Source organism: Chanodichthys erythropterus, chromosome 20 (genome assembly GCF_024489055.1).
Source record: "Chanodichthys erythropterus isolate Z2021 chromosome 20, ASM2448905v1, whole genome shotgun sequence".
In the NCBI taxonomy this organism is placed as follows: Eukaryota; Metazoa; Chordata; class Actinopteri; order Cypriniformes; family Xenocyprididae; genus Chanodichthys; species Chanodichthys erythropterus.
Window position 1 is genome coordinate 28,014,901 of NC_090240.1, and position 144,179 is coordinate 28,159,079.

At 38.5% G+C, this 144,179-nt stretch overlaps 8 protein-coding genes and 2 non-coding genes across 12 annotated transcripts; 2 read left to right on the forward strand and 8 right to left on the reverse strand.

Annotated features, from left to right (window-relative positions):
• Positions 1–17,130: 17,130 nt before the first annotated feature.
• On the forward strand, positions 17,131–23,625 carry LOC137009231 (N-fatty-acyl-amino acid synthase/hydrolase PM20D1.2-like). The gene is made up of 4 exons (XM_067371265.1): positions 17,131–17,568; positions 18,787–18,952; positions 19,049–19,148; positions 19,462–23,625. Exons 1-4 carry the CDS (start codon positions 17,473–17,475, stop codon positions 19,589–19,591), a joined length of 492 nt encoding a protein of 163 aa, XP_067227366.1. The 5' UTR covers positions 17,131–17,472; the 3' UTR covers positions 19,592–23,625.
• A 6,360-nt stretch (positions 23,626–29,985) lies between these two features.
• LOC137008880 (acidic mammalian chitinase-like) lies at positions 29,986–36,411 on the reverse strand. Its single transcript, XM_067370635.1, has 12 exons — positions 36,268–36,411; positions 35,931–36,134; positions 35,821–35,847; positions 35,498–35,702; positions 35,313–35,369; positions 35,047–35,212; positions 33,386–33,510; positions 32,022–32,145; positions 31,688–31,870; positions 31,471–31,587; positions 31,255–31,387; positions 29,986–30,505 (listed from the first exon to the last, which is right to left on the reverse strand). The coding sequence occupies exons 2-12, from the start codon at positions 35,974–35,976 to the stop codon at positions 30,240–30,242; spliced, it is 1,449 nt and encodes a 482-aa protein (XP_067226736.1). The 5' UTR covers positions 35,977–36,134; positions 36,268–36,411; the 3' UTR covers positions 29,986–30,239.
• Positions 36,412–47,135: 10,724 nt separating this feature from the next.
• Positions 47,136–62,331, reverse strand: nfascb (neurofascin homolog (chicken) b). Of its 2 annotated transcripts, XR_010892818.1 has the most exons (27): positions 62,179–62,331; positions 62,023–62,090; positions 61,208–61,380; positions 60,973–61,078; positions 60,567–60,757; positions 60,356–60,478; positions 57,925–58,095; positions 57,542–57,653; positions 57,243–57,427; positions 56,230–56,361; positions 56,010–56,153; positions 55,811–55,922; positions 55,436–55,599; positions 55,099–55,246; positions 54,876–55,000; positions 54,695–54,796; positions 52,879–53,091; positions 52,659–52,735; positions 52,320–52,545; positions 52,103–52,218; positions 51,807–52,017; positions 51,601–51,723; positions 49,902–50,075; positions 49,676–49,807; positions 49,121–49,558; positions 47,328–47,363; positions 47,136–47,230 (listed from the first exon to the last, which is right to left on the reverse strand). XR_010892818.1 is itself a non-coding variant. In XM_067370633.1 (26 exons), the coding sequence occupies exons 3-26, from the start codon at positions 61,311–61,313 to the stop codon at positions 49,099–49,101; spliced, it is 3,294 nt and encodes a 1,097-aa protein (XP_067226734.1). In that variant the 5' UTR covers positions 61,314–61,380; positions 62,023–62,090; positions 62,179–62,331; the 3' UTR covers positions 48,550–49,098. The 2 variants fall into 2 exon arrangements, 1 of the variants encoding a protein (XP_067226734.1); XM_067370633.1 differs by lacking the exons at positions 47,136–47,230; positions 47,328–47,363 and having other exon boundaries at positions 48,550–49,132; positions 49,492–49,558.
• Positions 62,332–62,506: 175 nt separating this feature from the next.
• LOC137008879 (calcium-independent phospholipase A2-gamma-like) lies at positions 62,507–73,937 on the reverse strand. The gene is made up of 10 exons (XM_067370634.1): positions 73,441–73,937; positions 70,740–72,190; positions 68,425–68,574; positions 68,185–68,342; positions 67,868–67,962; positions 66,952–67,123; positions 66,805–66,862; positions 66,537–66,731; positions 66,254–66,449; positions 62,507–65,777 (listed from the first exon to the last, which is right to left on the reverse strand). The coding sequence occupies exons 2-10, from the start codon at positions 72,027–72,029 to the stop codon at positions 65,515–65,517; spliced, it is 2,577 nt and encodes an 858-aa protein (XP_067226735.1). The 5' UTR covers positions 72,030–72,190; positions 73,441–73,937; the 3' UTR covers positions 62,507–65,514.
• Positions 73,938–76,539: 2,602 nt separating this feature from the next.
• Positions 76,540–84,125, reverse strand: naca (nascent polypeptide associated complex subunit alpha). 2 transcript variants are annotated; one of them, XM_067372504.1, is made up of 8 exons: positions 84,044–84,124; positions 83,107–83,182; positions 77,955–78,040; positions 77,761–77,838; positions 77,516–77,662; positions 77,125–77,253; positions 76,868–76,990; positions 76,540–76,660 (listed from the first exon to the last, which is right to left on the reverse strand). In XM_067372504.1, the coding sequence occupies exons 2-8, from the start codon at positions 83,174–83,176 to the stop codon at positions 76,646–76,648; spliced, it is 648 nt and encodes a 215-aa protein (XP_067228605.1). In that variant the 5' UTR covers positions 83,177–83,182; positions 84,044–84,124; the 3' UTR covers positions 76,540–76,645. The 2 variants fall into 2 exon arrangements, with proteins under 2 accessions (XP_067228605.1, XP_067228604.1); XM_067372503.1 differs by lacking the exons at positions 76,540–76,660; positions 76,868–76,990; positions 77,125–77,253; ... (1 more) ...; positions 77,761–77,838; positions 77,955–78,040 and adding an exon at positions 78,047–80,264 and having other exon boundaries at positions 84,044–84,125.
• On the reverse strand, positions 76,732–76,807 carry LOC137010344 (small nucleolar RNA SNORD59). The gene has a single exon (XR_010893364.1). It is a non-coding gene; the product is annotated as a small nucleolar RNA SNORD59 (small nucleolar RNA).
• LOC137010346 (small nucleolar RNA SNORD59) lies at positions 77,326–77,401 on the reverse strand. The gene has a single exon (XR_010893366.1). It is a non-coding gene; the product is annotated as a small nucleolar RNA SNORD59 (small nucleolar RNA).
• On the forward strand, positions 84,111–92,156 carry tfip11 (tuftelin interacting protein 11). Its single transcript, XM_067372502.1, has 14 exons — positions 84,111–84,187; positions 84,616–84,828; positions 84,947–85,106; positions 86,311–86,464; positions 86,602–86,729; positions 86,974–87,129; positions 87,218–87,409; positions 87,894–88,208; positions 88,859–88,965; positions 89,040–89,208; positions 89,310–89,553; positions 89,636–89,778; positions 91,167–91,332; positions 91,440–92,156. The coding sequence occupies exons 2-14, from the start codon at positions 84,620–84,622 to the stop codon at positions 91,799–91,801; spliced, it is 2,505 nt and encodes an 834-aa protein (XP_067228603.1). The 5' UTR covers positions 84,111–84,187; positions 84,616–84,619; the 3' UTR covers positions 91,802–92,156.
• Positions 92,157–92,745: 589 nt separating this feature from the next.
• On the reverse strand, positions 92,746–99,491 carry prim1 (DNA primase subunit 1). The gene is made up of 13 exons (XM_067371628.1): positions 99,324–99,491; positions 98,924–99,081; positions 98,484–98,590; positions 96,857–96,930; positions 96,614–96,750; positions 96,427–96,485; positions 96,219–96,333; positions 94,873–94,959; positions 94,624–94,759; positions 93,893–93,962; positions 93,684–93,790; positions 93,479–93,577; positions 92,746–93,132 (listed from the first exon to the last, which is right to left on the reverse strand). Exons 1-13 carry the CDS (start codon positions 99,430–99,432, stop codon positions 93,113–93,115), a joined length of 1,278 nt encoding a protein of 425 aa, XP_067227729.1. The 5' UTR covers positions 99,433–99,491; the 3' UTR covers positions 92,746–93,112.
• A 13,515-nt stretch (positions 99,492–113,006) lies between these two features.
• On the reverse strand, positions 113,007–123,540 carry rnd1a (Rho family GTPase 1a). The gene is made up of 5 exons (XM_067370949.1): positions 123,340–123,540; positions 122,894–122,981; positions 116,670–116,779; positions 116,389–116,523; positions 113,007–116,305 (listed from the first exon to the last, which is right to left on the reverse strand). Exons 1-5 carry the CDS (start codon positions 123,457–123,459, stop codon positions 116,060–116,062), a joined length of 699 nt encoding a protein of 232 aa, XP_067227050.1. The 5' UTR covers positions 123,460–123,540; the 3' UTR covers positions 113,007–116,059.
• Positions 123,541–144,179: the final 20,639 nt, after the last annotated feature.

A 144,179-nucleotide genomic window follows, 5' to 3' on the forward strand; every position in this document is an offset into this window, starting at 1 on the left:
CCTCTTTGTCTGTGAAGACAAAAGCTAGCTGGTTTATTTTCACTTCCCTATCAAGATGCAAGGGGAAGATGACATGGCCTGCAAAGATCTCTTCTGGACATTCAAAGTGCAGTATCGGCCTGAGCATGATCTTCAAGAGGAAGGTTTCAGGCGTAAGCAATCTCGCAAATGCAAACATGTAGAAGTGGATCATCTTCAGAGGCAAATGCAAAGGATGCAAGAGACTCTGGATAATTTGTTACAGGCACAACAGCGGCCTTTAGGGCCTCTAGGTCCTGGGGAGCTGACGCATGGACAGCCATGCCGCCACCCAGATGAGTTATCTGTGATAGCATCTGGTGTGTTTGGAAGGGAAGACAATGCCATGCCATCAGATCAAGAGGACTTCTCTGATTCAGAAATGGGGGATAATAACAAGACAATAACACTTTGGATCCTGTTCCTTTGGATCCGTCAGATAAGGCAGTGATTGCTAGCGGGCAAACCTAACTCCACAAGCTGCTTCAACTTCAACCTCAGTATTTGACAGAGGCTCACAGCGCCGGAAAATAGAAGGTTTGCCTATACTTCCAGACTTTATAACGGAGTTGCATTCTTCGTGGAAGGCCCCGAGTTCCACTGCCCTCCCTAGGACGCAGCTGGGCAACCTGGCAGGGGCGGCAGCTTATGGGCTGGCTTCAGCTCCGCAGATTGGGCCCACGTTTGCTATGCTGGCAGGAGCAACTGCAAGGGCTGGCAGAGATGCTACACACCCTAGCAAGCATTGTAGGGTAGTTGACAGTCAGCTGAGGAAAGCCTATCATGCCTCTGCCTTGTCTGCGAGACTTGCATGCACCAATTCCCTCCTTTTGGTTTATTTAGAAGGTATGCTGCAGGATTTGTCCTCGACTTTGACAAGCGAAGACATTCCAGAGACACTGCGGGTGGTGGATATGCTGATCCGAGGAACAAGTGCACATGCACAAGCTCTGACAGTCAATGGCCAGTGTGGTTCAAGCACGTCGTCAAGTTTGGCTATCTCAGGCCAATCTTTTGGACCAAGACTGCATGGCAGTTGCAGCAGTTACACTAGTCCCTGGTGAGGTCTTTGGAGCCCCTTCAGAGGCAGCGTTGGAGCAGTCCCGTAGGACAAGGGAACTGACACGCTCTGTACGTCGAGCACCAGCTATTCGTGGGCCTCGGATAACAACGGGGGGCAGTAGCTGGACTCGGCCTGAATCGTTAAACCAGGCCTACCCAAGTCAGCGTAGACCAGCTGCCCAAGGGGCTCTGGCTGGACCAAGCCGAGGAGTTCGCCAGTCCTTTCGTAGGGGCAGACAGGCAGAGACTTCCATCACACGGATGTCAGGCGGAAGGAATCGTCGCTGACGGTTCTCAGCCTCCGGCCACACACTTCTCCAGTCAACAGCTCCTCCACTGGCGCCAATGCACTCGTTGCCCATGGGTGCTGCGCACTTTGGAGTTCGGATACAGACTCCAATTCAGGTCAAGACCACCCAGTTTTCAAGGGATTGTTCCTACTGTTTTAGGAGACAGGAAACAGCGCAAGTCTCTCGCAGCAGAGGTATCAGTCCTTCTGGGAAAGGGAGCAATAACACACCTGCCCTTGGAAGCAATAGGGCAGGGGTTTTATTCCACCTATTTCCGATTCCGAAAAAGGATGGGAATCTTCGTCCCATCCTCAATCTCAAGGGATTCAACCGTCATTTAAAACGGCTGCCTTTCCGTATGCTCAACATATCAACTCTTTTAACCTTCATCAGACAAGAGGACTGGTTCACAACAGTGGACCTCCAGGATGCTTATTTTCATATCCCAATTCACAAGGACCACAGGAAGTACCTAAGGTTCTATTTCCAGGGCAATGCATACGAGTACAATGTTCTCCCCTTCGGCCTGTCATTGTCTCCCCGCACCTTTACGAAATGTATGGATGCAGCGCTCATCCCCCTTCGTCGTCAGGGCATACGTATAGCAAATTACCTGGACGACTGGGTAACTTGTTCCCCTACGGAGCAGCAGGCCAGGAGCAACATAAAGGTGGTCCTATGCCATTTACAGAACTTGGGGCTGAGGCTAAACAGCAGGAAGAGTTGTCTCGTTCCCACAAAGGTGGTGACGTACCTGGGGTTAACCCTGGACTCAACATTGATGAGAGCATCTCTGACTTCCCAGAGGCAATCGGTGTTGAGGGAATGTCTATCCCAGCTCCTCGAGAAGGAGCAGGTTACAGTGAAGTTTGGCCGGAGGCTGCTTGGCCTATTGGCAGCAGCCAGTCAGGTGGTACCATTAGGATTGCAACACATGCGCCCACTGCAGCTATGGTTAGCGAAATACAAAGTGAGTCCATACGAGAATGGACAGCGACTGATTCCAAAGGACAGGGATTGTCTTCCAACAGTTCGGTGGTGGCTCTCCACTCCAGGTCTAGAGCAGGGAGTTACACTGGGCCCGGTATGTTCAAGGGAAACGATAACAACAGATGCTTCACAGGAAGGCTGGGGTGCTGTCTGGCGAGGCAATCCAGTACAGGGGCAATGGAGTGCCTTGTGGAGAGGAGCACACATAAATCTGCTGGAACTGGAGGCGGTATTTCAGGCCTTAATCCATTTTCTGCCTCAGCTTCGGGAGAAGCATGTGATTGTCCGCTCGGACAGCACCACGGTAGTGTCATACATAAACCACCAAGGTGGGTTACGTTCAACGTCTCTTTACAGCAGAGCTCGAGACCTTCTGTTATGGGCACATGCTTGGGGGGTGTCCCTGAGGGCCATACACCTTCCGGGAGAGGACAATGTGGCAGCCGACCTTTTGTCCAGGGGAGGCCCCAGGCCAGGGGAATGGAGGCTACACCCAGCAGTGGTGCGGGAGATCTGGTCTCGGTTCGGGGTGGCGCAAGTGGATCTCTTTGCCTCACTGGAAACCACACATTGTCCACTGTGGTATTCAATAGTGGGCCCCAGGGGGTCACTAGGAGTGGATGCTCTGGCAAACAAATGGCCTCCGATGCTTCTCTATGCATTTCCCCCTTTTCCTCTTCTAACAGCGGTCCTAGCCAAAGTAAGGATCCTGAAGGCCAAAGTCCTGCTGGTGGCACCGGATTGGCCCCAGCAGTCGTGGATGCCAGATTTGGTGGCAATGCAGAGGGGATCACCATGGTGTCTCCCAGTCAGAGTAGATATGCTGTCTCAGGCCCAGGGGAAACTCTGGCACCTGGATCCAGGGAGATACAAGCTGCACGTCTGGCCACTAGACGGGAGCCTTCCAGAGCTCTTGGAGCGGCAGTCCTAACAACTTTGCATGCGGCAAAAGCCCCATCTACAAGGCGGCTGTATGCTGCTCGGTGGGAAAGGTTCTCTCGATGGTGCCAGTCCAACGGGGTAGACCCGGTTTCATGCGAGGTGGAGTCCGTTTTGTCTTTTCTCCAGTCCCTGTTGGATACAGGTCTGACAGAGTCAACCTTGAGGGGATATGTAGCTTTCCTGTAGCTCAGTGGTTAGAGCATGGCACTAGCAATGCCAAGGTCATGGGTTCGATCCCAGGGATTGCACATACTCAGATACAAATGTATAGTATAATGCAATGTAAGTCGCTTTGGATAAAAGCGTCTGCCAAATGCATAAATGTAAATGTAAATGTAAATGCTATATCTGAGCACCATATGGACTATGGAGGCAACACAGTTGGTGTCCATCCTCTTGTGAAATGTTTTCTGAAAGGAGCTCGTAGGTTATGCCCATCTCAATCTCGGCTAGTTCCCTCATGGGACTTGGCCATTGTCCTGAAGGCTCTGACCCAACACCCCTTTGAGCCATTGGAGTCTTTGGAGCTAGAGCTTCTTACATTGAAGACGGCATTTCTTTTGTCTATTGCTTCAGTTAGGAGGGTGAGCGAATTGCATGCCTTGTCAGTACACCCTGTGTGCTTGAGAATGGGAGAAGATTCATCTATTTCACTCCTTCCAAACCCCTCATTCCTGCCAAAAGTTTTACCTCGTTCTTATGTCTCCAGACCATTGGTGCTAGAACCCTTTCATCCCCCTCCTCATGATTCTGCAGAAGCAGCCAGATTGCATCTAGTCTGCCCAGTCAGAGCACTGAAAGCATATATTACTCGCACTTAACAGTTAAGACGGACTAATCAGCTGTTTATCTGTTTCGGGGACTCAGTGCGAGGCCAGGCAGTATCCAAACAGCGGCTCGCACGGTGGGTGGTCAGGCTGATAGAACTAGCCTACCACAGCGCAGGGATGCCTTCTCCCAAGGGGGTGGTGGCCCACTCTACCAGAGGAGTGGGTGCCCCTTGGGCGCTATTTAAAGGGGCCTCTCTGGAAGAAGTCTGTGCAGCAGCAGGTTGGTCATCCTCTTTGACGTTTGCCAGGTTCTATCGCCTGGACCTTGCTAAGATGGTTTCATCTACTATTCTGCAAGCAGCAGAACAAGTATAAACTGCTTTATGTTAAGCTATGTCAAGGTTATTACCTGGTGGTTTTGTTGTGAATTATGTGGAAAACTAATAAAATGTTCTATTGCATTAATCGTTTTCCTGGTTATTGCCCCGCTAGATTCCCCTCGTGACCTTATCTGGTACACAGTTGACCCATACTGTGGCGTGTTGACTGAAGTGAAATAAGGTTTACACAGGTAACCTAGGTTCTGTGAACAAAGTCAACACGCCACGAGGCGTGGTCACTCGGGGATTTCTTGAAGCCAGTCGGAAAAAGAGAAAGGGCGGGTGATTAACACCTGTATATATAGACGGTGATTGCAAGCGGGGCGTGGTTAATTTGATATACCGTCTCCTGACAGCTCATCCTTAGCAAGGCTGACCCATACTGTGGCGTGTTGACTTTGTTCACAGAACCTAGGTTACCTGTGTAACCCTTTGATTTCTACATGGGCGGGAATAAAACGCCCTTTTCCACTGATTGTTCAACCAAAGATAAAGCCGCGCCATCAGTTCTCAGCTCCAGAATCAGCTCCGCGCAACAGTAGACTATATATCCGATACATTTGTACGGGTTATTAAAGAGTTTATTGCAACTACATTTAATCTAGTTCTCATCAAACAGCTAGACTAATATATAGGCCTAGCTCGACACAACCCGTGCCGGGGTAGAGCCTAGACAGCGCTTTCTTATAAGCTATTCATTCGCGTAAGTTTAAATATTAATATTTGGTGGATTAATATCGTATTAAATATTAATTTACGTGGCATCTGCTCTCACAACTACCCCTACAACTACTATTTGCTTGGCACACCGCTGTTTTATTTAGCTGACCAATTCTAAAAATCTCTGCTGGAGCAACGCGACGCGCTGGACAGCGCGGAGAGAATGTATCAGACATTTCATCTGGGTCTATATCGAGCCCGATCACACGAAAATGCGTATCAATAGTACGAGTTTGTAATCTCGTAGAATATATACGCCAAAATGAGTTTTGGCGTGCTTACGGTACGCAGTTTTTCGCATGCATATGATACGCACTTTATGGCGTATTATACGTACGAACCCCCCACTCCCCCACCCCCATCCTAACCAAGAGCGTATCATATACACGCCATAAAATGCGTATCATATGCACGCGAAAAACTGCGTACCATAAGCAATAATTTTCTATTATTATTACTTATTTTACTAATTATTTTTTTGACGGTAATAGATGGCAATAACCCTTAAACACGTAATGAACGGCAAGACGCATTGAATGTTTCTGTTTCTGTTCTGTTTTCAGTTAAAAAATGTGTCATTTAAGCGTCATTTAAGTTAATAATTAATGTATTGATTTTTACAACGAAAGTGATTCAATCAAAACCTTTAGCTCGATAGACTTTATAGATGCTGCAAAGCCAAAACAAACGCTGTCTATTAATTTTCCTATTATCACTGTGAAGCTGCTTTGAAACAATCTGTATTGTAAGAAGCGCTATATGAAGATGACTTGACCCTTGAATCGATTCTGCTCTGCGCTTCAGTAGACTGACCAATCTCAGCGCTGTCCAGTGCGGCACACAGTCCGGCACACAGATTGAGGCTAATAAGTGTGCCAAAGTTGTGATGCCACGTAAATTAATATTTATTACGATAAATTAGTATTTCACAGCACGCGAATGAATACAGAAGAAAGCTCTGTCTAGGCTCTACCCCGGCACGGGTTGTGTCGAGCTATTTATTAGTCTGGCTGTTTGATGAGAACTAGATTAAATGTAGTTGCAATAAACTCTGTAATATTCCGTACAAATGTATCGGATATATAGTCTACTGTTGCGCGGAGCTGATTCTGGAGCTGAGAACTGATGGCGCGGCTTTATCTTTGGTTGACCAATCAGCGGAAAGGGGCGTTTTATTCCCGCCCATGTAGAAATCGAATATTCAAGCCGTTTATCCATTTTGGTTTTATTGTTTTTCCTTTTGGTGGATTAGAACAAAGTGTGATTAAAACGAAAATAAAAATATGAAAAAACGACTCGAGATTTGTTTATTTATGCTCATGAGGAGGGTTGAATATGTGATAAATGAATGCTTTCTTCCTTTTTCCGTTTAGAAGACAAAAACGAAAAAAACAAATTATACGAAGGTACACGGACCCATTTCCTTTAGCTGGGCTCTTGACTCTATTTATTAACCTTAATTTATCTCTGGCTGCTCCAACTTTGTGTTTGTAAAGCACATTTGTTATGGTCAGAGAAACTATGATCTGGACTGTGTTTCCAAATCGTAATGTGAGCCAAAGATTATCAATTTAGGTTTACAATGCTTTTGGAATCACAGTCATGATGGTTTTGTTTTGATGATGATATTCTCTTTGTGAAATGGTCAGATTTATTGGTGACATCCAGTATTTTCAGTCATGTAGATTTTATATTATTTCTTTCTGGTAAATCTGTTACCACTTGAAATCTAGAAGAGCTTTTATATTATATATGTAAGAACAGAAAAGAAAAAAAAAAAGAAAAAAAAACCCACACATCAAGAATCAGCACATGACCCTCAACAATGGTGACAATCAAACAAAGTGCTTCATGTTGCAGTGCATGATGGGAGCCACCAATCAAAACTCATCCATGGCTCCCATCATGCATTGCTGCATGAATAAATTATGCAGATGAATTGTCCTGTAATTTTCGTAGATTGTTCTTGTTTGCTTTTATTTTTCTGTTGTTTTGTTGTGACAGTAGCTTGTTTTGTGATGTTCAGAGTTGATCTGTTTGTCAGTATTTTGTATTTATTTATCGTCACCGTTCATGAGAATCATATGCTGATTCTTGATGTCTGTGTGTGTGTATTTTTTTCTTGAGTCTTCAGATTATAAAAGCTTTTGAATTTCAAGTGGTAACACATTTACTGAAAAGAAATAATATACCATCTATTTGGCCGTCAATACTGGATGTCACCAATAAATCTGACCATTTCACAAAGAGAATGTCAAAAACAAAAAACAAAACCATCTTGACTGTGCTTCCCAAAGCATTGTAAACCTAAATCAACCAACTTTGGTTCACATCACTATTGGGAAACACAGCCCAGATCATAGTTTCTCTGACCATAACAAATATGCTTTACAAACACAAAGTTGAAGCAGCCAGAGATAAATTAATGTTAATAAATAGAGTCAAGAGCCCAGCTAAAGGAAATGCTTTTCACCATCATGGTGACTTCAAACTAAACTTTCATTAAAACATTAACATCTAAACATCTGTTCATTCTCAGTAAGAACTTTTGTTGATGTGTGACAGAAATAAATTCAAACTGGTTAATAATAAGTGTAATAATGTTTAATGGCTGGAAGTCAGTTGTAGTTGTTGTGTCTCTCTCTTTTTCTCTTGTTTCTTCAGTGATTCTGCTTATTTTCATCAGGTGTCTCCACTAATTGTCAATCATCACTCAATCATCAATCAATTATCTCATTAACTTTAACACTGCTTCAGTCTTAATTTTTAACACCTGGTAAAATGGACTCATACGTTCACTTTGGGTGTTAATTTAACACTGGGGATTTTGCTGTGGTATAGTTAAGTACTTTCACTTAAATTACAATTAATAGGTAATTTGCATTGCCATTTAAGTGAAATTATTGAACTTAAATATACAAGCTTGATAAAAATGATAATTCTAGAAGAAAATTTCAGATGGCACTTAGAGGCTTTTGCATCTGAGCTCTTCGTGTATTAAAGGGATAGTTCACCCAAAAATGAAAATTTGATGTTTATCTGCTTACCCCCAGGGCATCCAAGATGTAGATGACTTTTTTTCTTCAGTCGAACGCAAATTATGATTTTTAACTGCAACCGCTGCCGTCTGTCAGTCAAATAATAGCAGTGATTGGGAACTTGAACAATAAGAGTCGAAAAAACGTCCATAGACAAATCAAAATTAAAACCTGCGGCTCGTGACGACACATTGATGTCCTAAGACACGAAACGATCGGTTTGTGCGAGAAACCGAACAGTATTTATATAATTTTTTACCTCTAATACACCACTATGTCCAACTTCGTTCAGCTTCCGGCTAGTGAGGTCGGATCGCGCTCTGACAACGGAAGTGATGTCTCGCGCTCATTGAAGTATATGGGCGAGACATCACTTCCGTCAACAGAACGCGTTTTTTGACCTCACTAACAGGAAGCTGAACGAACGTTTCAGTTCAGCTTTAAACTAATTCGTTTTGGCTTAACATTTATATATTATTTTTGTCATAACTAAAATTGCTATGTAGCTGTAATTTTGATCTTTAATGTTTGATCTTTACACTTCTATCTATCGATCTATCTTTTAACCAAAGGGTTATTAACATTAGCCTATATTCAGCAGGCATTAGGCCATATAAAATAAATAAATAAAGAGAGATGAGCTATTGTTCGTTTTTCAAAATTTCTTACACTACGTATTTATTGTGATTTATTCTATTTATTCAAAATAGAATAAAATAAAAACTTTTTTTTAATCTGCTCTTTTCATCCGCTCCTCTGTGTGGGTAGTGCAGTTTCACTATGCATTACAACAGTCTGTGTGCTGATTAACATTTCTGAAATAAATATTCTGTGAAATACGCGTTAGGTATTTCACGTTGCACAGAAGAAAGCCGATTTATGACATCTACTGATATAGCGGCAGAGGACTGTTATTTTGTAGAACGAACTGAAGATGATGTCACTGGCTCAGATTTGATTGAACAATCAGCTGAAAGGGGCGTGTAATGACCGCCCACATGTGGAAAACGAGTTTTGAAGTCGTGTTTCCGTTTTCTATCCGTGACCCGAAAAAACGAAAATCGAGTAAAAATCTCGTTTTCCGTTTTTTTTTAACAAACTAAAAAACTGGAAACGACCGTTTTCTCGTTTCTGCATATTTCATTTCAAATTGGAAAACAAACTATCAAAACGTACACGGACCCTATATATAACTTTTGTATCCTAATTTTTGTATCCTAACTTTTGTATCATTAACACTGACATTCAACAAAAAGAGACAGGATTGTGTTTTATGTTATAGCCCATTTCATTTAATTACAGTGAAGATAATCAGATTATGCACAAATAGAATGTTTAATAGTTTTGAAATTTATACAAGGCAGGGTTGTTTAATGTTTCGTTTTGTATGCAGACATCAATCACTTGTTGCCTGAGAATCAGGGTATCTTCCGTTCATTCATGTTTTGATTTGATATTGAAATCAGAAAAATGAGAAAACCACACTTTTTTTCGTTTTTCATTTTTAAAACGAAAACGAAAAAACAAAAAATTGGCTTGATTTTTCTTTTTTCGTTCTGGGGTTGGAAACAAATAACCAGTTTGAATATTCGATCTCTACATGTGGGCGGGAATGAAACGCCTCTTTCCGCTGATTGGTCAACCAGACACCAAACCATGTCGTCATCAGTTGTTCATCGGTTCCACTCAACAGAATAAAAGTCCTTCGCTCTACAGCTGTACTGATTCTTAACGCGTTTATTCTACATTTTATCTCTTTCTCACGAAATATTAATTTACTTTGCAGCTGCACACAATTACCCCCATTCTACAACGTTGGCACAATGCCCGTTTTATTGAAGTGACCAACTATAAAAATCTAGCGAAGCTGCTCAACGCACTGGGCAGCGAATGTATAGGTACACATTGAATTAAAAAGTGCAAATCAGTAGCCGATGTAAATATGCAGCAGTCATAACTTTTGTTTTAGACAACACCCTGAGTTTTGGGATCTGGGATGAATTTGAAATATGACAGATATGAAAATATATTACATGTTATTAGTTCATCAAAGCGGTGCTATAGAGAGATGGACTTAAAATGTGAATTGGATGATTTGATGATGGAGGTGAACTCGTTTATGCCCATTTGAAATAGGCTTTCACACATTTAAAAAAAAGTAAAATAAATAAATAAAGGGAAAAATGATAAAACAGTGTTAAAAATAACCATAATAGTGCTCTCTTAAGAAGATATCAATTATACTTTATCAATATTAGGCTATATATCAAAACCCTGAAATAACACTAACAATAATGAGATAAAGAGTATTTTATAGCCTATTTATTGTCATCTGTCTGTGTCAGAAATTAACTGTAATTGATTAAATTGATTAATTGATTTACAGGGGATTTTAGGATTTTTTTCCTAATCTTATTAGATATGTATGCTTTCTTTAATGTTAAGTTCTTAAATGTTGTCATTTAAATTACAATAATATGATGCTATAGGTTGTTACCAATTAAATCAGTATCAAACAAAGGCCTGCAGAGGTGTCAAAGAAGCAGCACCTGAAGTTGCTTTTAGATTTATGAGTTGTTAGATTGCTCAGAGAGGGCAGTATATGTGTACGAATTACAACTGCATAATGTAATGATATTAATGTTTTACACATCATTTTGAATAGAGAAAATTTTAAATGACAAAATGAAATGATAATTGGATTATGAAATTAATGTCGCCAGTAGGTGTCAGCAAGTCTTTGTGTTAATGATTAATTTATTTAAGCGATTCGTTCAAAACCCTGATTCATTCAAGAATATATCAATTGGAGCTCTATAATCTTTTGGGCCATTGAATCACTCGGTCAACTGATTTGTTCAAAGACTCTGATTCATTCAGGAATGAAACACTGTTCTGTGCGCTACGAGTCAGTCAGACAACGGTTCTGATCTGCATTGGAAGTTTAGTCGGCAGAGAAATTAAAACACCGGTTTGTGTGACATTCATTAATACTCAATATTAATGAAATAAACTCAGAATATTGCCTTAAACAAAAGTTATAGCTTTAAGAAAAGGAAAAAAATAGCATGTTGCACATATATTATGAAACAGAATGATAACTTAATATTTGACATTTGACATGTCCTACACTTCTCTATGAAAAAAACTCAAAATAGAATAGGCATAATAGATGTGCTGTGACTGTAAAATACACACAAATATATATATATATATATATATATATATATATATATATATATATATATATATATATATATATATATATTTTCATAGCCTATCTATCATTTCAGTTCCATCCCATGTTGTCTAAAACAATTTCTACACTCAATGTATCAAAGTTGTAGGCTGGGGGTAGTTGTGTGCAGCTGCAAAGTAAATTAATATTTATGAGATAAACTAATATTTCACGTGATGAATTAATGTCTACACAGAATAAAGCCCTGACTCTGCATCAGAACGATTTGTGTCAACATTCACTAGTCTGGCTATTTGATGAGAAAGAGATAAAATGTAGAATAAACGCGTTAAGAATCAGTACAGCTGTAGAACGAGGGACTTTTATTCTGTTGAGCTGAACCGATGAACAACTGATGACGACATGGTTTGACGTCTGGTTGACCAATCAGCGGAAAGAGGCGTTTCATTCCCGCCCACATGTAGAGATCGAATATTCAAACTGCCTATTTGTTTCCAACCCCAGAACGAAAAAAGAAAAATCAAGCCAATTTTTTGTTTTTTTCGTTTTCATTTTGAAAATGAAAAACGAAAAAAAGTGTGGTTTTCACATTTTTCTGATTTCAATATCAAATCAAAACATGAATGAACAGAAGATACCCTGATTCCTGAGGCTATTAATGTTTTTTTTTTTTTTTTTAAATAAAACGAAAAGAGGCAGAGTGGTGTTTTATAACACATTTCGTTTTATTGTTGGCTAAAATATACGGAGATAACCGGAGAAGCTAGAGCGATCTGAGTGACGTTATCAAGTACGCTGCTGTGCCATTTGCAGAATTACCGGACTTGTGTTCTGCACGGGAGTTCATTCTCATGAGTCGAACTCAGAGATGAGCACTCAAGTTATATGGAAGCCCGTTTCCGTCACTAAAAAAAATAAAAAAATAAAGCCACTAAAAAAAGATTAATTGCGACTTTTTATCTCAGAATTCTGACTTTTTCACTCGCAATTGCGTGTTTATATCTCACAATTGCGAGTTATAAAGTCAGAATTCTGAGATATAAAGTCGCAATTGCGTAATAAAAAGTCAGAATTCTGAGATATAAAGTCGCAAAAGACCATCAGAGGGCTGTTTCATAAAAGATGCTAAGAAAAGCGAGGATTACACTCCAAAACCTGACTTGAGTTAACCTAACAAATGAGTTTGGGCTAAAACGGTTTCATAAAAGGTCATTGAAGTTCACGCAGTCCCGCTAATTCGATCCAGGTTCACCTAGTCAAGATAATTTCGCGTGCACGGTTTTTTAAGCAGCCCTAGAGGTCGATCATGGATCAAATCGATCCACCACAGGAAAGGGCATACATTTTGTGCTATTTTATGCGTTTGAGACATGGTGTTTTCCTCAGTGCATAACTTACTTTTCACAAGTTTATTCTTCATCTGTAAATGTTAGAAAGTAATGCAAATATTTCCATTTGGCGGCTAAACTTCACAGTCAACGAGCGCTGCTGCGCACATGCGCGCTAAAACAGACGGAATGCAATAGAAGCAATAATTCTAAAATATACATTTCGCTAAAATATTTGATGTTGGACATTAAATGTGCCTTATGTACAAGTTTAAACCTACAAGTATGTGTAACTGTAAATGGAATATTGCAATGCGGTAAATCAATATACTTTGGGACAATTACTGAGTTTAGATTCATCTTACCAATTAAAATTTAGTCTGTGCATATTTATTTAAATTTTTAATTTTGTGATCTTAATTTCTGCTCTTCTAATACCATAAAGAGTACTACTGCCAAACAAAACCAGAGAGAAATGTAAAAAAAAAAAAAAACAATCTAATTATATTGGGCTCAAAACCTTTAGCCAGTAAGAAAGGAAAACCTGTAGGTTTTTATACACACACACACACACACACACACAATTATATATACACTTTTTCCCAGTCATTTCAATAGCAAAAAGTGTCACAATCAACCTGAATTATATATATATATATATATATATATATATATATATATATATATATATATATATGAGCAATATCACACGAGTAGCCGTGCGATATGGCTGTATATCAGCACGCTGTGATTCGTCCGTAGGCACGAGGCCGCAGGTAATCACAGCGTGCTGATATACAGCCATATCGCACGGCTACGAGTGTGATATTGCGTTTATACAACAGTTCGACGGCACGAGTGTGTAAATAAATAAGAACAACAACGGAGGGTCTTTAAAACCCTCTTTTGTGCAGCACTACTTCCTTCCGCCACGGATTCAAATCTCAATTTGACAGTTGGACCAAGCCTCCCTTACTAATTCTAAAACGTCACTTCAGAACTAGTAACGAAGGAACGTTTCAAAACTCAAGTTGTCAGTTAAACCAAGCCTCCGTTGCTAACTCTAAAATGTCACTTTAGAACTAGTAACGAAGGAACGTTGAGTCGCTTCATTGAAACACATTGAATTTTCTACAGTATTAGAGAGAGAGAGAGAGAGAGAGAGAGAGAGAGAGAGTACCTGTCTGGTATATTGCATTACATTCATTCATCAAGTCGATGTCCATAATATTACATCCTTTAACCAAGTCCGTTTGAATGTCCGCTTTTTCCATCCATAACACCAGAGCCGGCTCTGCATAACACCACAGCGCTAAAACAACTTCCTTTTGAAAAAGTTCCTTTCAATTTAAAAGTCTCTTGTGACTCCCTGACCAATTCTCCTGTAAAGTGTTGCCGCCATCTAATGGCGTATTAATGTAATGTAATGTAAATCCATATTACTTAATGGACATATTTATATAAAATAATATTTATTGAACAACATATAAGCACAATTGTACAGTTCAGTCAAACATGAAGCACTAGTTATTAAAAAAAAATAGGTCACCATTTACGCTGGTATGTGGGTTTTACAAATATTTAACGAATGAAAAGGATTTTAAAGAGTTTGTGACAAAACCTACTAACTCCATTGGATCCTCAAACTGTCAATCAAGCCTCATTAATCCGCCTCACCTCGTGAATGAAGTGCGCACGCAGTTTGGACATCTCTGTGCAATGCAAAGGTAAATAAAAGATCTGATGTTTGAAAAAAAAATGTAAAGCGTTTTCTTTACTCAAAAAAACATATGTTTATAAAGTTTAATGTTTTACATATTTGAAGCAGAGAAGAGTCTGATATGTCCCGTCTAGTTGTAGCCAATGTGCTATATGTAACGTAACGTTTATTACTATCAAATTTAATACAGCACAATTCGACTTGCTCTGTAACAAATAATAGATTAATAAGACCAAAGATTGCCCGTTCTATGTAAATTGAATTATGTCTCGTGTTTAACCACTATAAGAGCCAGCGGCAAATCCCCGAGTCACTGGCCGAGATGAAGCTGTTCTCGGCGGTTACAGAAGCACTGAACGGCCGCTGACGCACTCAAGCTCGCATCTCCGAAAACGCCAAAACAAATTGTAAAATAGGCGCTGTTATTAAATATGAGTCACATATTTCAGGTCTAAACAACTACATTCTCGCCTAAAAAACTATTAAAACTACAGTTCGTGGTACAAGAAGTAGTATTTGTAAAAATTACGGTTGATTTGATCGGCCGCCATGACGGTCACTTCAAGCGGAGTGAAACAAATGGTGAAAAGGCAGTAGGAGTGCTGTTATCACTGAAATATCGCATGGCTATCAGCCAATCAGATTCGAGAACCAGACAGAACTGTTGTGTATATATATATATATATATATATATATATATATATATATATATATATATATATATATATATATATATATGAAACCAAAAATATGGGCCTTGGAAAAGGCTAGCAGACTTTATTGTGCTTTGACTACAGTGGGTAGTTCCAGTATGGACAACAACCATGCATGTCATTTCTGCAGGCTGCATCTTCGGTTACTCTTTTCATAGCTTTTGCTGGCTCTGAGACACTCACTTAGTATTTGTCCTGCTCTTTGTCTAGCAAAAAAATCACTCATCTCTTAATGAAAGCTTACAAATGAAGGCGTGATTGTTTAAGGGGCCTTGTCACAGATCTATTGATTTTGAATTTCTGTGTTACTTTTGCTATATTTTCACACTTAAAACAATGATTTGGTAATCCTCTTGTACTCTTCTGTGCTAAGATATAAGCCTCCTGACAGTTCTCTCCCAAGTGCTTCCATTGTTGTCAGTATTAAGTCTGAGAATGATTCAGAGATTTAAGATTTAAGAAGTAATTCTCTTTAAATGTTTTGGTTCATCATACTTACCTTTTAATAATAATTTTTAAAAAAATGCTACTTCGTCCAATATTTATTATTATTTAGCACTATTTAGTAAATGTGTGTGTATTATATATATATATATATATATATATATATATATATATATATAAAAACACACACACACACACACACACACACAAATATATATATATATATATATATATATATATATATATATATATATATATATATATATATATATGTGTGTGTGTGTGTGTAAATAAAGTCAAATAATTGTATGTGAGAGAGTCAGCTGTAATATCATTGCGTTCCTATTGGTCAGTGTTAGAGAAGCTCAGCTTTAGCCTGACAGTTAGCCTGCTCCAGACCAGGGGTGCGTTTCCCAAAGCGAACTATGGTCGCAAGTTCCGTCGTTACCAATAGAGTTCAATGGGACTAACGACCATGGTTCACTAACGATGCTTTCGGGAAACTCACCCCATGCTAGTTTCCCAGCATAAGTTGCCAGAGTAACTGAGTTTGAACTAATTTAAGTTTGTTTTATGAAACAGAATTCGCTGACAACAAGTCTGACTAAGTAAAATAAGCCTGGCTTGTTTTCTAATCTTGTTTTATGAAACAGCCCTCAGGATTGCTGCTTTGTTATTATTATACATAAAATGGAAGACATAATAAAGGATTATTTTTAGCGCCGATTTACCAATAAAGAAATATTTATTTTACTGAAGGAGACACACAAAGATTAGTCTCCGAACATATGCATTATGCAGGAATATGCATACAGTCATAGAATGTTTTCCCGGTAACCTTGTACACAAGTACAGCGGTTCAAGGAGAAAAAACAGCTTTTACTGCCATCTAGTGGGCTTAATAGTAAAACATCAATACCTATCATTCATCAACTTTGCAACTCAAGGGTAGAATCATGCATATATGCATATATTCATTATATTACTTATTAATATTAATTAGGCTATTTAATATTACCAGGCATTAGCATACACACACAAACACACAATATATTCTGTAGTACAGTGGCAAGACAACATATGTGAACCTTTGTGAACGTTTTTAAACTGCTAACAGTGATTTGTAAATTCATTGCCTAAATTATTACATTATTAGCTAACTGTATTCTGTATTCTCCAAATTGTAATGTAAAGCTGCTTTGAAACGATATGTATTGTGAATATACATATACAAATAAATGTGAATTAAATTGAATTGAACTGAATTTTTGACATGGTTGGTTTTCTGCATTAATTTGTCATAAAATTGTCATCTGATCTTCATCAAAGTCACAAGTATAGACGAAACACAATGTGACACACTACAACACAAACAATAATTTTCTTTAATGCCTTTATTGAACAGAATCCATTAAGCATTCACAGGAAAAAGTATGTGAACATTTTTTACCAGGATGACCCACATCTGTTTTTTTTTTTTTTTTTTTTTTATTTGTTTGAGTCATTGGTTGTCTTGAGCAGTTATGCCCACTCTAAACTTTTCACTTCATTTTTTTTTTAAAACACTGTGACATGATTATATTTTTGTAAGTTATTATGTTTACATTGTGTTTGTCTCGTGACTTTGATGAATATGAAATTGAGCAATTGATGATATGATCAATTATTGCAGAGGATTTTCTCAAATTTTTCAATTTTCTTGCAGAAAACGTCCTGCATTTTACTGTCGATTTAAAATTTAAATTTTTAATGTACTTGCCCCACATCAAACCTAGTGTTTGTCATCTGACATTACACTCCGTTGCCTGAAGAGGAATATAATGCAACTCACTACGCGATAGAGCTTAATGCAGTTGGAATGTCCATAAAACTCAAGATAGAGTGCTGTTTTTTCCCAAATATAACGAGTCGAGTGCAAAATGCAAATGCAATACTGATTTTATACAACAGTTCAGTAAGTTTATATTGTGTTATTTTAGACAAAATATTGTCTGTTTTGTTCAATTTTTTTTTTCTTTTTCAATTTTGTTCAAATTTGTTATTTTTCAACAAACATCATTTTTAATTTTATTTTAAACTTTTTATTCAAAAAGATTTTCAAAGAAGTTTTGGCACAAGGGTGCGGCGCCCCATGCACTGCATACCCCATTTTTGCGCCACTGCCTCCAACACTTCAGAGCTCTCATCGCTGCTGTGTACAGCATACGTCTTGTTTTGAGGGAACATACGAGCACCAAAATACTCAAATATTGCCCTGCTTGCCTTGAGTCATCTTGTTTGAATGTAAAAAATCATAATTAGGCTGTTAGTGCTTTTGTATCATTTTGTAAGTGCTGAGTAGGAGTTAATGGTAAACTCTGAAAACGCTCTGACGCATTAAAAATGAAGCAGGCAAACAAACAATTCCACATGCAAATGAATCCACTGCTATTATTGTAAGTCTCCGCCCCCTTTCGCTTTCCGCAACTGTGATTCGTTTCTCACAACAGAGCTATTTGCATTCACGCACCTGCGCATCCTGTGCGTAATTCTACTGCGTCAGTATTCAAGAAGCGAACAAATACAAACACTTTTATTGTCATATTTACTTCGGATTTTATATGTGTATGTTCAGTATAGTAGGCTATTATATTAATGTATGTTTAAAGACATAAACACCCAAGATAAAAAAAGACCCAAAACAAGAAAATAGTCTACTCCTTTGCATGAGTAATTAAGTACGATATACATATGTAAAAAATACATGGTGTCTGCTTGTAGAATATCCCTGTTTACTTTTTAAGTTTCTAGAGTAAGTAAAGCTGAAAAACGTTACACTGGTGATCCAAGCTACTGTTCATTTATAAAGGTAATATTCATCTATAGATGAAGGCCTGGCAGTGCTGGACGGTGTCATAAGTGGCCTGGATGGACCTGCTGCCCTATGAGACTGTTATTTTGAGCAGCTCTATCAGCAGAGTCATTTATTATTGAATTAGAATATAATATTTGCCCTGTGTGTTTTGTAGAATAGGTATTAGTGAGAAAGGTCAGGCCACAGTGGGGTGATTATATGAGGGTGATTAAATGACAGAACTTTCATTTTTGGGTTTACTATCCCTTTATATCAAACTCTTGACTATAATCACTCATTGTTTGATCACATCACATCCCCTTTTATGTCATCTTTTAGGTTATGGATTTGGTCAAGTCAATCATATCAGATGAGCGTGTGAAGGTAGAGATGGTCAATGGATTCGACCCGCTGCCCATCAGCTCCTATGATGAGCAGGCTTTTGGGTTCCAGGTCATAAAGAAAACAGTGCAGGTCATGTTTCCTCAGCTCACAGTGGCCCCTGGTAAGTGAAGTCATGCATTCCTGCTTAAGTGCCACTTACGCACATCATTGTCTTGTGAAGAGCCACTTTTAGCTGCTCTATGATTTCCTGTCACAGGTGTATGTGTTGGCAACACTGACAGCCGGCACTACAAGGACATCACCCGAGACATATATCGCTTTGCACCAACGTGGTTCAAACCAGGTGATCCTCAGAGGTAAGACACAGGAGAGTGGCTCTTTATACTAATTTAGTGGAGTATCCAGCTTGAGGGTACGTTTAAACAACAAATAAGTACTAACAAATGAGAAAAAGTTTTTCCTTTGTGTTTTTGAAAAGCTTTGTCAAATGTTATCAAAACAATCTCTGTTTATACAGAAACAACTAAAAACGCTGTATTATGCATGCCAGGCCAGTATTTGGCGATGTTAGAATTTGGCGTATGTAAATAATATGTAGTAACAGTGCAGTAAATCTACACTTTGTGAAGTGTTAATAAACTTGTGTAAACGTTCATGTTCCTCCTTTAGATTCCATGGTGTGAACGAGAGAATCTCCATTAAGAACTATGAAGAGATCGTGCTGTTCTACTTCCAGCTCATCCAGAATAATGACATCAGGAAGTTGCCGCCACCTCACAGTAGCCAGCATGAGCTGTAAATGGTGGGATCATACTTGCACTAATCTCAAGACACTGAAGGTTGAGAAACTAAGCTGTTTTAACAGATATGAATTGAATATCTGGATAAAATTAATACAGCAGCTTTAGAAAAAACACTGAAGAATTGAAGGTTGTGAAAAATTTCAATCATAAAGATTCATTCTTGCATTCCTTACTGAACGATTTAAAAAACACATCACAAGTTTGTTGTTTGTCAGGTGTTGACAGCAGGGCATGGGTGTAATTAACCCTGTGCTTAGGTTCACATTACATTCAGGCATTTGGCAGACGGTTTTATTCAAAGTGGCTTACAGTATACAGTATGTGAATACTATAAATAATGTCATATTACATACATACTATATGTATTTCTATTTGAACTAACTGTTATTAGTAATGTCTGGCCAAATAATTATAAGTTTGTTGACTGAATGTAAACATAAGCAACCCTGACGAAAACAACAGCATTGCTAAGCACAATTAAAGAATAAGCTAGCTATGTGAATAAATCAGACAAAAATGATGAATTGATCATTAATGAGTGATTAGTTTTCTAGATGAATAGAATTTTCCACAATTTTGAGTGTCACTTTTTGTGTTTGAAGGTGTTACTGGGTTCAAGGGAGAGCTGGAAGAAACATCTCAAGTTATCTCTGGTTAAGTCTGCTTCAAAACGCAGTTTATATTTCTGACTTTCCATTGTCAGACTTGCTGCTTTGGTGTTTTGGACCAACTTTCTGAGAGATTCAGCACAACACCCTGAGCTCTCTCTAGTTATTCTACTATTCTTAACAGTGTTTGGATTTTTGGAGATTTTATTGAAGGTTAACGCTGTGGTGCATTTTCAAAAACTGCAGTATGGGCCAATAGATTATCATTAGATATTGTGTTAGACTGAAGTGATTTATTATGACATCCTCCCCGCTAGAAATTTTACGTTCCCAGAACATTCTCAGAACGTCCCCACTGGTGTTAAGGACGTTGCCTAGTAATGTTCCCAGAAAGTTCAGAGATGGTCACGATGTGGAGTTCTTTTAAGGTTTGGGGGACGTTATTTGGTGGACCTTCACAGAACATTCTCTGAACGTTTAGGGAACCATACTTTATTTGGAAATGTTCTCAGAATGTCCCTGCTGCTCTTGTCAAAAAATTTAATTGAAAATTAGAGCTAAATTGACTAACAATAGTGGCTGTTCAAACAAAAACTACTTTTTCTTAAACGTTTTATATATTAAAAAAAGCTCTTTACAGATATTTTCTGGCTTATTATGAAACCTTTTCTGTAAAATGCAAATCTTTTGCAGTAAGTCACTAACAACAGCACACATAAGCTACATTAACTACTACAGTAAACTACTGTATCACTGCATCAGTAATTACACAGTTACTGTCTTTACATAAAACAATATGCAGCAGAACATCAGTTTCTGGATCATCACTGACTGAAGCACAGGATCTACTCTCCAGCACAATGGTGACCTCACAAAACTCAGATAACAGAACCAACATTAAACACTAACAGATCTCTGTAGATCTCAGCATCTTCACTTATTACAAACCACTCTGACTATTTCTTTCATACAAATCTTCTTAATGAGGTGTTGATGTTTTATTAAAATTTATAAATGTCACCGTTATGGATTTTTTTTTTCTCCAATTGTTGTAACTGTGTTTCTAAAGCATTCGTTACAAAAAAAAAATTGTAAGGAAAAAAAATCTAATCAAGTTGGTTTGGCTGCTCATTGTTGATGATTTCATTGTCATACCATGGCCTTCACTGATTTTTGAATTTTGTGCTACTTTCATGTTGTTGTAGTCCTATGATAATGCATAAAATCCTGTCCTGCTTTGAAATTTTGAAAGTTTTTATGATTGTGCAGAAATTATTCAGACAGGATCATGTAGATTCACACAGACATCAAGATTCTTTGTATGATCTTCAACAATGTTGACAACATTTGCAAACTCTGAGCATCACAAAACAAACTAAAGCCACAAAAAGATTTTTGTTTATTGTCACCATTGTTGAGGATCATACGCTGATTCATGATGTCTGTGTGAGTCTATTAGACACCGCTCAAAACTGTCTGAATCTTTATTCTGTCTGAATAAAAAAAAAAAAAAAACATGAAAAATAAACTGACCTTTAATGAACGCAGAACTAACAGTTAATACAGTCATAGTTTAGATTCTGGAGTGAATCAGGACCCTCCATGATGATTGAAGCACCATCATTGAATAACTAAATTCATCTGATCAGAATTTCTCTTGCAATTTTTGCTGTAATAAACGTGTTTTGGAAACACAGTTAAAGCAGCCAGAGAAAACATAATGTTAAAAAATCAAGAATCAAGAGCCCATTTAAAGCAAACGCTCACCTCCATAACGGTGACTTTAAACTTTATTATTTTCTATAAAACTCCACATCGTGACCGTCTCTGAACCTACTGGGAACGTTACTAGACAATGTCCTTAACACCACTTGGGATGTTATGAGAATGTTCTGAGAACGTTATTTGGTGAACCTTCAGGGAACATTCAGGACGTTCTGGGAATGTTTAGGGGAATATTACTATATGACGTTCTGATAACTTCCCGAATATCCTCTTTGTAACGTTCTTATATGACCATAAAATAACCAAAATAGAACGTCCCCCTAAAGTCATATCGGGAACATTATTAAATGACCAACAGAGGACCATGTGAGAACATTCTGTTAATGTCCCAAATATCCTCTTTGTAATGTTTTTATGTGACCATAAAATAACCAAAATGGAACGTCCCCCAAAAGTCATATAAGGAACCTTAAACTGCAGCACTTTCATTACTAAACGATGATGCTTTAGGAACGTCCCGAATTTTTTGTAAAGGTTCGGAATTTTCGTCAACTTTAGAGAACTTTTAGGGAACGTTGCTCAAGGTCACGAGAATGTCGCCTTCTACATAGGAGAATTTGCATCACAAAGCTGCAGCTCAACACAGTTATTGATTTTGGTTATTAGAATGTTACTTTGAATTCTTAGTTATTTTTGCACTGAAATGGTCTGACTGAAAATTACTGTAAATGTTGTTCTTTGATTATTTTTATGAAATTAATTTGAAATGTTAAATAATAAAAAAAAAATTCAATACTGTGACGAGCAGGGCGGGCGAGAGCCGTGAGGGAACGGCGCGAGGCCGGTGACGCGAGTGATAATGAGCGTCACCTGCGAGGCGTGCCGGCCTCGAGTCTCTCACGGAGGAGCTCCGGAGGCATAAAAGGAGGAGCGACTACAATGAAGGACGAGAGAGGACCAGGCCTGGACTTTATTTTATGTTTTGTTATGTTTGTGTGGCCGGCAGACGTCCGCGAGGGTCTGCCGGCATTACTTTCGTTTTGTTTGTTTATTTTATATTAAAGTTTGGTTGAATGTTCGCCGGTTCCCGCCTCCTTCTTCCCACATCTACTAACCTTGTTACAAATACAAAAATAGATTTGTGTTCTTTCTTATTCTGTTTTTTTTTTTTTCCTGATAAAAATCTAAAAAAATATTTTATCTGGTAAGATCGAAATTCCTGATTGACACAGAAGCTCTCACAAAAAACAGACACCATGCAACAAAACAATAAAATTGCTAATCTGAAGAAAAGATCATGAAGAAAGGACATAGAAATTTGCCCAATCTTCTCTGCTCTCCCATTGTAAACCTCCCTCTCTCCACTCCTTTTCTTATCTCTCTGGCAGAAAGTTCACTAAGAATGTCTATATACCAGATATGATGTACTGTATCTTATGCATCTATTTCTTTTTCCCTTTCATGGTCTCACTTACATTATGAGAAAGATTGAAAGCTCAGAATAAATGTGAGAATGCTTTCCTATCCCTGACCATCTTGTCCAACCAAAAGGCCTTCTGTAATTTACAATTTAAATAATTTTTCTGATCTGGGTATTTAAAGGAAAGTGGTCAAACAGTCTAAAACAGGTAAAACTGGGATTCTGCAACCAGAAAACCAACACTCAGTGCTGTGTGAGTCTCTGGAGCTCTGCATGCAAAACGTACTCGGTTACTAACGTAACCTCGGTTCCCTGAGATACGGAACGAGTACTGCGTATGGGGAAAGGTCTCCCTTTTTCCCCGCTGCTGAAGCCTTTTTTCAATAACGCAGTGTAACTGCACCGTCATTGGTTCACTCATAGACAAGTTGTTGAACCAATGGCGGCGCGGCATAGCTGCGCGGCCTATGGCGACAAAGCGCGCGAATATTCCCGCCGAAATGGGCGGGGTATAGGGCTATATAAGCAGGCGTTTCGCCATAGGATTTCAGTGTCAATCGACTGAAGCGACGACCCTGAGCCGCAGCCTCGTGGCACGGCAAGTGACGCAGTACTCGTTCCGTATCTCAGGGAACCGAGGTTACGTTAGTAACCGAGTACGTTCCCTTTCGATACTTCACTCGTACTGCGTATGGGGAACGAATTCAACCACGCCGTGCCACGGCTGGGAACGATATAGCTTGCATTTGGCCACCCAGAGGGGGGCAAAAGGACAAGCGGAGGCAAAGCCTAACCGAACCCATGGTTACACTGAAGGAAGATACTTCCTATGGTGGCGTGAAGCGGGACCTGTTGGAAGCCGCTAATCACACCGACAGGACCCGAGCTTGTAAGGTCGGGACATCGAGGTGATAGAACCTGACAAAGGTGGACGGCGAAGACAAGCCGGCCGCCTCACAGATGTCTTGGATGGAAACTCCGTTGGACCAAGCCCACGAGGAAGCCATTCCTCTAGTGGAGTGGGCCCTGACTCCTATGGGGCAATTAGTGCCCAGTGAGGAGTAGCACAGGTTAATAGCATCCACTATCCAACGGGAAATGCGTTGTTTCGAGACCGGAGACCCTTTGGTGCGGCCGCCAAAACAAACAAAGAGCTGATCCGACAGTCTGAAAGACTGTGATCGGTCTATGTAGGTCCTCAATGCCCTGACTGGGCAGAGTAGCTGCAGCTCTGGTTCGTCCGCCGAGGGAGGAAGAGCAGAGAGCGAGATGACCTGAGCTCTAAACGGAGTTGAGAGCACTTTAGGGACGTAGCCATGCCTAGGTTTCAGAACGACCTTAGAGTCACCAGGCCCGAATTCGAGGCATGCAGGGTTCACAGAGAGGGCCTGCAAATCGCCAACACGCTTTACCGATGCTAGTGCTAGTAGCAGAGCGGTTTTTAGTGTTAGGGGCCTGAGGTCGGCTGAACCCATTGGTTCAAATGGGGCTCCTTTCAAGGCCCTGAGGACCAACGAGAGGTCCCAGGAGGGAATAGTGAGAGGGCGAGGAGGATTCAAACGCCTAGCACCTCTCAAAAAACGGATCACGAGCCCGTTTCGTCCCACCGATTGGCCAGCAATAGGAGCGTGGAACGCTGCAATGGCTGCTACGTAAACCTTAAGCGTGGAAGGGGAGCGCCCCATTTCCAAGCGTTCTTGGAGGAAAGACAGTATGGAAGATACGTCACTCTCCACAGGGTCTATGTTGCGTGTTGAACACCAATCAACAAAGACTGACCACTTCTGGTCGTAGAGGCGCCTCGTAGATGGGGCTCTAGCCTGAGAAATGGTATTTAGGACGTCCTCGGGGAGGCTAGTCGGCTCCCATCGAGGGACCAGAGGTGCAGAGCCCAGAGCTGCGGCTGTGGGTGCCAGATTGTTCTGTTTGCCTGAGAGAGGAGGTCCCGTCTCAGGGGAATCGGCCACGGGGCTCTTAGAGAGAGCCTGAATAGCTCTGAGGACCAAACCTGGTTCCTCCAGAGCGGGGCCACCAGAAGGACTCTGTGCTGGTCTTCTCTGATACGCCTGATGACCTGGGGGATCAGTGCGATCGGAGGGAAAGCATAAAGGAGCGTGCTGGGCCATGTGTGGGCCAGAGCATCTACTTCCTTCGAGAAAAATGTTGGGCAATGAGAGTTGTCTTCTGAGGCGAAGAGGTCTACCTCTGCCTTCCCGAAGAACTCCCAGATCGTGAGGACCACTTGGGGGTGGAGCATCCACTCGTCGGAGGGGATGTTGCTCCGTGACAACATGTCCGCACCCAGATTGTTCCTGCCAGGAACATGAGTCGCTCTGAGCGACTGAAGCCTCGGAAGAGCCCATTCCAGCAGACGTTTCGCCAGAGCGCATAAGCGGCTGGACGAAAGACCGCCTTGGTGGTTCAGGTATGACACCACCGTCATACTGTCTGACCGAACTAGAACATGACGTCCCGTCAAGTAAGCCTGAAAGAACTGAAGGGCTTTCATCACTGCTAGCATCTCTAGACAGTTGATGTGTAGATGGCTTTCCTCGTGGCTCCACGAGCCGAAGGCCGGTCTGCCCTCGCACACAGCGCCCCAGCCCAAGTTGGAGGCGTCTGTTGAGAGCACCGTCCTCCGTGAGACCGCCTGTAAAGGGACTCCGCGTTGGAACCATACTGGATCCATCCAAGGTTTCAGGGCTAGAAGACAGGCCCGATTGACCTTGAGACATAGGCGGCCGTGCCGCCATGCGCTGGGAGGAACCCGGAACTTCAACCAGTACTGAAGAGGCCGCATCCGAAGAAGGCCTAGCTGCAGCACCGGGGAGGCGGAAGCCATCAGCCCTAGCAGCCTCTGGAAAAACTTCAGAGGGAGATAGGCTTTGTTCGTGACAGATGCCGTGAGCTGCTGAATTGCCAGGGCGCGCTCTGGCGAGACTACTGCCGTCATACGGACCGAGTCGAAAACTGCTCCCAGAAACGAAATTCGTTGAGTGGGGCATAGCGAGCTCTTGGCTAAGTTGACCCTGAGACCCAGGCATTGTAGATGGCTGAGGAGCACGGATCTGTGGCGTTCCAGCTCGTCTCGCGAACGGGCTAAGATGAGCCAGTCGTCGAGATAATTCAGAACCCGGATTCCCATCTGTCTCAGAGGGGAAAGCGCCGCGTCCATGCACTTGGTGAAAGTGCGGGGAGCCAGAGACAGCCCGAAGGGCAGGACCGTATATTGGTATGCCACCCCTTCGTATGCGAATCTCAAGAATCGTCTGTGACGGGGGGCTATCTGGATGTGAAAATACGCATCCTTCAGGTCCAGCGAGCAGAACCAGTCCTCGGGGCAAATGTGCGCGAGGATCTGCTTCAGCGTCAGCATTTTGAACTTCCGTCTCATGAGGGAGTGATTCAAAAGCCTGAGGTCTAGGATGGGTCTGAGACCGCCATCCTTTTTGGGGACCAGAAAGTAGCGGCTGTAAAAGCCTGTCTCGCTCTCTGACGGAGGAACCATTTCCACAGCTCCTTTTTCCAGCAACGACATGACTTCGGCCCGGAGGACATGAGCGTCGTCCGGATTGACCGATGTTTGAAGCACCCCGGCGAAGCGGGGGGCCGTCGTGCAAACTGGAGCGAGTAGCCCTGGTTTACGATCCCCATGACCCATTCTGACACATCGGGGATGGCCTGCCAGGCCTCGGCCCGAGTGGCTAGGGGTTGAATAATGTTGGGTGACAGACCGCCGTTGAGAGGGTCGTACACCGCGAGGGGTGGAAGAGGAAATTTGCTCTTTTTGTGATGAGGTAAAAATTTGTCCGCCGTGAAAACGGCGTTTGGAGTGGGCGCAACAGGTGTGGGCCCAGCTGTCACTTGGAGTATGTTTCCCACGCCCGGAAATAAACGAGGCGGAGGGGAAATTACTCGTGGGAGCTTTTGGGGTGGTCCGGTCGTAACGGGACGGTCCCCCATCCTCTTCCTGTCCGACGAATCAGGACGACTTCGGAGGCACCGGGTCCAGCACAATCCTGGGCCGGGGTCCCTGGCGCCTCGGGAAGGGAGGGCGCTTCGCAGGGCGCGAGCGCTGGCGATGCTCCTGGGGCGGCGCTGCCTGTGTTGCAGGTGGGGCTGGTTTGTTCTGCTGAGCCGGCGCAGTCCTGGGGCGGCTAGACGCAGAAGCGGAGCTGGAGCGCTTAGGCAAGAAATGCCTCATAGCCTGAGACGATTTCTGCGCGGCAGTAAAGCGCTCAGTGAAGCCATCCACTGCAGGCCCGAAGAGACCAGAAGGCGAGACCGGGGCGTCTAAGAAGGCCGTCTTGTCTAGGTCTTTGATCTCCGTTAGGTTGAGCCACAGGTGGCGCTCCAACACGACCAGGCTGGCCATGGAACGACCGATGGCCTGGGCCGTAGCCTTCGTAGCTCGCAGGGCAAGATCCGTGGCGCTGCGGAGATCTTTGAAGGCTGGCGCGTCGATTCCAGACTCATCCAGAGAGCGGAGGAGTTTGGCCTGGAATGCTTGAAATATGGCCATGGTGTGGAGCGCAGAGGCAGCTTGGCCCGCCGAGGTGTAAGCCCGTCCAGCCAGAGTAGAGGTGGTCCGACAGGGCTTGGAAGGAAGGGCCCTCTTCGTCTTCCAACCCACAGCCGCGGGAGGACAGAGGTGAGCAGCCACCGCTTCATCTAGGGGTGGCAAGCGCTCGTATCCCTTCTCCTCGGCGCTGTCGACGGCGGTGAGGGCGGAGCGGTGCGTAGTGTGGAGGCGGGCAGAGTAAGGAGCGCGCCACGACTTCGTCAGCTCTTCGTGGACCTCAGGAAAGAAGGGCGCTGAACGCTGGCGAGGTGCTTGGCGGCGGCCTGGCAGAAACCATTCGTCCAGGCGGCTGCGAGACGGCTCCTCTGGAGGGGCCCACTCGAGGTCCAGCTCTTCAACGGCTCTAGACAGGATGCGGAAGAGCTCGGCATCCATGCCCTGGCCATGCTCGATGGGTTCCAAGGGAGGCGGTGGAGCGGGGTCTTCCGGCTCGCCAGCCCATCCTTCCGCTTCGGAAGCCGCAAGAGACATGGAGTCGTCTTGTTCGTCGTCTGTTCCCCCGAATGAGACGAGGTCACTCGCTTCTGCGGAGGGACGCTGCTCAGGGCGAGAGAACAGAACGGGAGAGAGTTCCCTGGGAGGAGAGGGCGAGGCACGCGGGGGCTGGGCCGGCGTGAGCTCGCTCAACTCCTGGCGCTGAGTCGCTCTACCCCGCTGTCTTTTCCTCGCCGGCTCGCGGGAGGAAGGAGACGGGAGGGCGCGCGCGGCGTGATCGCCTTCAGTGAAGAAGGCGACCCGCGAGCGCAGGGAAGCGAGACTCATACACTCGCAGTGCGGGCATGAGTCTCCAGCGAGCGCGCCGTCTGCGTGGGGCTTGCCCAGGCAAGCGACACACTCGCTGTGTCCATCGTCGTCGTGCAGGGGGGCCCTGCAAGTACCACATGAGTGGCGGGGCATCGTGAGACGCCGCTGCCGTGAAAACGGCAATTGGGTGGCTCTTTTAGAGCGGCGAGGGCCGCGGAAGCTCTTAGAGCGGTGAAAACCGCTGGAAATCGCTCTTTTAGAGCGGCGTTAAAGCCGCGGATGAAGCTCTCAGGCGGCGCGCCGGATGGCGGGAGGGGACGCACAGGAAGCGGCCGGAAGCGGGAGGCGGCGGCTCGGCGACGGCGCTAGAAGCTGCAGTCCGCGAGGGCGCCGGCGCTTTCTTCCACCGGCGAGTCCAGGCGAGTCCGCTGCGGGAGCCTCTTCAGACAACGGCGAGAGCAGAAGGCGGCGAGCTTCTTCGGCTTCAGGCGGAGATCAGCGAAGAGAAGTAGATGTCGTCGCTGAAGGAGAAAACACTGAAATCCTATGGCGAAACGCCTGCTTATATAGCCCTATACCCCGCCCATTTCGGCGGGAATATTCGCGCGCTTTGTCGCCATAGGCCGCGCAGCTATGCCGCGCCGCCATTGGTTCAACAACTTGTCTATGAGTGAACCAATGACGGTGCAGTTACACTGCGTTATTGAAAAAAGGCTTCAGCAGCGGGGAAAAAGGGAGACCTTTCCCCATACGCAGTACGAGTGAAGTATCGAAAGGGAACACTGACACACTGCTGTGTGTCTCTCTGATGTCAGGTATGCATCTCTCACTTTTAGATTCATCTTGGAGCAATTGATGTTATGTATTTATAATTTCTGAATTGGATTCTCATTGTTTAATTATATAATTGGCTTGATACATTGTTACCTGACAAATAAAACTTTATATTTAATTTATTCTGGGCTCTTTTGAAATCATTATGACTAGTAGATTATGTAGAGGTTGATGTTACTGCAAATCTGTGTCCAGCATAGGTCAAACTGAAGGCTCACAAATGAAGACAGCAGTAGGCACGTCATCTGAGATTTTCTGAACTTGATCAATGACGTAGCAAGTTGTATGGAAATGACTAAACCAGTGGTGCTCCAACTTTTTTGGTCACGCCCCCCCTTTAAAAAAATCAGACTGGCGAGTTTGTGATCGTGAGACCCGCGACCCTGCCGGCGTGAGACTCTGTGTGACACCGGGTCCTTAATGAATGAACAAATGTAAGTATGCAATCACACTCTAAATGTAAAATAAGTGGACAATTAGTGCTTTTTTAATCATGCTAGTTTTAATGAGACAAGTTAGACTAAAAGGGAGCACAAAGACCCAACAAAATAGTTTGCAAAAGTAGTATTATATCATTGGCTGTGTATGTTAAATTTGAAGACATTAACACAAACTTAAAGGTAATGTGTGAAATTAGTGCGCCTCTAGTGGCTCTAAATTCTAATACTACAAAAATACTGCAAAAATTCCACACATTTCCTTTTTAGGAGTGAAAGAGCGATAACGTGAAGTTAATTCTTAGGCCAGTCGCAGCACATGCAGTTGGTATTGAAGACGGTCCCTGCAGGGCATCTCTGTACAAAGGTCCTGCCATTAGCACACTGAATGAAGGTCATTGGGTCAGCTGGGTTTGCATAAAGTCCTTCTGGTCTGCCTTTACAGAACTCTGCTCCTGAGGGAGCTGTCGGTACAACTTTACGTCTAGTAGATTGAGCAGTGGATGATGTTGTTGTCTCCTGGGGCACATGTGTTGTATTTGGAGGGAGAGTTGGAAGCTCTGGAGGAGGAAATTGGAATTTTATATTTTATCTCAAGTTTTCCAATTTTTAATCTGGTTTATTACATGGCTCCCTGGAATACTTGATTCTGATTGGTCAATATCCAGCGGTCTGATATTTCCTAATATTTGGCTTCATCAAATTTCAACTTGAATCAATATTTCATGCCCATATATTTATTTATTTGGGGAGTAGCCATGCAATAAAGTGATAATGTACAGTCAGAGTTATCGCAAAATAAACTGACAAGGTAACGCAGAACAGACTGTACATTATCTATTCTTTATATAATATAATCATAACATTTATATAAAAGTCAAAATGATGAGACTATGTCATAATTATGATATGAAAATGTGATAAAATTGTGAAAACAGTCATGACAAAGTCAAAATTGAAGTCTGACATTCGAAATTATGGCATAATTATGAGATCAAAAAGTCTACTCATTTTAAAAATGTCATACTCATATCAAAATTATGACAATGTCATGAGATCAGAAGTCAAAATTGACATACTAAGTCATAATTTAAATCAAATAGAGTTGAAATGACAAAAAGTTGACTTGAATTTTTTTGTTGAAATTATGGAGATACAAATAATGATCAATTTCCAACCTTTTTCCCATTTATGTCATAATTTTGACTGTTATAAATTATAAATTAGCATCTCATAATTTTGACTTTTCATTATGATGTACCAAAGCATGTTTTTTTTCTTATGTAGCAGAAATAGGCTTGAAATGTACCAGTATTAAGAAGTGAGCTGAGATGCCCAATAAGAGGGTAGTTGCCCTGCCTACAGAACTGTCCTGCGAAGTCATCGAGATCCAGAGCCCAGATGAAAGCTCCTCCAAACTTGTTCTCCTTCAGGTAGTTCACCTGTAGCAGACCAGATCTAGTTATTGAGAACATGAGAATTGCATTAAATTGTATGTATTTTCCAGCCTGTATGACATATTCACCTTAGTCGTAAAGCTTTCCTTGTTGTCAAATCCCACCCAGTCCTGTGCCTTGGTTGCATAAGGAACTTTCTGATCATCAATCCATTGCACAGTGGCTCCTTGAAGGAAAGTACAGATCTGATGGGAGATAATCAATCCATAACTCTTCTGATTTTATTTTTCACAATGAAATATTGTGCTATAATGTAAGTTTTAAGTGTTGGATTGAAGATAAGACCTCATAATAGGACCAGAATCCGGCCTCTCTGGTGAAAGGTCCAGCTGAGGCAGGTCCACTAGCTGGAGCTCCGACTCCACCGGCTCCAGACGCCAGGCGAAACGTTCTTCCATATGTTGCAAACCCCATCCTCAGCTTTTCTACAGGAGCGCCCTGATCTCTCCAGTATTTCATTGCAAAATCCTGCATTATCATGATGAATCAGTTATTTCCTGTTGCATGTTGTCAGCTGCTTGTTATTTGCAATTACTCATAGTATCATTCACAAATCATTTATATGTTATTTATTATATTATATTTCAGACATTTTACAGTAGAATATAAGGCCTTATACAGTATTAAAGTAGATATTGTCTCCTTTGTCTCCAGAGCCACGGTACAGAGGACTGTTGTGTCCAGTGACAGTCTCCCATGAGCCATGGAAGTCATAGGTCATGACATTGATGAAGTCCAAATACCTGCATTACAAGATAGCGAGTTCATAGTCAGCGCCTATTTATACATTAAATATTACTAAATAGGGGTGTGACGAGACGGGTATCTCATGAGACGAGACTCGAGATTGAGTTCACGAGACGAGACAAGATTTTTACACATTATTTTTAAGAAATCCTTAATGGTGAAATACATGACTAGAAAAAATATTCTGCATGTGTATTTAAATGTTTTAACTAATCATCTTATAATGAATGTCATTCAGTTCTACTTTCTGAGTATGAATGATCATATGCAGTAAAAGACAACAATACTCAAGCACTGTAAAAGGTTTTGCCACAAACTCAACTGACTGACTTCTCTTCTGTATGATTTCAGTCTCTTCAGACCTTACTGTACATGATTTATGAGCTTCTACAACTTTTGACCTCCTAACTGAACTCCTTTCCACAAACTGATCATAAAAACAGTATAAATAAAAATGGTAACACTTTACAATAAGGTCTCATTTTTAACATTAACATATTAACCAACAATAACTAACAATGAGCAATATATTTGCTACAGTATTTATTAATCTTTGTTTATGTTAGTTGATAAAAATAGTCATTCATTGTTAGTTCATGATAGTTCATAGTGCATTAACTAATGTTAACAAATGAAACTATAGTTTGTGCTTAATGAGATTAAGAGAAACTGTTATTCATTTCAATGGTAACACTTTGCAAGTTGAAACCATAATCGCACCCTCTCAATATTCAAAGTGCAAATAAGACTAACTTTTTCTTTGATACAGAGCTAAGAGATGGTTACAACTACACTGCCCAGCCTAAAATAGCTTTCATATTGAGAGATATTTGCATTCATCAGGGAGCCGCTTTCAAAATGCGGGGTATTGAAATCACGTTTGAATGCACGCGCGCGTTTACTTTCACTTTCAGCGATCGCGCGTACTCTTTAAATATGGAGCGGCGGCGTCCGTTATCCAACTTAGTTAAATGTTTTTTTATTTAAACACAAAGCAAAAAGACATTGGAGGTGTAATGTAAACGTAGCGGTGGCATATTCTTACCTAATCATCCTAACACATGGCAACATCAGGAGACTACTTTTCGCCTCGACAAGAAATCTCGTCACACTTTAGTCTCGCGAGGTCACACCCCTATTACTAAATGATCATTTGATTGGCATTTTAAGAGATTCTGTCCGCAGCTTAATCATATTTCATGATTCAAAGTGAACAAAACTCTTCATGAGGCATACTTGGCAATTTCGGCAATTTCATACGCAGCATCAATCGTTCCTTTCCCAGCAGCCACTGCAGCGGTGAGCATGAGTCTGGGACGTCCTGTGGCAGCACCCTCTGCCGTGTAAGCTTCCAAGAGTTCCTGTTATAGTCACATATTTGCAGTGGATTAAGACCCTTTTTTAACTCAGTGTAAATTATAATTCAAGTGGAAAATCTGTCATTTAAAATCTAATATAAACCCGGAAATAAATAAGCATGATGTAAAATAGAATTAAATATTTCTGATTCTGCACTATTTCTAGGTCACTTATCAAATGAGTGCGACATTGATCATGTGACTCTTTGTACAGACAGTCAAATTTTCTTCTGTTGAAGCTAAAGTTGCTCTTTTGGATCGTCTCTAATAATTCTGGAGAACATGATCATCTTTTACACAAACTTGTGGAGTTCATGAAGCACAAGTGCTGCTGCCAAATAAAGCAAAAGAGGAACAAACCAAATACTTTCTAAAAATGTTGAAATTCATGTTCCTCTTAAGTTTGTTATGCTGATTTTTTTTTTTAATTTACATTTTTAGTTATCACTTTATAATAAGGTCTCATTTTTAAACATTAGTTATCATTCAACAATGAGCAATACATGTTTAAAACATTTGTTAAAGGGTTAGTTCACCAAAAAAAGAAAATTATGTCATTAATTACTCACCCTCATGTCGTTCTACACCCGTGAGACCTTCTTTCATCTTCAAAACACAAATTAAGATGTTTCTGATGAAATCCAATGGCTCAGTGAGGCCTCTATTAAGAGAAAAGCCACTCTCAAGGTCCATAAAGGTACTAAAAACATGAGTACAGTGGTTCTACCTTAATATTATAAAGCAACGAGAATACTTTTTGTGCACAAAAAAAAAAAAAAGACTTTTCAACAATATCTAGTGATGGACGATTTCAAAACACTGCTTTACGAATCAATCAGTAGTTCAGAGCGCCAAAGTCACGTGATTTCAGCAGTTTGGCTGTTTGATAGAACATCCAAATCACTAATTCAAAACAAAAGATTCGTAAACCTCAGAAGCAGTGTTTTGAAATCGGCCATCATGAGATATTGAAAAATTAACTTTAAAAATAACTTTATAATATTAATATTGAACCACTGTACTCACATGAACTGATTTAAATACGTATACCTTTATGGATCTTGAGAGAGGAAATGTCATTGCTGTGAATGCAGGCCTCACTGAGCAATCAGATTTCATCAAAAATATCTTCATTTGTGTTCCGAGGATGAATGAAGATCTTACGAGTGTAGAGCGACATGAGGGTGAGTAATAAATGACATTATTTTCATTTTTGGGTGAACAAACCCTTTAACATTAACAAAGATTAATAAATGCTGCATAAGTATTGTTCATTCTTAGTTCATATTAACTAATGTCAACAAATGAAACCTTATTGTAAATTGTTACACATTTTTAAATAGAAAAATGCAAAATAGAAGCATTTTCACCAGTGGACTTTTGGACATGTGTACATGCATGCTCATTCTTTCTCTGATTGTTTATTACTTTTATTGATTTTTACTCCAACATTCAACCATGTTATTAACTTGTTGTAAAGAGCATACTAGGTTGATTTGTTTTGTATGCGAGAACGCAAATCTGTAAATATTGAAGTACCTTGCACAGCAGAGTGAATCTCTGTTTGTCTTCTGGAGGACTTCCACGGGCACCGGGATACTCCCAGTCCAGATCCAGACCATCAAAGCCGTGGGTCCTCAGAAATGTGATGGAGGACTGAATAAAGGTCTGCCTGTTTTCTTTTGTGGACACCATGATACTAAACCTGAAGTCATGGAAAGTCATGGGAAATTCCATGAAGATGAAATAAACATTTCTGTTCAACACACATTCTTCATTATTCAGTGTTTGAGCAGGACTCTTACCGAGCTGAGCCAAAGTTCCATCCTCCGACAGCCAACAGAGTTTTCAAGTTGGGGTTTCTGTCAAGCCAAATATGTGTAGCATTATTCTCTCTACAAATACTCACTGTTAAGAACTACATTACATTACATATTCTATTCTATTAACAAATATATTCACAAACAAAACATCAGATGATAGCACATACCTTGTCTTTAGTTCATTGAAAGATTTGTAAAGAGTTTCATCATTCCATTCAAAGGTTGTCAATTTATTTCCCTCATTAATAATGGAAAAAGCATAAATTAAATGAGTGCACAGATGTGGGTCCACATTAGATGGCATGTACTTGCCAACGCCAGGTCTGTACTGAGCCCAGTTTGTGAAGTAACATGCCAGTTGGGAGGCAAATCCTGAAATAAATAAATAAAATTAACATAACAACAGCATTATATAAACATTATATAAACATGACTTGAATATAATATTTAATAATGAAACAACAAATTAAAAAAACAAATAAAAACTTACCAAAGTGACACAATGCCAGAGAAAAGCCTGAAAGGAGATACAAATGAAATGTTAACATAAACACTCAAGCTCTTGAAAAAGCATTATATGTAAGAGCAATAATCACTTACAAGCTAGAAAAATTAATTTGGTCATTGTTGGAAATCTCAGAAGCATAGACCAGGAGACTTTGGGATCTCTTGAAGCAGAAGTTACTCTTTATTGAGAAACACGCTGTGCGTCGCTGTGGTCATCCAAAATCTAACTAAGGCAGTGACTTGGTAGTTCATATACATTCAAGGGGGAGGGATACACAGAGTAGAGGTGTGGACAATCTAAGCAAAGGATGCAAATGCAGTACAGGAATCAGATCGTTGCCTACATTTCCCAGCCATGATCTAATCAGCATAAATGTGTCATTCAAATGCATAGGTGCTAATCCAATCAGTCTGACAGTATCGCCCATACCTTTACATTATCATAGAGACAAAGGCACTGCTGTATCTTGAGCTTATTCTGCCAAATGGTCAGGATGTAGGATCCGCAGATCTTAAACAGATTCTTAAATTTGAGATGATGGTTGTATCAGTCAAGAAATGTTGTCTGCTACTGCTGTATGAAATGCAGAAATTATCATTTATATTACTTCCTTTTACCCCCCACTCACAGAAGTGACTTCTGCATGATAACAATGATTAACCAAAACACACAAGAACTGAATTTCCCCAAAATAGCTGCTCACTGTCATCTGTCCTGGATGTTGTCACACATCACATAGTTAGGAAATCAACCGTTGCACTATAACAGTCTTTAGGTTTTGTGCATTGTGATTGTAGGAGTGTTTGTTCCATCATTTTAGCCTCAATGACTCATTTGAACAATCATTTCAAAGATACAAGCTCCTTCAGAATATGTTCAGTCTTCTGTCACTGAGTTCATCCACTGCAAAAGATACTTTAAAATATCTTTACTTTTACATTCATGCATTTAGCACTTCTATCCAAAGCGACTTACAACAGAGCAACATAAGCAACTTGCCAACAATATTCATAGTGTACAATGTCAGGTTTATTAGAAAGCTAGACTAGGATGTAAGCTAGAGCAGAGGTGAAATGCAATGAAAGAGGAAGATGTTTCCCTTCACTACACTAAACTTTCAGATAGCAATGTAATGCACCATTAATTCCTATTACAAATCTTTGTTAGTAACTTTGTCAACATATTCAGTGCACATCCTGTTCGATGACCTGTTCTTCAGGCTTCAAGGATCTGTAAAGTGTGTCATCATTCCATTTGTATGTCACAAGATTAATTACATGGTCAGTGAGTAAAAAACGTTCACCACACATTAAACCCAGCCTGCATGTTTGTATAGATTCAAAAACATTGTTTATATATATATATATTCTATTTTATTGTATTCTAATACCCTGATTAGTGTACCACAGTAAAAACTGAACTTGCAGGAAGCAGAAAACATTAAATTTGGCTACAGTATTTGTTTGTGCGTTTAATATAATGTAAAAGATACAACAGATTTTAATTTGTAAGTCACTTTGCATGAAAGTATCTGCTAAATGTACATTTGAGATTAAATTCATATGTGAAATGTATTTATTTGTAATAAATGAATCAACATGAAGATGAAATGACACTTACCAAGAAAAAACATGTTTTCTCTAAAAAAAAAAAAAAAAAAGATATTGTCACAGAAATGGTCTCTGTGGCTCCCTCCGATTGCCACCTGAGGGCAACATCACCGGAATACTAACCTGTCATGGAACTACAACTCCCACAACACGTACCTGGGCTGATTACACCTCCACCTGTTACACATTAGCTGGACTATAAAAGACTCTCATGTCCCATCATGTTTCGCGAAGTCTTGTTTTGCCTTGCATACATTTCTGAACGTTTACCCTGTTTTCTGCTATCTTGTGTATGACCCTGGACTGCCTGTTTACCTTGTTTAACGACTGCTACCTGCCTTGTGATATCTCTGCCTGTTCCCTGGATTACCCTGTTCTGTCTGCCGCCTGCCCTGATTCTCTGCCTGGTATTGACCTTGTTATTGCCTTGTCTACGTTATCCCTGTTGCTGTTATCTGACCATTGGCTGTACGACTACGATTACTCATTAAAGCTGCATATGGATCTCCCCGAGTCCGCTGCCTCGTTACAGAAGACTTCGCCAGATCACGATCCAGCAGCCATGCATTGTTTGTCTTCTGAGCTCTCCACTCAGGCCAGCGTACTGGCGGTCCACCACCAGCAGCTCACGCGTCTTACCTCTATCACAGAGGAGCTGGTCAAAATGCTGCAGAGTAAGTGGATGACGCAAGCCGAATCAAGTCCGCCATTAACCACGCCGCCTGCGGCAGCGGCTCCTGTCCAGACCGCCACCAGCAGCCCGCGTCTCGCCTTTCCCGACAAATACGATGGTTCTCCCGCAAAGGTTTCCTAATCCAGTGTTCACTATTCCTGTCCCAGCAACCGACTCTCTACCCCACTGACGAGAGCCGCATTGCCCTCATCTGCTCACTCCTCACGGGGAAAGCACTCGAGTGGGCGACTACTGTTTGGGAGAACGGTCAGTCTTCATATTCCTCTCTAGACTCCTTCCTACAATGTTTCCGTCAAGATTTCGAACACGTCAAGGGAGGGAAGGAGGCTGGTGAACTTGTTTTGGCACTCCGCCAGGGTAAACAAACGGCCGCTGAATACGCCCTCTCTTTTCGCACTCTGGCTGCACAAATTTCGTGGGTGGATGACACACTCAAACTTCTTTTCTGAAAAGGACTTAACATGGATTTACAGTCTGAGTTGGCTTGCCGGGATGAGGGAAGATCATTGAATGGATTTATTGATCTCGCTATTCGTATTGAACAGGGCGTTCTAGACGCCCTGTCAAAAACCAAGCTTCCACTGCAGCAGCCAATTCTCCCATCTCTGAGCCAGAACTCATGCAGATTGGCACCACTCACCTGTCATTAGAGGAGAGAGAAAGACGCATGCAACAACATTTGTGTCTCTACTGTGGTCAGTCCGGTCACATGCGAGCGTCCTGCCCCACGAGACCCACCAGTCGCGGCACCACGGCGGTGAGTGCACATTCTAACTCCTCTAACATTAAGATTGCTGCAACACTAATACACCATGAACAAGTACTGCAGACAGAGGCTATGATCGATTCTGGGGCCGCTGGCAACTTCATGGAAATAAATTTCGCACAAACTCACAACATTCCTTTAATTCCCTGTACTTCTGTTTTATCAGTGGCGGCGCTAGACGGATGCCCCCTAGGGACTGGACGGGTGCGTTACACTTCTGATGACGTCATTCTTCTCATAGGGTCCCTGCATAAAGAATCTCTCTGTTTCTTCCTGATTGAATCGCCTCAGCATCCGCTCATTCTTGGTTCCCCCTGGCCCAGAGAACATAATCCACAGATTTCCTGGGCTGACAATCAGATTACTCAGGGGTCGGCCACCTGTCTACAGACCTGTATCCAAACCCCCACTCGTCCTGAGACACAGGTACCCACTTCACTCCAGAACAAACTGCCTCCTTCATATTATGATCTCATTGAGGTCTGCAGTAAGATCCAGGCAGCTCAACTTCCTCCTCACCATGATAGTGACTGTGCCATTGATCTGCTGCCCGGTACCACGCCCCCCAAGGGGCGCATTTTTCCCCTTTCCCAGTCTGAAGCAATGAAAAAATATATTGACGAGGAATTAACCAAGGGATTTATCCAACCTTCAACGTCTCCCGCTTCAGCTGGATTCTTTTTCGTTAAGAAGAAGGATGGAGGATTAAGACCGTGCATTGATTATCGAGGGCTCAATGACATCACCATCAAATTCTGCTATCCGCTGCCTCTAGTTCCCGCTGCCCTGGAACAACTACGTTCAGCACACTTCTTCGCCAAGCTCGACCTACGCAGTGCATATAATCTCATCCGAATCCGCAAGGGGGACGAGTGGAAGATCGCCTTCTCCACCACATCCGGGCACTACGAGTACCGGGTTATGCCCTTCGGGCTGGTCAATAGTCCGTCAGTGTTCCAGGCTTTCATCATTGATGTCTTCCGGGATATGCTGAACAGGTGGGTGATCGTCTACATAGATGACATCCTCATATATTCGAACTCCTTCTCTGAACATGCAGCACGTCCAAGCAGTTCTCCAACGCCTAATCCATCATCAACTTTACGTTAAACTGGAAAAACACGAATTCCACCAGACATCCACATCCTTTCTGGGTTACATCATCAGTGCGGAGGGGGTTGCTATGGACCATGACAAGGTTCAGGCAGTACTGAATTGGCCATTGCCCACCACATTAAAGGAGTTGCAGCGCTTCCTTGGGTTTGCTAATTTCTATAGAAGATTAATTCGAAATTTCAGCCTCATCGCAGCGCCTCTCACATCTATGTTCAAGAGAACTAACCATAAACTCGAGTGGACACCGGCGGCTACAGAAGCGTTCCGGAAGCTAAAGGAACTGTTTACTTCTGCGCCCATCCTGCATTATCCAGACCCCGAGAGAAAGTTCATTGTGGAAATTGATGCCTCTAGCACTGGTATTGGCACGATATTGTCACAGAGATAGGGCAACCCCTCCTAAATTGTTCCTTTGTGCTTTCTATTCTTGAAAACTTACCCCTCCAGAACAGAACTATGATGTTGGGAACCGTGAATTGCTGGCCATGAAGGCGGCCATGGAGCACTGGCGGCACTGGCTGGAGGGAAGCAAACATCCTTTCACCGTCCTGACTGATCACCGCAACCTGGAGTACCTGAGATCCGCCAAGCGCCTCAACCATCGTCAGGCCAGATGGGCATTATTCTTCACACGTTTCCAATTCAATGTAACTTACCGTCCTGGCTCAAAGAACACAAAGGCAGATGCACTCTCACTGCAATTCAAATCCAGTCTCACTCCACCGTCTAATGAACCCATACTGCCCGCAACTATTCTCCTCGCACCTGTACAATGGGACATCATGGCTGAAATAACTGAAGCCCAATGACAGGAGCCCATTCCCGCAGATTGCCCAGCTTCGCTCACTTACGTCCCTTCCACACTTTTGTCAGCGAGTCTTTCAGGAGATTTATATGTCACCCAGCAGTGGGCACCCAGGCATTGCCGCAACTACCCAGCTGGTAACCAATCGCTTCTGGTGGTCAACTCTGTCTTCAGACATTGTCACTTACGTTTGTCAAACTACAAAAGCCCTCCGTCACTCATCTGCAGGCCTTCTCCAATCTATACCGATTCCACAACCCTGGTCTCACATTGCTGTTGACTTCATCACCGACTTACCCAACTCCCAAGGTTATACCACCATACTCACCGTAATCGATCGCTTCTCCAAGGCCTGCCTTGCAATAAACTCAGTCCCAGGTACGTGGGTCCATTCAAAATCTTACGACAAATAACTCCAGTATCCTATTGTCTAGAATTACCATCTGAATACCGTATCTCACCCACCTTCCATGTGTCTCTGCTTAAGCCCGCAGGTGGTCCGAGAGGAGGGGAGAGCCTAGAGGGGACCCGTGACCAGAGACCCCCTCCAATCATCGTGGACTCCAGACGCCGGGGTCGTGCTTTACAGTATCTGGTCGACTGGGAGGGGTTCGGCCCAGAGGAGAGGTCCTGGATCAATGCTGACGACATACTGGACCCAAATCTCATCACTGAATTTCACAGGACCCATCCGGAGCATCCGGCCCCCCGGCCTTGTGGGAGACCCAGGCGTCAACATCTATCTCGCTTCAGGAGCCGCTCGCAGGGAGGGGGCTCTGTCACAGAAACGGTCTCTGTGGCTCCCTCCGATTGCCACTTGAGGGCACCATCACCGGAATACTAACCTGTCATGGAACTACAACTCCCACACCACGTACCTGGGCTGATTACACCTCCACCTAATACACATTAGCTGGACTATAAAAGACTCTCATGTCCCATCATGCTTCGAGAAGTCTTGTTTTGCCTTGCATACATTTCTGAGCGTTTACCCTGTTTTCTGCTATCTTGTGTATGACCCTGGACTGCCTGTTTAACGATTGCCGCCTACCTTGTGATATCTCTGCCTGTTCCCTGGATTACCCTGTTCTGTCTGCCGCCTGCCCTGATTCTCTGCCTGGTATTGACCTTGTTATTGCCTTGCCTGAGTCCGCTGCCTCATTACAGATATACTGTATTTGCATAATTTATTGTACACATAAAAAAGGGTGCCCAATGTATTGTGCTAATATATTAAGGGATTTTCTGTATTAATTTTTCACAAGCGTTTTACCCAAATTTTGTAGTGTTTTAGAGTTAAGGGAAATGTCCATAAAAATAACGGATAACATACTGGCAGAAAATTTACAGTACCTTTTCCATTTTTCTACAGATTTCTTTATTACAGTCAGGGTTGCCAACTCACGCATCTGGCGTGACACTCACGCTTTCAGCATCAATCTCACGCTCTCACGCACACGCAAGAAATGTCACGCCAAAATCCATTCTTCTCCCCTCTCAATCCGTTACTTTCTGTTGATGACTAGACCACAGCGTATTAATGACAGGAGAGGAGTTTAAGGCCCACAGCTGTTACATCTCCCTACAACGTTCTCACTGCAGTATTCTCTGATCGTTGATTGGCTGAAAACCTTGCACCTGATACGTCAGTTGCGTGTGAGAAGTGAGAGAGAGCCCCGGCCGCGCGCGCGCACTCAATATACAGAGCGGCCAAAGCGTCAAGCACAGAACGTCTTCAGCACTCCCGGATCGTGCACACTCCGCCGCTGGCCAGGCTGCTTCTGCTTTACACACCATGGCCGTTATTTTCTCGAGAAAAGGAGTTTTCTCATAGTGTTTGCAACGCAATACTCGTTCCCTTATCTCTCAGGGAACCGAGGTTACGTAAGTAACCGAGTACCTTATATACGTTTTGTTATATAACAACCTATATGACAACTTTTGCACATTTATCAGCTATACATTCATTCAGTGTTTTCCATTAATGACCCTCTGTTGCCGCCACCGTTTCATAATGAACTGAAAATTTAAAACATACTACGTTTGCCAACGAACTAAAATCGAAACTGTGATATGGCTTTGTGCCTTTATAAAACAGCAAAAGACTGTGCTGCGTGTTTTAAAGAGAAGAGCGCGCATTTGTGCACGCGATCAGCTGGTGATATGTGATCAAAATAAACGCTCAAGGATATCTTTTAAAAAGAAATGAGAACAAAAGTATTGTAAAAAAAAAAAAATGTTTGAACCCTTTTTAATGTCCAGGTACAAGTCAATGCTGTTTCTTTGTTCAATTTACACACTGTACATGGGTTGAAGCTCTTAATTTTGAGTTTCCAGAGTGCACCAGATTGATGCATTTAACCTTAAAATGTACAAAATTTTCTTCCGGGGGGGCCTGCCCCCCGACCCCCCTAGCGGAGGTACATCCAACAAAGTTTTACAAATTATAGTGTCAAATAATGTACATTTTCATATGACAACAAAAGCTCCTTTCATGTCATTAAAGCTATTAATAGAACATTGAAATGTCTTTGGACAAATATAGATTTGGAATAAGCCCCTAATGTTTACAATGTCTGGCTCCGCCCCCGTCAGGTAACAAAACTGACAAAAAATAAAATAAATTATTTCACCCCAATGATACTAAGTAAACATGGACTGACATTGATTTTTAAAATTAGGGTTACCAAACATTTTCTCCGCGCACACGCGTCTCACTCCAGCCAAAGTCCCAAAGTTGGCAACCCTGTACAGTGTACTGATATCTAGGAAAAAATTTGGTCAGGATAATTCAGGCCCCATCAGAAAACGTAATTTCTTAAAGGTGCCCTAGATTCAAAAATTGAATTTATCTTGGCATAGTTGAATAACAAGAGTTCAGTACATGGAAATGACATACAGTGAGTCTCAAACTCCACTGTTTCCTCCTCCTTATATAAATCTCATTTGTTTAAACGACCTCCGAAGAACAGGCGAATCTCAACATAACACTGTTACGTAACAGTCGGGGTGTACGCCCCAATATTTGCATAATGCCAGCCCATGTTCCCAACATTATAAAAGGCATTAGACAAGGGCAGCCAGTTAACGTCTGGAGCTGCACACAGCCGAATCATCAGACTAGGTAAGCAAGAACAACAGCGAAAAATGGCAGATGGAGCAATAATAACTGACATAATCCATGATAGCATGATATTTTTACTGATATTTGTAAATTGTCTATCTAAATGTTTCGTTAGCATGTTGCTAATGTACTGTTAAATTAGGTTAAAGTTACCATCGTTTCTTACTGTATTCACGGAGACAAGAGCCGTCGCTATTTTCATTTTTTAAACACTTGCAGTCTGTATAATGCATAAACACAACTTCATTCTTTATAAATCTCTCCAACAGTGTAGCATTAGCCGTTAGCCACGAAGACCAGCCTCAAATTCATTCAGAATAAAACTTTTAACATCCAAATAAATACTTTACTCACATAATTCGAAGCATGCAAGCAGCATGCATGACGAACATCTTGTAAAGATCCATTTGAGGGTTATATTAGCTGTGTGAACTTTGTAAATGCGCTGTAATATAGTCGACAGCTTGTGTGGCAGGAAGCACGCGTCTTAAAGGGGCGGCGCCGAGTGTAAATCGGTGCATAGTTAATGATGCCCCAAAATAGGCAGTTAAAAAAATTAATTAAAAAAAATCTATGGGGTATTTTGAGCTGAAACTTCACAGACACATTCAGGAGACACCTTAGACTTATATTACATCTTGTGAAAGAACGTTCTTGGGAACCTTTAAAATTAAAACTTCTAGCTTCTGAACAAGGCTGCATCTCAACTACTAGCACTAGTTTTACTTTATATTAGTGCTGCGTTCGATACTATAAAATCATGGCATACTCTTGAATCGATTACACTAGTATTCAGGGACAGGCATTAAAGTGGTTTAGATCATACCTATCTGATGTTACCATTTTGTCTATTTATATGGAATTTTCCAAGTTAATGTCAGTAAATTATGGAGTGCCGCAAGGGTCTGTTTTAGGCCCTCTGCTATTTTCAATACACATGCTGCCATTTGGTAATATTATTTGAAAGTAGCATGCAATTAGTTTCCACTGTTATGCTGAAGATACTCAGTTATATATTTCACCACGACCAGATAAAATCTCTAAATTATCCAAGTTGACAGTGTGTTAAAAATATAAAAAAATAAAAAATACAGCATTTTGCATTTGGTTCCTCTCTGGAATAGCCTTCCTGATAATGTTTGGGCCAAAACAGGAAATTAGAGTCATTAGTTTTGAATGTCATCTGCACGCAACTTGTAGGTCCTTAAAATAAGCTTTCATGAGTAGCTGATAAAACATAGAGATGATGATGATGATGATGATGATAAGGTCAAAGGTTGGCATACACTACCAAAACAAATGTACAGGGTTACTTACCCCATCTGTATTGTTGTACTGTTGAGCAGGTTCACAATTTTACATACCTCTGATATGATGAGAACCACAATGCAAAGACAATGTCAGGTTAATCTTTAACAGCTGTTCTGTATGACTATGTTTATCTTTATGGCCCAATAAACTGACAGGACAATCACAGCTGACACTTTCATTTCCACTGGAGTTGAAACCTCCAAATGACAATGTTAAATGTTTAAACCTTTACCTTTAATTTGATTACTATGTACTTCCCCAGGAAATTATGTATTACCCATTATTTATCATGTGTGCCTGACACAGACTTGGTCTCCAGTGGTCAAGTGAAGGATTGTGTAATAGATTTCTCTTTATTTTTGTGGGAAAAGGGGAACAGGACTAAACATATTTAATTCCATTACAAAACAAATAACAAATCATGAAACAGTGTGTGGTAATATATTTCAACACAGATTGTGAACTTCCTTCAGTTATTGCACAGTGTCCTGAATTATGGTCAATATTAAGTAGGCTAACAAAAAGGAAAGCACACAGTGTTATTTGTTTACCACAAGAAATGTGACTAAATGAGATGGAATAGCCTTCTTGATGCTACATTCTCATGATTAACTGCGCTGGTATTTCTTAGACAAAGTAATTGTAATGATACAATACAATACAGAACTTACATAGACTGTGGATTCTCAGTGTTAGATGAATAGCCTATATATTTGTGTGCGTCCATCGATGTTTGTGGCAGAGCTGGTGTTGAGGTCGAGAATCTGCTAAATTAATTCTGCCCTCTAGTGGAGAATATCGGCATGACAGCCTCCCAATGGGCGCGTTACCCAAATTTGAAAATCCTGTCATTGTTTACTCACTCTGTTTCCTACTCATATGTGGGATATATGTGAGCTATGGAGGACAAGATTATTGTCTGTCACATCTTTCATGACTTCATAAGACGTAAGCCTACATTAGTGAATGAATCGTATGGTCCACCTTTTTTAATGGTGCTTTTATTGTGTATTTTTGCCCTTTTTGAGCTTGATGAACCGCTGTTGTGATATTTACTGTAATTATGACAAAGTCATTAATTCACTTCATGATGCATTTTAATAACTATTGCACTACAACGCTTATGATAGTACTCTTACCTGACCAAAAATATATACAATAACCAACATATACATCATACGACAATAAGCAGCTGAGGGTTAGATTGTATTTTGTGTGAGATTAAATGGTTTGTAGTCCATTAATGTGACCTACAGAACAGCAAACACAGATCAATACAGAGAAAATGGTACTATAGAAAATAAAATATGAGAATTAGTGGCAACTATCAGTGATATCAAACACTAAGTAACAAAGCATTGTGGAAGTTCTTGATGCTCAACATCTCTTCAGCAGATGTCTATGTTAAGTACATCTGTGTGAACTGATCCTGAATGTTATTTTATTAACTGAACATGAGTTTGCTCAGCAAAGCAAGCTTCCATCAGCCATTTCTTTTCAGTCTTCTTATCAACATGATAAACACATCATGACATCTTTGCTTGGCTTCCTCTCATGTGATTTGTGGATTTGAAAAAACAATTCTGATTGGCACTTTTTCTGTAAACCCCCAGAAACACTGTTTTACCTTTAAAACACACCTATATACATCATTTCCAGCCTGTCTAACAGATTAAATGAATCATAGTCTCAGTCCGTCTATGTAAAAAGTGGTTTAATCAGACACTATGAGCTCTAAGCAAAAGAGTAGATGGCCACAGGAGATGTGGGCTCAGAACTGTCATGGTACGGGCTCCTGTCGATGTTCCTCTTACTGACACCAGTGTACTCTCCGATAAAGGAGCCATCCTCGTTAAACTCAACCTCTTCCCCTTCACCGTACTCCATGAGGCTGTCGTCACTGTTCGTTCTCCTGCCAATGTGCTCGATCGCACCTTGACTGCGTCCCTGTCGACTTTCCTCCTCACTGAAGGGGAAATGATTCATTTGAGATGAGTTTTAAAGGTAAGGACATCTCCATTGTTCCAAATAATGTTTCAAACGACTCTTGAAGAGATACATACCGTCTGCTATAGGGCATGGTGGACACTCGTGCTATCCTGCAGTAGATATAGAGGTCAAAACATCACAATTCATATAATGTAAACAAAGCCATGACATATAAAACACAAAAAACATGACAACAATACTACTGTTAAACACTACTGTTCAAAAGTTTGGGATCAGTTAAGACTTTTTAATGTTTTTGAAAAGAAGTCTCTTATGCTTACTTATTTGATCAAAAATACAGTAAAAACAGTAATACTGTGAAATATTATTTCAATTAAAATAAACTATCTGAATATATTGACATGTTTATTCATGTGATGGCAAAGCTGAATTTTCAGCATCATTACTCCAGTGTTCAGTGTCACATGATGATCATTCTAATAAGCTGATTTTGTTCAGGATTCTTTAATAGAAAATCACAAAAGAACAGCATTTATTTGAAGCAGAAATCTTGTTTATAAATGTCTTTACTGATACTTTTGATAAATTTAAAAGGAACACTCCACTTTTTCTAAACTGGGCTCATTTTCCAACTCCTCTAGAGTAAACAGTTTTACCATTTTTGAATCCATTCAGCCGATCTCCGGTTCTGGCGGTACCACTTTTAGCATAGCTTAGCATAGTTCATTGAATCTTATTAGACCGTTAGCATCTTGCATCAAAGAGCTTTTAAAACTTGACTCTACATCATGTACTAAAACCGACGGAAAATGAAAAGTTGCGATTTTCTAGGCCGATACGGCTAGGAACTATACTCTCATTCTGGCGTAATAATCAAGGAACTTTGCTGCCGTACCATGAGTGCAGCAGGCGCAATGATATTACGCAGCGCCTCTCACAAATGTCTCTATGGTTGCAAGGCACGCTCCCTGTGCAAAAAGGGGGTCACAGCCGCTGCGTAATATCATCGTGTCTACTGAACCCATGGTACGGCAGCAAAGTTCCCTGATTATTACGCCGGAATGAGAGTATAGCTCCTAGCCGTATCGGCCTAGAAAATCATAACTTTTCATTTTCAGTCAGTCTTAGTACACAATGTAACTACAGAAGTGTCAAGTTTTAAATGGGACAAATATTGAAACTTTTTGGTCATTTTTGAGCGAGATGCTAATGGTCGAATCAGATTCAATGAACTATGCTAAGCTATGCTAAAAGTGGTACCGCCAGAACCGGAGATCGGCTGAATGGATTCAAAAACAGTAAAACTGTTTACTCTAGAGGAGTTGGAAAATGAGCCTATTTAAAAAAAAAAAGTGGAGTGTTCCTTTAAAGGTGCAGTGTGTTTTAGCAGCCTCTAGAGGTGAGGTTGCGAAATTGCAACCAACGGCTCAGTCCACCGCTCACACCTCCCTTTCGAAGCACATAGAGAAGCTACGGTGGCCAACACAGGACAAAGATGTCATCATCTGAAACAGCAGAGAGTAGCCAGTGAAGCAAATGCACTCTGTAGAGCAGTTTGTCCGTTTAGGGCTACTGTAGAATCATAGCGGCGCAAAATGGCGATTTCGATGTAAGGGGACCCGCGGTGTATGTAGATAGAAATGGCTCATTCTGAGTTAGTAAAAACCATAACGGTTCATTATGCAAGATCTTTATACACCACTGAAAACATAGTTATGTATTTTATATTGCATTTCTGTCGAAAGATCCTCCTAAATATTACACACTGGACCTTTAAAGCATCCTTGGTGTATAAAAGTATCAATTTACCAAACTTTTGAATGGTAGTGTAAAAATATTAATTGTAGTTAAACAAATAAGACAATTTAAAAAGGTCAACTCTTGTTATATATGACATGTATCATACCTCTCAAGAGACCTTCAGCGGTCCAATCGCAACAGACATAAAAAATAAATAAAGGAGGAATGAAGAAAGTGAGAAATGTTTGATGGATGGAGTGATGAATTATGAATTGGGAGGGGAGAAATGGGAAAATTACTGTGGCATACATTATAATACTCCAAATCAACCTTTGCTAATGTGAATATGTTATGATGTGAATGATAGGATTATTTTTCTCCCTTTAGAGTTTCTCACATGCTGTTTTCATGTAAGTGCATCACTGAAAATAAACTGTGCCGCCTGTAGTAAATAAACTTAATAAAACTTTTAACATTTTTAAAATCAAATAGAAAGTCCTGGGATTTTACGTAGAGCTTCTCATCAAACGCAATCACCTGTAATCAAACGTTCCATTCTCTCTATCATCCATTGGCTCCAGTGCAAAGTCCTTCTTGTCCCGCACTTACAAAAACAAACAGACAAAAGAATATTATATTATATTATATTATATTATATTATATTATATTATATGCATAATTATTAATTTTTGTAACTTGTCTCATGTAATTTCTATTGCACCTGGGTACTTTCCTCCTCGGCTCCTCTTGATGAAAAAGACTATGAGCATGATGAGAACGAGGAGAGCAATCGCACACATTAAGCCAATGAACCAACCCTGCGTCACAATGTCCACTTGGTCCCGGGTATATTCTGTTCAAGCACACAGGCGGTCATGCAGACATGTTAGGAATCATTGCAAGTTTACAGAACAATAATCTTATGAACTATGTAGCCGAAAAATTACCCTCAGTTGTAAAATGGGGTGATTCCTCTGTGAAAGCCTCGCCGACTCCAGCCTCGGTTTGTGCTGCCAGTGAGAACTTGTATCGAGTGTATCGGTCCAAACGGCGCAGAGAGAAGTATGTGATGTTAGGAGGAATGTATTCCACTTGGATTCTGTCCCCCAGAGTGATGTTCACTACAGAGAAAATATCATTAAATAAATGATGTGTCAAATTGTCATTTTATAGTGAGAAACATCAAAATGTTAATTAACCCCTTAACTGTCACCGTCCCGCAAGCAGGAAGCTTGGCGTAGTTTTAATTTATTGCCTTTTTTGTATCACATATTTTAGTAATCATCATAAATTAGGTAGCATTTGAAAGCTTAAAAACCCAGAATTCATCCTGTGAAAACTGTTTTGAAATTGGACATTGGTTTACCATGGAAATGGTACTTAAATCTTTTAAGCGGGCTCTTCACCCTAGTGGGCGTTGTCATATTTCATATTACAAAATTTTCTAATCTTGACAAAACACATATCGTCGGAAAGGTCTGAATCTCAAGCTTCCATATTTGGTGTCTGTTTTGTGAAAGAAGTGGTATTTGGATAGAAATGTATTCATTTGTTACAGGAGAAAGCATAAAAAAAAAGTTCACTGGAATGTTGATGACACCCGGTGGCTATTTTTGGTACAACACAAACAAAATCTCATGGGAACTTTATTTTTGGAACACAACTTAGACATATGGCTTTGATTTTATATCAATTTCAGAGTATAAATTATTTTGTAAAATATATATATTTTAGTACAGTACATTTGATTTCACTTCAGCCACAATCTGCTGAGTCTTCTTTAAAACAAGACTAAACTTAAGCCTATATTCCAAAGCATTCTTGAATTTTCTACGATTTAAGTTTGGATAGTGCATTTTCATATCAATGCTCAAAAAGGGGTGTGACAGTTAAGAGGTTAAAAAAAAAAAACTATGAAATAAAATGTTGCAGAAATATGTTGTACAAATAATGGGGGGAAAGACATGCAGGAACATGAAGGGTTTGAGTGCAAAATGTGGGACACAACTATTACATAATATTATGTTTTTGATCATTAAAATCAATTAATAATTAAAGTTTGTTACTACAGTGAAATGAATATTAATTCAACAGATTATGCAAAAATTATGATTTGCATGATAAATTGTATGTAATGTACATATATATTACAGTTTAAAAGTTTGGAATCAGTAAGATTTTTATAAAGAAGTTAATATTTTAATATTTAGCAAGGATGCATTCAATTTATAATGCTCCAAATGATTTCCATTTCAAATACATTTTGTTTTGAACTTTCTATTCATCAAAGAAAAGAAATTGTATCTTGTTAAAAAAAAAAAAATTAAGCCACTCAACATAAACATTGATAATAAATGTTTCTTGAGCAGAAAATAAACATATTAGAATGTTTTCTGAAGGATCATGTGACACTGAAGACTGGAGTAATGATGCTGAAAATTCAGCTTTGTCATCACAGGAATAAATTATATTTTAAAAAGTACAATTTTAGAACTATATTGCTGTTTTTACTGTATTTGTGATCAAATAAATGCAGCTTTGGTGAGCATAAGAGGCTTCCTTAAAAAACAAACAAAAAAAAACATGATTTGTGCCTCTGCTTTAAATAAAAGTCATGGGACACCAATGTGATGTAAGTGCACTTACACATCTGATATTTGAGAATGTACCCAGTCAGAATGCCATTGGGTTCTGCAGGTTCCTCCCAGTCCAGATAAATGGTGTCATAGTGCCGGTGCATGATCCTGAACGACCTGGGAACCGTGGGCACTAGAGTGGAGAAACGCATGGATGAAGTCATGCCTGTATGTGTTGGACTTGTCATAATGTTAACTGTGTAAACAGTTTCATACCTCCTTCAGGTGTCTGAAACTCAATGGTGTTGCTGGGTGGACCCTCGTAGCGGTTATTGGCCACTACAATATACATCTTGTAGCTACTATACGGGACAAGACCAGTCAGGGTCCCAGACAGACGCGGTCCATTAGCTTTAAAACTCTTGGTCTTAATCCTCCTGCTCACAATGTGCCAGGGCAGTCGACTGCTCTCTCTCCAGTAATAAACCTGAGAAACCAAACACAGCTCCATTAGCGGCCCATATCATTTACTGTATGGATATGAACTGACCTGTGCAACAAAGAAGCCATACTTTGTACTCCTTTATTTCACCCATGATGTCGGCTCGTGCCACTGGTTCCCAATTGACTGTCAGCTTTGTGCTTTCAATGTCTGACACCCCCAGATCAGACGGAGCGGCAACAGGACCTGTTAGAGAAACCCAATATGAGTTAAACACTGACCAAAATTTCTTTTGTTATGTATGTTAAACCGAACCGATCTGGTTACTTGAGTACATGTGAACTTACGGTCCTCCCCAGAGTAACCAATCACAACAGGGGATTCTGGGCCATAGCCAAAGAAGTTGATGGCCTGAACTTTAATTTCATAGGGCGTGAAGGTATCAGTGTCATAGACGATGTAGCTACACCACCAGTATGTTGTGTAGTTCTTCCACTCCTCCCTTGAATCCCTCCGTCTCCACCAAACCATATAGCCCAGTTTCGGCCCATTCCATTCTCTGTACTCCAGTGGCTTCAGACACAGCAAAAAACATCATAGTTAATATAAATGACATGCATGTGATTACATCACAGTTAACACCTTTGACTAAAATGATCAACATCCATCGATCATCAGTGCATCACCTCCCAGCTGATTTCCATGTTATTTCTGAACACTCCACTTCCAAATCCTTGGATGTTTCTTGGGATGGCATCAGGCACTAAAGCGACAAAACATAAATTTAACATAACATAACATAACATAACATAACATAACATAACATAACATAACATAACATAACATAACATAACATAACATAACATAACATAACATAACATAACATAAAAAGGAAAAAGGACCTACCAGCTCCTCCAGTCTGGTAGTATGCAGATGGCCAGCTGGGTTTACTGGGTCCTATGCCATTTACAGCAATGACCCGAAATCGGTACTCTACGAATGGTGTTAGCTGTAAAACGACAGAGTTCAGGTTCCCTGGGTAACTAGTCAGGTTCTTCCAGCCGCTCGGTATTAGCCAATAGTCTGCAAGGAGATCTTCAGTATATTGAACCAGGTACTCTAAAAGAGAATTAATTCAGAACTAGATTAAAAAGTTTGTCAAGACAAACTTTAAGTTAGCTTGAAAAAGCCGGTCCAGAAAGTTTGAAGTAGTTTTAAAAGTTTTCAGTTTGAAAGTTTAAGTTTTAGTTTAGTAGATAGATAGATAGATAGATAGATAGATAGATAGATAGATAGATAGATAGATAGATAGATAGGTGGTTTCTAGGATTTTACTATGCGGTTGCTGAGGTACTTAGGATGGTTGCTAGGCTGTTGCTATGTGGTTGCTAGGGTACTCGGGTGGTTGCTAGGTGTTGCTATACGGTTGCTAGGGTACACAGAGTGGTTGCTAAGGTGTTGCTAGGCAGTTGCTATGGTAACCTGGGTGGTTGCTAAGGTGCTGCTAGGCAGTTGCTAGGGTGTTGTGGGTGGTTTCTAGGCGGTTGCTATGGTAACCTGGGTGGTTGCTATGATGTTGCTAGGTGGTTGGTAGTTATCACAGATGGTTACTATGGAGTTTTTATAGAGTTATTAGCATGTTCTTACCCCAATTTTGCACTTAGCTAATCACTATTAGCATGTAGCTATTCACTGCTAGCATGTGTAGCATGTTGGAAATCCAGATTGCTAGCATGAGTCAAAAGAGCCAACCGCCATGTCTCTACGATGTTCTGATGCAGAGATATAGATCTTGCAAAACGGTTGCTAGTGTACTCTATTTGGTTGCTAGGGAGTGGCTTGGCAGCTACCAATGATGATACTTCAAAGGCTTCTTGCCAGTATGAATGATATAAACCAACTCCCATGCCTCTACGATATACAGATTTGAAGATATCCCTCTATGCTTTGGGTTGCTAGGGTATTGCTATGAGGTTGCTAGGATATTCTATATATGATAGATAGATAGATAGATAGATAGATAGATAGATAGATAGATAGATAGATAGATAGATAGATAGATAGATAGATAGATAGATAGATAGATAGAGTTTAATGAGTTTGAATGAGTTTCAATGGATTAGAAATAGTACATAGAATGGCACTTGAGTCTAATTGAGTTTGAGTCTAATGGGCTTCCGTAGTTTAAATTTGAATTTTGACAGCTGGAATTTGAAAGTCTTGGCTCATTTGAACATTTCGTCAATGAAAGTCAATGGGATTTTTCCAAGCTTTAATAGTCATTCTTAGGAAAACCGTAAGTCGGATCAGTTAGAAAAGATATAGCAACTCGAGTCAGAACAGTCTGAAGGTCTGACCTGAGTTTGGAGTTTTGTAGAGTTAAAGCTCTAGGACAGTGTTTCTCAACCCTGTCCTGGAGGGCCCCCCAACACTGCACATTTTGAAAGTCTCCTCTGTCTGACACACTCATTTCAGGTAGTGGAGTTTCTTCTAATTGGCTGATGAGTTGAATCAGGTCTGTTTAATTGGGGAGAAAGACAAAACCTGCAGTGTCGGGGGTCCTCCTGGACCAGGGTTGAGAAACACTGCTCTAGGAGGAGTAGCAATCAGAAATTTTAGTCTCAGAAGAAAATAGCATAACAATATGTTGGCTTTTTCAAGCCAACTTAATTATGCCATTGTTAAGACAGATTGTTTGGAATTTTTGTTTGCATCTATGCACCTTTAATAGGATTGTGATTGCTCAGTCCTGGAATCCATGTGAGTCTGACGCTCCTCTCTGATGGGTCTGATATCTCCAAATCACTGGGCGGGTCTGGACGGTCTAAAAGCAAAAGTATACATGAATAATATGCTCATGTTTATACTGTACACATGTATAGAGAGAGTATATGTGCTGGTACCCATAACAATGAGTTTGGCCGAGGCAGTGACCTCCTCCAGTTCACTTTTAACTCTGCAGGTGTAGACTCCTTCATCTCTTCTGTACACATCAGCAATGCTCAGAGAATCCTCATCCTTTGTCATCCTACACAACACAAAGCAGTCAGATACAGTAAACCAAAAGAATAATTAATAACACTTCCCACATGCCTGTGGTCAGATTCAACAGCTTATTGTGTTTACCTTCTTCCTAAGATCAAGAACTTCTTGTCCTTAAGCCAAGTAACGGTTACGTCCAGAGTCGGGTCAAATTTAATCTTACAATCAAAGCGAGCCAGACTCCCTCTTATGACTACAGTAGTGTGTGGGGCACGAACAATTTTAATGGGCTCTATAAAAAATAAAAATAAAAATGCAATCTTTTAACAAGCATCTTATTTTATCATGATATATACACAATACATATGTAAGTAAAATGGAGAATCAAACATCTATAAAGCAACAATTTAGCATTTTTTCAAATGGACACCAGTGCATTTTTATCAGAGATTTCAAAGCAGGATCTGTTCCAGAGACTGACCTTTGACCTCTAGTTGGACCTCCTTCTCATCTCTTCCAATGACATTGCTTGCAATACACACATACGCTCCCTGATCTTGCAGCTTTGTGTTTCTGATTTCCAACGTACCATTTGGAAGAATCTCGTAATGATTTCCCTCTAAGGTACCTAGTCCTCCTTTTGACCTACAGTATATACACACATTGTTTTGATTCTTTTTATGTGCGCTTAAATTTTTTAAAATCATTTATGCTGTTACTCCTCATTTTGTTCGTTCACACCATCACAATAGATATATGTTTTGCTTTTATCCTTGTATTTGTAAAAATTCAAAAGTAAAAACAGACAAGTTTTGGCAAATAATGAAGATAAATGATAGTAAGACAATATATTTACCACCGCAGAGCAGGTTTAGGAGAGCCAAAATATGGGCAGTCTAAATGAGTATTATTGCCTTCTGTTGTCTTAACCAGTTCATCTCTGGGACCCAGCAGACGAGGCTTCATATCTGCAGACAACATTGTAAAGTTGAAAGTACTGCTAATGGTGCATGTAAATGCTAGTGTTTTTCAATCCAGCCTCTTCTAGCTCTTACCCATCACGGCCAAGAAAGCATTTGCCATGATATAGCCATACTGGTTTGAAGCATTGCACTGGAACACAGCAGCGCTGTCTGGAACCACACCACCAAAAATCAAAGTGTCTTCTGAAACCAGCCTGCCTGGACTCTTAGGAGCATCTAAAGAGAACACAGAAAGAGTGAGTGGTAAAAAGCTTTTGCACCTGTTTGCTATTGAAGCTGCTGTTTTTCTCACCACTGATTGGCTCTCCATTGACCAGCCACTGTATCTGGGGTCGAGGAATACCATCAGCTCTGCACACTATACTACCGCTGTCATCACGAGACAGAACCAGACTCTCAGGCTTCTCCACCCAGAACGGAACCGCTGCAAAAGAGAATTGAGAACAGATGTTTATCTTCATTTTGTGATTCTTAAAGGAATACTGAAAATAAAATTGTGTCATTTTTTATTCATCGTCATATTTTTTTCAAACCTGTATGCTGTATTTTTTTTCTTTCTGTGGAACATGAAAAAACATGAAATGTTTTGGTATAGATTTGATAAATAAACTAGTTGTTGACTGAAAACATTCCACTCTACTGAAATTCCCAAATTATACTACAGATTAAAAGCCTGGGGTAAGATTTTATATATATATATTGTTTAAAGAATTTAATACTTTTATTCAGCAAGGATGCATTAAATTGATCAAAAGTGATGGTAATATTATTACAAAATGTTATTGTTCATTTCTATTTCAAATAAATGCTGTTCTTTTGAACTTTCTATTCATCGAAGAATCCTGAAAAATGTATCATGGTTTCCACAAAAATATTAAGCAGTTTTCAACATTGATAACAATAAAGTTTCTTGAGCATAAAATAAGCATTTCTGAATGATTTTGAACACCTATTTTAAATGGTATTTTAAATAATGTTTATGATCAAATAAATGCAGCCTGTCTGAGCATAAGAGACTGAACTTTTTGAAGCATCATAGTAGTAGTCGCAAAGGTAGCCAGTGGAGGAACAGATCTCTCAGATTTCATCAAAAAGATCTTCATTTGTGTTCTAAAGATGAACGAAAGTCTTACGGGTTTGGAACAACATGAAGGTGAGTAATTAATGACAGAATTTTCATTTTGGGGTAAACAAACCCTTTAAAACATCATAAAACAGAACAGATTATGACAGAATTTACATTTTTGGGTGAACCCACATAGTGACAGACATGAACAATAGAAATAAAGTAATGATGTATTCTACATTTGACCCTGACAGTGATGACGTGGTCCAGGCTGCCCATCCTGTTTGAAGCGGTGCAGATGTAGTCTCCTCCATCATCCATGGAGATCTTCTTTATTCTAAGAGTCTTATTAAAATTCTCCAACTTCTTTCCAGTCATAGACATCTCCTCCCAATCTTTAGTCCATTTGATGGAGGGAGTCGGACTACAACGTTAAGAGAGAGTCAGAGATACTAATTTCACAAGGCAATCCAAAAATCAACAGCATACAATTGTTTTCAGAAAACAGAGACGTCATCAAAATGCTTTAAAAACTCACACTCCAGCAGCAAAACACTCCAAAACAAGTTCTTCCCCCAGCATTGCAATTGTTGTGCTGAAAGTTCCTTTTGGTTTCAGAAACTTGGGTGCCGTATGGGCTGCCATGCGAGCTACACAGACATTTGATAGGAAAATTTCAGACTTTACAAATCTGGCCAAAGCATCGGTGACTAGTTAGTGGATCAGTTGAGCCTGTTGAGTGTTTACACTGAAGAAACATAATAAAGAGTCCTAACTCACCATGTGTTAGACTGTTAGATGGTTTTAATCATGGTTCTTCCTCAACTGAACACACACAGAAAAAGGCACAGGTAGAAATATTAAATCAAATTTGCTAAAGTTTCATTCTAAAGCAGAATAAAAATAATTCCTCACACAGACCTGTGAGCACCTGCAGGATGAGGGGAGGTTTCTGCTGGATGGTGTTTGTGAAGGGGAAGCGGGCGACACATACGTAGTTCGTAAGAGCATCTTCTGCTACGATACTGGAGAAGTACAGATCTCCATTCTCTGCCTTTGACACTCGACGATCCTGCCGGATTGGCGTCATAGCTATGGAATAAAGATGAACTTGAAAACAAAATACTGGATGTATATTTAAAGGCTTATTTAAGGTTCAACAAACATCAATAGACTTTTTTCTTGAAATTTAACGACTTTTTTCTCGTAATTTAATGAGTTTATTCTCAACAGTTTATTTAGACTTTTTTCTCGAAAGTTGACGAGTTTTTTCTCATAATTTAATGAGTTTATTCTCAAAATGTTGAGAATAAACTCATTAAATTACGAGAAAAAAAACGTTAATTTTCAAGAAAAAAATCGAAATAATTTAATGAGTTTATTCTCAACATTTTATCTCGACTTTTTTTTCGAAAGTTAACGAGTTTTTTCTCGTAATTTAACAAGTTTTTTCTCAATATTTTATCTCGACTTTTTTTTTCGAAAGTTAAGTTTTTTCTCGTAATTTAATGAGTTTATTCTCAACATTTTATCTCGACTTTTTTCTCGAAAGTTATGTTTTTTCTCGTAATTTAATGAGTTTATTCTCAACATTTTATCGACTTTTTTCTCGAAAGTTAATGAGTTTTTTCTCATAATTTAACAAGTTTATTCTCAACATTTTATCTCGACTTTTTTCTCGAAAGTTAACAAGTTTATTCTCAACATTTTATCTCGACTTTTTTTTCGAAAGTTAAGTTTTTTCTCGTAATTTAATGAGTTTATTCTCAACATTTTATCGACTTTTTTCTCGAAAGTTAATGATTTTTTTTCTCATAATTTAACAAGTTTTTTCTCAACATTTTATCTCGACTTTTTTTTGAAAGTTACGTTTTTTCTCGTAATTTAATGAGTTTATTCTCAACATTTTATCTGCTTTTTTCCTCGAAAGTTAACGAGTTTTTTCTCGTAATTTAATGAGTTCATTCTCAACATTTTATCGACTTTTTTCTCGAAAGTTAATGATTTTTTTCTCATAATTTAACAAGTTTATTCTCAACATTTTATCTCTACTTTTTTCTTGAAATTTCATGACCTTTTCCTCGTAATTTAATGAGTTTATTCTCAACATTTTATCTCGACTTTTTTCTCGAAAGTTAACAAGTTTTTTCTCAACATTTTATCTCGACTTTTTTCTCGAAAGTTAAGTTTTTTCTCGTAATTTAATGAGTTTATTCTCAACATTTTATCGACTTTTTCTCGAAAGTTAATGATTTTTTTCTCGTAATTTAACAAGTTTATTCTCAACATTTTATCTCTACTTTTTTCTTGAAATTTAATGACCTTTTCCTCGTAATTTAATGAGTTTATTCTCAACATTTTATTTCGACTTTTTCTCGAAAGTTAACGAGTACTTTCTCGTAATTTAACAAGTTTATTCTCAACATTTTATCTCGACTTTTTTCTTAAAATGTAACTTTTTTCTCATAATTTAATGAGTTTATTCTCAACATTTTATTTAGACTTTTTTCTCGAAATTTAACAACTTTAATCTCGAGATGTTTTATTTATTTTTTTATTATTGCTTGGCCCTAATCCTCTTCCGTAGATTTCTGCCACTTGGTGGAAAACAAAAACATTTTTAACATGAAAATGACATGAAATTACCTCTATAACCAGGAGATAGCTGCAGAGCACCACTTGTTAGTTCATTAGTTTAATTTCCACTCCCTTTTATAGTTCTTTTAGCATGCCATGTTTTGCTTATGGATTTATTATAAAATTAATATTATAACAAATTTTAGCAATTTTATTGCACTGAAGTATAAAGTATAGCAAGACTAGAAAAAGTCACAAAGTCTCATACAATTTATTTATTAGCTCTAAAAAAAATTAATTCTATTTGAATATGTTTTAAAATGTAATTTATTCTGGTGATGGCTAAGCAGAATTTTCAGAATCATTACTCCAGTGTCACATTATCCTTCAGAAATCATTCTATTATGTTGATTTTCTGCGCAAGAAAGAGTTCTAATTATTATTAATGTTGAAAACAGTTGTGCTGCTTTATATTTTTGTGGAAAGTATGAAACATCTTTTTCAGGACTCTTTGACGAATAAACAGTTCAAAGGAACAGCATTTATTTGAGATAGAAATCTTTAAATGTCTTTACTGTGACTTTTGATTAATTTTAACTGAAAAAAAGTATTAATTTCTTTCTTTTTTTTTCTTTTTTTTTTTTTTTAAATCTTACTGACCCAAAACTTTTAGATTGTAATGCACATCCTAGTACTAAACTCATTAACCTGACTACTAAAGTAACTCTACAGTACTTAATCTTTCATATCAGATCCATCTGAGGCACATACTTACTGCTGTTCAGCCAGTAGGTGTCAGGTTTTGGAGGGCCTACTGGGGGATTGCAGGGAAGGATGAGAGGAAGTCCTACCACCACTGAGACTGGCTCCAGATACTCCTTCAACCAAGTACGGGCCTCTAAACAAAGCATTCATGTTTAAAAATCTATAGAGTAAATGTTATTGTTTAATATTAACAATTGCATGGCATGTATGTAAAGGCTTACTGGAGACGCGCAGATGGATGTGACTGGACAGAGCAGAGCCAAACTCATTAGTCGCTGTGCACTGATAGGCGCCTTCATAGTCATCAGGGCGACCCCAGAAGAAAATCTCTAATGTGCCAGAACGCCGCCTCATGCTGACCTGAGGATCCCGTGCCACATTCAGGTAAACTCCATCACGTGTCCATGTGAACCTATGTACAGTATGTTATCTGTCTATCACACTTCCTCTAACACAACTGTCCAAAATTATTTTAATTTTCATTAAAACTGCATACATTTTACATTGGAATGAGTCTATTTTTATCACCTTTTACACAAACAAATGCAAATCATTATAAGGCAATCAAGTATGTGTAATGAAAGAACTGACATGTATAATTAAGTAATATGAAGTGTGGACACTTACACTGGAGGTGGATTCCCGGTTGCCTCACACTCCACTATAATGGGGTCAACTGGATCTACTATGTGATCTTGAACACTCTCTTTAATGATCATTGGAGGTTGCCTGACTGTGAGGATATACATATAAAAATATAACATTTTAACGAATTAAAAGGACAATGTATAGTAAACAATGCCATGTACCCTTTGGTGACAAGGACCAAAGTAAAAACTGAGTTAAAATTGCAATTCCTCACCCTCAGGAGGAATTTCCAAAGCAAAAATCCATGTTTGCTGTAGGATTGTAAGTATGACAGGAATCCTCCAACACTTCAGAGCTCTCATCGCTGCTGTGTACAGCATCCGTCTTGTTTTGAGGGAACATACGAGCACCAAAATACTAAATATTGCCCTGCTTGCCTTGAATCATCTTGTTTGAATGAAAAAAAAAAGTTATTTCATAATTATTAGTGCTTTTGTATCATTTTGTAAGTGCTGAGTAGGAGTTAATGGTGAACTCTGCAAACGCTCTGACGCATTAAAAATGAAGCAGGCAAACAAACAATTCCACATGCAAATGAATCCACTGCTATTATTGTAAGTCCCCGCCCCCTTCCGCTTTCCGCAACTGTGATTCGTTTCTCACAACAGAGCTATTTGCATTCACGCACCTGCGCATCCTGTGCGTAATTCTACTGCGTCAGTGTTCAAGAAGCGAACAAATACAAACACTTTTATTGTCATATTTACTTCGGATTTTATATGTGTATGTTCAGTATAGTAGGCTATTATATTAATGTATGTTTAAAGACATAAACACCCAAGATAAAAAAAGACCCAAAACAAGAAAATATTCTACTCCTTTGCATGAGTAATTAGGTACGATATATAGCTAGATATGTAAAAAATACATGGGGTCTGCTTGTAAAATAGCCCTGTTTACTGACTTGAGTTCTACTCTTTAAGTTTCATAAGTAAGTAAAGCTGAAAAACGTTACACTGGTGATCCAAGCTACTGTTCATTTGTAAAGGTAATATTCATCTAACAACATAATTGTTCAAATTAACCTACCAACTGAATTGGAGTATCCAGAATTCACAAAATCTTCTTTATCTTTCTCAGCAGGTCATTTCACAATGCTAGGATAAAAATAATGTATAAAACATACATGTTATGTTACACAAATATTCACATTTGTCAAGTAGTAGTACATCTGGAGATTGTTACCTTTTATATCATGTTTCCTCATTATGATGTTAATCTGTTATCATTGCCCATATTCCAAAAATGTAATTCCAATCTTAAATGTTTTGTTGTTGTTGCATTCAAAAAGGTCCAAAACAATGTCAATCCAAGCAGATGTTTTCTGTAATGTATACCTCTCCAACTAACATCCCTCTTCATTGCCCACTCTACCCTTGAACCATGAATGACGCCCCACCCCCTCCATCCCTCTCTCTCTCTCTCTCTCTCTCTCTCTCTCTCTCTTTCTCTCTCTATTTCAGTATAGTTAAGATACCCACAAAATAAAGATGCAAAAATATGTGGTGGTTAGAATGTCTTTATTCTAAAAATAATGTCTCAAGTATACAAGTCTTTATTTTATTATCTGATCTTATTGTTATCTTGTCATATTTACATTAGCAAAAGCCCTTAGGCCATAAATAGCCAAACTCAGCTGAAAGATATTTTGCATTCTTTTTTTTATTATGACATCAATGTGTGGGCCTCATTGTTTGGTCCTGAAAAACGAAGCTAACTCAATGAATGAAATGTTTGTTTCTCAGTGAAAATTTAAATGCGGTCATGAGTCTCGTGACTGCACATAAAAGAGATTCAGATCTACTTGTAATAAACTTCTTTTTTGATGCTCTTTTGTGCACCTTTATACTTTTACTTTAACTGTATAAAGTTTTAAACTTTGTTAACGTGAGTTAACAGAAACAGAATGTGAATGAACTCACAACGTCCCAGAAGGCAGAGCTTGACTCAGGAGAGAAGATGTAGGTGGAAACAGGATCTCAGCCACTGAGACACATTCCCATCCCACATCAGCTCAGGCATCCAGGGAGTGGGACGCATAAAGTACTACATGCGATCTTACTGTACACTCTGCAGATGAGCTAATATGATATTGAGTGTCACGAAAGAACAAAAAAGTTCTTGAGTCAGCTCAGTAAGTGAACAGAGACACAAGTATGATCTAATTGTGGTCATGTTCCCCAGCGCTTCAGTATCCTGAGCGGTGCATATGACATCAGCAGCGCTGCAGTGCCAAGCACCAAACTGTACAGCGCATGGCCTGAGCCTGAATGAACCGCTTCCTCCACCACGGACGGGACAATGAAACCTCTGTCCCCATGGACACAGTAAGCTGGCTCTGTTCATACAGAATATCTCTGAGGGTTTTATCAGTTCTGTCTTAAAGTGGCACTACAGCTTGTTTGAATGAACAGATGCTGCTGAGATACTGAATCTTAAACATAACTGTATAACTGCAAAACATGTTTTCTAACATTATATTATTGTCAAATTTAATTCTTTATTTTATTATCTGATTTTTTTATTAATTATTATCTTGTCACATTTACATTAGCAAAGCCCCTAGGCCTTAAACAGTCAAACTCAGCTAAAAAGATATTGATATTTGATTGTAATAAATATTATAGAAAAAAAAGAGAAATTAATTTTAGTTAGGATTTTTTTTTTACCATGCATAATGCTTGATGTTTATGTTCATAACTACTAACAGTCTCTTCAATAAGGCTCATAAGTCTGTTTATATCTGTCTGCATTGTTGACACGGTCTACAATGACAAGTGTAATTCAGATGAAGCAGCTGACTCACAACTGCCAGCTCAAGTCAGAGGAGGATGACATTATCATGAAACATACATTGTTTATCTGACACTGACATCACACTGTTTTTACAACCAGTCATGGTGAAATGCAATCCCAAATAGCAAAGCCTTATATATAGATACAAAACATTTTAAAATTTACAATAATAATATATAATATTTAAAACTAACTAACTAACTAAATAAATGTGTATTCTATTTTGGTTTGGTATAAAGTATGCTAAAATAATGTAAAAACAAAAAAATATTTTCTTACCCGAATTGATATTTCAGTGTTCAGTACAGATGGAGGATCTATTTTTAATTTACAAAAGCATCATCATGTTCTTTATCCATGTTTCGTCTCATAAGCCATGACAGTCTGTCGAAAACCTTATTATGACAGAAAAGGAGTCTGCTAGTTTGTTCAAAGAAGAGGCTAAAGTAAAATAACTTCTCAGAGGGAAAATTCTACACAACTGTCCAAAATAACAAACAGCGCTCTTGACTGATGTCCCAGTCACCACTGGTCACATGACTGATGACTGTGCGGCTTCTTCAGGTCATTTAAGCATTGAAAACATCGGTAAAATCAGCATGATTAGTAACTTTATCACACTGGTAATGGCATTTGTTTCTATTATCTTTATAATGGGACTAGTGGAGAATATGCAAAGGTTTTTCATGTGTTTTGTTTTGAAGTCAATCATATGACATTTAAAATGTCCTATTATTTCTGTATGGGTCAAATATTAACAACACCTGAATTTTTAATGATACTTTACATTATTTGGTATGTGCTTTCATCTTATTGAAATAAACTAATGATTATACAGAAGTAGCGTGCCCTTAATTTGATCAAATAAAAGTACATTTTTATTTAATTACATAAACCTCTGAAAAAATGTAAAACAAAAATAAAGAAATAAATACATTCATACAGAATTTACATTTGCGTATGTTATGGTTTCATGGCAGAAGTGTTCAGCACATGCAGTCTAACATGGCTGTGTACAGGGCTGCATATTTGGACATGGAAATACTGATTTGATTTGTAACTTCTCTACAGTCTAAAAAATGCTGGGTTAAAAACAACCCAAGTTGGGTTGAAAATGGACAAACCCAGCGATTGGGTTGTTTTAACCCAGCAGTAGGGTTAAATGTTTGCCCAACCTGCTGGGTAGTTTTATTTAACTCAACTATTATTTAAAAATTGCTATATGGCTAGCTTAAAATGAACCCAGAATAGTTGGGGAATTAAAAACCAGATGCAATTAGAGACAACAATGATAGACAAAAGGTGAATGTTTATTAATAAGCTTTAATATTTTATTAATATAAATTTAATAGTTTATTAATATAAATTTATTAATAAGCAATTTAATAAATGTTTATTGTTTAATATTTATTCATTGAACATTAATAAATGTTCATTTCCAACATACTTTGGGTTAATTTTAATTAAGCAATACAGTAATTTTTAAACAATAGTTGAGTTAAATAAAACTACCCAGCAGGTTGGGCAAACATTTAACCCTACCGCTGGGTTAAAACAACCCAATTGCTGGGTTTGTCCATTTTCAACCCAACTTGGGTTGTTTTTAACCCAGCATTTTTTAGAGTGTAACAATGTTAACAAAGACCATCAAAATAAATTGTGTGATGCTCTTGTAATTAGTTTTCATCCAGCCATATGCAGCTCGTCAGCACTGTGTAAAATCACTCAAGCCCAGCGCTGCTGCAGCTCCCACGCTTTCTCACCGATCCAGTCCCGTGTTTTCCATATTGCTGTGCGCTCTGCAGTCAGCACTTCGCACAGACGTTCCAGTTTGGGTTGGTTCCGGTCCAAGTACAGCTGTGTGTCTTTCTGCAGCTGCTGAAGTACTCCAGGCCTGCTTTCATCCAGTGTCACGTTGGAACTCAGCATCGGGTTAAAGCGAAAATACACATTTGGTGATAAGAGGTCATCCAATAGAGTGTGAACACCTAAACATGGCAATATAAACAATATCAGTATATCCCAATTCTTTATTTTTTATTGTTTTAAGGGAACAGCAATATGCAAGTGTGTGCAAAAGAGCATCATACTACACTCTTAAAAATGCTGGGTTAAAAATGGACAAACCCAGCAATTGGGTTGTTTTAACCCAGAGGTGGGTTAAACCTATTTTGGGTTCATTTTAAGCCAGCCATATAGTAATTTTAAAACAATAGCTGGGGTTAAATAAAACTGTCCAGCACGTTGGGGAAACATTTAACCCAACCGCTGGGTTTGTCCATTTTCCGCCCAACTTGGGTTGTTTTTAACCCAGCATTAGAGTGTACTAGGGTAACCACAAAAGAGAACTTTTTAAATTATTAAATAATTGTGAATTGTATATTTTGCACAATTAATAATTGTAAAATGATTCTCTGTAATATTAAAAAGAGTAAAATTATTCTCATAGTGGTACCAGACTAACCCTCAGTATCGGTGGCACTGCAGATCAGGTTGCTGATTTTGGCTCTTAAACTAGTGGAGGTTGCAGGCCCTCTTCTAGCGTTGTCATAGCGACCAGTTCCGAGTGACAGCACACACTGGAAGTGCTGATTGGGCCACAGCAATCTGCTTTCATGGACAGCCAGAGCACAGGGGTTGTTGAGGATAAGACCACCATCCTGGAGAAAAAAGATGGAAAAAGGCCTGAATACAAGTATATTTTGAGTCCTGAAATTTACTAGCTTACTACAATTGACTGTTCTGACCTGGTGTATGTCACCATGGAGTGGGAACTCCTGGAAATATCCTGGAGCAGCAGATGAGGCGCGGACAGCCTGCCACAGCCGGTACCCTGATCCTCCGGCATAGCGGCTCAGTCGTCCTGGAGCATGGTTGTAGTTGCGGAAGATAAATGCTTTCGGACTTTTTCCCCAGTTCACTACGGCACTTACAGCAGACACCTGCAGAGAACAGCAGTCAGGAAGGAGATCTTAAAAGTTCATTTGAAAAAGACAGATGGTATTTTTTATTCACCTTCGGGCTCAGCTCATCTCTTGCTGTTTTAATTAAAATCTCCTCCCCCATCTTCTCCCTATGATGAACATATAGGTATAGTTAAGAAAGCATTGCAGGCATTAATACAGTATAGTTTTCTACTTCCACTGAGTGTTTAAATCCAACCTTAAGATCATCTCCCATGTTTCTGTGTTGTAGTATGAGTGTGTCCAGCCCATCTTCACTGTACCAACCAGGGGGTTTTGCCGAAAAACGTCTGTCCCAAAACGATGATACATCTCTTCACATTCATCTAAAGAGATACGAGCTAGACCCACCATGAAAGCCAAAACTGCTCCTGTACATCAAACACAGACATAAAAAAGAGATTGATTAATATATATATATATATATATATTGCATAATAATAATATTTTGCATAAAATTTCATCCTTATCACAAAATGAATCCTGACAATATGTCTTGTATTAATTTATAAATAAATAAATAAATAAATAGACATGAAATACTGATTTTAGTTTTATTAAAATGTTGAAATTATTTTATTAGAGGAGACTTAAAACTAATAGAATGTAGGAAATCTGTTGCCTGGGACAGTGGTCAATTATACAGTATAGAGGTCTCATACACATTAAAATATGAATTCAGAATGCTGCGATTGACCAATCAGAATCAAGTATTCCAGAGAGCCATTTAATAATACACATAATATAGATTGTCAGTATTTACATTATATGTACAGTGCTGGTCCAAAGTTTCAGGTCGGTAAGCCTCTTATCCTTACCAAGGCTCCATTTATTTGATCAAAACACAGTAAAAATAAAAAAAAAATATGTCATAATATTGCTATTTAAAAAAGATCTGCTTGGTTACAAACATTCTTCCAAATATCTTTCTTTTTGTACAGCAGAACAAAGAAATTCATACAGGTTTGAAGCAACTTGAGTGTGAGTAAATGATGACAGAATTTTCATTTTTGGGTGAACTATCCCTTTAATGAAAAAAAACAAAAACTTTTGATCGGTAGTGTAAATATGTTCTGTATTTCTTAGAGCATAAAGGCTTTGTTGTGCATTATTACCTGTGCTGACTCCACATATATAGTCAAAAAGTTGATACACTCGCTTTCCTGTTTGAGCCTCCAGCTGTTTTAGCACATGTAGTGGAACTAACCCTCTGTAATGCAAGAAACAGTTGTAAGAAAAAGCCATGTTGGCATAAACTCTATACGAGTGACAAAAATAATTGTCATTAATAATTGTTATATTCCATAAAATTGCTCATGTTCAGTATTCCTAAAAAGTTTTTTTGGAAGACATATTGGATTATGTCTTATATTTTTTAAGTTTTAAAGGGAAAAAACTGTAAAGCATGTTGATTAAATGTGGTGCTTCGTACTTGGTTCCACCTCCGTCAATGGAAAGCACTCTGACCCCACAACCTTTGACTGGATCCACATAGCCAATCAGAGCAAGAGTCTCCCTAATGGCTTCTTGAAGTTTTTCATTCATCCAAAAGATACGGCGTCGTCTAAGGAGATGCAGTGCTGCTTTTTCCTGGATTACATCAAGAATGTATACAATTACATGCATAGTTCTATATTTAGTTTTAAGGGATTTGAGTGTTGTATTGTATTACCTGCCACACAAGAGCTTTGCATGCTGGGTGATGAATGAGGTGAGTGTTCAGTTCCTCCACACAAGAAGTGATGGATGACGGTATGATAGCCTCTTCCAGCCTGTTCAGTAGAACTCTTGTCATCTCATCTGCATTTCTCCTTCTTAAAACCTAGAAAACATCTTTCCTACTATAATTAATCCATTACATTGATTTGGCAGTGCAGAAAACAAAAGTTTTCACACAGAATAAAAAAAATGTGTAGTAGATTTACAATCTTCACTCAGAAATTGCTAAATTTCAGAAATTATTACAAAGAAACAGCAATTAACACAAACATGAAATTTTGAAGTAGAAAGGCAAATATTGTCTTGAAAAGTGCACTTTTATCATCTCTTTTATTTACAACTTTGAAAAATCAATTTTTACAGTGTACTAGCAAATGCAAAGGGATGCATCGATATTAAAATTCTGGCCGATATGATGAGCTGAAAATTATTTTCATGTCTTCTCGCTGATACATGATAAATCATTTATCACGAAATAAATCATTTTGCTATAAGTGAATTTAGGCATTACAGTGTTAAAAATGGATAATAATTTAGAGATTTGCTGCAATTAAATTTAACAGTGTTTTTAAATTTTTTTATGTTTTTAAAGATTAGCTTTAAGTGAGAGTTAGTAATCTAAATATTTTAAAAACAGAGGAAATCAGCATGAACAATTAAATATCTAATATTGACCAATACCAATCATTTATAATATCTAATATCGGCAGATAACCGATATGGTGCCTATATCGTGCATCCATGGCATGGACTAATGAAAAACCATCCCCCAGTTTCACAGACAAAGCTTAAGCTAGTCCCAGACTGAAATGAATGTTTGAGCTGCCTTAAAGGGGTACTTCACCCCTGGAAAGATGAATGTGTATTTAAAATTGGTCATTTATGTAGTAGAAATGTGAAATTATTTTTGAATTTGGAGCTTTCTAGACAGAGAAAAGGCAGAAAATGTATTTTTGACTAATGTGGATGAAAGACAACAACTCCCATAATGCACTTGTTTTGCTGCCCTTGCGAGGCCACGCCCAAACCACGCCTAGCGGTTACAGGCGGCATTCAGGAAAATTCAAACAAATAAATCGTGAGTTAGTTCATACATTTACAGCGAAATGGTGCTAAATTGCTTTGTACCTGTACACCCAAAACCAGGAAAGGACAAGTACGTTTCCATCATTTTCCGATTAAGTTAAAGATTTGGAGCGATGTAAACAGTGGCTGCGGACCATCAAACACCCGAAGATTGGAGATGACACCGTTATAGAAAACCTAAAAAAACGCAGAATATGTAGTCTCCATTTCAAGCACGAGGACTACGAACCAAATATCTTTGCAATGAAGAGAACCATTCTGAAGGACACCGCGATAACATCTATATTCACTTTCCCAGAGGACGAACAGCCTGGCCTGATCTATGTCCGTGAGTAAAGGTGCGTTCACGTGGCCTCGTAATTCCTGTAGTTACGAGATTCTAGCTTGTAAAAAGCGTTCACGTCCTCGTGGAGCTCGTAATTACAGCTTGTAAGCTGGGAGTTTTCTGAAAGCTCCCAGATATACCACGTGGCCGCGCTGTACCACCTGACAGCTGTAGATTCATTTAGGCGTTGACAGTGCTGCCATGGAAACGCATAATTCCCAGTTCAAGGACCAAAAGGAAGTGAACAGCTCCGAATATAACGTCGCGTGTTGTCATTTCAAGATTCCGGTAAATACGAGGTGACGTGAACGCAAACGCGCATATGTATGGGCGTGGTGAAAAAATGCGGAACTACCTGCTATTACTGGCAGTAGTTTTAAGCCTCTGGCCAAAAAATCCTCCGATGACGCAAAATGACGATTTTTTGCGTCATCGGAGGCTTTTTTACAGAATAAAAATGCATAAATCTCTCATCTCGGGCTGATATGAAGGGGGAAAGCACGCCAATTCGAAAATACTAGTGGTATTCTACTAATACAAAGCTTAATGCTAAATCCTGAAGTAACCCTTTAACTGAAATCAACTTGTACTGGCATATCTTAATATATGTCAGTGCCAATGTTTTGTCTCAAGATGCACACAGTAATGTTTTACGTTTATAAATGCTACTTAAATACCCTAATTGAACTAAGGCCTAATCCTGGCTTAGTCTAAGCCCTGTCTGTGAAAGCAGGCCTATATCTGTCAGTCTTCACACAAAGCCAAACCACATATGAAACTCATTTCAGTCCCAAAATCCAACATGCTTGCATAGAGGTGATTGATTAAATGATGATTTCAGGTCATGTAAGACTCACCGTTTTATCCAGCATTTCCTCTGGGGTCTTTATGTGGTCACTACGTCTGCGAGAACTTATTCCTAGGTAGCTGCCCACAAAGCCAGGTAAAGTTGAGGGTTTCAACAGGCACTCAAAGAAGGGTACTGGTTTTTCCTGGCTCGCCATGTGCTCAGATGAATCTCTGTAACGTTCTGTGTATAGCTCTCCACCCACCTCCTCATTCTCCGAAGCTGCAGATCCTTTGAAGTATCGATTAATGTGGTTGGCCATGTAAGTGTAATTTTCCCCAAAGCGTGTGGTGAGGCTGCTCATGTGGAACAAGCCTGGGAATTTGGGCTGAAGAAGTGAAGTACGGTCTTTAGTTTTGTTTAGAGGGTCAAGTGAAACTGAAGTCTTCAGGATGTTTGTCTCAGTATGTGAAAACTGAGGTGATTCCTCAACAGTATCTGCTACTTTTGCCCCAAAGTATCGATTGATGTGTCTGGCAAAATGAAGGTATCCTTCCTCCCAGGAACTAGATACATTGTGATCAATCTCTGGTCTTGTACCCAAACTAATGTTTTGCTGAGCTTGCTCAGTTTCCCTACAAAGAACACTTTTATTACCCATAACTCTTCGCTTTCTGCTTCTAGACCTTCTGAACCCATCATCTGGTGATACCTCCACATGGATTTGCTTTGCTGGATTTCGAGAGAATACAGAGTTAATGTGATTGGCCACATAGCTGTAAGTCTCCCCAAATCTGTTTGCCAAGGAGCTGATGTGGAACAGCTGTAGTCCAGGATAGGCCGAGGTCAAATGTTGATTTGAGGATGTTTGATGGACCTGCTCAATGGAAGGCGTCCCTATAAAATCTCTGGACTCTCCAGAGCATCTCTCTCTCTGAACTCGTCTCTGTATTCTGGTCAGTGGTTCCTGCACTGCAGATTTCAACTCATTCTGCCCATAATCTATCACAGAGATCTGTTTCTGCTTAAAATACAAGTTAATGTGTCGGGAGAGACGATTGAAAGACTCTCCTAATCTTAGTCCAATTAAGTGCAGCCGAAAAGTAGTCCGGCTGTTCTGGTTAACTCCAATGGGTGCTTCTGCTCTGAATGTTTCTCGACTGGAGGTTGAGTATAAATGGTACATTTGAAGACCTGATCCATTCTTATATTTCATGTTACTGCTAACTGCTCCAAAAAGTCTCAACGTTTTTATTGATCTATGAGATTTGAAAGGTATTCTCCTTGAAGATTGAGGTGAGGAGCAGATACTCCTGACAAGGTGAGACACATTTCTGATGTTTGTGAGGATATACTTCATCTTGCACAGTTACCAGAGCCGCCCTAATCCCAGGTAAGTGGCCTGTGTTTTGTCAAGATACCAACCCATCAGTGAAGTGCCAACAAAGTCCAAGCGGATGATCTGAATGAGGACCGGATGAGCTTTGGCAGCAGGATCAGAATCATGGAATGTCTGAAATACTATGAAGCAAACATAAAAACATATTTTATACTTTCCTTGTGGTGTATATTTAAGAACAAAGTCAGTTCTTGAACTTCTTCCTACAAACAGAAATCTATAAGGATCAAAATAATGTAATCCATAGTGTTGATTTATGTTTGTACGCCCCCTCCTGGTCAATTATGCAGGTCGAATATGTCAATAAACAAAACAAATGAAATGTCAGAAATACATCCATGTCCAATGGTTTAACAAATTTATTGACATTTTTTAATTAAGTTTTATTATTATGGCACTGCAATACTCCATATTCAACTCCTTTGAAATCTGTACTTATGTTTCTAATTTATAATTTATAGTTTAGCAGAGTGAGTGCTATATATAAGCCATTCTGTGAATAAGAACAGGCTGACTATGCTTAGAACTGTGAAACAGGACACCAAAGTGTCAACAGTAAGTCAGAAAAATAGCCTGTTTAGCACTTCCATGAACCTCCAGTACATATTTATCTGTCACATGACAGAAAAGAAATGCCACTTGTCTTTGTAGTGATCTGAGGACTGGCACAGGCCTTTGCGTCACATTGTGTACACTCAGTTCCACATGTCAATTTCCACGTGCTCAGATTTGGTCACATGGAATCAACAAGTCTTCTATTTAAAATGCCAGACAGTCACCAATAAACCTAATGACTGTATTCTCTTGTGTAAATTGTTCATCGTGTAAAACATTAACAGTTTGTTAATGTATTGTGACAAGGCTGACCTTATATACCATAAACAACTAGAATTGAAATGCTACACAAAATTTAGCATCTATTCCCAGACCTATATTCATATATTAGAACTGCAATAGTAATGAAATGAAAACATTATAAATACATAATAGATAGAAGCAGTAAATATATTAATATAGGTAATACTTTAAAAGGTTTCATCTGTTAACTACACTAATTATCATGAACTAACAATGATCAATACTTTTATTACATTTCATTTAATCTTAGTTAATTTTAACATTTACTAATACATTTTTAAGGTCAATAGATGTATCTGTTAACATGAATGCACTGTGAACCAACATGACCAGTTTTATTAACCGACTTGTGATTATTGTGACTATTCTTTAAGTGTAAGGTCATCATAAAAAACATTTTATCTTCTTCACCAAGACAGAAGGTCAAGTCCAATTCAACAAACCAGACTTAACCTTGAGGGTGCCTTGTAGTTCTTGAAGCCCTAGCAAATAAACTAAAGATATTTTGTCTTACCTTTAGCTCTCTCTTCTGCTGAACTTGACATCAAGGTGATAAATAAACACTCACTTTCCTTCCAAAACACATATATTGCTGTATTACTTCCTGCGGTGTTTACACTTGTTTCTGTTGTGGTTTTTAATCCCGCCCTACTCTGAAAGTCAAATCCCATTGGTCGGTTTAAAGGAGTACTGACCAAACCCCTGGACATTTCTCATTAAAGCACAATCTGTCCTACCGCATCCCAACAGTTGATGACTTGTCAGGAGGTGTCTAAATTTAGAAAACGTACCCTCAGAGTTGTTCAAAATGTCAACACTCAGTATGAGTAATTTATTGTATATACAGATATCACATTGTTTTTCAAAGTTTAGTAATAGATCTTGATAAAAGAATTTATTTTAAGCACATATGGATATAATGGTTATATTCAGACTCTTTTAAATATTAGATGCAAAAAAGTAAACTTTACAGTAACAACAATTACTAACGATACATCCATTGAATTGATGATATAGCATGGAGTCCTTTTTAAATTGCTGACCCTTATGTCTTTTTTTTATCACAGCGTCCAGTGATGCAGCCCTCTCTGCCGGTCCACTTCAGTCTGTTTCTTGCAAACACCCCATAGGCGTGATCCATTACAGGCCTGATCAGTGGGAGAGAGATGAGCCATCCAAGCCAACCCAAACCCACAGCACTGTACATGACTGTAAAAGCTGGCACACCACGTTGAACCTGCCCTCAGAACAAACAGCAGCAATGAGGAATAATTAATAACATAACTTAATAACATAACTTTTTAGATAGTGAGAAAAACCAAAAATGCATAAAATACTTTTGAAACTCTGTGCTATTTAGATTTTTTACATGAGAGAAGTGGAAAACTCACCTTGTTATTTGTATCAATCACTGTCATTTCCTCCATTGCCATCTCATAACTAACTCCGTATTTTGTTTCGTCATATTCTGGCAGTGAAATGTCCACAAAATCTACTTTATCTGCTCTGTTTCTCTGAAGAAACTGAAGAAAGCGTATTTCTTTAACACATATTGGGCATTCTCCATCATACAGTACCTATGACACAAAACAAATACTTAATACACAGTTAGTGAAGCCTGGGTGGGCATATCTCTAGTTTTTGACATCTTCATTCTTGACTAGTCCACACAATGATAAGTACATACAATTCAAGCCTATATATGCGAGCATGACCTGCAGTAAAACGTTTATTAGGCTATGGTGGGCTTAAAAACATAAACTATGGTCATTGCTAAACTACAGTGAAATTAAGGATCCAAGAAAGAAGTGAGTTCTTCTCACCCTTACAATGTCAGATGATCCTAGTCCTCTGCCTTGAGTGCAAAGCAGTCGCTGTGAACTAACGACACTCGTCCTGGAACCGATATAACGTAAAGCTCCAACTAAAGCTATCCTGGAAGCCATTTCAGTCTTATAAATGGATTTGAGTGAGAGAACGCACCATTTGAAACATCTGCACTTTTTGATTTGACCTGACCGGATACGATGCCTGTCAGCTGATTCGCCAAGAACTTACACAACACATTTAGACACGATTTTATTCTCTTTAACTAGTATTTGCAAGCATGTGTGTTGGAGATGATTTAAAATTCATCGCAGTGTAAAGGTAATTGTGGAAATTTTAATCCTCCATAGTCCATATCAAACAAACGCCAGGCCAGTACACACGTGAGATCACCACCGACTTGCCTGTTCCTTGTTGCTTTTCCAAAGTAAAAGTCCCTCATCTCAAACTAAATGTAATTTATGTATTATTACATATCAAGACTAAAATATAAACGCATGACCTTATCTCACTCTTAATAAAAATATTGTGTACACTTAGGGGCGGTTTCCCGGACAGGGTCTAAATTAGACCTTAATCTAGACTAGTTACTTTAAATAATGGCTTTCTAAACAGATTACTAACACATGAACTATGGAGTCTTGAAATAAAGTAAGATTAAAACCAACTGTACTAATCTGAACTAGCATGACTGTTGCCTATAAAACATGGAATGTACCAAGAAAAGCTTAAAATTGCATGGAATTGACAAGCAAATCCAAGGAAAACAATGGCAGAAAAAAAAAAAAAAAAACTTTACTAAACAAAAGAAAACTATTTCAAACCAAACATCAGCTGTGGAATCCGAGTGGAGGAATGCCTAAAAATTTATGCAAATAAACATCTACAAGAACAATAAAACAACTTCTTATAATATTGAATCATCAGCTTTATTACCCTACTGTTTTGTGAAGTCTATGGGTTGACATTACAGTAGTTATTCAATACAGATGGTATGGAAGAATATAAAAGTAAAACACCCAAGGAGAGAGGTTTAAGACTGGCGGAGGACCTGCAAATAAAAATACTGACCAGTTCGATGAATTACTGACAGGTGTATGATTGAGAGCCAAAAACCTTTGGAGAACATACAGGATGACCACGATTTCCTGGAGGAAGACTAGAGCTACTCCAGGACTAAACTAAGGTTTAAATTAAATTTACCATGAGGCAGGTTTAACTTCAGATTAATGTTTCAATAAAACACCACACAAATTGATATACATCTTCACTGACACAATCCAAGTAATCCATGCATTTTTTTTAATCACAACATTAATCTTAAATCTCCTGGTAGGTTTAATTTAAGCCACAATTTAGATCTGGAGTTAAACTCTGGACTAGACCAAGTCTATGACTATTTAGAACCATGACTGAAAAATCAGATTTTTGTTAATCTGGTTTAAAAGGCCATTTAAGTCTAGGACTAGGCTTAATCTATGTACAGGAAACCGGCCCTTAATGCCTGATAAAGAGCCATATAGCTTGAAACTTCACGTTTGGTGGGAACATGCAATAAATAAATTTCCTAATTTGGACAGCCTCAAATGGACATCATAATCTTTATTTTAAATGTAGTGTGTTTACAAATTTAAAAAGATCCATCCTCAGAGACTGGAGCTAGTTCATATCTTTACTTCCCTTTACTTTATGCAATTAATGTTTTGAGCTTTTCTAGACAAATTCGCCACACAATGAAAATAATTTCCATCAATAGTATAAAATACACAAAATACAACAAAATAAATCATTTTTTCAATCCACTCCTTTATTTCTCTTGGGTATAAATTGTACAAACAATAGTGTAGATCAAATCAGCAACATCTTATTGTGACCCAGTCCCTGATCTCCATCTACATCGTCAATTCCTGTGAAGATAGGCAAAAAATAAATTAAGTAAGACTGCTTCATATCATGACATCGCATTTAAAGCCTGAGCTCTTCTCAGGACAAATGAGCTGGCTTCAGGACAAATTCAGAAGAACGAAAGTCAAATGTTAATTCATCACAGAAGAGTTTTGAAATATATAAAAATTGTATGCATTTAACTTCATAAAGTTATCAGTTTAACTCACCATAATAGCATTGACAATGTCGTTATTGTTATTCTTCAGTGCACGCACAGCCTTTGCCCTGGATACATTGGCCTGTGACATGACCAGCTCAATGTCCTTGACTTCCACTCCGGTCTCATCAACCTGTAAATGGTAAAACATATCAGTCAATGAATGTGGACATATTCACGTTTCACATTTGTTGAATACATCAACACAAGACCTTTCATGAAAGCAGAATTACTCTGTGTTAGAATCACAACAGTGTTGACGCTCACCTCTTCCTCTTCGCTCTCCTCCTGTACTGTGGGCGTCTGTGTGTTTTCCTGGATGTTTGAAACGGCTTCTCCTTGAACCTTGAACTTCTCTGCAGCTGCTAACTGAGCTTGCTGTGACAGGTCTTCAATCTGAGAAGAGCAGAAACAGGATTTTAGTTTGTTTAAGCTTCATTGTGTTCCTCACACCATTGTGAAAGTTTCCTCTTTCAGGACAGAAAGTTTGGCTTCATCAGACTCAGAAGAACGAAAGTCAAACTGTTTAAATCATCATTGAGAGGTCACTTAGATAAACAGGAAAGGTTGCCATGTAGAATTACTTTTCAACCAAAACAGGGCTGATACAGCAGGAGTGCACACTTAAACAAGAAACCATTTTTTCCCTAATCTTTACCTTGGCCTCACCGAAGACAATGTAAGTATCTGAAGCTGGACTTTTGTAGACATCTGGTTTGGTGATGACAAAGAGAATGTTCTTGGACTTGCGAATGGTTACCCTGGTAACACCAGCAACTTGTCTCAACCCCAATTTGGACATGGCCTGGCAAAAGAAACAAAGGGTACAGTTAAACAACAGTGCATGCATTCTAATCGAATTTGGTGTTATAATCAGATTCACTTGGTTTGTGGATGACCCACCTTCCTGGCTTTCTTCTCACTTCTGCTTTGTTTTGCTTTGCTGACAGGCTCCTCATCGATTTCAGCGGCAGCTGCAAGCTACAGAAAGGGAATGCAATTTCAGTTCATGTCAATGTAAAATGGAAAAAGAAATGGTGTGAGAAAATAAAGTGGAGGGCGAATAATGCTATTGAAGATGCCGTTTAAAATATTACCTGTGCCTGCTGTGTCTGTGTCTGTGCAGAGTCCTGCTCCTCCAGTTCAGGAACAGATTCATCACTGTCAGATTCAGTGCCAGACCCTAAAACATCAAGATATATTACATTAATTTGCCATTAGACAGACAGAACACATTTTCACCAGAATACTGTTGAAAATCAAAAATACTTTTAAATACTTTTAAACATACTGCAAGATAGAATCTAAAGTAACAATATCCACATTGATTAACTCAAACCATTCAGCTACTGGCCCCATGTTCCTTGAACATTTTTCTGAAAAGCATCTAACTGAAGCTTTAACTTCACTAAGGATAGATGATTCCCAGATCCTGTAGTTACCAGGTTTACTTTCACTGATGTGACTCTAAAGCATTATGGTGGGACAACATTATTTGGCAACAACAAACGCAGAACGCAAAAACAGACAGAAAGAGATACCCTTGTCGTTCTTGATGACTGGTTCCAGTATGGATGGGGCTTTAAGTGGTGTGGGAACAGGTGCTGGCTCAACTTTAGGGGGAAGGACAGGCTCAACTTTAGGGATAGGGGCAGTAGCCTCAACTTTAGGAACAGCAGCCTCAACTTTAGGGGCAGGCACAGCCTCAACTTTAGGGCCAGGAGCCTCAACTTTAGGGCCAGGAGCCTCAACTTTTGGGACAGGCACAGGTTTAACTTTAGGAGCAGCAGCCTTAACTTCTGGGGCAGGTGCAGGTTTAACTTTAGGGGCAGCAGCCTCAACTTTAGGTGCAGGTTTAACTTTAGGGGCAGCAGCCTCAACTTTAGGGGCAGGCACAGGTTTAACTTTAGGTGCAGCAGCCTCAACTTTAGGGGCAGGCACAGGTTTAACTTTAGGGGCAGCAGCCTCAACTTCTGGGGCAGGTGCAGGTTTAACTTTAGGGGCAGCAGCCTCAACTTTAGGAGGAGCAGCCTCAATTTTAGGGGAAGGTGCAGCTTTAACTTTAGGAGCAGCAGCCTCAATTTTAGGGGCAGCCTCAACTTTAGGGGCAGGCACAGCCTCAACCTTAGAGGTAGAAGCAGACTTAGCTTTAGTGGCAGGCTCAACTTTAATGGCAGGGGCAGGCTCAACTTTAGGAGCAGGCTTAACTTTAGGTGCAGGAGCAGCCTCAACTTTAGGGGCCACCACCTCAGCTTTAGGAGCAGCACTGGGTTTAACTTTAGTGGCAGGAGAAGGCTCAGCCTTAGGGCTAGGGGTAGACTTAGCTTTAGGTGCAGGAACAGCCTCTATCTTAGGGGCAGCTTCAGCTTTAGGAGCAAGAGGGACTGCAACCTTAGGGGAAGGAGTAGACTCATCTTTAGGGGTATGGACAGGCTCAACTTTAGGTTCAGGTGCTGCTTTCTGTTCAGGGGTAATCGCTACTTTAAGGGTGGGGACAGGTTCAGCTTTAGGAGCTGGTTTAGCTTTAGGAACAACCTTTGGTTTAGGTGCAGGTTCAGCTTTAGGAGCTGTTGGGGTAACTACAGGGATTGCACTTGGTGGCATGGGGGGGAAAGCAGGCATTGTAAAAGGATTCCCAGGTGGTAAGAGAGGTGGCAGATCATCATCCTCAAACTCCACAACCCGAGTAGCAGGTTTTGATGGAGCAGCAGTGGCTGGGTTCACATCTGGCACTTGGGCAGGACCAGGCTTTGGAGCTGCTTTTGAAGGTGAAGTCGTCTTGGCTTCTGAAGCAGCATGGGTTGCTACTTTTGGAGCTTCAGAGGCAACCTTGGGGGTTTCAGCCATTTTAGGTGGACTGGTGGCCACGGCTTCTGTAAATGACTTGGGTGCTGGGACAGCAGATTTGGAAGTCACTTTAAAGGCCACAGGAGCCACAGTGACTTTGGGAGAGACAGGGGAAGCATCAGCATTGCCTGCTGGTTTTGCTACCTCTGGAATTGGTATAGCAAGAGATGGCAGAGCTGTAACTGGTGCAGGCTCTTGAGTAGGCTTGGAGGCAGAGGGAGGCTCCTGCTCATGTTCAGCAGGTTTAAAATTCTTTGTTTTCTGTTGCTTCCCTTGTTTGCCAGCCTTTACCACCCTGGGAGCAGTCTCAGCTTTCAAGGCTACAGGGGAGTCAGCTGGAGGAGAGGCCAAAGGGGAGCATGGAGGGGTAGCACGAGGGCCTGAGGCAGATTTAGGAGAGGTAGGAGAGCTTGAGGAGGCAGATAGAGAGGAGCGCTTCCTGCGTCCTGCAGGAACTGGCTTAGGAGCGGTGGCGTGAGGAGATGAGGACAGCTTGGGGTTAGTTTTGTCCTCTTTAGGCTTTGCCTGAGAGGGAGCAGGGGCTGCAGCAGCAGGTGTGGCTAATGGAAATAAAACGCTAGAGTGACTTTTGGCAATTAAAATGTTGCATGGTGTAAACCATCACATCCATGCTGGTTATGAGGGATGCTTTCAATTGTTCAAAAGGGTTAAACTGCTCCACAAAAGCACAACTAGCTATTAAACACACCATGAAAATCTGGTAAAGAATGGTTAAGACTCTGTAATACCACCACTCAACTGCACATGCGTGAACCAGACAGGCACTGGCAATGAACTACATTATCTAACAACATTAGTATTAAATTAACATTGCTCAAAGATTAACACAATCTTTGACACTTTCATTGACCATAATGTTTCTTGCATAAAGATAAATTACTAAAAATCTAAAAAGGACAATAACTCAGTTAAAAGCAAGAATAATATTGCCTACTCAAACAGCAAATAGTAACAAAATTGAAATGAAATTGTACACCACAAATTTTGCAACCTCAGAAGCACAAGTAACATACAAATGTGGCTTTTTTTTTGTCAAAACATGGTGTATTGCTATACTACTATGTATATATACTACATAAATTGTATGATCAAATGTATATAAAAATCGCATGGTCTTCACTGTGTAAATTAAACATTTATTATTATAGTCACAAAAGTGATTTTAGTCAAAAGCAGTGAAAGATTTTGATTAACAAATGACAGATGACAGCAGGTATATTTGGATGCTGTTACTTTAAGACCAACTGCACAGATCCAATATACTCCTGTGTATTCTCTCTCAAATGTTTATGTTCACGTAACCCTTGTAGCTATTTGTTTGGGTCTCCAGCGTCCCCAGACAAAATGTGATTTTGTAACAAATGCAATTTTACTCACTTTATTACTGTTTTTACTCTACACTTATGCAGTTGAGGGGATTTATGGCATTTCTCCAAAATAACCATTTATGTAAAATTCACTTTAAAAAAAGATCCACGTTTCTAAATTTTATTTATGGAGATAACACAGACAATTTGCCATGGTTTAGTGTAAGATTTGATATCTCTTGGAAAATACAGTTTTAAAAGTAAAATTGTCACAACCAGTAGAGGGCTGCAGAGCTCCACTCATTGGTTCATTTGCTATTTGACTAATTGAAAGACATCTTTTAATAAGTTTTTCCAGCTGAATCTATATCTACATATGAAAACACAATTATTGTTAATTTTGTGGTGGTTCTGCATTTTGGTTGATTTTGACAAATTATAACAGCCATTTTTATGGTCTCACTAATTTATTTCTGTGTGTGAGCATGATCATTTTGCATTGTGGATGTTTTAAAGTGTTGCCACTTCATTTTGGTCTATGTGTGTCCTGCATTTTGTCTGCTTTTCTAAGCGTTCAGGCGTTCAGAGACCCTAAACATCCTAAGTGTGACTTTTTGCCCTGCACACCAACATAAAACCAGATATCATTCAATTTTTTTTTTTTTTTTTTGGTAGAACTAGAAAGTGTTGACAATGTTACAAAGTCTCATGCTATTTGGATCAAGAAGACCTTTTTTTTTTTATATTTCAGCAAATGTCATTTGGGGGTCACAAAGACCCCAAATAGCTTATAAGGGTTAAGACAAATGACTGTTTACACTCGCAAAGAGGGCCATTTTAACACTTTAGTATGTGTATTTAACAATTCAAGCCCAATTTGGCAGCAAAAATAACTTAATTACTCACGCACTCTATGAGCAACGGCTTCATGTGCGCGTCTCTCAGACAATGCTCAGAAACCATCTCTCTCACTGCGCATATAGCCTAATGAGTTGTCTTTCACGGCTTACTGCTCTTCAAAAGTTTACTTTACAAAACTATTAATTTTTCTACATAAATACATACATTGTAAAACAAAACACAACAACAACTTGTACTTAAAATAACAGAAAAGCCAGTGTTCCTCAAAATCAGGAACAAAATAAGACATTTTACATTGTAAACATGTTGAATTACATGCTTCTCCCCATGAAGATCAATAAAGATATACATTCCTGAACACAATAAATCCCTCCAGAAAAAGAACAAAAACACTTTCTAGTCTAACACAATAAAACCCCTGTTAAAAATGCTGTATAAATATTCAGGTAGATATTGCTCAAATTCAATGAAATGTTAGGAAATGTTCATGCAGTGTTAAGTTGCCCGCATACCATTCAAAGATTACGGATGCATATGCTTTCAATATCACAAAAACCTTTAGTGACATTTTAATCAGTGCAGGCTAACACTGTTGGGCAAGGCAGTCCTGGATCACTCTTATTTTTCAAAACCAAATGTTCTCTTGTATATCAATCAATATACATAAATCATGAAATCACAAAATTACACTGCAGGCATGTATTGCAGCTTAAAGGGGTAGCTCACCCCCCACTTTTGAAAAGAAAATGCCCTTTTTTGTCTGTACAATGGAAGTCAAGGTCCAAGGTTGTCTTAAACTACATTAACTTTAACTGTAGGAAAAATTATCTTCATTTTAAAGTCATACAGGTTTGGCTCAACATGAAAATCGTCTCTTTTACAGAACTAGTGCAGTTCTTAATCTAGGGAGGGGCTCAAGCACATTAACCTAAAAACCTCTAGGTGGAGAAAAACTGACTCAAACTACATCCCCACCCTAAACATGACACCCTCCAACTAGAGAAACTCGCTTAGTGAAGTCTCTACAACAGCTGGTAGAAGGAAATCTGAAACAGGTGCAAAAATACCATAAATAGACTGATCAACCTTCCAATAACTGCTGTACATTTAAAAAGCAAAAACAGCCAAGATGATAGACAATAGAGCTCCAGGACCCCCTCACACAACATGCGTTTAGTGTCAGACATGCACATTTAAAGGTAGTACTACTAACCCGTCTCAGCCTGGGGCTGCTGCATCTCCTGCTCTGTAACAGGGACAGTTTCTGTGGCTTCGCCTGGCATTCTGGACTGCAACAGAAATGAGACAATATCACACATTATAAGCTTAGCAAAAGTCATTATCTTTGTGTTTATGTAGCTTTTACAATTCAAAAACACAGCAGCGCACTAGGCCTCTTCCTGTAGGCCTCTGCTGTCAGCAGTCTGAATTAAACCCACTGCTGTGTTCACAAGTATCGAGCATACATGTTGGCTTCTAACATTTCACAAGTCCACTATACAGAAATGGTGAGCTTTATAAAATTCCACACACATAACATGGCCTTTTTTAAGACACAAAAACATTGTTTTACAACCCGTTCATAGGAGCATGTGTAGTGTGATGCACATTTCACGTGTGTAACAGAGCAGCACTGTCACGTTAGTGCTGTGTGAGAGTAACTTATAAACACATGAATACAAACATGGAAAACTAATAGGAAACGAGTTTTGACCCTTCATAATGTAAGCGTGGGTAACGTTATCTCTCCCTGTTTTTAAATTATGCGTTTAATTGGCGAGATCAACTTTCAAATCAGAGATTACTGTCCCACACAATACAAATTATGTGTGCTATTACATTACAGACTTCTAGCAAACATCGCTGTGTTTGTTAATTTTAACATATTTCGCATGGTTTAAGCGTTTCTTTAGGCACAAAGCCCTCGGCTGAAGTCCTCGCATTCAGCGAGCGGCGGTGCGTCTCGCTCCCCCATTTTGAACAGTCAGCCGGTTGTATTCATAAAAATATTTCCCCAATAAAGAAGCCAAATAAAGAAATCTTTACCGTTCCGCACAGAGGAACACTAAAGCATCAATACTAGTAGTAAATGAGAGAGGAAAAGCACTAATGTAACGTTGGATGACAGTAGATGTAACAGAAGTACTCACTAGTTCAGGGCACAGGATCCAAGATGGCTGTAAGAGAGGGTTTCTGACCTCTGCGTCGCTCTGATGTCACAGCTCTGCTTCCGGCTCCAACAGGAAGTAGCTTTTGGATACGCTCTTGCTGACAGCGAGGAACCACATTTTCGGGTAAATATACATATATATATATGTTTTTATTGCGCTTATCTCTGTTATTTCAATACACCTGTATTTATTTCCTAGTTGACAAAAGTCATAACTAAAAAAAAACTGCTGTAAAGGAAGGCAGGTGTTTTTTGTTTACATCAAAAATAGCAATGCTAAGCTAACCTGATATTTTTTGAAAACGTTTGCCTGACGTACTAATATTAGGGTTACTCATGTGGTTATGTTTTGAGAAAACACAATCTTTATGTAACTAATAATATGTCCTCTTGCGAGGGATATCCATCCTAAAATTTAAAGAGCCAGCTTATATATTTTTAAACATGTATAAAGAAACACAATTAATATTGCTAGATTTTACATTATAAGTATGTGAGTATATAGTTACTCTATGGTTGCTGGCCTAAAACATTCTTATTTCATCCCAACAGTGAAATGTCTATGTCCCATTTGTATGGGCGTAGAGGTGAGGAGGAGGAGGAGGATGGTGTGGAAATTGAAAAGTTTGAGGTGACTGAGTGGGACTTGGCCAATGAGTTCAACCCAGAGAGACGCAGACACAGACAGACTAAAGAAGAAGCCACTTATGGGATTTGGGCAGAGCATGACTCTGATGATGAGCGGCCCAGCTTTGGGGGGAAAAGGTATGTGGTTATTGTTGATAAATGTTTCAGCTGTCAAATCGCTAGAGACCTTGGTGATTAAGTGGTGAAGTTCATATAATACATTCAGGTTTCAATGTTGATATTTGTATCCACACAGAGCGAAAGACTATACAGCTCCTGTGAACTTTGTGAGTGGTGGCCTGCGAAAGACTGCAGCTGAGGAGAAAGTGGAGCTGGAGGGTTCAGATGACTCCAATGATGGTGGAGATGCACCTCCTCCTCCACCTCGCACCGCAGCTCCCAAAAAGCTCCAAACGGTATGTTGAGATGCCTACAAATGTTACACAACAACAGCATCTTTGGCTTGAATATTGGGTCCAAATGTCTTCATTTGCTACCATTCAAATGTTTGGGTTTGGTAAGATTTTTTAAAATGTTTTTAAAAGAAGTCTTCTAGGCTCACCAAGGCTGCATTTATTTGATCAAAAAATACAGTAATATTGTTAAAGCTGCAGTCCGTAACTTTTTTTGGTTAAAAATGATCCAAAATCTATTTTTGAGCAAGTACATAATCATCTCATTATCTTAGCTCGATTCACAACGGTACGCCTCTAATAATGTTTTATAATAAGAGCGACATGGTGGATTTCGGCGGGAAATTTGAGCATGCAGCAGTTCCTCTGTGCGTTATTACGTCACGTCCGTAAACAGAAAGGAAGGAGTCCAGGCTAATTGGTTTTATCAGGCGAGGAAATAACACCCGTAGTCAAAAAGCAAAAGACTTTGGACTGTGGAGTGGATACAGAAATTGAAATCTACAGGTAACGCTAATACACACATAGTCATAGTAATGCTGATGTTGTTAACATTAACAATTTGAGAGCAATATAACAGTAATAATAATTTGCACGGTTTGGCATGATCCGAACTAAGCCATCATTAGATTTAATCATCATTGGCAGCGCAATTTACTGTAGGCCTAATGCTTTTTTCCTCAGTTGGTCAGAACAAAAGTGGCAGACTTGTTACTTACTTGTTCAGATGATATTTTCCTGTGAAAATTCTTATATTGGTCATACTTTAAAGATGTAGAATCTGTGATTCTGAAGTACAGTATCCACACTGGTGCAGTGAATTGACAGCAAGGCACAACGCACGTACAGATAACTGTTCCGCATATGACTGCAATTGCAGGTTTCAAACAAGAGATGACGACAAAGAGGAACAATCGTGGACTGCAGCTTTAAATATTATTATAATTTAAAATAACAGGTTATTTTAAAATATAATTTATTTCTGTGATGCACAACTGAAGTGTCACGTGGTCCTTCAGAAATCGGATTTGGTGCTCAAACATTTCTTATTCAGCATTTATTTGAAATAGAATGTTTTTTTGTAACATTATAAATGTCTTTACTGTCACTTTTGAACAATTTAATATGTCCTTTCTGAAGTATTTAAAAAAAAAGTCTTACTGACCACAAAACTTTGAACTAAATGTCTTTCAATTCTTCATTTTAGGGTGGGAGCTTTAAGACATCCCAGAGGTTTGCAGGTGGTATTAGAACAGGGCAGGACCTGGGATCCTGGGAGAAACACACACGAGGCATTGGTCAAAAACTTCTGCAGAAGATGGGTTACGTTCCAGGAAAAGGATTGGGCAAAAATGCTCAGGGTAAAACATTTCAGTCCTTTATTTCATACCAGAGTATAATGATTTTATTGTATTTAGCTTATTGTGAATTATGTTATGCATCGTGTGCTTACCCGGATCGATTTTATGTTGCATGATGTGAATATCTTTGTGTGCAGGTATTGTGAATCCAATTGAGGCTAAGGTGCGGAAGGGGAAGGGAGCAGTTGGTGCATATGGTAATGAGAGGACCCAGCAGTCCCTGCAGGATTTCCCTGTTATAGACTCTGAGGAGGAGGAGGAGCAAGTAAGTCAACACTACAACATAAGTGGTTTTTGGTGCTGTCTGGCCAATATGTACCAAAGTAACCAGTACCTAACCTGACTGTGAGCATAATACAAAAGTTTGAGACACAGTATTATTTTAATCATAAACTGCACTATTTAAACAACACTCCATAATTTTCTCTTTTAGACTGGAAACAAAATCTTCAGAATAACATTTTTCTTTTGCTACATTTGACCTTTTATTTTTCATTCCATCTTTACAGGAGTTTCAGAAGGAGCTGGGGCAATGGCGTAAAGACCCGGGAACGGCAAAGAAAAAGCCTAGATATTCTTACAAGACTGTGGAAGAGCTGAAAGCTCATGGCAAACTGGCAAACAAGAGCATGAGCAGACCTGCTGGAGAACTGGCTCAGGTCAAGGTGAGAGTGCAAAACAATTAGAGTAATGCATGTAACCAATTAAATATATCTCAGAGTAAACAATGAACGCATCCCTCATGTGTTTCAGGTGATCGATATGACAGGCAGAGAGCAGAAGGTGTATCATAGTTACAGTCATATGAGTCAGAAGCACAGTGTTCCTGAGGAGGCCCCTTTGAGCGTAAGCACACGAGAGCAGAAGAGCTCTGGCTTCTCTCTCCCGGAGCTGGAACACAACCTCAAACTGCTCATTGAGCTCACAGAGCAAGACATCCTACAGGTAAATCACTCATAAACTTGCTCTAAATCGACAGTATATTAGAAAAAAGTAACATTTGTGTAAATTAATATTATATAATGTTAATTATAAAATCTTATGCTATATAAATATTTAATATTTTAAAAATTTTTTGTATTTGTAAATGTCTATTTCATGTGTTGTACAACTTGGGCACTCCAGATGGCTATAAGAGAAAAAAGATGAAATAATTTTCTTATATATGTTTTTCTCTTAGTAGGAAATTCAGTCTAACCCTTCAAACTTAACGTCTCATGTTTAAATGTATTATTCATTTAAAGGTGCAATAAGCCATTTCTAGGAAACACTTTTGATATCTGAAATCAACTCAAACAAACACACTCCTCCTGTTATTGCTCTGCTCCCAAAATGCATATTACAGCCATATTTTTTAATAGAAAAAAAATTCTAATTCCTGTTCGCAAACTTTACCTGGACATTCTGTGGGTTTGTGTTGCATGTGTAGAGTGCACGACGTCTGCAGCATGAGAAGGACACTGTGGTGACCCTGACCCATGAGAGCGATGCCCTGCAGGTCAGGCTGGCAGAGGAGGAAGAGTCTCTTGGTCGGCTAGAGCAGGTGATGAACCTGGTGGAGAGCTTTGAAGCAGGGGATATGGAGGGAAGCCCTGCGCTCAGCCTTCAGGAGTGTGCTAAGGTCTTCCAGCAGCTGCAGACAGAGTTCTATCAGGAGTATAAGACTTTGGGTTTGGGAGATCTAGCTGTGTCTGTTGTGCATCCTCTATTGAAAGAGAAGCTTCGCAGCTGGGATCCACTGAAGGTAAAATAAAAAAAATCAAATAAATAAAAAAAAAAAAAATATATATATATATATATATATATATATATATATATATATATATATATATATATATATATATATATATATATATTTTTTTTTTTTTTTTTTTTGAAAGAAATGAATACTTGTATTCATCAAGGATGGGGTAAATTGATCAAACATAATAGTAAAGACTTAAATTTATTTATTTTTTTTAATAAATATAAGCTGTTCTTTTAATCTTTTATATCCATCAAAGACTCCTGAAAAAATGTATCATGGTAATGGAAAAAATTAAGCAGCACAACCTTTTCCAACACTGATAATAATAAAAAAATGTTTCTTGAGCAGCAAATCAGCATTTTAGAATGATTTCTGAAGGATCATGTGACACTGAAGACTGGAGTAATGATGGGGACATACGGGACTTCTTCTAAAACAAATAATCATACTGACCCCAAACCTTTGGACTGTAGTGTATATACAGTATATTAGTTATGGGTATAAAGTCATGATCCATTTAAATTAACTGGTCAAAAGGTGTGGGAATGCCTGGTTGGATCTTTGTTTATTTATAATTTTTGCTATTGTGTTCACCATGTGTATAAGTTCTGAACTCTATTAAACTCTCTCTCTCTGTTTATTTATAGGACTGTTCAGATGGTTTAGAGGAAGTTGGACAATGGAGGGCCATTCTTGAAAGCTCACAATCTCTTCACGGTGGACCAGACGCTTCTAACATGGACCCCTATCACAGGTAAAACATATCCGAGAGTATGAATGTGGGGTATCTGTGGAAGCAGATGACTTGAGCAGGAGTTTTGTGTTCAGATTGATATGGGAAGTGTGGGTTCCAGTCATGAGGACCTGTGTGTCGCAGTGGCAGCCCAGAAATGTGGGGCCCATGGTGGACTGTGTGGAATGCTGGGCTCCTGTATTACCGCTGTGGATTCTGGATAATGTTTTGGAGCAGCTTATATTCCCACGACTACAGAGAGAGGTTTGTGCTGAACATATTACCAATGCACACTGTATATTTCTTGTTAAACATAAGTATGTATGTCCATGCAAGATTTAACTTTTCTGTCTGTTTTTGGATAGGTGGAGAACTGGAACCCACTGACCGACACGGTGCCAATCCATTCATGGATTCATCCCTGGCTGCCCCTGATGCAAACCCGTCTCGAGCCGCTGTACGCCCCCATCCGCAGTAAACTAGCCCATGCTTTGCAACGCTGGCACCCCAGCGACTCCTCTGCCAGACTTATTCTGCAACCCTGGAGAGATGTCTTCACACCTGGTGCCTGGGAGGCCTTCATGGTCAAAAACATCGTCCCCAAACTGGGTATGCACTTATCTGCTAGATTGTCAGTGTCAGACTTTAGGAGTCTAAGGGATTCTCTGAAGGTTTTGCTTCTGTGTTGCAGCTCTATGTTTAGGAGAGCTGGTGGTGAATCCTCATCAGCAACTGCTGGAGCCGTTCAACTGGGTGATGGATTGGGAAGGGATGCTCTCTGTCTCCACCATGGTTGGACTGCTGGATAAGAATTTCTTCCCCAAATGGCTACAGGTCAGTCCAAGTCTTTAAGAATCAGTCAAAAGAATACAAAACGTTTTGTATTCATGCAAATTATGTAGAAGAAACATATCAGTTAGAACCAAACCCGATTGGTGTAATGCATCAGTATAGTTTTTATTTTTAGGTCAAAATGTATGAAAGAGTGCAGCTTAAAAAGAAAATTATTATTAGTTGTGACTCAAATTACATACTTTACACTATGAACTTGACCATGTAGTGTATGAATTTTATAATGTTATTTTGTCATCCAGAATTGGAGTCTGATAACCACTCCACCTTTATGTAAGAGAGCTATTGCAGTCGAGTGCATGAAGTGTTCAGTGTTCCACACTTAATTTTTTTCAGTCAAGTGTCATCTGGATATTTGTTAAAAAAAAGGTTCTCTTTTTCTTTTTGGAAATTTAAGTGTAAAAAAAAGACCACTTGTACTGCAAAATAGCAATAGTGCTTAAGTACTCGAATTGCAGTGCACCTATTTTTTTATTTTTTTTTTATTAAAATTAAAATCAACTTTAAAAATGAAATTAATTTTGTTACATTTAACTATTTTTACAGAGCCACTAAAGAGACATTGTGAAGGGAAAAAAATATGAGATTGGAGGAAAAATTATGTCAATGCTTTCGCGCTTCCCTGAGAAACTTTGCATTCGCTTGTAAAGTACACAAATTTTTGTGGGGGAACACAAAGTTTCTAGGGGGAATGCAAAACTTTTGAGATCGAACAAAATATCTTTTCTATCACCATGTCAGAGGGGCACAGTGATACATTTTGAACATGAATTAAATATTTACAGTTTAATGTGATCTTTTATTTATTTTACTGTTACATTGGTTGTACATATTTTATGTTATATATATATATATATATATATAATACATTCCTAAAACATTCCTATATCCTAGGTTAAAATCTGAAGTCTTTGATCGCTAGTTTGACTTTTTCACCGACAGTTGATTAATGGCCGTTGCGGTCAATTTTTACCTCTGACAAAATTCTGGCAGTATCAGAAGATTTGGCACACAGTCCTGCAGCGTGACTTCTCCAGTGACGAACGTCAAATTGTCTTAATATTTCAACACAAGCTGTGATCAAAATTAACACTTCTTTGAGCCACCATTTCAGTCCCACGTGTAATGTAGCCCACAGTCACAGAACGTGTATGTGTTGATTTAAAACTCCGGACAGGTTTTCATGCGCACGTCTGTTTTTAACGTGTCTTGACTGTTGTACAGTATGACATAAATGACAGCTGAGATCCCACAGTCTGACAAGGAACAATCGTAAAGGACTATTATAAATCGCACAGTGTTCACCCGGCTGAAGTGGAATTCCTACATTTGAAAGAAGTACTAGGTATTTCTTTTGTTTCCTGTTACAGGTGTTGTGTTCCTGGCTCAGTAACAACCCAAACTATGAGGAGATCACTAAATGGTATCTGGGCTGGAAGGGCTTACTCTCTGAGAACCTGCTCAGCCACCCTTTGGTCAAAGAAAAACTGAACGAGGCACTTGACATTATGAATCGTGCCGTTGCCTCTGGACTAGGTCAGTCATGCTTTAGAAAAACAACATATGAAGTCCACTAAACATATTTATAGCTTTGTACAGGGGTCTCATTCTACCTTCAACTTTACCTATGTCTTTTGTTGTAGGTGGGTATATGCAACCTGGAGCAAGAGAGAACATCGCATATCTGATTCAGACGGAGAGAAGGAAAGATTTCCAGTGCGAGCCTCAGCCTGAGCGCCGTGAAGTGGAGAATTCTGCCACACGGCCACCAGGCACCGCAGCGGTACCAACGTCTGTACCTACTAACTTTAAAGATCTAGTCCAGGCCAAGGCTGAGGAGAACGGCATCGTCTTCATGCCACTGGTAGCCAAACGGCATATGGGAAAACAGTTGTTCACATTTGGCAGAATAGTCATCTACATCGAGCGTGGAGTGGTCTTCGTCCAAGGCGAGAAAACCTGGGTTCCAACATCACTACAGAGTCTAATTGACATGGCCAAATGAGACTAATGCTTGGTCAAACAGAAGCTGTTTACACTTTTCTGTCGAGTCTGCTTCCACAGCTTGTAAATCTGGATCTTGTCTATCAATGTTGTTTTATAATGAAGAAATGCTTTTGAATAAATGTGCTTAAATATCATGCTGACTGTGATGTACTTAGCTACCCACCACTTATTATTTTCACTAAGTTCAAATGGTAGAACAACCACTTTCATTTGTAGTTGATTTTTTTTTTTACCAGACAGCAACATAATAGATTTGTACAAGTTATTTTAAAGGGTTAGTTCAACCAAAAATGAAAATAATGTAATTTATTACTCACTCTCATGTCATTCCACACCTGTAAGACCATCGTTCATCTAAGAAACACAAATAATTATATTTTTGATGAAATCCGATGGCTCAGAGAGGCCTCTATTGCCAGCAATGTCACTGAACCTCTCAAGATCCAGAAAGGTACTTGAGACATATTTAAAAGTTCATGTGAGTATAGTGGTTTTACCTTAATATTATAAAGCGATGAGAATACTTTGTGCACCAAAAAAAACAATTACTTCAACAACATCTAGTGATGGGCGATTTCAAAGCACTGCTTCGAAGCTTATTGAATCTTTAGTTTTGAATTAGTGGTTCGGAGATCCAAAGTCCTGTGATTTCAGTAAATGAGGCTTCATTTACGTGATCCAAATCACTGATTTGAAACAAAAGATTCGTAAAGTTTCGAATCAGTGTTTTGAAATCGCTCATCAGATGTTGAAAAGTCGTTATTTTGGGGTGTTTTTTGGCACACAAAAAGTATTCTTGTCACTTTATAATATTAAGGTAGAACCACTGTAGTCACATTAACTGATTTAAATATGTCTTTAGTACTTTTTGTGATCTTGAGAGGTTGTGACATTGCTGGCAATAGAGGCCTCACTGAGCCATCAGATTTTATCAAAAGTATCTTAATTTGTGTTCCAAAGATGAATGAAGGTTTTACGGGTGTAGAACGACATGAGGGTGAGTAATTAAATTATTTTCACTTTTTGGTGAACTAACCCTTTAATAAGATGGTAAAAAAATCCTGAAATAATTAAATCTGATTTACAAAAAGTAGAAAACAAGTGAAAATATTTTATTAGAAAAGTAAAGGAACAGTATAATGTGGAAATAAATGACATTATTTCATAACTTGACAGATCCTCCAATGGAATGTTTGCAAAACTGTAGTTTTTTGTATGTCAAAAGTGTCTGTATCTTTACAAACAGATGGTCAGCAGTTATGCATTATGAAGAACTGCTAATTAGCTGTAATGTTCCAGCTCTTCTGTCTTAGAAGTCCTTCTGAAGATCTGCAAAAATAATCACATTGAAATTATTAAGTAATCTGTACAGTCACTAACACTAAAACCTGAAATCAGTCATTGTAAATGCTACAAGTGAATTCACATTAATGTACAGTATTAAAACTCATTGAATAATCATTTTGATATTTGCTGAAGATTACATTTAAGTGATCATGTTTTTGAAGACAAACTCTTGTCATTTAAAGCTCAAAGTAAATTGAAATGTAAAAACAGGAAATGAGCGTGCAGAATTAAATCGAACAATAATTACAAATGGATTAGGGATCCAATCAAGTGTATGAAACATGAACATGAAAGTCTGAGGAAGAACAGAAGCTTGTTCGTAACTCACCACTCTTCTTCAGCATCTCTCCTTTCCGAGATCGAGCCATTGTCTCCAAAAAACGATCAAAGACCTTCACATATTTGGCCAGGCTGGTGCGCTTGTAGTCTACAAATATCCAAAAACATGTTTAGCAGTCAGTACCATCCCACAGAACTGAGGATGAATCTTGAACAGTTGTGAATAAATTGAAGAGTCATACATGTTTGCTCACCTCTGATTCTGCGTCGTTCTCCAGCATCTTGTTCATTCTCCTTGTCCTTCATGTCCTCGTCCTCCACCTCATCTGCTCTGGGTTTCTCCAGCTCCTCACAGATCAAACTAGAGAGACAGATGAGTGGACATATGAAAGCAGTTGTCACATCCTACAACTATATATGGAACTACCCTGCAAAGATGGACACCGATATATTCAACATTTACCTGATTGTAGGAACCTCAAAAGGATCAAATGCGTTCAGTTCTTTCAAATCTATTGGCACCGAGATTCGACCTAAAGAAAATATTGAGGATAAAAAGAAATGTTTTCAAATCGACATGAAACAACATTTGCAACCCATTTTACTTTGAATGTAAAACATACAAATATAAGTTATGCAAACTAAGACTACAAACATATACACTACCATTCAAAGGTTTTGGGCTGGTAAGATTTTTAAAATGTTTTTGAGAGAAGCCTCTTGTGCTAATTCGATCAAATATATGCAACCTTGGTAAAAAAAAAAAAAAAAACAGTAATTGTGAAATATTATTACAATAATAATAATAATAAAAAAAAAAACTTAAAATATAATTTATTCCTGTGATCAAAGCTGAATTTTCAGCATCATTACTCCAGTCTTCAGTGTCACATGATCCTTCAGAAATCATTCTAATATGCTGATTTGCTGCTAAAGAAACATTTCTTATCAATGTTGAAAACAGGTGTGCTGCTTAATATTTTTATGGAAACCAAGATACATTTCTTTCAGGATTCTTTGATGAATATAAAGTTTGAAAGAATAGCATTTATTTGAAACACATACATTATAAATGTCTTTACTGTCACTTTAATGTCTTTGCTGAAGTGTATTAATAAAAAAAAAATCTTACCAACCCCAGACTTTTGAATGGTACTGTATAAATGAAGTTAATATGGTAAAGTTTGATCTCACCCGTCTTGGGGTGTACGCTGAAGGGGCTCTTAAGTAAATGGTTTACTCCTTTACTGACGTTGACATCCAGGCGAGGGTAACAGTACTGCAACATGATCTCCTTATCGATGTACTGACCACCCTTCTTAGTACTCGACTTAACACAAACACATAAAAATAATGGGAAACTGAACTATGTTGTATGCTGAAAGAGTTGTTTGTCTGTGATTAGTTGCTCTCAGTGCTGCTTACCAACCAATTTGCATTTACCTTTTTATGTTCAACCAGAGAGCAGAGTTCGCCCCATCGCTCCATTGGGTTTTTCACCTTCTGACAATAGGTTGTCAGGTCCTTTTTGATATGTGCAGTCAGACTTAAAGAAACAATTGGGCTCCTCTCATAAAAATTAGTTACACCAATCAAAACCTTGTTTTGTAATAATACCCTGCTTGATTGAAAAACATGTTTACTGGGAATTAGTGTTGTCAAAAATACTGATACTTTGGTACCAACTACTGAGATGATACAAAAATTGTACTGTCTTTCTGCTGTACCGGTAGTATTCCTCAAATACCGGTAGTATAACTCCATTTGGTATCCTCTGATAGATGGCTGCTTTTTAAAGTGTTAGTTCACCCAAAAATGAAAATTCTGTCATTAATTACTCACCCTTGTGTGGTTACACATCCATAAGACCTTTGTTTATCTTCAGAACACAAATGAAGATATTTTTAATAAAGTCTGAGAGCTTTCTGTCCCTCCATAGAGATCCAACGCAACTACCACTTTCAAGGTCCAGAAAGACAGTAAAGACATCATTAACGTACTCCATGTAACTCCATTGGTTTAACCTTAATTTTATGAACCGTCGCGAGTGCTTTGTTTGCGCAAAAAAACAATTTTATTTACAAAATATTATCATCCAAAGCGTGTTAACACAGCAATGTCTCTGTCGCATGAACACAAAACGCATGCATCATGGTGCTCGTGCATCTACGTTGACGTGCGAATCTGAACACAACACGGATGCGTTGTGATGCTCTCATGAACATGCACTGCAGATCAATATTTTAGTAAATAACGTGATAAATTATGTTTTTTTGCACCAACAAAGCACTCGCAATGCTTCATAAAATTGAGGTTAAACCACTGGAGTCACATGGATTACTTTAACGATGTCATTCCTACCTTTCTGGACCTTGAAAGTAGTAGTTGCGTTGGATCTCTTTGGAGGGACAGAAAGCTCTCATTTTGTGTTCCGAAGGTCTTATGGATGTGGAACGACACGAGGGTGAGTAATTAATGACAGAAATTCTAACCCTAAGAACTAACCCTTTAAAGGCTATCCACTCAATAAAGTGTAACTTAACTAAATTATACATTTCACTTGACCTTTACCTAATATTTAATTTAAAAATATTTAAAGGTTACATGCTGCTGTTTTACTATATTGTTTACTTATAATTATTATTAGCATTAATTATTAACTCATTTCATATTTTTTGTTTTGAAATAGTAAAACAAAAGTAGAATATTTACAATATTTTTTGATATGGTACAGAAAACTGAAATTTTACTGCTACTGGTACCGACTACTGAAATTTTGGGGATGAAAGGATATCTTCAGGTAGCAGAGCGAGCACTTTGTCTAAACTCTCCTTACTGCCTAATATGTCCTGTTCCACAATGGCGTACTGTGGGAAATAGTGCTCCACCACAGACAGAGAATGACTAAAAGAAAGAGAGAGAAACTACAGTTACACCAATTATACTGACACATTATAGATTATATACTTAAGAAAGTGGTAATTTTTTTCCCCTCACTTGATGAAAGGATGGATTGGATCTGACAGCACAACTTTTCTCGTGGTCTCCTCACCACCCTATAGAAACATCCGCAATTATTTACAACACTCACAGCTGAGTTGAGCTGTTGGACTAGATATGTGAATATGGTAAACAAACCCAGGATACAACTTCTAGAATGATGAATTTCATGATATTTGAATACCTTGACTAAACTGAGATACTCTGCCACAGCAGACCGTGCCGCCACTGAGAGCTTCCTAGCAGCTTCATCACAAACCCAGCAATGCACTCCTCTCCTACCCGAATACACCCACAGGAGATGATGGAATCCAAAGTCCTCTGAACCACACATACAGAACAATGCACGTTAACTTTGTTCCGTCTGTATATTTGTTATGATGTTACTTAAATTGTAAATTTTCTGTTGATGAGAGGTTCCCCTTACCCCGAAGTGCCCGGTCCAGAATACGGATAGCGATGGTCATTAGAGTCCAGCACTTTGAGCAGATATCAGCAGCACTGAAGAACAAAAAGATGAATATATGAACAAAAAAATGCACACCATAACTGCATTTAAAACACTACTCTATAAGCGTCATCGTGTGTAAGATGAAAGAAGGTGAGAAGCCAAGTCTGCGGTTTTCCCATGGAATTTGGCTACTTTAAAGGATTAGTTCAATAGTCACTTATTCAAAGGATTAGTTCTATTTACGGAAGGAACGCAGCGCCAGTTTAGTTTTTTCCGTAAGAAGAATAGGGAAGGCGTAGGACATACAGCGTAAGCTTTTTGAAGAATAGGAAAGCGGAAACATGTGCAAGCAGCACGTTTATAAAGCATTTGTGTTTCTAAAGCACATACAGTTGTATTTTTTTTTTTGAAAATGACGATCGTTTTGCTAGATAAGCCCCTTATTCCTCGTCTGGTATCGTTTAAAGCCCTTTGAAGCTGCACTGAAACTGTCATTTTAACCTTCAACCATTTGGAGACCATTGAAGTCCACTATAAGGAGAATAATCCTGGAATGTTTTCATCAAAAACCTTTATTTCCTTTTTGACTGACGAAAGAAAGTCATGAACATCTTGGATGACATGGAGGTGAGTAAATTATCAGGAAAATTTTATTTGAAAGTGGACTAATCCTTTAAAGGGTTAGTTCACCCAAAAATTTAAATTCTGTCATTTATTACTCACCCTCATGCTGTTTCACACCCGGAAGACCTTCGTTCATCTTCGGAACACAAATTAAGATATTTTTGTTGAAATCCGATAGCTCTGTGAGGCCTCCATAGGGAGCAATGACACTTCCTCTCTCAAGATCCATAAAGGTACTAAAAACTTATTTAAAATCGGTTCATGTGAGTACAGTGGTTCAATATTAATCTTATAAAGTGACAAGAATATTTTTGGAGCACCAAAAAAAACAAAATAACGACTTATTTAGTGATGGCTGATTTCAAAACACTGCTTCAGGAAGCATCGGAGCACAAATGAATTACACTGATTCATTTGTGCTCCGATGCTTCATGAAGCAGTGTTTTGAAATTAGCCATCACTAAATAAGTCGTTATTTTGTTTGTTTTTTGGCACACAAAAAATATTCTCGTTGCTTTATAATATTAATATTGAACCACTGTACTCACATGAACTGATTTAGATGTGTTTTTAGTACCTTTATGGATCTTGAGAGAGGAAATGTCATTGCTGGCTATGAAGGCCTCACGGAGCTATCGGATTTCAACTTAAATATCTTAATTTGTGTTGTGAAGATGAATGAAGGTCTTACGGGTGTGGAACGGCATGAGGGTGAGTAATAAATGACATTATTTTCATTTTTGGGTGAACTAACCCTTTAACACTGTTCTTTTCATTGTCCGCGGGATGAAGCGACCCCAAATAACATGATATTTAGCCCCTGGAATGCAAATTTTACCAAGGGAACCCCACCAAAAATGCCCCCAAAACTTGATTTTTACAGGAGGACCCCCAAAATGCGATTGGGCTAGTTTTGAGTAGCAATTGGGGGTTTCGTTGTGAAAAACCTGGCAACCCTGGTGAGAAGGCAACTGTGTACCTGCAGCAACGTCTGACATCGTCATAGTCTGTCATGTCAATGTCAAACACCAGCTCCTTCTCCAGAGCCTGGAAGGTTCCAGACTTCACAGTGTTGTGTTGACTGGGCTGTCAATCACAGAAACAGAGAAATTATGATCTCTTTATTGATGAGGGAAATTTCTACAAGTAATACAAAGCAGATGAAAGAACCAAAAATTTGAGAATTTTCTAAAAAAAAATCTAATCACACAGCAAATAATCCATAGCAACAAAAATATTCATTCAATCTATTATTTAAAATATGATATTACATCATACAAATGTAATGACTATATTATATCACTATAATAGTACAATACTATTATACTATATAGCAACATTTCATTTGAACCATTGTATTTTCAACTAATATGCATTTCTAAGTCATAAAGACTATAGAAACATGATGAGTTATATTACCCTGTGGCTGTAGACTGCTCCAATATCAATCTTGTAGGGAACCATTTTCTGCATCTCTTTCTCCAGCTCATTCTGAGTGCTGAAGGACTGATATCTGACATAAATGTCATCTTTTAGCGTGAAGGAAAACTCACGGTTCTGGAAGTAGTTTTTAGACACTGCAGGAGGCAAAATTAAGTTAGACATTATGAAAATGAAGAAAGAAGAGACAAGTATTGTTGAATATAAAGGCACGCATACAGCCATATTGATTAAACTGACATATTTATGGATGGACTTTGCACTATAAACACTCAAACTAACAAAAAAAAAAAAATATTTTTTTTAAAGACCAGTGAATGGCTCGTGTGAACAGAGATTGATGCGGGTAAGTGAGTTAGTGGCTTGGAGATTTACTTACCGCCGCCATAACTTAACCAGCGATAGTACTGTGGAAACGGGAACAGTCTGCGATAATACAGCGGCAACAAGTCAGGCAAACAAGCTGGATCATAATCGGAGTTTGACATGTTTAAATTGATCAGTGTTGATTCTCAATGACAGCTGATCCTACAAACAACCAGCGCGGGAAAATGAACGTAAATAGGAAATGACGCAATTTGTCCTTATTCGTTGGTCCCGCGCACAGCTACTGTTTTCTACTTGCTCTGCTGCCACCTCAAGGCTCGGACAAGAGTGTTTTATGATTATGTTCAATAATGTTTCAAATCACTGATGGACTGGCCACCTGTAGTCTACGGCAGTGGTTCTCAACTCCAGTCCTCGGGACCCACTGCTCTGCACATTTTGTATGTTTCTCTTATCTGACACACTCAGTTCAGTTCATGCAGTCTCTCTTAACGAGCTGATGATCTAAATCAGGTGTGTTAAATAAGGGATACATACAAAATGTGCAGAGCAGTGGGTCCCGAGGACTGGAGTTGAGAAACACTGGTCTACGGTGTCCTGCCGTTTGGACCGAGACGCCGGGATGAACTCCAGCACTCACGCGACGCTGCCTACGTAGGATCAGAGCCGTTAACGGCTCTGCGTAGGATAAGCGGATGGATGATTCAAATCAGGAGAAGACTTTATTTTGCGATAATAAAAAAAAGTTTGGGGGAAAAAAGTAATAGTTACAAGGGAGATAAACGGTGTCAATGAAGAGCTTGAGAAATACGAGACGGGATTTGTGGAGAACACCGAGAAAAATCAAGGTAGATATCAAGAGTGAACGTAATATAGACTACTTTTTTTTATTGTGCTACATTTCTAGATAAATCCTCATTGTTGTCAAATTGTGCAAGAAGGGTGATTATTTATTTGTGTGTATTAAGGGAATTAAATGTTACCTGTGAAATTAGCCCCAGCTAAACAGGGAAATTAGCCTTAGCTTGACCATTTCCCCCCAAAATATTTATAGTATCATTTTTTTTCCGCCACAGAATGTTATTAAATGCGGTCAAAATTATATATTATATATTATATATTATGTGGCAGAATTCTCACGTGATCCATGTGTGTGCACTGCTGGACATTTTTAAGTCATTACACTAAATCGGTACGATTTGAGTCCTCTGACCTGTTTCAGTGTATTTTATCTATTGGGTCACCAAAATATATATTTTTGTATTTATTGAAATTTCTCCTTTAATAACGTTTAAAAACATGACGTACATTTTATCTTTATATTAGAAATTTAGTTTTTTTTCAGTTGACACCACATATTTTGTCATGTCCCTCAAGGCCTTCTATGAAAGTGTACTTGGGATATGAATATTAAAATGAGAAAGTCCATGCATTTTGCCATTCCCATAAATATCCATCTGTGCTTTTTTTGCTGGTAATGTTTTTGTTTTTTGTTTTTTTTTTAAAGTAAATTCATAATTTAGTTCCGTAGCTCAGTAACCCCTCAACCCTGTTACACAAACCATTCTCCCCCTATTAAAATAATGAACTGATACTTGTGATACTGATAGGAAGTGACATCATAGAATTCTTCTGAACAATGTGAGCAGACACAGGCAAGTTACCACCTTCTTTAATAATTATAACTAAATTATGTTGTGAAATTGTGTTTGTCAAGCTTAATGACTCAACCCCGATATATCAATTAAAGATAGAAAACTATTACTTGTGAAAATTATCTTTGTTATTTCAACATTATTCATGATTTCTTAATATCATGCATGCCATGTGCTCTTCATTTATTCACTAGATTTAGAGCAAAGGCCAATTTGGGCAAAAAATCACAACCACGTCACAGTCAACCCTGTCACACATACATTTTTTTATTTTTTGTTAAGTTTATGAAAAAGTAAGTTAAAGTTAGTTGAATTCTGTCTGAAATGTTCAGAGGAATCATAAGAATACTGATTTCAAATTCTGAAGTTAAGCCTTTGATCAGAAATGATGCGGTTGCTGTCACAAAAAGTGCTCATTTCAGGCTTTAATATAGCAAAAGTGTGAGATTTTATGTAACTTTTATATTTGCAATTACTGAATTAGTGTGAGGGACATCTGATTAATAGGAAAATGTTGATTTGATCTCAAATACACTTTATAATAATATTCAGTGTGCTCCCATAGTGTCCATAACTTAAAGGTGCCCTAGAATTAAAAATTTAATTTATATTGGCATTAGGGCTGCACGATTAATCGCATGCGATTGTCATGCGTGTCTCATGAGTAAAGCTGGTTCTGTGATTAGCGGTAAATGTCCATCACCTGCTTTCAAATGGAGCGGCACTTAATATACAGAGCCGTAGTTCGCGGACAAGCTACGCAATATCGCGTTCATAATCGCAGATGAATCGCCTTCGATTATGAACACGATATTGCTTGTCCGCGAACTACGGCTCTGTATATTAAGTGCCGCTCCATTTGAAAGCAGGTGATGGACATTTACCGCTAATCACAGAACCGGCTTTACTCATGAGACACGCATGACAATCGCATGCGATTAATCGTGCAGCCCTAATTGGCATAGTTAAATAACAAGAGTTCTGTACATGGAAATGACATACAGTGAGTTTCAAACTCCATTGTTTCCTCCTTCTTATATAAATCTCATTTGTTTAAAAGACTTCCGGAAAACAGGCGAATCTCAACATAACACCGACTGTTACGTAACAGTCGGGATCATTAATATGTACGCCCCCAATATTTGCATAATGCCAGCCCATGATTGAGGTATAACACAAGGGCAGTTAGTATTACACAAGGGCAGAACTTCTGGATGTGCACTGCTGAATAATCAGACTAGGTAAGCAAGCAAGGAAAACAGCGAAAAATGGCAGATGGAGCAATAATAACTGACATGGTCCATGACATGATACTTTCTAAATGTTTCGTTAGCATGTTGCTAATGTACTGTTAAATGTGGTTAAAGTTACCATTGTTTCTTACTGTATTCACGGAGACAAGAGCTGTCGCTATTTTCATTATTAAACACTTGCAGTCTGTATAATGCATAAACACAACTTCATTCTTTATAAGTCTCTCCAACAGTGTAGTATTAGCCGTTAGCCACAGAGCATAGCCTCAAACTCATTCAATATCAAATGTAAACACCCAAATAAATACAATACTCACACAATCCGACGGATGCATTCAGTATGCATGACGAACACTTTGTAAACATCCATTTTGAGGGTTATATTAGCTGCGTAAACTTTGTTTATGCTGTGATAGAGTCGAGAGCTGTGGAGGGGGCGGAGACCGCGCGATTTAAAGGGGCCGCAACCTGAAATCGGCTCGTTTCTAAATATGCCTTAAAATAGGCAGTTAAAAAAATGAATTAAAAAAATCTATGGGGTATTTTGAGCTGAAACTTCACAGACACATTCAGGGGACACCTTAGACTTATATTACATCTTTTAAAAAAAAGTTCTAGGGCACCTTTAAAATAATGACCAACAACAATAGGGATTTGATGCCTGAGATGGGAAAATGTTTTTCTGGAAGTTAAATATGTCATTAATGTTGTGGGGTGTTCAGAAAACTAAAACATTTTGGTAAAAAATATAAAAATGTGTAAGTCCAAATCGTACCGGTTTCGTGGAATGACTCTTTTAGCAGACAAAATAAATAAAATGGTGAGAGTGTGAATAGTGTGTTTAAACAAACTTCTACTAATATATTATTTGTTAATGTGTTGGAAAACAATGGCTCACTTTTGAAAAAATCAGTCTACCTTCTTACATCTGTAAAACCATTGAGCACAAAAATGTTTTTTCCCCAACTTTTTTTTCTTTCAGAATCTCTATCTTACCACAGGAGGGCAGAAATTCCTCGAGTACTGGACAGACTGCGACAGTCATGTTGACTGCATGCATATTGATAATTCTGCAGCTAGAGCTTGATCCGATCTGCTGAGTCCACAGTCATCGCAGTAAACAGGTGAAGGTATATAAATGTGTAAATATGATGCCTGTAGGTAGCCTATTATTTTTCACTATGCCGTCAACAGGAATATTATCCAAGGCGTTTTTTCTGGTGCCAATAAATCCTGTGATGAAAAGAAAAAAACAGTCTCAGGCCACAAATATTGAAAAAGATATTGGAATACTTATTTTTGAAGAGTGTGGGGGGGACTTGTTTCTCTCTAGAAAAACTCTGTAAAGAAATTGCATATTTATGAGTAACTGAATGTAAATCCTAATGGAGTGCGGCTCACAAGAACTCTTGTACAAGTAAGAGCTCTCACAGAGAGTGTCTGACTGAGAGCACTTGTGTCTGAGTGTACCAGTCTCATTTCCACCTCTCACGGTCTATCTTTTTATTCAGTGTTAAATTCAGTACATTCATTTTAAGCAAAGCCTATGCGTTTCTTATACATGTTAGAGGATTTTACTTCTGTCAGCAAGTCTCTATATTAATTACTACCAGCTTCCTGAGTGTCTCAGCAGAGACATCCTCATGTAGCAACTGGTCAAAGCTATTTTAGGCATAATACTCTTCCCTGAACAAGTGCTTTCCTGTCGTCCTTTGTGGATCCATTTTCAGCACTTTGAATAAATGTCTTCCTGTTCTTGAAGAAATACAATCCCCTAATAGCAGAGCATATATGGGCTAAGCTGTCACAATGCAGCCTACCATTAAATAACTTGGCTTTTCAGCAAAATTAAAACAGTAAAGCAATTATGAAACACTACCATTCAAAAGTTTGGGTCAGTAAGATTATTATTATTATTATTATTATTATTATTATTATTATTGAAAGAAATTAATACTTTTATTATGCAAAATTCACTTTTTTTCTCAGTTGGTCAACAAAAGTGGCAGACATGTTACTTACTTGTTCAGATGACATTTTCTGGTGACTGACAGCAAACATTAGATTAATATGTGCTGAGGAGCCTTGCCGATCCGCAGCCCACGTAAAGATAATTCTTCAAATAACTGTAATTGCAGGTTTCAAACAGAGATGGTGACAAAGAGGCAAAACTTACAGACTGCAACTTTAACAACTTGCCCTGACCTGAAATTTACATAAAAAAAGTTCAAGATTTCAGTTAAAATCTACCTTCATTTTATGGTTGACTGTTAACTCAGTATATGCTAATGTAGTTTTCTAATGTTCACAGGTTTAGCTATAGAAAAGAAAGAATGATTTTAGAAGTTTGAAACACAGATTTCACAAAATGATTCTAATTTAAGAAAGTTTGAAAAACAGTGCTTGAAACCCACATAAAATGTTCTGCTAGAGAAAACACACATTTGTGCATTTGGACTTTTGACTCTCAACCTCACAGTTACTGACACAGTCCTCATGACAACTGACCCCATTCTCCCCTATATTACTGAAATTGAAGCTTGCAAACCTCTTTTCAGTGTTTGTTTGGCACAAAGCTTGAGATAAGTAAAATGAGGTTGGCACCACCTTGTTTACTTGATCAGCTATGACAGAAATAGACTGTAATGTTTGTCTTACAACAATGGCTGTTGTTGTGGGGCAGGATGAGGGGCTGGTGGAGAAGCATGAGAGGGGAGAGAGGGTTATCTGGGCGACAGGGTGAAGCATGTCAGGGCTTCAACTACGGAACTCCACCGACATGCGAGTCTCTATTGTTCAGTTCACATCCTCCTCCTCCTCCTGCAGTGGTGTTCTCCGTGTGTGGGTGGAAGTGACTTTTCCTTCAGTGGAAAATCTCAAAGCTGGGCTTCCCTTTATGAGCCCTTCCTTCTGAGGAAGAAAGAGAACTTCCTTCAAAACAGGTGCAGACTGTTGATGGGGGGGGTTTGTGCTCTGAGTCTGACACACTTATGATCTAAGGAGGATGTCTGCCATTTGAGTTTTGAGTTACAGGTAACATCAATTACTAATGGTACATCACCCAGCAACAGCTATCTCTGAGTGTTATAAACATTAATACACAGTCTTGATACATTTGTCTTTATTCAAATGAAATGAATTACAAATCTGGTCATCGCATGAAAGGTTGCATGGATACGGTTTCGATTGCTGATAAACGCAGGGCACAGGTGTTAATTAAAATTTACCATTTTAGTTGGCCTGATAAGCGCCTGTTTGCACTTTCATCTTCACACAGAGAATATACGTGTGCTCAAAAGAGACCTGAATCTGTTAAATATTTCATTTTGTACGATTTTCTCTTTCAGGCTGTTGAAAAGTAAATGTGTGTGCACACATAGGCACCTACACACAGACACTCATACACTAAGACTTCGCTGCTGTTGCTATGACTACATTCTTTCTGCGGTAAATGTGTTGTCTGACACTGTAAAGTCAAAGAGAATACTCATGTTTTCATATCTACGCCTTTCTTTTCTTTCTCTCTCACATACTTGCTCCTCTCAGGCACGCTCAAGGTTGTGGGTAATTTTGGTTATGGCTTTGTGTGACCTTGAGAATCTTAAAGAACTCCCTACAATACAAATCTTTCTCGATGTGCGTGTGTGTTGTGAAGAGTCTACACACAACTAGCAGCTCTGAATATCTTGATGAATTTTGAATATATTTATGAATTTTACTTTAGTCCATAAGTCTTCAACCTTTTTGATGCCATATATATTTAAAATAAGTGTGTGTACATGTTTACATATGTTGATTTCAATGTTTAAGATTTCAATAAATATATTCAATATATTATATTAAAATAATATATATAATATTTGTAATAATAAATATTTCTAGCAACAACTATTGAATTAATTTAATTACATTTAATGTAAATATATTATTATATTAAATGTTAATATATATATATTAGTTTTTGCAAACAGTATTTGGCAGACCCCCTGCAGTACCACGTCGGACCCCCTGTTATAGACTGCTGCTTTAGTTTGTAGCAACTCCAAATTCTCTAAAATCTATTACTTTGAAGTCTTAAGTGCTCACACTTATAATGAGAAGCTATGGAAGCAGTTTTCTTAAAATATATCTTTAATCATCGGTTCATTGTCTGGCATATTGTGTGTTGCTGTGGTACTTGATTGATAACATACGTTATTATACACATGGGGCTGCAATCAGGCTTCATTGTTGTATATGATTGTTTGCTTCCTGTTTTTACAGGAACATATTATATCATAGAAGTACAAATAAAGACAAAATTTTTCTTTTTTCTTTATATAAGGAAAAAAGTCACCAATATTTCATGATATTGCAGCATATGCAGGCATTTCAGGAAGTTGCCCCACCCTGCTGTGATTGTGGGCACTACTGCATGTGTAATGCACCCTGACCTAATTAGTTATTTACAGTTTCATGCTTAACTGGACTCCATATGTTAAAATTTGTCCTTAACTTAACATAAATCCCTCCATCAAGACTAACACGTACAGTACATGCAACTTTGTTCATAAAACAGCTTTAGCAGACCGTATCATATAGGATTAGTTAACTTGTCCAAACACAACACCTTTTTCCTTTTCTATGGTCCAGAGACCCAGATGCCATAAAAGCACGGTTGGCTAATTAAACAGCCAAATATACTCATCCATTATTAACATATACCTCAGGGGTTCACCGTGACAAACTACATATGTGTGAGAGTGAGTGATAGTGGGGGTTGGGCATACCTCATGGGTTTTAGGGAAGCCTTGGGGACCCCCTTGGCAAGAAAAAGGCCCATGGCAGTGCGAGAGGGATGCTTGTACGAGGGTACATGTGTGCGGTTTTTCTGTTCTGTTGCCAACGCAGCAGAAATCAGGTGTGCGGGAGTCTCGCAACACCACAGTATTAAAATCACTGTGTAATTTACTCACGCTTGTGTTGTTGCAAATATGTACGACTTATTTCCTTTGGTGGAACACAAAAGAAGATATTTTGAAAAATGTGTAAAAGTCAGTGGGATCCAATGTTGTTTTGGACCCCATTTACTTTCATTGTTTGGAAATGAAATGATGACAGAATTCTTATGCTTTTAAACAGGGTTTTCCAAACCGATTCTGAAAAACTTAAAAAAAAATGCATCTCTAAAAGGGCATGCTAGTACTGTACATCAGAAATTTATGATGATATGAGTTGAGAGGATTCACATTGTTTATGCTAATATCTGAATTTATTTAATATGCTAATTATGTACATTCCTTTCTCCTGAGACCATGATGCCTGCAGTTGTTCTTGTGTGTGAGACATGCTCTCTGGTCCAGTGAACACAGTCACCCTGACTGATTCAACAAGGGTTGACTGAGCTTGTTGCATTTAAACAGCATTAAAAGTCCCTTATGAACCTTAAAACAATGTTCCTCTGATAATGTGACCATGAGAAGGTGAATAACACAACGACGGCACATTTGAAGGTCTGAATGCACATACCGAACACATTCTCCTGTCATTATGATCCCACATTTGTGCAGCAGTTCTAGACTATCTATGGCATTGTTAGCGCTGCAGTTACGGTGGCTGGTTTGATGGCTGTGTGTTTGTGTGCATGTCTCTGTGGCAGACTGCAGCTCGTCAGTAATTGGAGAGAATACGTCCCCCCCCCATCATTTCATTCCCTCCTTTACTGATTTCTCCCCAGTTTCTCTCACTAGGACTCTGTCTGATAGATGTGAGTCATTGGTAATGAGCCGGCATTCTGTCATTCCTATACTTTCCACCCAAACATCCCTAGTCTCTCTCTTCTCTCTAAAGCTCTAGGGTGTAGAAGACTTCAAGCAGCTCGAAGCTGCAGCTCTTTCCCTCTCTGATACTGTATTTTTCCTTTATAGCTTTCTTCCTAAAATCATTCTTAACAGACTCTGTTGTTTTATCCAGGTTAAATCCTGAAATAGGCTTTGCAAGTCAAGCCTTTAAGCTGTGGCTCGTCAAATTTGCATTGGTCTAATTTGTCAAATGAATGAACTGAACATGGCATGTTGTACTAGCACTCTGTTTGTCCATTAATATAGTGTGGAAACATTTCAACATACTGTTCAAAAGTTTCCACAAAAATGTGAAGTAGCACAACTGCAACATTGACAATAAGTAATGTTTCTTGAGCAACAAAATCAGAATGCAGCATATTGGAATGATTTCTGAAGGATCATGTGATGCTGAAGACTGGAGTAATGATGCTGAAAATTCAGCTTTGACATCACTGGAATAAATTTACATTTCAAAATCAGGGATGTTTCCTCCAAGGAGTCAGTTTCTCTTCAGAATATTGGATGAGAAAATAATCACAGTACAAAAATAAAACTATGCAAATATTAGAAAATATGACATTAAAGGGATAGTTCACCCAAAAATGAAAATTACCCCATGATTTACTCACCCTCAAGTAGGGCTGGGCGATATATCGAATGCTTTTGTCACGCGCATTTCGTCAGTAAAGCCGGTTCCCCGATTGCCGCTAAATCGCCATCACCTGCTTTCAAATGAAGCGGCATTTAATAGACAGAGCCGTAGTTCACTGATAAGCCACGCAATATCGCGTTCAATATCGACGGCGATTCATATCGATATTGAACGCGATATTGCGTGGCTTATCAGTGATCTACGGCTCTGTCTATTAAATGCCGCTTCATTTGAAAGCAGGTGATGGCGATTTAGCGGCAATCATGGAACCGGCTTTACTGACGAAATGCGCGTGACAAAAGCATTCGATATATCGCCCAGCCCTACCCTCAAGCCATCCTAGGTGTATATGACCTCCTTCTTCCAGACGAATACAATCAGAGTTATATTAAATAATGTCCTGGCTCTTCCAAGCTTTATAGTAGCAGTGAATAGAGGATGAGATTTGTCTGAAAGAAGAAAGTCATATACATCTAGGATGGCTTAAGGGTGAGTAAATCATGGTGTAATTTTCATTTTTGGGTGAACTAACCCTTTAACGGACCCCCTAATTTGTGCTGTGGGTTTGGTGTTTATTTATTTATTTTGGACAGTTTAAAGGATTAGTTCACTTTCAAATTAAATTTTCCTGATAATTTACTCACCCCCATGTCATCCAAGATGTCCATCTCTCTTCAGTTGAAAAGAAATTAAGGTTTTTGATGAAAACATTCCAGGATTATTCTCCTTATAGTGGACTTCAATTGGCACTAAACAGTTGAAGGTCAAAATTACAGTTTCAGTGCAGCTTCAAAGCTCTACACGATCCCAGACGAGGAATAAGGGTCTTATCTAGAGAAACCATTGCTCATTTTCTAATTTTCTATCATTTAATTTTCTATAATTTCTTTTTGAGTGAAGAGAGAAGGACATGGACATCTTGGATGACATTGGGCTTAGTAAATTATCAGGAAATTTTTATTTCAAAGTAAACAAATCCCTTAATGGGATAGTTCACCCAAAAATTACATTTCTGTCATCATTTACTCACCCTCACATTATTCCAAACCTGTATGAATTTCATTGTTCTGCTGAACACAAAAGAAGATATTTTGAAGAATTTGGGTAACCAAACAGTTGTGGGACACCATTGACTTCCATAGTATGGAGAAAAAAATACTATGCAAGTCAATGGGGTCCAACTGTTTGGTTACAAACATTCTTCAAGATATATTCCTTTGTGTTCAGCAGGACAAAGAAATGTATGCAGGTTTGGAACAATTTGAGGATGAGTAAATGACAGGGTTTTAATTTTTGGGTCAACTATCCTTTTAAGTAATGTTTATTTAACAGGACAATATGTCAAAACACCACTGCACATCACTGTTATAAATTAAAGTAAAAAATATATATATATCTTTGGGTTAGTTCAACCAAAAATGAAATTTGTGTCATTAATTACTCACCCTCATGTTGTTCCAAACCTGTAAGACATTTGATGAAATCAGTTTTTTTATATATATATCTCCCATAGAAAGCAATGAAATTACCACATTCATGGTCCAGAAAAAAGTAGTAAAGACATTGTTTAAATAGTCAACGTGACAACAGTGGTTCAACCTTAATGTTATGAAGCGACGAGAATACTTTTTGTGCGCAAAAACAAACAAAAAAAATAACGACTTTATTCAACAATTTCCTCTCTACCCTGTCATTCTCCTACACAGTTTACGTTGAAGACAAATTGCAGAGCTTCCGGGTTTTACTTCAGGATGCCGACTCTGTATTGGCCAGCTCCTGCGTGCGTCAGCAGCACACGCATGCGTCATGCTGCTCAAGTCAACAGCGTCGGCCAATACTGAGCTGGCGTTCTGACTTAAACACGGAAGCGCTGCACTGCGTTCACTTCATCAACTCCATAGGAGACTAAAACATATTTCAATTTGTGTTCTGAAGATAAAACAAAGGTCTTGCTGGTTTGGAACAACGTGAGTGTGAATAATTAATGACAGAAATTTCATTTTTGGGTGAACTAACCCTGTAAATTGTAACAGTATTTCACAATATTACAGTTTTTACTGTATTTTTGATCAAATAAATGCAGGTTTGGTGAGTTGAAGAGACTCAAAAACATGAAAAAAGTAGTGTATGTCACTACATAGCTGACTGAGGAGAAAAGTGATGTTTATTTATTTAGCTAAAGCTATTTTTACCTAACAATATCACCATATATTCCAAAGCCTTGTCTGCTTGTTGACTGTGAGTGCGCAGCTCTCACTGAAGTTCTGTTATATGTGAAGATGCACACAGGAAATCTTTTTAATGTTTCTGCCTCTTCGTTATTCAGCCATTTCATTGCTATTCCTGCAGAACCGCATTACTTACTCCTGGTTTTTCTTAGACCTGTTGACCTAGTTTTGAGTGCTGTTTGAATAAATGGCTCATTTAAAGGGTACCTATTATGCAAAATCACTTTTACATGGTGTTTGAACGTGTGTTGACAGTGTGTGTACACAACCACCCTGTAATGATAAAAGTCCACACACTCCTCTTTTTTTTTTCTAATCCCCATAAATCATAAGCAGTGTCTCAGAACAAGCCATTTACAGATTCTGTGCAAAGTGAATCTTTGTACAGGCCCCATCCAAGACTGTTGATGGACACTGACGCATTAGAATAGACCACTGATGCCTGTGGTGGGCAAACTCGCGTCTATGACGAGAAAAACCGACATGCGTGAGGATTCTGTCCTTTTTAGGGTCTCATCTTCCTGTTTTTGGTTCGGTTACATGTCTTTGGTCCGTTTTGCGTTCATATGTATTATTCGAACCGCGCCAGAGTTCGTTTGGAAGCGGACCTAGACCCATCTTTTCAGCGGTCTCGGTCCGCTTGTTTGGTGCGCACCAGGGTTCGGATGGCAGCGCTCACATATGTTCAAATTAACCGCACTAACCGAGCAATCGCACTAGGGTTCATTTTAATCGAACCAAACATGACAAGTGTGAACGCACCCTTATACACTGTCAGGTGTTAAGTTCACTCTTACGTCCAACAACACAATAGTCTTCATGAACACCCGACATCAGAAGACACAGTATATTAGTTTTATTTTTGAAGGGAATGCGCCCCCATATACCTAAATTTGTTTGTCTCTGGTGTGAATCATTTTACACCAGACTTTGTACAAAGGGACAATATAAAACAGGTTTTTGCTAAAAAGTTGTTACTCAAGGATGGATCAGTACAAACTGTTTGTGATCCAGCTTACAGTCTCCGGAGCATGCACTTTATTTCAGTTCATCTTTATTTTACGGATATAAAGCTTACCAGTTTATTAAAGGGACAGTTCATCCAGAAATGAAAATTTGATGTTTATCTGCTTACCCCCAGTGCATCCAAGATGTAGGTGACTTTGTTTCTTCAGTAGAACACAAATGATGATTTTTGCCATCTGTCAGTCTTATAATGCTTGCAAATTTTCATTTTTGGGTGAACTATCCCTTTAAGCACCCCCGAAAAAAGGCATAAGGTCTGTATATATTTGTTTACTATAAGTAACAAGTGTTTTTGTGTAATTTGCTGTGTATGTTCATGACAAGAGAGAGAGTTTGGATAAGACTTTAATGCACACTTCTTGTACTGTTTTATTCAGCTCTTACTGTGATTTTGTGAGGTGAGAATGGGCGCTTCATCTTTTGTGTGAAATACAATAAACTTCATAAAACTCAGTAAAGTTTTTGCATCATTCGGACGGGGTCCGCTACAATAGGCTTGTACTAATAGTGGTGACAACATAAGTTATAACCGTAATTAAACTAAATTATACCTGTTCTACTTCAGCATATTCTCTGGCTCTGTAGGCAATATTGTTCGAATCTGGTTTGAACTGAACACAGCTACTGACAGTTTCTGACATTTTTTAGTGTGTGAGATTATCCTGTTTTGTTGTAGTCGGTATGCCGAAGCATGAGCTCTTGAAGCTCCGCCATCTTCTTGAAAGGGGGCTGGGAGCACCAGCTCATTTGCGTTTAAAAGGACACACAAAAATTGCCTGTTTTTGCTCATCACCAAAAAAAGGAAATTTTAACATGTTATAAAAAAATCAGAGACTAAAACTTCACATACACACTACTCTGGGGACATCAGAGACTTATTTTACATCTTGTAAAAAGGGCCATAATAGATCCCCTAGAAGAATCTGTCATATGAGGATGTTTTGTTTTGTCTGGTTTGAAATCTCTCCTAATATTTAAGAAACAGGTTGCCACGCTTTTTGACCAATGAATTGCCGTGACTTTTCCCATTTTTTTTTTTTTAAATGATTGCTGAATTCATTTTATAGAGATTGCTGCCAATTGTGTGTTAAATACATGTTATTTAGACATGTTAAATTTCTCATATTTTGGACTGCTATTAGATCTGCAAGTCTTAACCTTTTTTGTCTTAATGAGTGTTGAAAAGAAGGGAACATGCATGCAATTTACTGACCAAATCCAGGTTTTAATTAATTTAAGAGTGACACATGACACCAAAGACGAGGGAAAATAACCAATATTCAATATAAAATAGACTGTCTGAAACTGAAGAATAAAACAGAACCGCAATAATCAACCATTAATAAGTTACACATTACATAGCACACACAATCATACTGTCTGTTTTGAAATTGTTTACAGACATCATTTAAAGGGCTGTACAAAACTGATTATGCACAACATATGTACGTCCAGACTTAAGTAAAAAAAGGAAGATTGTGGAGGTCCACCAAACATATAACATATAAGAGTGCTACTAAACCAGACAACAGTAACAAATTTATATCAAGATGATGGTCTGTAAGTTGACTCATGTATTGAACTATAAACTATAGCCATGAAAAAGCCATTTGTTATGCTACAGTGAGAAAACTTGTCTTTATTTTCACTTTGTTTACACCCTGTTTCTCTTTCAACTTATCTCGAGTGGTTTTCAGACATGTAGTCCAGCTTAACTGACTTGTCTGTTGCTAAGCAACAGTGATTGGTATGTACTGTAGCATTTAGGTTGATGTTTGAACAAACTCCTAAAGTTCCTTTCAGATAAGAGTTTACAAAGTAAATGATATAATATAATATAGTTGTAATATTGTAGATATAATGTAGGTGCAGTTAAGGCAAGACCTTTTTTCTATGTACAGTATTTTCACTCCCATTCTTCAGGTGTTGTGACTGAGTTTTCACAACATTTTGGGTTGAAAAAAAGAAGGAAGAAGTAATGTAAGACCAAATTTGAAAACTAAGTCTTCAAACATACACAACCATTTGGTCTCTTGTGCTCACCAAGGCTGCATTTATTTGATCAAAAGTATTATTACAATTAAAAATTATATAAACTGTTCTCTATTATTGCTCTGATGGTAAAGCTGAATTTTCAGCATCATTACTCCAGTCTTCAGTGTCACATGATCCTTCAGAGATCATTCTAATATGCTGATTTGATGCTTAATAAACATTTATTATTATCAATGTTGAAAACGGTTCTGCTGCTGAATATTTGTGTGAAAGCCATAAAACATGTTCTTCAAGATGCTTTGATGAACAAAGTTCAAAAGAACAGCATTTATTTGAAATAGAAATCTTTTGTAACATTACTGTCTTCACTGTCTTTTTTGATCAATTTAATGCATCCTTGCTGAAAAAAAAGATTGACTTCTTTAAAAAAAAAAAAAAAAACTCTTCAGGCCAGTTGATTCACACTGCACCAATAGATGCTGACAGACGAAACAGACACTTTGTTGGGTTTTGTCGGATAAGTGTGTTACCCATGTCGCCGTCTGTCAGCATTGGTCTACTCTTGCTTTCGGCGATTGAACATGTTGAATCTCTGCTTGTCGGATCTTGGAATGTCTGAGAAATTACGTACTGTAATCTGGTGATTGTCACCATTTGTCTGCGCAGTGAGTTGGCCTTTACTGACCACAAATTTTTAAACGGTAGTGTAAGTTATTCCACAAACAATTTCTTTGATCATATTATATTTGATGAACTACTTGAGTTGGAGCAGTAATTCTGAGGTCAGATTCTTAGTAATGCTGTCTCGTCTGACTTATTTCATTTCTACTCAGCCATTTATAAGTCCAAAGTGAGGATTTAGTTGTTCTTACGATTAAGCATTACACAACCAGGGGTTGTGGGATTTAAGACAGAGATTACCAGAATGAGGTTTACGATGAGAGTCCTCTGTGACAGTGATCCAACCGAATGCATCAGAATCACTGAAATTACAATGTAATCTAATGCCCAGTCCAGAGAATAACCAGCTTCACCACTTAACAAGAGAAATCAGCTTTTTACAGGCCCGTTAATAAGAATTAGCCATTGGGGCAGATTTTAAGACTACTGTAGAAGAAAAATCAACTGTCGCATTAAAATTGTCCCCTTGCTTATGCAACATTGATCAGTTTTGGTGGACTGCAATGTCCCTTAGTAATCCCCCATGACCTTCCCAGTCCATTTCTAAAATTACTTCAGTAAAGGATTTTATTTTCTAAAAAAGAATGCCTGGAACATCTGGAAGGGGTTTTTGTGGCAATAACTCCTGCTCTATACAGAGAAATGGCCCAGGCAATGCTGGACTTCTTCATTGACTGAGATTTATGACCCATTCTCTAGAGGCAGAAAGCACATGAAGGACTACAGTAGGGATGAGAGAGAAAGTGAAAGAGTGTGTCAGCATGTCCAATACATCTGGATTGTACAAATGTGATTGGATGCTTCATCTAGCAAGATTTATAACACTGTCCTCCTTTTTCAGGAGGACATAAAATCTTGTTTGGCTCCTCCCCTCACGCTTCTAACAGAATGGCGTGATATTTGATTCCTCGTAGATCAGTGCCAGAGACAAGCAAGTACAAGCAATGCATAATTCTGTTTTGAAACAGCAACTAATGCCAACCTGTATTCAATCATCCTCTCACTTTCCAATCAACAATCACATCCATGTTCACTAAAGTGCGTACTGTGTAACAGAAACACATCCTCTTCCCCTTAAATATTAAATTACGTTCACAGCTCAACCCACATTCCCATACATGTGTGCACACTAACAAATAAGACTACCCACAAAAATATTCAACAGTGTCCAATATACACTGCGTTTCCTTCTTTGTCTGATTGATTGATCATTAATACAAAATGCAGTTCATGTAAAGAGAAATCAATCGATACTTTAGCATTAGGATGTGTAACCTTGAACAATGGCAGCAGCTCTTTATCGTAGGGATGAGTGTGTTTGCAGGTGGGGTGTCAGAATGGAAGAAGAACAACTGAAGTGTATAGAGAGGGAGGGGTCATGAAAGGTCATGACCTCCCCTTCTCTCAAACCCCCCCAACCAACCCTCTTGAAGAGCGAAAATTCGTTTTCTGGAGCTGGAGTGGCGCACATGGGGCTCACATGATGCAACAGCTCTTGGTTCTCTCCTTGCTGAAGGAGGAGGTCAGGAGCTCTGCCTTGCTGGGCAGGTGAAGGAGGCGTTTAGAGAGCCGGCGGGTGGGGCTTTGCTTTATGGGGGGCTGTAGTTTGTTGAGGCATGTGAGTGCTGCTGAGCGGAACACGCTGTGAATGCTCTTCTCCGATGTGAATGCAGAGCACTCCAGGTACACCTCCGCTCCTACTTGCTTCGCCAACAAGGTGCCCTACATACAGACAGAATGCAGTCAGAGATGGGGAAAACGAGGCGAGGAGTCTAGTTTACAAAGGCAGGGTATGATTGACTGACCTGCTCATGGGAGATGGGCGTCAGTCTCTGATTGGACAGCTCCATCAGTGTGCAAACATCTGTACGCAGGTCTGTCTTGCAGCCGACTAGGATTATTCGAGTACTGGGGCAGAAATCCATGATTTCGGCTTTCCACTGCAGGAAGAGAACTGTTAATATACTGCAAAATAATATTCTTAATGAGTTCTGAACACTATGTAAGAAAGGGGTAGTTAACCCTTCATCTTATTTTAAGGATTTTAAGATGTTTTAACTGGAAAAAAAAGAATATTTTACTTCACCTTTTTCAGAGAGCTTTCGACAGTGTCAGGGCGACTTATATCAAAGCAGAGCAGAACAGCGTCTGCGTCACTGTAGCAGAGAGGCCTGACGTTATCATAATATGGTGAACCTGCAAGAGCAACCACACAATAAATGTCAATAATGGGAACTTAGCATTACATAACATTATACTGGTGAGAAAGAAGCACATGCTACTTAATATGGAATATTAAATGTTATGGAGGGGATCTGGCGATTATAATAATGTAAATGGCAATCATATGGGAGCTCTTGTAATAGGTGTGTGCACGTGTGTGGGCGAGTCTTGGAGATTCCTATATTGACAGAATGAGTTGCCGGGGAGGTCTTGTCCCCCGCACACAGCGAAACTCATCTCATTCCGTAACTACGGCAACGGCATTGAAGGATGCACACATGAACACTGTCATACTATGGCTCTATTCTATAAGCAAGTCCATTAAAGACACATTTTACCCAATATTCATGTATTTGTGCTTAGAATATCGACTCTCAGCTCAGATGTTGGGTGTTGTGATAGCCTCTCTAGTCATGTATTACTGCTGTATATGTAGACAGTGACTCAGCCTACTAGGTTTAGACAGAGAGTATATGGCTATATACCAGCAGAAAGATAAGAGAGACATGACAAAACAATGAATCTACATGCAATCCTCATATCACTATCTATGCACTCCACTAGACAATACAGCTCTCAACAGTAAGGCCATTGTAGCTAATTAACTGCTTTAAATGTCACCATGGTCAAATTAATTAGTTTGCAAACAGAGATGAGGTTTGGTTCAACTGAAGTATCAGTAAAAATAATCATAAACCAGTGACCATGTACCATCATTTTCCAGTAAAAGACAATTGATGAATTTATGGCTGTGTCACTATTAATTATTATATTATGTTATATTATATAAATGTAATGAATATTTAGATATATTTTTATAAACAAAAGTTGTTTAATGAAATTTTTTTTTTCTGACAAAAATATATATTTGGGTAGCAGATGTACTCTGAGTGGTCATGGATCTATTCAGGCATAAACCTCAATGGTAGGACATCTCCCTATAGCTGTTCTAGCAAAACAGTATACAAGAGGCTGTCAAGAGGCAATTGCTCTTGACAGCTGACTGTTTGAAAAACAAATTAAAATACTGTATATTCCTCTCGAATCATATTTCCAATGATAAGAGCTACAGGAGTGGCCCACACCAGACCTGTCAAAGGCTCAGTTGCAGCCTCTCATGGCCATCTCCTCTTTGATCTGTAGAGCGTGTGAAGAGATGCCTGAAGCAGCGAGAGCCGGATGAGCAAATTCAATTAAAGCTTCTGTAATTAGTCGTGATTAGAGTGTGTTTGTGCACGTATGCTGATGAGTGTTTGCGTGTGGGTGCACGAGCATCTACCGCTCTGCCAGTGTTCCTCCTGTGCGTTGCCACCTAACAAGGCTTTGCACAATTAGCAAAGCCTAACTGGCGTAATGAGGGAATAGATGGGAGCTGTTTGATTGGCTTCTCAAGCTCTGATCTTATGCAAGATTCTGAGTCAGATAAAATGTGTTTTCTTTCACAATTACTCTTTTCTCTACTGATCTGGATTCAGTGTCTGGGGTTAGTTTGTCTTGACAGTTTTCCCAGTATTGTTTCACTGTTCCAGGTCAATATGACTGGGAAATTCCATCTAAGTGTTTTTAACATTCCATAATAAGGAAGTATGTTTAGTATGTGTCTCTCTTTCTCTCTCTTGCAGGGTTTCCATTCCATTTTCTAAATGTTGATAAAAAAAACTATTGTGAAATTATGGCGTTTCCATGAATTGATGTTATGTGAATGTAATTTTAACTGATGCTATGTGAACTTATTTTTTTCCTCACGATAAGTCATTCCAACTCATGGTTAGTAGGTTTACATATATTGCAGCCACTGCACTAGCCATTATTTTTAATCGAAGGAGGCGTAGGCATGTTATCCAAGCATTAATGGCAAGGAAAGGCCCTTATACTTGGGAGCGGCCACGTATGAGGTGTGTCTAGGGGTTTCTCCCTCTTATCTGCTTCAAGGTCTAGATAAATTGTGGCATTTCTTTGTTTAGAATCCAGGATTCCTGTAATTCTTTTCTTTTTGTGAGTTTAATAAAGAACTTGTCTTCGTTTCCAAACGTACCACGCCTTCTTTAAAGAATGATCGACTTTTACATAGTGACCTGTAAATATGGAAAAATCTGTTTCCATTGCAGTTTTGAGAAATATTCCTTTTTTGAATTGCCTGAAAAAACAACTCATGCAAGTGTAAAAACTTTCAATTTGAAGGGTAATGGAAACGCAGCTTCTCTCTCTCTCTCATATATATATATATATATATATATATATATATATATATATATATATATATATATATATATATATATATATATATATATATATATACATATATATATATATACATATATATATATATACATATATATATATATATATACATATATATATATATATATACATATATATATATATATATATAAATATATATATATATATATATATATATATATATATATATACATATATATATATATATATATATATATATATATATATATATATATATATACACACACAGCTAAAAAAATTAAAGGAACACTTTGAAAACACATCAGATCTCAATGGGGAAAAATATCATGCTGGATAGATATACTGATATGGACTGGGTAATGTGTTAGGAACGAAAGGATGCCACATAGTTTGAAGGAAATGAAAATGATCAACCTACAGAGGACTGAATTCAAAGACACCCCGAAAATCAAAGTGAAAAAATGATGCAGCAGGCTAGTCCATTTTGCTGAAATTTCATTGCAGCAACTCAAAATGGTACTCAGTAGTTTGTATGGCCCCCATGTGCTTGTATGCATGCCTGACAACATCGGAGCATGCTCCTAATGAGATGACGGATGGTGTCCTGGGGTATTTCCTCCCAGATCTGGACCAGGGCATCACTGAGCTCCTGGACAGTCTGAGGTGCAACCTGGCGACGTCAGCTGGACTAAAACATAATGTCCCAGAGGTGTTGGATTTAGGTCAGGAGACCTATTGGATTTAGGTAAGGAGAATGCGGGGGCCATTCAATGGTATCAATTCCTTCATCTTCCAGGAACTGCCTGCATACTCTCGCCACTTGAGGCCGGGCATTGTCGTGCACCAGGAGGAAGGTCCAAGGATTTCATTCCAACATCTAGTGGCAGTCAGGGTGCCATTGTCGAGTCTGTAGTGATACTGACTCTAGCCAAATGCAAAACTAGCGAAAAACAGTCAGAAAAGATGAGTAGGGAAAAAAAATGTCAGTGGCCTCAACCCATCTAGTGCACCTGTTGTTAATTTAATTAACACCAAAGCAGCTGAAACTAATTAACATCCCCCTCTGCTACTTAACTGATCAGATCAATATCCCAGGACTTTAACTGACTTGATGCTATTCTCTGATTAAAAAGTGTTCCTTTATTTTTTTAAACTATTATATGTATATATATGTGTGTGTGTGTATATAGTAGTAGTGACTAAAATGTAATACTAAAAGTATTCTAATATTACTAAACTATTATTTACATTTTAATAATGAAAATTGTTTTATTGATGTTTTATTGTTTCAAAAAGCTAAATCTAATATTAATTAGTTCTGCACATAAAAATAACTTGTTTTATCAGCCACAAAAAAAGTCTATTTGTAATATTAATAAATTAAAACATTTGTACCAATTTGAAACAAAGGCTGAAATATTCCATTTTGCTAGCAAAATGTCCCAGTTGCCACAGGTTCAAAAAAAATTAATTGTCTCACATTGCAAGTTTCTGGAGCAAACAACAAAATTAGTGAAAAAAACAACAACAACAATAATCTCCCTTATCAGGCACCTATTAAAGAAAAGCAATATCCCATCCACTCATCCTAAAAGTAGGCACTCTGTCAAGCAGTCAGGCATGACAATTAACATAGATTCAGGTCCATCAGGCATCACTGACTGATATGTTACACAACGTGCTACGCAACATGACCCTGAAGAACCCAGCTTTTTACTCGGCACGCAATATGACAGCAGCTACAGGATTTAAGAATATTAAACCTATACACAATTGCAAAGATTAATCTTAGTTGAAATATCAGTTATAAATAAGGGCATTTGGGGAGGACATGAATCATCCATCCAAAACAATATCAAAAGATACTCATTTAGACTGTTTACAGAGATAATGATATACTATGAAGTAAAGATGGGACTAAAAGAGCTTTAGAGCCAGACAGACGTTAGGTACATACACTCTAAAAAAAATAAGTGTAAAAAAAACTAAACAAATTTACATTTACAAGTAAAATACTGTTTTCCATTGAAACAGTAATATACCATAAAACAATGCATTTTAGGTCATATTTGTCATGGAAAATGGTATTTTAGAGAGTAAATTGGTTTCATTTTTTAGTTATTTTTTTTTTAGAGTGAAATTGGTATGATAAAAGTAATATTAATTTTGAGGAGAGAAACCTTCAACTCATTTAAAGTGATAGTTCACCCCAAAAAAATCACTAATTCACACCCATAATTTTGTTTTAGACTCCATTGACTTTCATTGTTTCAAATGTTTTTGTCTATACATTCTTCTAAATATCTTCTTTTGTGTTATACAGGTCATACAGGTTTGAAACAATATGATGGCGAGTTAAATGACAGTTTTCTTACTGTCTCTTTAAGAGATGTCTTTTTCACTAAAAACTCTGAATCCAAACATAGACTAAAGAAATGAGACTATCAGAAGAACATTCCATGTTTTTTTACTAGATAGGAATGTAACCGCTATAGCTATCAGTCATTGAACCACAGCTTTCTAGTAGCCTAATCTTAATAAGACTCATAATCAGATACACAGACTAAACATTCCCTGACCAAATACATTGATTCTATATTGAATCTGATAGCCAAAATCACAGGCACTGGAACAGGAGCTGATCTCTGTAATCCACTTCAGATAGGGGACAGTATCTCTAAAAAACCACTTACGTCATCAGAAAGGCTTTGCATGTCACAGTGAGACATTCCAAAACATGGCAAAATCCTGTGCTGTCCTATACAGCCCTGATTATTTTAATAACTAATCAGAGACCTTGTCTGATCCAGAGGCAGACAGAAGGTGAAGATGGCACACCACAGCGTCTGACGCCTGAGGATAGGTCTCAGGTGTTGCAGATGCCAGATCCTCTCACTTACTGCAGCTTCACATATGTCAGCTTGCATTCTCTGACTCAGGGCTCAGGTGCTGATGGTGTGTCTAACCTGTAATGTCTGACTGACCTACTAGCCCAATAACAGTCAACACAACAGCCGAGAATGCACACAAACAAATGCATGTGGAATTTACACAAAGTCATTTTGTAAAGTTAAAGTTTGTTATTGTAATGCTAAAATCAAATCCAAATCTATTTTAAATAAACTTTAATAATTATATAAACATGCATTTTGTCTAAATGAAAGTCATTAACAGGATAAAGAAGCAATAATGAAATATATAATGCACTGAAGACAATTAAAATATCACTGAAACGTGCAATTTATAGTCATTCAGGGACTCGGGTTACTTCAGTGTATATTTGATATATTGATTTTATATATATATATATATATATATATATATATATATATATATATATATAAATATATATATATATATATATATATATATATATATATATATATATATGAATTATGATGTTATTTTTTTGCATTGTACAAAATCAGAGTCAAAATCATTAACTGCTCTGATGAATTGGCTCTCATTCCAATACTACTAGCAGTTTTAGACACCTATTGGCCTGAACACATTTACTTTGTTCACTATTTGAATCCATTTCACAGTGAAGCTGCTTTTTTGCATTCATCTTTTTAAACTATTTATGTGTAGACATTAAAAGTAAATTGGTTCCAAAACAACAGTTTTTGTTTGTTTGTTTTTGTATGGACAAAAAAAAAAAAAAAAAGTACAGGTTTGGAATGAGCAGGCCTAAATGATTACAGAATTTAAATTTTGGGGTCCATTTAATGATATTCCTCAAAAGCGTTGGCACGTGTATTTATTAGCAAAAATGACTGAGTGCAAATGTGTTCATCAGTTTAAATGCTTTGTTATGTAAACCAGCATCACGGCTGTACAGCTGTTAGTCGTTCTCTCGCTCACCTGACGTGTCCCATAAACTAAGCTCCACGCGCTGCTCCTCTAATTCCAGTCCAGCAGTGTAGTTTTCAAACACTGTTGGGACGTATGTCTGTGGGTAGGGGTACGAAATGAAACACGTTATTTAATTACTTAATCATTTAACGTATGTATAAAAAAAAATTCATTCCGCTTAAAACGCTTTAAGATATCATGGTTTGTTTTCAAACGTGTTGATTTCCCCCCCAGCGTCAACACGTGCAAACAACTCGCATGAGAAAGATACATGGAGTATCACCTTGTTGATGTATGAATATCCAAGATAACCAAACGCAGTGCGTAATTAATGTCACAGTATATTGTTGCATAATGTCATAAGCAAGCATCCAAGTGCACTACTATCGAAAATAGCCTACACATCATTATCCGCTCAATGAATACGTGTGTGTGAGAGAGGGAGTAGGACATACCTCAGGATAACAGTCTTTGGCCAAGACTTGCAACATTGCAGTTTTCCCGCACTGCACGTCTCCAACTAAAACCAGTTTACAACGCATTACCAAAGGCTGGCTGATTCTTCTCTCCTTCATTGTAAATAAGACGGTCCTGTGCGCGGTGGCTCTCTCGTTTGACGGCCCTGGGCAGTTTGTTCAGACCGCATTGGGGTTTGGACTAAATCACCACGAAAGAGAGAAATACGGCACTGCGGCAATTTATACAGCTCTGTTATCCAATCAGCGACGCGCTCTCCTGCTCGCGCTCGAGTTCCACTGCCCCCGAAATGCGTCCGCCCAGCTGGAGTCTGCACATTGATTTAGCCGATATAAATGCGCCTCTTACATTAAGCAATGGTAACAAAGTATGAAAGGGAGGGTTTTGTAAGAAAGTTTACGCGGTAGCCGTGAAAATGACAATAGACGTGAGATGAAAATGAAAGTTGAGAAATTAAATCGCTCTGAAACAGAGCGGTAAAATAATCTCAAACTCTTTACGTGTTATATATGCTTACATTATTGTAATAGCTACTATAAATATAAACTTTTTGTCATACATCTCTTGAACAAAATACTCTAAATCACAATTTTATGTCATACAAAGCCACATATATACTGACCAAATATTTCTCTGAGGATATTTAAAATGGATTATTTCAAGCAAGTGAAATGTAACAACTCTTCTGTTGCACAATGAAGGAACCACTATTTTAAATAACATTTTAAATGTTTGATTTGATTTTGATTGTTACATGCAGACAGTTAAATTACCCACACATGTCTTGTGCAGTATTTGAGAAAAATTAGTTTCTCTTATTCTTAATTTCATTTAATAAAAGTTAGTAATAATAGCCTACATATATCTTCTGTGGAAGTCTCAGGACCAAAAAATATTCGGACCGAATGCAATGATGGGATGTCCTACCTGCCTGTTCACATTTCCATACCCTGCTCACGCAGACATCACACGTCATCAGCACGTTTCATGAGGCTAAGCAGAGTTGTAGGCGAGCACCACAAACAAATAGCAGCCACCTTTTTTACAGTTCCTCCTGAACCAAAACAACAAGCTTATGCTGCGTTCACATAATTATGAGATGGCAACCCGTTACATTCTACCCGGAGCTGTTCACGTCCTCAGACTCGGATTTATGCACTTCTATGTCAACGCTATCAACGCCACAGTTAATCTGCAGCAGTCAGGAAGTTGTCTGAAGTTGTTTACGCTCATTATTATTGTAATGTAATGTGGTTTGAGACACAAGGTAATTTAACACAGTCTCTTATGACACTTTACAGACTCTGCTCTGGCTGTGCACATTCATGTGTTTTGGAGGAGGCGTGGCTTTGGAGACGCTCTGAAGGAAGGGTGGGATCTCCATAGACAGTAAAAGAAATGGACACAGCGACCCCATTGGAACTCAATTGAGACAAGTGAAGCCCATTTTTGCAATTTTTAGCACTTCCGTTTCTGACGCGCAGCCTCAAACTAAGCTTGATGACGTCAGCAACCTGTCTGACAGATGTAATTCTTCTAGTAGCTGTGTGTGCAAACTGCCATCGTTAATCTTGCAGAGACGGCGAGCTTGAGCGGGGAGTTCTTTGGCGTGAGTGAGCAGGAGCAAGTAATCTGATTAATTATTTTGTATAGTATTTTAAAATGTAACGCCAGTACGCCATATTAAGTTAATGCATACTATTGCCTGCGAGCTTCTCCTCCTGTCTGTACGGTAATTTCTCTACTGTGCGACAGAGAGTCGAGTGGTTATGACGCAATCGTTAGCCTATTTTTACAAAAACTGTTTCTAGGGGCCATAATGTAACATAGAAGGTAATGGAGCCCTTTATACATTGTCGTGTATCTTTAGAAATAAATTATGGACAAATGGATTCTTTAAACGCCTCAGATGTAAAGTTATTCGCTGTCAAAGTGACACCAAAATGAATGGGAGTCAATGGGATGCTAACGCAAGTGAAGTTCTGCTACAAGATGGCGGCACGCGGCCGACTTCAACTTCCGGTCGACTTCCTTGGGCACTGGGGATCTCATGCTTTCAAAGCTAGCTTGCTATTGCTAGCCTCTCTGAAATTTCCTACCCTACCTTTAAAGCCACAATGATACTAAACATCCCATTCGTTGAAAACCATATAAACATTCACACTAGTCATCTTGCTGATGATTCTGGAATTTAGGTCAAATACAGGCTATTTTCGCTGTGTATAAAACATACAATATGCTTCAAATGGTTATTCATTTATGTAAATATGCACTACATAAACGACAAGATGCAATGTCACTATTGTAGAAAAAACTAATAAAGAATACCAGTCACATTATCAATCGTTCTCCCCTCCGCCATGTTTAAAGTTTATGGCACGCCCAATTCAGAAACAAGAGTATCAAAACAACTTGAGTGGGAGTTCATGTCCAATTTTTCCAAGAAAGACTTCAAAGTGAGTGACATCACTCACGCTTGTTGCTGATTAGATCATCTGGCAATGTTAAAACTGACCCCACACTCCCTTAGTGTGAAGAAGGGCCCATATTCACCTCCTCCGACTCAATGACAGAAACAGGTGGATAAACGACCACTCTTCAGTCAACTTTATTGACCCTGAGTTGTGTAAATGACCAATAACCTCTGAGGCTTTATTGACTGTGTGTTGAGTAACAGTGACTCTTTCCTGGTATTTCCTCATTTGTTTGTTTGGCTCTGACAAAAATGAGAACGTAATCGAACGAGTGAAAGTCCGCTCACGCAATAAATCTATATAAACCAATCGCATTGTTTGTGTGTTGTATATGCATCTGACTGTAATTAAAGCCTGCCCCCTGCACATCAGATGCTAATTACATGATACGAAGATTGTAACCCGCTATAATGCTATATTTGGTTCAGTCAGGGCAGCGTTTCAGAGAATATGCTCAAACTGATTGTTCCATTTATTTTGAGACCCTTTTCGTGCTAAAGCCCCTAAGAGTAAAATGATTATGCAACTATCTGTGGTTCCTTTGTTAGCTAAACTCTCTCTTTCTCAGTCTGTCTCCCTCTGCTTATAAAACAAATAATATATTTAGACTAACAGACCAGGGTACAGACAGTCATAAAAGCTAAAACAGGAAAAGAACCCGTGTTGACCAAGTATAGTAGTAGTAGTACAGTGTTCTAGGTTAAAAGTACAGCCTTACACTTCATCTTCCCATCATGCTTATCTAAATGTGATTTCTGAATGTGTTCCTCTCTGCAAAAGCACAGTATGGCAGCGTGTGTATGTTTACAGGGAGTGTGGTGGCCTGGGCCAGACAGAGACAGATGGTCTGGTCTTCCCCAAACTGAGACAGGAAACACAGCAATGACATCTCAGCTGGGGAGAAGCATGAGCATTTCCTGCAAGCTGGAGGAAAAAGTACAGTTCTTAGACAGTCTCAAATTCACAGACAGTCAATTTGCTTAATAATTTCACCAGTTTGAGTGAGATTTTATTTTATTTTTTCAATTATGACTTTGGTAATGAAATTGAATTCAGCTTTTAGAGGTTGTGCTCATAATTCAAGATCCGGTTGTCCATTTCACTTTATTGTCATTCTTCTCACATAATGCCTGTTCAGTTTCTTTCTCTCTCTGTTTTTCTTCCCCATCTCTTATTCTCTCTGGCAGTCAGGTTGAATTGTAATGTGTTGCATAATGTTCCCAGGTCCTTGAATGTGCGCAATGTTCTCTCGCCCTGGGAGAGGTTCACATTGTCACAGAAGAAAATGCTGTCATTTCATACTCAAAATTGTATTTCTAGCTTACCGAACCACCACGGCTATGAATGAAAAAATAGAGAGAGGAGAAAAGGTAGAACAAGTTGTTTGACAAGCGTGTTTTGTGCTTGGATTTTGTAGCAGCATCAGTGTAGTAAAATGATACTTATTTATAATGTGATGTATGTATGTGTGTATGCTGTTGGATAACAGGTCAAAGGCTGTGATATCATCATCACCCCCCACACACAGCTGTGGTCTGCTTCACTGACCCACTGCACTGCTTGTGATGCTCTGTATTTGTAATCAGTGCGTTTTAAGTAGGAGTAAAGTATACTGTATGTACTCATACTGTGATGTGTAAAGAGCTGTGCAGGGACAAGCAAGATTTCTTACTGTGAACACATTTGTAATGAAAATTTCAACAATATTTTAATATTTCACTGAAATGGTAGAGAAATATAATGAAACTATTTCTAAGTTCTATTTCTAATTTCTAAACTCTTAAAATGCACACTATGAGATGTGGGATTATGCAATATTCTGACAGAGAAATCCAAATTATTACCTTTATTCTTATATTTTTTTACTCTGCATTTTAGGTCTCAACAATAAGTTTTTTTTTTTTGGGCCAGTAGTTTAGATTTTTTCTTGTCCTACCACCAATTTCATTGCTCTACCATCAGTTTTCTTTCAACAATTGTTTATTTGCTATATTTTTATTAAAGTTTTAATTTTTTTTTTTTTTTACTATAGATATGTTTTTAAAAAGTCGAAAACACCTTGTATTATTATTATTATTATTATTATTATTACCAAACATAAATAAGACCATAGGTTTGAAAAGGGACATTTATGAATTATTCAAACTAAAACACAGCTAGTAAAGCAGTAGCCTAATATTTGGAGTGATCCTGTCTAAAAACTTAAAGATTCCCTTTGGTGAAAATCAAGTTTTTAATGTTGTTTATATGCCTGTGTGGTGTTTTTAATATGCTTTAAGACAACCATGTGTAAATCCATATGTCAACACCATTACTGAGTATTTTCTCCGTAAAACTGCAGTGAAAAAAAGACACACAGTCGTAATCATGACCCGCTGGTGGAAACTACCTTTGGTGATCAAAAATTAGTTTTAAGGGATAAAATTATTGACTACAGGGGGACTTTAGGAAATGATCACATATTTATACATACATTTAAAACATTTAACCTCTTTCCTACACTAACGCACACATTTTGTCCTTCCTACTGGGGCTGCATTTTGTTTATAAACATGCTTATGCATGCACACACAATAATTCTGAAATTAAAGTAAAATGACAAAAACAAAAGTTTATAGCAAAAGTGCATAGACCAAACAGTCTAAATTTGAAAAAGGAAAGAGGGTTTGCAAAGAAAAAGTCCACATATCACTTTGCTGCCACCTATTGATAAAAAATGTAGGTTTCATAAATTTAGACTGTTTTGAGCAGTCATGAGTGGTAAGTTTAAAATAAATATAATTACTCCATTGAAGTCAGTGGAGTTCATACTGGTAGTTCTCTTATTATGTGTTCTTATAAATTATATCTAATGATATATCTAAATTAAATTTCTCTTAAATATTTATAAAATATATTTTCTTGCATTGTGCTGGATTCTCAATCATTTTAATTAATAAAAAGGAGGTAAATGAAGTAATAACATCATACCTAATCTTCAGGCCAAGTCTGCAGAATGTTCACATTCATGTAACTATCAACTTAATTTAACTGAGTTGTTTATACTAAAAATGAGCATTGAGTAATGAGTAAGCTTTACTTAAGTGTTTGTTCAGTCAACTTAACATTGCTGAGTGAAACGCACAAATTAGTGTGACGACAAACTGGGCAGTGGATCTGCATGCTTTGCATGGGACTGCATTAGATTTGTATTTACTCCAAGAAATTTTGTCAGCTTTACATGAATTTATTTTGTTCATACAACTAAATTGTTATTTGTACAAATTACTCAATATAGTTGCGTGGAACCACTTGACACTGCTCTTTTAAGTAAATCCAATTCATTTTTATTTTTTTAGTGTTTTTGCAAAAGTTTTCAACATTAGACGCATCATTCATTGCCATTTAATTGCCACAATCGTTTCCTGATTACTTACCCAATGATCAAGTGTGAAAAAACTTAAGCAATAATTAGAAATCAAAACTCAAAGAAATACATTATTTTTTACCCTCTGTTTATAGTGTAACCTAATTTTATCACTAATTTTTCACCCTTGCATTTCTTTTTATTTTGTAAATATAAACTGCATGTCCAGTCAAATCACCTTTATTTCTATAGTGCCTTATACAATACAGACAATTCAAAGTTGAAAAATATTAAGTTGTGACTTTTTTTTAAAGCTTGCGTTCCACGGTCCAAACAGACACTGCATGGAATGCAAAAGGTTTATACAGTTTTTAATGCATTTAATGCATTAGAAAAATAAAATAGATATTAGCGGTTATTGAATAGCAGTGTATTTGATTTCTTACCAAACTAAACACAAGAGATGGGGTAAATAAAATAATAAAATCTGTCAATAAGACAAAGGTCAGATTAAAATTGGTATTACACCTGACATTTCTGCCCCACTCACTTCTGAAATGATGGCTACACCCCTGCATTAGAAGTGTTTGTCATGTGTCACTGAAGACTTATCCAGTCATGAGTAATAGAAGCGTTTCCAGGGTAATGCTGACCTCAGGTGGCTGATGCTGGTATGCTGCTGCATTTTTACATTTTCACAAAAACATCATTCTGTATTATTTATGCTGTTTTAATCCTTCACTAAAAAAAATCCCCACAAGGTTGAAGATTTGTGGTATTACCATTCTTGTAGGGACATGTTTTCCCCCACAACATAGGGTTTATATTTTTATTCAGGCCAAGCTTTTTTGAGCTCACGCACCAAAGTGTTTTCCATTTGCAAACTTTTTTAATATGGTATACGGCTTTTTGCCGGCCTGTTACTAATTTTCCTGAATAAAAAAAAAAAAAAAAAAATGAAATAATTTCTCTATTAAAAAGCTTTTTTTATTGGCCAAAACTTTATGCATTTAAAGTGAAGCCTCTAACAAAAACAAAATAAAGATTATTTTATTTATTTATTTATTTATTTTGCAAGCAATTAAAAAAAATGATTTGGGCAAAATTAACACATTTAAGTTGGAATGTGGTAAAATTAAGTTAGACTGACATAAATAATAAGATTGAACAAGCTCAAATAATATAGTGTGATTGACCTAGTGAAATTAAGTTAAGTATAAACTAAGTTGAGACAACTTAATTTTTTTAGGTGTTACCAATTGAAGTAATTTTTAAGTTGATCCAACTGTTCGCTTTTACAGTGCATTACGTTTAAAAACAGTTTCCCTGTCTTTATTTTTCATAGGCCATCAAGAAGGTTGGTTTGTGGATAAGCAAATCTCATTTAACAGGAAACGAGACTTGAAAATGCAAGTGTTTGTATGCAGCGAGATGTACGGTGCAGTTTGAGAAAGAGAATATCCTCAAATTGCGTGAAACACTTGTCAACTTGTTCTTAAGCAGACGCGTTTTATCCAAAGGCGATTAGTTGAACTGATATGTAAGCTGTTTAGAAAGCGCTTAGATATACGCGTCAGCTGTAAAGCTCACGGGCTGTTAACTTGTAACTGGTGTTTGAGAGGATTTCACACCTCTGTGGTCGATCGGTGGTGTGTCTCCTTTGAGCAGCGGGCTCGTATTTCGCCTCAATTATAGAGGCCCATCAGTTCAAGTATAGCTCTATCCCGCTAGGCGGCAATGTTACATATAGCCTATTTATCACTAAATGTGCCTTTGTTTCTTTCTCCATGGCATTAATTTATAGTATGTAACTATAATAAAACATCAACATTAATGCATGCATTGATGTTGTCATTGTCTGTAATTTTAAAGGGGTTGCTCGAGCAAGTGTCGAGCGCACACACCCGGAGCTCTCCATGGTCCTGATTCATGCCCCAAATATCGCCGCATATATTTGGCAGCTTATCACATTTTCTTAAAGGTGATGTGTGTTTTATGTTACAATATTTTCTCATATAAAAGCTTAATAAGTAGGCTAGGTTGCCCCCAAAAGTGTAAAAACAAAACAAAAAAACCTTCCCGATAAGGATATTGTTGAGCGTTATCTCTCTAACTTACCTGTTTCTTTGCGTAACGTTGTAAATATTTTAAATTTTCCTGACTGGGGATTGTTTAATGTATCTTTTTAATATATTCTCTTTTCAGCCTGATTATAATTTATTAAACTGAATACTTAAGACCTGAGGCCACCGAGACCTTTTTGACTTATTTTGCCAGTGAAGAGAATTTTGAGTAATATAGAGAAAGAACATTCGAAACAGTCGTTTCGTTTATTTATTTATTTCTTCGATCATGTGTAGGCTATAATTTATTTTATGATTTAAAATTTTTAGATTATTGATTTAAATGAAATGCAATTTAAATAACAGTATACCTTTACACTTTATACACACTTTAGTAACATGATTCAATAGTTTGTCCATTGAAACACGCTAATGATGTGATTTGGGGCGGGACTACCGATGGCATATGGGAGTGTTTAAGACACCTGTTTAAAACGGTCATTATTTTTGCAATTCCGTTTTATGAAGTTAGTGGCGCACTTCAGCTTTTACACACTTCAGGTTTTAAGGATCACATCAGTAAGATTAGACCAAATCAAAATGGACACAACAAATTATCATAAAAATATCTTTACTTAATGCTGCATGGCCATAACTACTTTTATCAGGTCGTTAAGCTCTTCCGGTACAATTACGTCGTATTTTGTGTTTTGCTGCCAAGCTTTTCTTCAATTTTGAAGCATCAGTTTTAATGAGCTGTTTAGGTTAAAAACAGTTTCTAATAATAATTAAATCACTTTGTATTAATGGAGCTGTTTATTTAGGCCTTTATGCCCTGCCGTAACCACATACACCACAACAAGAATGCAGTCATTTAGCTGACAGTTTAAGATAAGAAACAGACAAACAAACAAAACCTGATTATACATATTTATTTATAGAAGTTGCAACACAATGAGCCAAGAACATCAACAGAAGATCTTGTTTATCTGAAAGCTGTTACTTACGTGTGTAGAAATTCAGGTATCTTCTGTACATGTGCAGTAGTCATATTTCTGACGATGTAGAGATCTGTGCAAAATATCTCATTTTAGTTAGTTGCATATCTACAAGAAAAAAACAAATATTTGGTAGGCCTAACACTGCATGTGTGTAAAATCATTGGGAATTGGGTTCATTAATCCTTCGAACACATTTTACCGAGATCTCATGAGGAAAAAGTGACTATTTTACGAGTTGGTGATTTCGTATGAATTCCTACGATTTTTAGAAGAAAAACCCGACAAATTAGATCGTATGCATTTATACTAATTCTCCACCAAATCGCCAAAATGTAAAATAAGAATTGCCATGAGTGTGTTGCATTTTACGCATTATTAGTCCAGTCGTAATTGTTAAACGGAACATCGTCCTACTTAAAATGAATGTAATTTCAAAAAGTATTTTGTAATGCAACATAAGATTAATATGGTTCTGCATTTCATCGTTTATATCTAGTAAACTAACCCCCTAAATATAAGAAAATAGGTGACGTTTGGTCGTTAGATTGGTGTAAGATACTGGAAAACAAAAACAGAGAGCTTAATCTATTTTTGACATTTTACTTTGATAAACATTTGTAGTTTAGGATTTGAATTTAACAGTGTTTTGTTGCTGATCATTCCAGAGGTTGCGTTGTCAGATAGCGTTGGGTTTTGTTGAAGGTAAGTGCAGCGCCATCTTATGCGTTAGACAATAGTTTCTGAGCTGTGGAGTTTAAATTGAAATTTTAGTTAAAATTATGTTAAGCCAAAGAAACCATCCACAAAGCATCCAAAGATATTTTTTTTTTATATAATAGCTTACCGTGTACCCTATATCCATAGTAGATAGTTACAGTTTAGTTTCTCGGGTTTCTTAAGAATAAGAAGTAGGCCTATTTCAAGACGGAACAAAATACAGTGTGTAAAATGTGATTTGATTTAATTATCAGTACAGCGGAGCATATTATCCCTCACTTGTATTGACTGACAAGACATCGATAATGTGCCCAATAGATGGCGCCCTCGTCCAGTAACATCAAGCTAATTTCACGTCACTTTGCAGCTGAAGCAGGTCCGTTTGGATGAGAGCATATAAATGCTTCAGATTATCTTCTGCTGTGAAACCATGCGTTTTCTTTCAGTGTCCAACATTATCGTCTGCAGGGTTAAACTGTCCACACAAACTGACAGTGATTACGCAGAAAGAGTTAGTCAAATAAACTGCTCTGAAAGTGAAGTCAGAAAAATCGAACATTTTATTTTCATTAGAGCACCCCCGCCCCTTTTAAAATCTCAACAGTAGGATGCATTTTCCAATTAATCTACGCAGTCGCAATGAGGCCTCAAATGTCTATTACTTTATTTAGTTGGAAATTCCATTGACATTTCAGAAAATGCCACTTTTCTACACGTTATATGTGCTTGTTCTAAATGTACTATTAGTTAGCTATAAACCTAATTCATTGCTCACAATGAACGATGTTCTGAACGCGAACGATTTAAGTAGCCTATAGGCTACTGCACCTCACCCTCTTTCATGCCTTGATTCCTGTGCTGAACAGTTGGCTAACTGTATTTACGAAAGCTCGTTGCTGGAGAGATTCTTCTCTTGGCATTCACCGCGTGCCTTAATTGTATGGACATTAAATCAAGGTCCGCTGTGAACACGCAGAGCGAGAACTCTGAGAAGACCACACTGCAGCCCAGTGGTCTTAAGCAAAGCCTCTCCAGCCTCATTTGACACTCAAATTTCGCGCCTTGACTTGCACATGTAACCTAACCATGAGCTTCTGAGAGAGTGTTAGCCTATAACACTGAACACTTTTACTACAACACTGTTTTAGCAAATGAATCAGTATTAATACTCGTGCACGCGAGCCAAACAAATTTGCACTACGAGGTGACCTAACACCTTACCATCCACTTTAGTCTTCAAGTGGTTTGTACATATCTGATACGGTTGTTACTGCAGTTTAAAAACAGATGCACCATGTCTAAGCTTACACAATGGAAAAAAAGTCAATCGATACAGAGCGTTTACTCTTGCGCTCAATACCATTTTCCTTCGGGGTAAAAAAAAATAATTCAAAGCAGCAAAATATCTTGCTTTGCGTCCCCTGGTTTCTTCATTCAATCTTTAAATCGGCGCTCTGATTCCTTTGTCCTTGATGTATTTGAAGAAATGAGCAATGGAAGCATCACGTGAGAGATGCTACTGGTCACATATCGAAAAAAGGACAAAACCCTCGCAGTACGGGCGTACTTAAAAATGGACTATCCTGGTGTGAGAACAGGAATGTTTCCACAGCTCAGATGCTGCGACTCCTCTTGTCTATGCAAATACGCCCTCCTTCGCGGCTTAACACCGATGCACAATAGCGTTCCTCTTCTGTATCGCGAAGACACGTTAACACAGCGAAAGAAGGCATCAAAACGAAACGTATATTTCAGCGATATCCCTATTCTCGAGCGCTCTTTTCGTTTTCGTTTCTGTCCAATGACTTTGCGGAAGCTATGGCGCTCGAAGTCTGTTCTTGGGGATGACTTGCTTTTTCCCTCCATTTGAAACAATCTCCGCAGCATCCTTCGGTAAATTCATCCTGAGACGAGTAGGCACTGGGGCCAGTTCTTCCCGATCTATCCCTTTTAATCTCGATCGTCCTCGGGCAGCGGTTTTTTGGTCCTGCCCTGAGTGTTTTTTCAGCCTCTCTGATCCAGTCTCGCGGATTAGAGGTCCTCTCTTCCCGTCCCAGACACGCGCAGCCTTCTGCTGATTGGGCTCAACGCAAGCGGATTACATTGGGACATAATGACGTCATGGCCCGGGCCCAAGTTCTCCCCCATTAGCCAAAGCCTCATCAGCGAGATGTCCTTGAAATAGCGCGCGCCTGACATTCTGCAAAGAGAAGCGGCCATCCCGATGTGCATTATGGACAGAAATAGTTTTATTGCTTTGACGCGTACAAACGTTTTTTGCATCCATGTTTATACTCGATTTTTTTTCCCTACGCATATACAGACCCCTTGATGGACTGTCCTAAACTGTATGAAGTAGTCGAGTAAAGCACACATGCCCCAATGTTTCTTAGCAGAAAAAAGCGAAATCACATTTATATGTCAAGAATTTGTTAAAAAGCGGGAGAAAATAGTAATTATCATCAGAGAATCAAATCGAATTTTAGTATGCAAATAGGTCGACCTGTTATGCAATGGAAAACAGTTCATAATCTCTCAGGAGGGGCATTTTTTCCCAATTGGATCTACACTCTACTGAGAATACCTGATGCAAATGTATTCTAAATTCGTTTGTTTCAGTTTGTCAGTAAGGTGTTCAATGCTTAGGTGTTCAATGATGAAGCATTACTTTCGAAAATGTTTGTTTTTGACCTGCAGAATTGGGGATTTTAGAGTTTATTTGAACCAAAGTCCCCTGAGAAATAGGTTTTAGGTTGCACCATGGACATTACTGCTCCGCCATTGTAGAAAACGTGCATCACTGGAGCAGATATTTTTGACTGTTTTCTTCATTTTTGTTTATAGCCTACATTTACAAAAAAATAACTAATTAACGTTAATATTTAACATTGGTCATATGAGTTAATAAGTGCAACTTGATTCGTTCTTTCTTTTTCTATTTCGTATTACTATTTTCATGATTCAGTTATATTATTTTAATCATTTTTTTATGGTTGTATATTTTCGCCTTTAAGCTGATCATAGTAAAAAGTTTACATTAGTTCCAAAATGGAGGTAAAATTGAATTACACGTTGTTAGAAACTGATTCATTCTATAGCATTACTGCATTTGATAGAAACACCACTCGTGTTTATTATTGTCATGTTTGTTTGTGGCTTTTGATTCCAAATAATTTCTGCTCTTATCTCATCAACACCGCATTAACCGATGACGCTTAACTTTGTTTCCTCCATGTTAGGGTTAGGGTTAAATATTAGCATTGTTGTGTTGCTCAAGGAATCATTTTCGTATCGAGATGTATGAGATTAAATACTAAAATGTGCATTTCCCCCAGTATAATGTTGCTCACTGTCTTCTTTTGACAAGCGTCTTTGACCTGGGTGACTTTGACGCTAAATTATTATTAATGTAATTTTTCAGATTGCAAAAAGAAATTATATTACTCTTAAGTATATGTTGATAGCCTATAGAACGGTTGTGATCATGATCATTGCTGGCATGACTGGATTTTCCCTACACCTCCCTGTGGATGGAACAAAGGGTATCGAGAACAGTCCCAGATCTTCAAGGTATCAGAGTTGTTTTTTCTTTCTAAAATAATGGGCTGATTTTTTTATACACATTAGCCTACCTCGTTTTCTGTTGTTGTCGTCCATGTTTAAATAAAGCTACCATATTAATAGCTATAAATATGTTTTTAAGCAATCGCGCCTATGCATATGCATTATAATCGAAACGAAAACTGAGATTCCAGCACAGAAACGCGGTCCGGTCAGGATGATATCTGCTTCAAAAGAAAGACCCGTTTTCTTCAATCGTAATATTTGGGATGATTTTGAACGCATATTCGCCACGTTTCTTGTTCAGCGGGTTTAGATACCTTGCCACGCAAATCCCGGCTCTGACAGAAGGCCCTTAGAGGATTTTATCAGTGGGGAAAACACCTTCCTGAATCCGAAGGATAACGACGGCCACATGTCCATAACTGGAGAAGATGAGAACAGGACGGCAGAGAAAAGGACAGAAATAGTGCGCTGAACGCCATCAGTTGGCTATTTCTCCCGACTCAGTTGAGCGGCCTCCTCGTCTTAAACTGCGTGAAGGAGGAGCTGTTCAGTTGCATTACAATGACATTCAGTCCCAATTCATTCAGGCGCTTTCTAACGGTCTTTGGATAGCAAATCCACCCCATCGGGGGGTCGCAGCCCTCTCATTACGCCCCCAATCCCAACACACACTCACTACAATAGACCCAACAAAGAGCGAGGGGAGTGGGCCTCAGCGCTCCGCGGCCAGGGCGCTGAACTCTGCGCTCCAGTGAGAAAAATGCTCTTCAGTGTTGGTGTTACGAACAACGTGTTAAAGTGTTTTGTTATTTAGAAAGGTCCGTTCTCAAACGATTGGAGAAAAAAAGAGACGTCACGCGTTAATTTTATAAAGGGCATTAAAGGTGAACACGGCTACTGCACTGGCAGCCTTTGGCTATAGTTGCGCGTTGTGTTTCTACACATGTTTGCATATGTCATACTGACTATATGGACGGGATTAAAGCATCCACCAGCTTGTGTACAGTGGAGACATGAGTTGGACTCGTGGAGTATAAAAATGCGCGCGAATAGATGCGTCACTACAAACTCATAATAGGTTACTCTTTAGGGGTCAAGGCCAGGTGACAGTTCTCAATGCACATTTTCCTTTCCCTAAAACCCAAATGCAGCTCAGCGTCCAACTAATTTAATGACAAATCATAAAGACGCCTTTAAAAACATCATGATAGAAATATGATTTAGTTTCCGCCAATGCCATATAAAAAGTACAGGCTATACTTACTAATACTTATTATGATTTCAATATGCATGTATACCAATACAGACATATTGGAATCATAATAACAGACTTTGAATTTCTACTCTCTTGTCACTTGATGACTTTTCACGACCGTTTTTAGCCACGTTAGTACAGCTAACCAAGGCATGGTGGACAACTAGCCCATGGCTACTACAAAATCGAATCACATTCATTTTTATTTTTGTAAGGTTAAGAAAAATGACCGTAAGAAAAAATAAATAAAAATACACACACACACACACACACACACACACACACACATATATATATATATAATATGTATGTATGTGTGTGTGTGTTTGCTAGCTTAACACTAAGTCTAAATTTGAGAAATCAAAATTGTAGACGCTAAACTGATGGGTGATGCAATGCCTTCTACTTATTTATATAATACAATTAAGGTCTGTTATTCTTTTATTAATAGCCTACTATTATCAATATAGTATAACAATAATATGTAGCTATTTATTATTATTATTATTGCCTGTTGCTTTATTGGTGTCGTTCTTTTGTAGCCTATAGCACAAAAACGCTCATAAACATTTCCAGATTTTATGAGATTTTTCCCAGGGAAATCATACCGATTTTCGAAGTGACGTTGAAGGCTTAGACAGGCCCAGCTGGGCGCTTTACTTATGCGGCTATTCAAGCAGAGGACGGAAAGGTCATCTCTACGGCCCGGTGCGCATGGGAACTCGCTAAACATGGCGCCTGTATGGCCGCTCAATTCTAACGTAAACACACACTCACTGGCTCATAGGCGCTGTCCTGATGCGCACGCTTATGAATGATTCAAACAGAAAGACATATCTCGTGTCATTTTTGAGCGAGTTCTCTCAGTGATGGGTAGATATATAAAGGACATATATGAAGACATTGGCTATACTGTTAAATATCTAGTGCGCTTCTGCCATTACGGTAACGGCATATAAAATTCTCCCATTTAGTGGCCACTTGCGAGTGGAAAAGAAGTTTAATACTGCCTACTTGTTTAGAGAGGTATAGTAAGGTGTAACTTTGCAAACAGTTCCTGAGAGCAGAACCAGAAGGACCCTCAAGCATTGTCTGAGGAAATAAAGAGAAACACCCTCACAAAAGAATCCATTGTCAAGCCCGAACAATCTGCGGGGCCTCATAAGCTGTCCTCCACAATCAAGATGGTGGGCAATGATTTGAATGCGAGAGGGGCCTGCACTTTCGTGTCTACCGAATGGTAATCACTGAGAGGATAACCATCCAGTCTAACACGCATGCATCCACGCACACACGCGTTGTTGTCAGTTTCAGATAATGCCAGTATGCTTGAAGTTTTATTGTGCGAAAAAGTCGATTTTACAAAGCCAAAAGGGAAATGTAGTGCTTCTGGAGCAAAGAATAAACGCTAAGGATTTGTAGGCTATATTTTACGCTCACCTTAAAGCTGTTTGTCCTGAGCGGAAATGAGGAAAGTTCGTTTATTCACAGGTAAGGAAGGAGAAAGAGGGTGCGGTTTCTAGCAGCGATTTCTTGCCCTGCACATAACCATCAAAACAAAACTGATTTCGGGAGGTAAATGTAACAAAATTCGTTGTATCTCTGATAAAGAGTTTTGACGATTTTTTTCTGAAATGAGTTTTGCCGATTTCTGACGAGAATTAGGTCAAATAACGTAATAAAAATAAAACGGCAAAAACACTGCAATAATATTCCAAATACACATATTTACAGGGAGGGTCTCTACAACTGTAAATGTTTTAAGAATTATTTTAAATGCTAAACAAATAAACAATTTAAAGTCATTTTAGATAAACAGAGAATTCTCCATTTTAGTATTTCAAACGCTATAGTTTAGGAAACCTCGTTGTCGACGTTCACGTGCTGCATATTGTTCATTAGATTTTATGTAAAATGCTGTGTTAACCTATTTTCTTTAGTGCATAACCAGACATTGTTGCTTATTGTCTCACAGAGGAGTGTTATGCACACATAGACAAACATCTGCATTAATTAACCATTACTGAACATAAAATCCTACACAGGTGCTGAACTGGACAATCCAAAAAGAAGCATTTTAGTACAATACAAATATTTCGCTGAACTTTCAGCCCAAACATTGCTCCACAGCCGTTTTATGATCTCCATAAAAACACAAAACCTATTCCATGCACTTCCCTTCCCTGCTTCACCTCTGGCTCTTTTGTTATAACATGTCTCTGACCAGAGTAGACTCCATGACATAGAGTATGACACGAGAAAGGGGCCATAACCATATTTCAAAGGAAAGCATTAAAGACCTTTTATAGCAAACAGTACCGGCTGGAATCAAAAGCTGGATGATTTGAACTCTGCGTGCGTTTCGTGATGAAACAGAATTCCAGTAAGTTAGTGAGTGTGCAAAGAAAATAAACAGAAAAAACGGACATGAGACGTGTGATCCAGTGTGCTGCATGCATTCAGTCATGATGCTCTTCAGAATTATTGACACCTTGCCTCTTGAGGTACTTGGGTGATGCATCTGAGTGTCGATATCAATGCAGGAACTTCAGTACAGCCTAATAAATGTCAACATCAGCAGCCATTGATCCGTTTGCACCACAGTTGGGACGGTATGGCAGTCTTTGCAGTCTAATCTGGTATTCACGGCACCTGAAGCGCACCATACTGTCTTGCAGGATATTTTAGCGTTGGTGTTGAGGCTGAGGATGCTGTGCTAGTCTGATCATTCTTATGTTCATGTGAAAATTTGTGTTCTAATAATGTTGCCAGTGCCCACTGTTTATTTATCATAATTTCTGCACATGTAACCCTGCCAGGCCACAATGAATTGATACAATCTACACACATTTTAAAAGCCCTTCAACGCAACTGGAGGGCTGGATTGGAAATCTTATAAGAAAACACATGTTGTGGTACCACAGACTGAAATAACTGAAAAATAATTTTCCGTAAAAGTAAAAAGCATGCAAAATACATATTACATATACATACAGACATACATACCCCCCATATATATATATATATGAGAGAGAGAGAGAGAGAGAGAGAGAGATAGATAGATAGATAGATAGATATGTGTCTGTATGTATATGTATTTTGCTTGCTTTTCATTTATAACTTATGATTATATGTGATAAAGTGCACAATAATTACATGAATAATATTTAGTATACGAAATATGTATGTATATATATCTTCTATAAAGGTACAGTTTATAATTAAAGAGAATAAGCTATATATAAAGAGATATATAAAGAAAACAGGCTAAGAATAAGAATATAAAATAAAAAAAAACAGCGAAATGTTTTAAATATTATTGCATATTATTGCATATTATTATTGCACCTTTATTATTTAGCAGGTTTTTTTTACACATTTTTAAAATATTTTAAAATATTACTGTGTAGTCTATATTTTGAAACATTTATTATTTTTAAGGTTTTTTTTTTTACACATTTTATTTGCTTTTATTCCCATTATTAATTTGTTAAAAAACATACTGTAAGGGATTTATTAGGGTTAAGGGAAAATATTTCCTCTAAATTATAACACATTTTAAGAAATCTGCATTTGTTGCAATGGTTATTAGTAAATGTGACGATTAATTTCTTTTTTGTAAAATATTCTTGTTTTCATTAGCCTTTTTCTTAATTCATAACTAGTGAAATGAGCCAGCAGATGATCACAAAAGATACATTTTCCGCTACCCCCATCGGTGTGTGTCTTTGCCGTGTGTGTGAGAGAGGCTGTTCACAGTGTTCAGGAGGGTTTAGCATACAGCTGTTTTAGCTTCGCCTCTCCTCACTGCTTGAAGGTCTGTCATCTTGAATCACACTGCATCCCACTTCCACCCTACAGGCTCATTAAGGACGCGCTGTTTGCCGGCCGGTCACCTGCATTTCAGACATGTAGTGCTTGTTATAGTTTTATCGTGTACGGTTCCAAACATTGAGGAGTGTTACACTTCTGTGAATTGGTTAAGAAAGGTCACCTTTCTGTTTGAAGAGCGATGAATTATGAATATGATAAAGTAAGCCAGGGAGAGGAGGAGTGCTCATGTACCATGTCTCTTACAAATACATACATTTTGCAATCTAGTTCACTCACCCAAGCATAATCATTTTGTATAAAACTATTATTTGCATGCTCACTGTCTTAATCTTTCCTGGTAGTCCCACATAAGGAAATTGAAGATCCGAAGGATTATCTCAATTTTTAAATTCCTAACCTTTCTCCTCGCACTCATTATCTGACAGGTAGAAATCCCAACGTAAGCTTCCCATCCATCTGAAGCTAAAATGTTGCAGGCTTTCAGATAGCAGTGTTGTCATCTCTCTCTCTCTCTCTCTGTTTTATTCCCAAGGTCTCGAGGTGGGGTGGGGGGTGGTGGGGAGGCGATGAGGCGATGAAAACAGACATCTTCTGAAAGGTCAGGTTTTGCCGTGATCTTTTTTCCAGGTCAGCTCCTTTAGTCCTGCCCTGTGTGACAGACATATTCAAACAGATTCCCATCACAGAAATGTCTGATATAGGAAAAAATATCTGTCATCAGCCTTTTACATTTACAGTAAAATTGCTGAAGTATGTAAAATGCATGTCAAATAACATTTTTTTTTTATATATAGCATATTTGCATTAGCATCTCCTACCCATATGTGTGCAACAAAAAACAAGTTTATCTAAATAAATAAATAATAATAATAATAAATTTGACTCTTAAAAAAGTACGGGCCACATATACAGTCAAACCAAAAATGATTCAGACATTTTTGGTATATTTTTTTCTAGTGGGTGCAGCACACTATAGTTCATTTATGTAAGTGAGGATAGCAAAATAAAGTAAACTGTGATATATTATACCCAAAAATTCTTCATGCAGTGGACTACCAGTAAAAATGATAAAAAATGTGGAACAAAAAATTATTCAGACACTTTGACCTGACCATGTTTTGCTTAAGTGTGATCTGACATAATTAAGATTAATTTTTTCTGACAGTTTAACTCTGAGATCTTGTCGTATTTTATTACCATTTTTTTTAAACTATAGTAAAAAAATGTATTAATGAATGAAATGTTCAAGATGTCTGAATAAATTTTGGTTTGACTGTACATTATTTTAAAAATGAAAAATGTCTATTCTTTTTTGTTCACATTATGATATATCATTGCCTTAATTATGTGATATTTGAAAAAAATTAGTAATTTTATTCAGCAATTAGTATGCATTAAAGGATGCAAGGACAGATTTCTATTTCACATAAATGCTGTTCTTTTGAACTTTCTATTCATCAAAGAATCCTGTAAATATGCATCATGCTTAACATATATTACGCATCACAATTGCTCTCATCATTGGTAATCCTAAGAAATGTTTCATGAGCACAAAATCAGCATTGATTTCTGAAGGATCATGTGGCTTATATAAATAGAAATATATATATATTTTTAAATTATAAATTACTTTTCAGTGACAGGAGACATCCATATTTAATGTAATGCAGAATTTTGCTTTAATTGTGTGATCAATTAATTCCTTGCCTTTAATTTCCATGCTTAAATAAATTTATAGGTTAAATAATACTGAGAACTGAGTGCCTAAATCACCACTTATATAAAACAAAGGCAAGTTAAACCCTTCTAAAAAATTAAGAAAATCTACTGAATTGTATTCTCATTTCTGACCACAAAACATTCTTTACTCCAGATTTAAATCCAAAATCTGTATAAAATCATTACTTAAGTGATTTGTGAAGTAAAAGCACGGAATCATATGATTTGGTTTTTGGTTCAAAGCTGAGCTCTACAGTGTCTTGGACCCCACATTACTGGCCTGTTGGCCACTATTATGGCACAGGCCTGGGGAGGGGGTGTGGGGGCACAGTTGGACACTCTGAGCACATTAAGAGTGGCTGTCTTTATTAGATGTGATTGGTCTTAGTGATTTTATTGGTTTCATTGACTGTCTCTCCAGTATTTATGGGCCCTCTCTATGCACTCTAGACGGTGTAACGGAGGGCCGATATGAATCTGATGTGACAATAAAAGGGCAATTATGTACAGCGAGTAGAATATCTGCTTCCTTTCACCTGGGAGAGGAAGAAGGAAGGATGAGATAAAGAGAATGATTTTCTTCTTCCCATTCAGAGCACAGTTATTGTTAAACATGCTACTCCCATCACACAATGAACATATATATATGTAAATACAGCATCCTCTTTGTGATGTATATGAATGACTTCTGAATGCCTCTTTAACAGGTCACCTGACAACACGATGTATAACCTGCTTCAACATCCCCCTGCTGCTGTTATTTACAGAGGAATTAAGACTTAAGTCTTTTCTAATCTACCGTTTTACATTTGCAAAGGCATGTCATTCAATACAACGTTTAG

Bases quoted from the DNA above. Each gene is read 5' to 3' on its own strand.
- LOC137009231 (XM_067371265.1), top strand. From the start codon at position 17,473: ATGTCCATAAAACTCAAGATAGAGTGCTGTTTTTTCCCAAATATAACG. The intron at 17,569-18,786 runs GTAAGTTTATAT...GTCATCTTTTAG, and splicing joins TGATTTTATACAACAGTTCA to GTTATGGATTTGGTCAAGTC. The intron at 18,953-19,048 runs GTAAGTGAAGTC...TTCCTGTCACAG, and splicing joins TCAGCTCACAGTGGCCCCTG to GTGTATGTGTTGGCAACACT.
- LOC137008880 (XM_067370635.1), bottom strand. From the start codon at position 35,976: ATGCTTCTGAGATTTCCAACAATGACCAAATTAATTTTTCTAGCTT. The intron at 35,370-35,497 runs GTATGTGCTATC...TTGGCTTGACAG, and splicing joins TTCAATGAACTAAAGACAAG to AAACCCCAACTTGAAAACTC. The intron at 31,871-32,021 runs GTATAAGGCCTT...ATGATAATGCAG, and splicing joins ACAATATCTACTTTAATACT to GATTTTGCAATGAAATACTG.
- nfascb (XM_067370633.1), bottom strand. From the start codon at position 61,313: ATGCTGTACACAGCAGCGATGAGAGCTCTGAAGTGTTGGAGGATTCCT. The intron at 55,923-56,009 runs GTAAGAGCTAGA...TGTTGTCTGCAG, and splicing joins TGCTTTCTTGGCCGTGATGG to ATATGAAGCCTCGTCTGCTG. The intron at 52,219-52,319 runs GTAAGTTCACAT...TTTCTCTAACAG, and splicing joins TGGTTACTCTGGGGAGGACC to GTCCTGTTGCCGCTCCGTCT.
- LOC137008879 (XM_067370634.1), bottom strand. From the start codon at position 72,029: ATGAAGTATATCCTCACAAACATCAGAAATGTGTCTCACCTTGTCAGG. The intron at 67,124-67,867 runs GTAATAATGCAC...TTTGATGTACAG, and splicing joins TATATGTGGAGTCAGCACAG to GAGCAGTTTTGGCTTTCATG. The intron at 66,732-66,804 runs GTGAATAAAAAA...TGTTCTCTGCAG, and splicing joins GAGATGAGCTGAGCCCGAAG to GTGTCTGCTGTAAGTGCCGT.
- naca (XM_067372503.1), bottom strand. From the start codon at position 83,176: ATGCCAGGCGAAGCCACAGAAACTGTCCCTGTTACAGAGCAGGAGATG. The intron at 80,265-83,106 runs GTTAGTAGTACT...TATTTCCATTAG, and splicing joins GCAGCCCCAGGCTGAGACGG to CCACACCTGCTGCTGCAGCC.
- tfip11 (XM_067372502.1), top strand. From the start codon at position 84,620: ATGTCTATGTCCCATTTGTATGGGCGTAGAGGTGAGGAGGAGGAGGAG. The intron at 87,130-87,217 runs GTGAGAGTGCAA...CATGTGTTTCAG, and splicing joins GAGAACTGGCTCAGGTCAAG to GTGATCGATATGACAGGCAG. The intron at 89,779-91,166 runs GTCAGTCCAAGT...TTCCTGTTACAG, and splicing joins TCTTCCCCAAATGGCTACAG to GTGTTGTGTTCCTGGCTCAG.
- prim1 (XM_067371628.1), bottom strand. From the start codon at position 99,432: ATGTCAAACTCCGATTATGATCCAGCTTGTTTGCCTGACTTGTTGCCG. The intron at 99,082-99,323 runs GTAAGTAAATCT...TGCCTCCTGCAG, and splicing joins CTGGTTAAGTTATGGCGGCG to TGTCTAAAAACTACTTCCAG. The intron at 94,760-94,872 runs GTAAATGCAAAT...GTTTGTGTTAAG, and splicing joins CTCTGGTTGAACATAAAAAG to TCGAGTACTAAGAAGGGTGG.
- rnd1a (XM_067370949.1), bottom strand. From the start codon at position 123,459: ATGAAGGAGAGAAGAATCAGCCAGCCTTTGGTAATGCGTTGTAAACTG. The intron at 116,780-122,893 runs GTGAGCGAGAGA...TTGCTCTTGCAG, and splicing joins TAGTTTATGGGACACGTCAG to GTTCACCATATTATGATAAC. The intron at 116,306-116,388 runs GTCAGTCAATCA...GTCTGTATGTAG, and splicing joins CGCCCATCTCCCATGAGCAG to GGCACCTTGTTGGCGAAGCA.